We start from the raw sequence: 144,179 nt of genomic DNA on the forward strand, positions 1-144,179 counted from the left end.
TGGCCATATTCATGGCATAGTTTGTTGAAATGGTCTCATATTTTGCATAATGGTGCATGTTGGAATGACAAACAATGTGGATTAAGGAAGTTTTCATCTTCCTTGTATGAAAAATTCATTTTTCATTTTTCAAGTGCCCGAAATGAGTTTTTTTGTGAAGGACCTACCATATATTTGTTTCAAAATTGGATCAAATAATTATTCTAACATACTAGGACATATATAATGTACAATTGACAAAATGGTTGGGTGTCAAAAGCTTTTATCCATCTCTCGTGAAAAAGACAAATCTATGTTGAATCAGCAGGAAGCGGGTGAAATTTAAACTGCGGATGCCTTATAGTTTGCTCTTTATTTTTTCTAAAAATCATTTCTAGGTACACAAATATCTATTTCATCATAGAAACACCAAAAGGTTTCCAAGATTCAACCAGTAGGTAGGAACGGTCATGCCCGCCGTTTCGACCGCATTTTGAAACGGGAATGAAAAATTCAAAAAAAATCAAAAAAATAGGAAACCTTTGCATTATGTCATCATAGGTGATAAAGTTACCATTTAGAATAATAAACTTGTAATACGACAATTATTTTTAAAAAGTGTTCACACAAATGAGCTATCATGTGTGAAGATTCATGGCTTTGAAGCCACATGATCAATCTCATGGCCATATTCGTGGCATAGTTTCTTGAAATGGTCTCATATTTTGCATAATGGTGCATGTTGGAATGATAAACAATATTGATTAAGGAAGTTTTCATCTTCCTTGTATGAAAAATTCATTTTTCATTTTTCAAGTACCCGAAATGAGCTTTTTTGTGAAGGACCTACCATATATTTGTTTCAAAATTGGTCCAAATCATATTTCTAACATACTAGGCCATATTTAATGTACAATTGACAAAATGGTTGGGTGTCAAAAGCTTTTATCCATCTCTCGTGAAAAAGACAAATCTACGTCGAATCAGCTGGAAGCGGGTGAAATTTAAACTGCGGCTGCCTTATAGTTTGCTCTTTATTTTTTCCAAAAATCATTTCTAGGTACACAAGTATCTATTTAATCATATAAACACCAAAAGGTTTCCAAGATTCAACCACTAGGTAGGAACGGTCATGCCCGCCGTTTCGACCGCATTTTGAAACGGGAATGAAAAATTCAAAAAAAAATCAAAAAAATAGGAAACCTTTGCATTATGTCATCATAGGTGATAAAGTTACCATTTAGAATAATAAACTTGTAATACGACAATTATTTTTAAAAAGTGTTCACACAAATGAGCTATCATGTGTGAAGATTCATGACTTTGAAGCCACATGATCAATCTCATGGCCATATTCATGTCATAGTTTCTTGAAATGGTCTCATATTTTGCATAATGGTGCATGTTGGAATGACAAACAATGTGGATTAAGGAAGTTTTCATCTTCCTTCTATGAAAAATTCATTTTTCATTTTTCAAGTGCCCGAAAAGAGTTTTTTTGTGAAGGACCTACCATATATTTGTTTCAAAATTGGACCAAATAATTTTTCTAACATACTAGGACATATATAATGTACAATTGACAAAATGGTTGGGTGTCAAAAGCTTTTATCCATCTCTCGTGAAAAAGACAAATCTATGTCGAATCAGTTGGAAGCGGGTGAAATTAGAACTGCGGATGCCTTATAGTTTGCTCTTTATTTTTTCCAAAAATCATTTCTAGGTACACAAGTATCTATTTCATCATAGAAACACCAAAAGGTTTCCAAGATTCAACCAGTAGGTAGGAACGGTCATGCCCGCCGTTTCGACCGCATTTTGAAACGGGAATGAAAAATTCAAAAAAAATCAAAAAAATAGGAAACCTTTGCATTATGTCATCATAGGTGATAAAGTTACCATTTAGAATAATAAACTTGTAATACGACAATTATTTTTAAAAAGTGTTCACACAAATGAGCTATCATGTGTGAAGATTCATGGCTTTGAAGCCACATGATCAATCTCATGGCCATATTCGTGGCATAGTTTCTTGAAATGGTCTCATATTTTGCATAATGGTGCATGTTGGAATGATAAACAATATTGATTAAGGAAGTTTTCATCTTCCTTGTATGAAAATTCATTTTTCATTTTTCAAGTGCCCGAAATGAGCTTTTTTGTGAAGGACCTACCATATATTTGTTTCAAAATTGGTCCAAATCATATTTCTAACATACTAGGCCATATTTAATGTACAATTGACAAAATGGTTGGGTGTCAAAAGCTTTTATCCATCTCTCGTGAAAAAGACAAATCTACGTCGAATCAGCTGGAAGCGGGTGAAATTTAAACTCCGGCTGCCTTATAGTTTGCTCTTTATTTTTTCCAAAAATAATTTCTAGATACACAAGTATCTATTTCATCATAGAAACACGAAAAGGTTTCCAAGATTCAACCACTAGGTAGGAACGGTCATGCCTTCCGTTTCGACCGTATTTTGAAACGGGAATGAAAAATTCAAAAAAAAATCAAAAAAATAGGAAACCTTTGCATTATGTCATCATAGGTGATAAAGTTACCATTTAGAATAATAAACTTGTAATACGACAATTATTTTTAAAAAGTGTTCACACAAATGAACTATCATGTGTGAAGATTCATGGCTTTGAAGCCACATGATCAATCTCATGGCCATATTCATGGCATAGTTTGTTGAAATGGTCTCATATTTTGCATAATGGTGCATGTTGGAATGACAAACAATGTGGATTAAGGAAGTTTTCATCTTCCTTCTATGAAAAATTCATTTTTCATATTTCAAGTGCCCGAAATGAGTTTTTTTGTGAAGGACCTACCATATATTTGTTTCAAAATTGGACCAAATAATTTTTCTAACATACTAGGACATATATAATGTACAATTGACAAAATGGTTGGGTGTCAAAAGCTTTTATCCATCTCTCGTGAAAAAGACAAATCTATGTCGAATCAGCTAGAAGCGGGTGAAATTTAAACTCCGGCTGCCTTATAGTTTGCTCTTTATTTTTTCCAAAAATCATTTCTAGGTACACAAGTATCTATTTCATCATAGAAACACCAAAAGGTTTCCAAGATTCAACCAGTAGGTAGGAACGGTCATGCCCGCCGTTTCGACCGCATTTTGAAACGGGAATGAAAAATTTTCAAAAAAAATCAAAAAAATAGGAAACCTTTGCATTATGTCATCATAGGTGATAAAGTTACCATTTATAATCATAAACTTGTAATACGACAATTATTTTTAAAAAGGTTTCACACAAATGAGCTATCATGTGTGAAGATTCATGGCTTTGAAGCCACATGATCAATCTCATGGCCATATTCATGGCATAGTTTCTTGAAATGGTCTCATATTTTGCATAATGGTGCATGTTGGAATGATAAACAATATTGATTAAGGAAGTTTTCATCTTCCTTGTATGAAAAATTCATTTTTCAATTTTCAAGTGCCCGAAATGAGTTTTTTTGTGACGGACCTACCATATATTTGTTTCAAAATTGGACCAAATAATTTTTCTAACATACTAGGCCATATTTAATATACAATTGACAAAATGCATGGGTGTCAAAAGCTTTTATCCATCTCTCGTGAAAAAGACAAATCTATGTCGAATCAGCTGGAAGCGGGTGAAATTTAAACTCCGGCTGCCTTATAGTTTGCTCTTTATTTTTTCCAAAAATCATTTCTAGGTACACAAGTATCTATTTAATCATAGAAACACCAAAAGGTTTCCAAGATTCAACCACTAGGTAGGAACGGTCATGCTTGCCATTTCGACCGCATTTTGAAAGGCCATGAAAAATTCAAACAAAATCAAAAAATAGGAAACCTTTGCAGTATGTCATCATATGTGATAAAGTTACCATGTAAAATAATAAACTTGTAATACGACAATTATTTTTAAAAAGTGTTCACACAAATGAACTATCATGTGTGAAGATTCATGACTTTGAAGCCACATGATCAATCTCATGGCCATATTCATGGCATAGTTTGTTGAAATGGTCTCATATTTTGCATAATGGTGCATGTTGGAATGACAAACAATGTGGATTAAGGAAGTTTTCATCTTCCTTCTATGAAAAATTCATTTTTCATTTTTCAAGTGCCCGAAATGAGTTTTTTTGTGAAGGACCTACCATATATTTGTTTCAATATTGGACCAAATAATTTTTCTAACATACTAGGACATATATAATGTACAATTGACAAAATGGTTGGGTGTCAAAAGCTTTTATCCATCTCTCATAAAAAAGACAAATCTATGTCGAATCAGCTGGAAGCGGGTCAAATTTGAACTGCGGATGCCTTATAGTTTGCTTTTTATTTTTTCCAAAAATCATTTCTAGGTACACAAGTATCTATTTAATCATAGAAACTCCAAAAGGTTTCCTAGATCCAACCACTAGGTAGGAACGGTCATGCCCGCCGTTTCGACCGCATTTTGAAATGGCCATGAAAAATTCAAAAAAATCAAAAAAATGGGAAACCTTCGTGTCGCATCATCACATGTGACCTCCAACTAGAAAAGATATATAAATTTGAGTACCGATGTCTTCTCGAACTATTCGGTATGATTTTAACCATTATTTCTACAATGTTTATAAAAAAGAAAAAGAAAAAGTCTGCCACCAAACCCAAAAAACTAGTGAAAATTTTCCCTCCCACCCCACCAAATTTTCCATCTCACCAAACCAAAATTTCCCTCCACTCCATCTCCCACTACCACGCGGGACCCACCACTACCTCTCCCACTCCCCTCTACATTCCACTCCCCACTACCCATGCGGGATCCATTCCACTCCCCACTTCGCCGCCCCTCCCTTGCTCCGCGCCGCCCCGCTGCCCCTCCCGTTCTCCACGCCGCCGCTCCGCCCCTCTCCCCTCTTCCCGACGACGACTACATCGACGACGAAGGCTACATCTACATCGACGTCGACGGCTACGACTACATCGACGACGACAGCGGGTACATCTACATAATCAACAGTCGACGACGATAGGTACCTCCCCCTCGACCCATCTCCCGTTGATAGATCCCCTCATGTGTTCTTCTAGTAGATCTTCTAGGGTTTGATAGATCCCCCTCATGTGTTCTTATAGGGTTCATGGGGCTGGATCAATGGGGATGGTTCGGTACATTCATGGGGTTACGATTAGGGTTCATGGGGTAAATATGTCCGGTGACGTGGTTCTATAGATTCATGGGGTTAGGGTTGTAGTTGTCATGGGGCGCGATCATGGGGTCCTGCATTTGTGATGGGTAACAAACGGGGTACATCCCCCCACCTGGTCGATCTAGGGTTAGGATTCAGTCAATCTAGGAGTTCCTCGAGGTTCTTGTTCATGTTCATGGAATTTATTCCTAGTGGTTTGTTCTATCCCCCTCTGGTAGTCTGCTTCATGGGGTTAGGGTTCATGTTCATGTTTCTTGACTACTATGGCTTGCTTTCTTGCTAGCATACATGGTTAATTAGAGTTTCCATCAGCAATACTTGCTTGTATCAGTAGCACATGGAGAAGAAGCTACTAGGGTTGGTATCAACAGTACTTGCTTGCTTGCTCCTCTTCAATTTTCTTCCTTGATTGCTTGTTTTTATCAGTAGCACTATGCTTGTTTCTATCAGTAGCACTTCTTTTGCTTGCTTGCTTGTATTAGTAGCACTTATGCACTTTGCTTGCTTGCTCGCTTGTATTAGTAGCACTTATGCACTTTGCTTGCTTGCTTAAACACTTCTTGCTTCTTTATTCACCAAATGTTGGGCAACCAGATGCTATGAATGCATATGTTTGCCTCCATTAGGGATACAGTTGAGTAATTACTTTGCTTATAGATGATTGTAGGTACATGGATAAAATTGCAAGTTAAAACATAAAAGTAATTGTTGTAAATAGTTAATGAATTGCTTCACATATATAGTTTTCTTCAACTATCAGTTTAGTACATTACTACCTCCTGTTTCACATGTTTTAATACTGATGCATTGCTACACTTGTGTGTGCATGCTAGTCCAAGTGCTTCAATTTAGTTGTTTGCTTCAACTGTCAGTTTAGTACTGATGCGTTAACTGTATGTGCATTGCTACACGTGTATGTGCATGCTGGTCCAAGTGTTTTACATGTATTAGTACTGATGCATTAACTACATCACTATATTGTTGATCCAACAAGTTTGCTTCACATGTATTACATGTATGTGCATGCTCGTCTAAATGCTTTCCTTTATTTATATAAGTGCATCATTTTACTTTATCCCTATTGTATCTGATTGTTGTTTATTCTATTTTGCAAGCACCACCTCAAGATCATCCATATAAAGGATGACAAGGTCAAACCCGAGGCAAACCAGTGGTATGCAAGTTGCTCCTTGTGGTTATACTGTCAGATTTATGAAATGTGTCTTAATATGCTAAGTGAAATGTAATATGCTAAGTAAAATATCTTGGAGGCTGGTGATGTAAAATACTGTCAAATTTTATTATGCAAATGTATTGCTGTAATCTGAATTAGCTGGCTTAACTGTGGATGGGTGCTGTTACTCTTCCTTAGCTGAATAAGTAGGATTAAATGATAATAAAATATCATAAGATATGTTTGGCTGTCTGTCCATGCATTACAACAATTAACCTAATAATTATGTTTACTTTGCCTTGCAAAGATGAGCATCCTCTCACCGAGTACGAGAAGGTTAGGGCTAGAAATATGATGAGGAACAATTGGATATTCCAGTCCCTTGGCATTGATGCAATAGCGTTAATGATTAGGAAAACAAATGATGTACAAGAAGGTACAACAAATGGGGTTTAAGAAGGTAGTGGAGTTATCAGTGATGACCCAGAGTACAATCCTAAGGAGGATGAAGTTGTAGTGCACAAGACTATTAAGGTGCAAACTTTGTCTTGCTTGGAGGGTTCAGGTTCTTGTATGCTCTATGTTTCCTTGTGCTCACATATTTATCTTGTGATCTAATTTTTTCTGTGCTATTCATAGAAGGCACTAAAGGAATCTAGAACGAAGAGGCCTGGTGTTAAGAAGACAGCCAGCAAGAAGAGGAATAACTCAGAAGCATTTGCTGCAATGCCTCCAGGAAGGGTGATGGCCCCACCTCCAGGACAAACAAAGAGGATCCTGGAACCTGATGAACCTGATAGAGTCACAAGGCAGAAAGCAACTATGGTGGCTGCGACAGAACATCAGGAATGTCCACTAGGCATGGACTTTGAGAGCTCGGTGGAAATGCGTGATGAGTTTTTGTGAAGATGTGCACGTGTGAAGTTGTGAATTATTGAAGTCATTGGTCATTCTGGTGATGAAACAATGTCTTGCTCTATTTGAACCTGTGAACCTGATGAAGTATTTTCTGAAGTTGTGCACCTGTGAACTTGTCAATTATTTAAGTTTTGTTTGGACCATTTTGTTTGGGCACTAAAGTTAGTTTGGACAGCAAAAAGGCCGAGGCCCAAACAAGAAATAGACTAAGAAGGCTTGGGCCTAAAAAAGAGTAGGCCAAGGCCCAAATTAGAATTTGTCTAAAAAGGCTTGGGCCTAAAAAAAGAGTAGGCCAAGGCCCAAACAAGAACTAGACTAAAAAGAGTAGGCCAAGGCCCAAAAGAAAAGTGGACTAATAAAAAACCTGCTCAGTAAAAGATTCTATCCCAGAAAATAAAAGGCCAAATTATTGGGCCCGGCCCATGTAGAAGACCGGAATGGACCGGGCTGAATCTTATTTACGACCTTTTCATTTGGTCATAATTCTGCCACGTCAGCCTGCCACGATGGATCTTATGTGGTGCGGGCAGATTGCTAGTGACCAAATCATTTGGTCGTTAAACCTACGACCTTTTGTTTGGTCATAAAATCCTACGACCTATCCAGAATAATGGTCGTTATAGTTGATTAAAGACCCTCAGCTTTAGACCTTTTGTTTTTGGTCATAAAAAGGTCACAAATGGAAATCAATGACCATTCAGTGACCAATATTGAAGGTCGTTAGTTGACATATTTCTTGTAGTGCCAACTCTAACTATAGTAAAGATGAAGGTGTTGTCGGCATTTCACTTGTTTCCTCTAACTTTTACGACATATTTGATTCACCAAATGAAGGGATTGGAAACTTCTTCATGGCAAAAGGCCCCAAGGTATCACACCCCGAGTACTTTGACTTTGATAGTGATGAGGATGACTTGTTAGGAGAAGATGGCTTGCTCCTTGATAAGACTAGTGATAATATTGAAAATGAACTTGCCAATTTTCATGCTAGTCAAGAGAAATCGAATGATGATGATTAGAGAGGGATTCAACGACTAACTAAAGAATTAAACACTCTTAAGTTAGCTCATGAAACTACTCTAGAAGATCATAGAGAGCTTGCAAGAACTTATGAGAAGCTACCCTTCGAGAATCTAAATTTCTAGCAAGAGCATGAGTTCCTAAAAGTAATAAATGATGATCTTCGAAAGTAGATTTCCTGTTATCTAGACTAACGATTAATCTTGTCTACTTTTGTTCCACAAGTTAAACCTAAGAACACTAGTAACAAAGGAAAGAAAGTTTCTTCATCTGGTAACAATAATGCTGAAGCTAAATCAAATGATATTGTTGCTAGTAGCTCTCTTGATTCCACTAATGATTCTATTAGCTAAGTTACACTTGAGCAAGAAAACAATTTACTGAATGGGCTTATAGAGAGATATGTCTTCAAGAGTCTTGCCGGAAGTAAGAAATTTGAGGAAATTGTGTGCAAGGTGTTCACTACTACAACATCAACAGAGATGTTTGGGAAGAAGGTCCATATACAATTCCCAAGTTTGTTCCTCAAGAGGATAAGTATGATCCTACTCCTCCCAAGGGAACAAGCTCACAAGATGGCCTTCTACCACAAGACCACAAGGGAAAGGGAAAGCTTCAAGTGGACATTGACTCATTTGAAGAGGAGACCTAAGACAAGGTTGAGTGGGTTCCCAAGGACACTTCGAGTACTACCTCATCTAGTGCCACCACAACTCCAAGGATTCCCATCAAGGTGACGTGGGTCCCCAAGAGAAGAACTAGAAAGTTCTTCAGGGGTGACTCCGCCAATGAAATTCACTACCATTCATTTTGGCAAGAACTATATGCAATCAACGTCAACCATGTGCATAGGTTCAAGGAGTCACACATTCCCTCAGACGTGAGATAGGGACAAGGTAATTAAAGCATATTTGGACATAACCTCCCATTTACTTCACTCCATGTCCATATATATCTTTGTGTTTGTTCCTTCTTCTTTGGGACTAACCCATGTAGGTGAGAAGAGTAAGAAACAACAAGGATTGCTCCCAACTCAAGATGATCTTCATCAACATTGAGCATCCACCACTACTTCACCTACTTGAAGTCTTCCATGACAAAACCCAAGGTTAGTTTGTAACTCTTAGGGGGGTGTCATATCAAGGGGAGATTCACTCTAAATCTTGAGTATAAGCATCTCCTAAATATATGAACACATAAATGCTTTATGTAAAAGTGGTAACCACACTTGTGCTTAAATGATTAGTATGACCTATGATCAAGTATTCTTACTTGAGTCCTAAGTCGATATACTCATATTTAGATGACTTTCTCATCGCCAAAGTGCTTGATAGATGCTAGGATGTTTGTGCATGTTGATCATGATTTCATTTTACATTTTATTTTGTGAGCATGTTGGTGTGCATATCTTTTCTCATTCGAGGATATCCAATTGTTGCTATTTGGTTTTGATTTATATTTTGCCAATTGGATTGAGAAGAATACCTAGGACCCTTCTCTTGTCATCTGAACTTCTATTCATGCTTCATCACAAAACTTGAACAAGCACTTCTCGGTACCATTGTCTGAAGGAGCATTCGAAGTATCGTATCAACAAAGGCTGCATTCCAAAACCTCTTTGTGAATCTCGGTGTAACAAACCCCACAATCTCGGTTCCACTGAATTCCCAAAGCTCATCTAGGTTTTAAATCTCGCTACCACCGATACCACCATCTCGGCTTCACCGAGTTTACATGTCAACTAACAACTGTGGAACTCGGTGGCACCGAAATCTTAGTATTGGTGACACCGACACTTCACGGGTATATATCCTCGCGGACCGTATGTTTCAGAATTCAATCCTCAACGTTCTATCCCCAACCCTAAGCTACCGCACAAGGACCCCTTGGTCATCGCCTTTGCATCCCTGAGTGCCTCCGCCATTGGGAATGGCCACCATCGACGAAATCTTCACCATTGTCATCGCCTAGCAGGTTCATCATCTAATTAGGGTATGAATCCAAACCCTCCTGCACTCCTTTATATGATTCACGCACATTATGTCACCCCATCCACAATCCACAGTTTGCAAATATTCATATTCCCCTAGAAATCTCCATAGATTAGAGAATGAAGGAAATTTGGATCAGATCTCAATCAACATGCATCTCGGTGACACCGAGTTGGTAAAATCGGTTCCACCGATTTTTGTTTTTGGGTTTCTCAAAACCACTTCGGTGAAACTGAGTAGCTCTTTTCGGTTACACCGGAAAGACTGCCCGTCTCTATTATGCAAGTGGTCGGTCTCGGTGACTCCGAAAAACCCAACCCGGTGCTACCAATATTCATTCCAAAGTAGATCATATCCAAAGTTTCTGAATTCAAATTTCAAAAAAATTTGTGTATTGTGATGCTCAACCCTTCTCCTCTTCTATATCTATTTCACACGGTTGCTAGTCTGCTGATTTGCTCATGTGCTTGTGTGCTTGGTTTGCAAGATGTCAGGTTTCGATGGCACACATAACAATTTCAGTGAGCCCCATGTTGAGTCTCATTCAGGCACCAATCCTAAGAGGACCGCTTCTGATCTAGGCACCCCCAACTCCAATAGCTTACCCAAGGCTGCCACAAGGACCAGAAGGAAACTGAATTCTCATGAAGAATATTCAGACTATGTACGAGTTCAGTCTGCTCTCCAAAAGCAGAAAAGAAGCCGACTGTCAAGAGAACTATCTGGAAGGAGTATGCTAAACCTTCTGACATTAGAGCTCCAGAGTCTGCAAGGCAAGGGGTGACACATACCCTTGAGAAACGTCCTAAGAAGGTAGGTGTGAAGAGATTCAGGAAGATGAACATTCATGACATTGGTAGACAAACTTCCATGTACGAAGACCCAGCAGAAACTGCTGCTGTTGAGGAAGAGGAAGTACCAGCTAAGGCCCCTACTCCAAAGAAGAAAAAGAAACTAATGGTAGATGCTATGAAGCCATCGGCTCCAAAGAAGCATGTAGCTCCCAAGAGGACTACAAAGGACATACCTGCAACTGCTAAAGAAAAGGCATTGCTTCCAGAGCCTTTGCTGCAAAGGAAGATGTTGAGAATGCACCTATTCTCATGAATTTAAGAACTCATTTTCCACTTCACAATGAGGCTCATCCAATAGCTGAAGACATGAAGAAGACAAGAGATGCTGGGATGAAGAAGTGGAGAGCTATTGATCCTTATGCTATGAGGGGAAGGACTGTAGTTGATCCCATGTTTCATACAAGAGAACAACAAGACTTCTATGAGACAGTTCTGTATGACAAATTTCCATCAGTTACTTACATCAGATATGTCAACTCGGATTACATCAAAGCCAATGAATATTTCTTTTCTCATGTGAGAAAGAACTTCAGTCTTGTTGACATTGAAAAGTTTGTTGGCACAGAGATGACTGCATGGAATCATGAAACGATTATGCAATTCTATTCAATAGTTCATTTCTATGCAGATGGCACAATTGTGTGGATGACTTATGGCCACAGATATGAAGCCACAATTGAAGAATGGGATACTATCATTGGTGCTCCAAAGTCATGAGCACAGGACTTGGATGTGTATTTAGAATGTAAGAAGAATCACAACTCCATGGCCAATATGTACAAGCCAGTGCCAAATGACTTCCTACCATCTCACAAGCTTGGGTCTGTCTATTTCTTGCAAGCTAGAATAACCACTACCAACAATATCTTGAAGCATACCCTGATGCCCAAATCAAGTGATGACAAAATTATTAGAGGCTATTCCATCAATATGCTGCATCATTTACACACCCACACTCGCTTCAAAGTCATGGATTTGATTGTTGAGACTATCAGGAGAACTTTTGCAAATCAGAAGAGATCTTGCGGGTAGGCACCATACATTCAGATGCTCATCACTGCCAAGATTGGCAAGCATGCATATCACCTTGATCATCCCCATTTGCCACTTCATCTAGGGTTCAAAGATAATGAAGTTGTGATGGATGACACCCATCCAAGCTCAACTACAGCTAGAGAGGATGCATACGCAGCTTGTGCAGAGGGTGCTAAGAATGCTCCTGTTCCACCACCCTAGCTTAAAACTAGAGATGAACATATGTCATTCTTGGTAAGAACTATCCGAGGGATGGAGAAGAATATTTATGAGATTTTGCTAAACTAGAAGAGCCTAGAGAGGATCGTGGAAACAAAATTCCATGACCTGGATGTGAAAGCTATGGAGTTGACCAGTACATTCAAGCATCTTTAGCATGACGTTGACTCAGTGCAGATTCCACGCTCAGATGACAAAGATGTTGATGATGATGATTCACCACTTCGTACTACCACATGTTTCTCGACCCAGACCAGGCAGCAACCGTGCGAGTACCACAAGATAGACCATCTTCATCAGCTCAAGCTTCAGCTCCTGCTCCACCACCTCTAGTGTTTACACCTTCAGCTATTTCTCCAGCGACATCAATCAAAGCCTTCGTCGATGCTCTCTTGTCTACTCTGACATGTGCTATTGGAGGAGATCATGTCCAGAAAGATGCTTAGATTAGACCTTTGAACTTTTTGGTACTTGTTTCCACAAGGGGAGAAGTGGATAGATCAATAGGGCTTCGAGAGAGGCTGAGCTTTTGACTTATTTTATCTCATTTGGTTTTAGAAACTTTATTTGGTCTTTTAGATGACATTATCTGCTTAGATATATGTTTGATCATAAGCTTTGATTGTTTGATGCTACTGCATTATTACCTTTGAGCTATCTACATCATGATCATTCACTTGTTTTTGGTGTTATGTGCATTGCTATTCATTCTTATCTTTTATGCACACCACAAAGTTGTATGTGACATGTAATAGTAACCCGTATTCCTAATCGAATGTGCATTTGCATTCAAACGCAAATTTAAAAATAATGCACAAATTTAGGGGGGCTCTTGTTTTTCACATACCTCTCAAAGCGTCGATGCTAATCATTGATTATAACTTTTGTCGAAGCTTTGATCTATATGTTGTCATCAATTACAAAAAAGGGGGAGATTGAAAGCACAATTGCTCCCTGTGGTGGTTTTGGTAATTAATCACAACATATCGATCATTGGACTAATGAGTTTTTCCAAGTACATTTTGGAAAAGTTCAAAGATACTTTGGCTATTGGATTGAGTGGAGATGTCCCTTTGATGAAGGAAGGAATAGGATTGGCTAAAGCTTCAAGCAAGAAGACTCTTCATTTTACACTTTGTGAGAAATCACATTTGAGTCCATAGGAAAGCCAATGCTGTTAAAAGGGGATGAGATGTTATGATGAATTGGTTGCTCAAGTGCTTAGAGATAGCCAACAAAAATACTTAGCCACTCTTCCACAAAATAAATCTGTCCCAAGCCAAATATCAAAAATCGGTGCCACCAACATTTATCACTCGGCCATACCGAGTTTAGACTTAGACAGGTCCCAACCAAACCCTACCTTTTTGGTCTAACCGAATCTGAATCGGTGCAACCAATTTTAGGTGACCAACCTTATGTTTCCTTGGTACACAAAATCGTAACTTTAGAGTTTTTGAATTCGTGTCATCGAGTTGTGTCATCTCACCATTAGTCACCTTTTCGATTCTTCCGAGTTGGGTATATCGGTTCCACCCCGATTCAAAGTTGCTACCGTTTGAGCAAGTCGGTACCACTAAGTTTGTAGCTTCGGTGTCACCGAGTTGGTCAATTATGGTGTAACGATGGGATTTCAGAGGTTGCCTATATATACCCCTCCACCTATCTCACACTGGTAGAGGAAGCACTCAGAACAGACACTTCATTGCCAGATCCATTTTGCTGAGAGAGAACCACCTACTCATGTGTTTAGATCAAAAGATTCCATTCCAACCATTTGAACCTTGATTTCTAGCCTCCCCATGTTTCTTTCCACAAGATTAATCTCTCCTACCCCTACCAAATCTGAGAGAGAGTGACTCGGTGTTGAGTACACTATCTTTAGAAGCACAAGAGCAAAGAGTTCATCATTCTACCACATCTATTACCTTTTGGAGGATGGTGCCTCCTAGATTGGTTCGGTGTCTCTTGGGAAGCTCCTACATCGTGTTGTGGAGTTGAGCCAAGGTGTTTGTAAGGCCAAAGAGATCGCCTACTTCGTGAAGTTATACCGTGAGTGAGGCTAGTCATGTGTGGACGGAAGCCGTGGTGTAATAGACAAGGTCGCTTCTTCATGGACCCCTTGTGGGTGGAGCCCTCCGTGGACTCTCGGTGTCGTTACCCTCCGTGGGTTGAAGCCTCCACTAACATGGATGTGTGATAGGGACACCTATCGTAACCATGCTAACAATCGTTGTGTCAACCTCTTGCATCTGATTTCCCCACCCAGCCTTACTTTACACTTGATGTTTTACTTTTGCTACTATACTCTTAGATGTGCATGTGTAGGGTCTACTTGACTAGTCATAGTTGCTAAAACTGGCCACACTAAAAATTGGGAAAAGGCTAAGTTTTTATCTTGACAAGTAGTCTAATCACCCCCTCTACACATACTTTTGATCCTACAGAGAGCCAGCCACTCATGTGTTGAGATCAAGAGATTCCATTAGAACCATTTGAACCTTGATTTCTATCCTCCCCAAGTTTCTTTCCACAATATGAATCTCTCTTACCCCTCCCAAATCTGAGAGAGAGTGATTGAGTGTTGAGGAGGCCATTTTTAGAAGCCCAAGATCAAGGAGTTCATCGTTCTACCACATCTATTACCTTTTGGAGGGTGGTGCCTACTAGATTGGTTAGGTGTCGCTTGGGAGCCTCCTACTTCGTGTTGTGGATTTGAACCAAGATGTTTGTAAGGGCAAGGAGATTGCCTACTTCTTAAAGATCTACCATGAGTGAGGCTAGTCCTGTGTGGACAGAACTCGTGGTGGAATAGACAATGCCGCTTCTTGATGGACCCCTTGTGGGTGGAGCCCTCCATGGACTCTCACAGTTGTTACCCTCTGTTGGTTGAAGTCTCCACTAACATGGACGTACGATAGCGCCACCTATCGAAACCATGCCAAAAAACGTTGTGTCGACCTTTGAATTTGATCTCCCTACCTTACCCTCTACTTTACACTTGCATGTTTTACTTTTCCCTTCTATACTCTTAGATATGCATGTGTAGGGTTTACTTGACTAGTCATAGTTACTAAAACTGGCCTACACTAAAAATTGGGAAAAAGCTAAGTTTTTGTCTTGTCAAGTAGTCTAATCACCACCCCTCTAGACACACCTTCGATCCTACAAGTGGCATCATAGCTTTGGTCTACATTACATTGGTTTCACAACCTAGGAGAGTATGTCGTCTAGTGACGGAAATTATCACCGTAGAGGTCCATATTTCGATGGCACTAATTTTGCTAGTTGTAAGCATAAGATGAAAATGCATATTCTTGGTCATAATCGTGTCGTTTGGGCTGTTGTTCATGTTGGTGTGCAAGGTGATTTTTTCGGAGAAGGAATAGAACCAGCTCGTGATGCCACAATGGAAGAATTGAAGATGTTGCAATTCAATGCTGAAGGGTGTGACATCCTGTTCAACTGCTTGTGTCCCGAAGAATTCAACAAAAGCAGTCGCCTTGACAATGCAAAGGAAATTTGGGATAATTTGATTGATATTCACGACGGTACCAATTCTGCCAGAGAATCTAAGTTGGATGTGCTTCAAATTTAGCTTGACAAGTTGAATATGAAGGATGGTGAAGGAGTCGTTGAGATGTATTCTAGGAGATTGACGACTTAGGAAGGGAAGAGATGACCGACAAATTCATAATTAAGAAGATACTTAGAGATTTGGATGGAAGATACGACACTGTGTGCATATTAATCCAAATGATGCCCAATTACAAAGATCTCAATCCTACTAAGGTCATTGGCAGGATTGTTGCTCATGAAATGTCTCTCAAAGACAAAGATGAGTTGCACAATAATTCAAGCGGTGCTTGAAAAGCTTTAGTCGATGATTCCACTACTGCAAGTGACAACCTAGTTACCAATGAAGAGATCAGCCTCATGGTCACAAAGTTCAACAAGTTCTACAAGAGTAGAGGCAAAGAGAGAATCTCAAGCTCAAGATATGATGAGAAGCATTCGTCTAGTCGTGATCGAAACTGATACAAACGTGGAAATCCCCGACTCTTTTCCAATGAGTGTTCGGCTCCCCACAAACAAAGAGAAGAGTCACCTAGAAGACAAAGCTCAAGAGATGAGTTACCTCGCAGAGAGAGAACGAGTAGAGAAGATCATTATCAACAAAGACACTCCCAGAGAAGCAGAGAATTGGAGAAGAAGGACAAGTACACCAATACTAGTCCAAGAAGAAGACATCAAACTCATGTTGGTGAATAGGTTTCGGGCTCCGAGTCTGACAACCACTCCGAGAGAAGTTATCACTCCAACTCCGACTACAGTCAAGATGAAGGTGTTCCCGGCATTGCACTTGTTTCCACCAACTCCTATGACTTATTTGATTCACCAAATCAAGTGATTGGAAACTTCTTCATGACTTTGGTAGTGATGAGGATGACTTGTTAGGGGAAGATGACTTGCTCTTTGATAAAGCTAGTGATAACATTGAAAATGAACTTGATAATTATCATGCTAGTCAAGAGAAGTCGAATGATGATGATAAGAAAGAGATTGAACGCCTAACCAAAGAATTAAACAATCTTAAGTTAGCTCATGAAACTACTCTAGAAGATCATAAAGAGCTTGCAAGAACTCATGAGAAGCTACGCTTCAAGAAGCTAAATTTAGAGCAAGAGCATGAGTTCCTAAAAGCAATCAATGATAATATTCGAAAGAAGAGTTCCTCTTACCTAGCTAAATGATTACTCTTGTCTACTTTCATTCCACAAGTAAAACCTAAGAACACTAGTAACAAAGGCAAGAAAGTTTCTTGATCTAGTAACAACAATGCTAAAGCTAAATCAAATGATGTTGTTGCTAGTAGCTATCTTGATTCCACTAATGATTCTCTTAGCCAAGTTACACTTTAGCAAGAAAACGATTTATTGGAAGGTACTATAGAGATAGGTGTCTTCAAGAGTCTTCCTAGAAGTAAGGAATTTGAGGAAATTGTGCGCAAGCAAGGAGGACATCGAAAGAAGCAAGGTGTTGGCTACTTCAACATCAACGGAGATGTTTCCGAAGAAGGTCCATATGCCATTCCCAAGTTTGTTCCTCAAGAGGAGAAGTATGATCCAACTCCTCCCAAGGTAACAAGCTCACAAGATGTCCTTCTACCACAAGACTACAAGGGCAAGGGAAAGCTTCAAGAGTACATTGACTCATTTTAAGAAGAACCCCAAGCAAAGGTTGAGTGGGTTCCCAAGGACACTTCTAGCACTACCTCATCAAGTGCTACCACAACTCCAAGGATCTCGATCTAGGTGATGTGGGTCCCCAAGAGTAAGAACTAGAAAGTTATTGAGAGGTGACTCTGCCAATGAAATTCACTCATATTCATTTTGGGAAGAACTATATGTAATTAACCTCAACCATATGCATTGGTTCAAGCAGTCACACATTCTCTCAAAGGTGAGCAAGGGACAAGACAATTAATGCATCTTTGGACATCACCTCCCATGTACTTCACTCTATGTCGATAGATATCCTCGCATTTTTTCCGTTTGCTTTGGGACTAACCCATGTAGGTGAGAAGAGTAAGAAACAACAAGTGCATGAATGTGGATGTCGCCTAGAGGGGGTGAATAGGCGCTTTAAAACAATTATGGTTGAAGCTTGAACAAATGCGGAATCAAACTAACGTTTAATTTGTCAAGCACGAAACCTAAAACAACTAGGCTCACCTATGTGCACCAACAAGTTATGCGAAGCAAGATAAACAACTAAGTGATAGCAATATATATGACAAGAAACAATATGGCTATCACAAAGTAAAGTGCATAAGTAAAAGGCGCGCGTAAGAGATAACTCTCGTGGTTTTTTCATGGCAGATGTCCTCGTGAAAGGACTTAGTGAAGGAGCCATCGCACCTTGGTGGCGACTCAAAGGGGGTGAGCGGAAGCGAGACTCGGATTTACCAAGGTTTGGCCCCTCGTGTAGAGGTAAAAGCCTACGTCCTGCTATGTGTATATTGATGGTGGATTCGATTACAAGGAGGGCGTAACTTGCGTGACCTGGCTCTCGATGATTTCTAACATGCCCTATCTGCCCCGGAGACTCGCCTTTATATACAGGTCGAGGCCCTAGAGTTTACAAAAGTCTTAACCACACTACAGATCATGGCCTTCCATATCTCTAAGTCGCCGTGCTTTCCAAGACTGAAAACCTCCTTCGCGGCTTATCTTCTGCATCAATCCTGAACCGCCATCCGGTTCATGGGCCCTTGAACTAAGGCTTGCATTAACCATGTATGAGTCGCCCCTTTGGTGACGCGGCCCAGTTAGGGCCGGTTACACCGCAGGTAATATCCCCAACATTAGGCCCCAGATTGACTTGAATTTATTCATGCCAATGAACTCCCACGCTCACTTTGGGCAACCTATATTACTTCCATCTTTTGACAAATGACAAGCCGCCATCCCTCATAAATTGTTTGAGTCGCCAAGTAGTTATTGATGACATCACCTTTTTCCTCCATTTGCAGGTTGACGTAATTGCCCAACGGATCTTTTTTTATCGTCACCTTGTTATCCCAAAAATCCACGCGCCATCATTGCGGGTTTTCAATCTGTCGCCTCTATTCCCGCGCCTGCCGTTTCGTTTCCAGTGCCAGGCCTTTAAATAACCGCAGGGGGAGTGGGGGCATCATCACCTACCCCCACTTCATCTTCCTCGTCGGCTTCGTGTTCCTCACACCTGCGCTTTGGCCTTCTCACCGTTCCCGAAGCTCCGTCGCCTGCCACCGCAGTCCACGCGTTCCTAGTCCAGTAGAAGGCGCGGTCTCCGTCGCTGATCTTCCGCATCCGTCTCCTGGCATTGTCCTCCTCTCACAGGTAAACACCCTTCCTCCATTAGGGTTAGACCTCGAATCCCATGTTCTTCTAGGTCAGCCTCGGAATGCAATGAACATCTACCCTCTATCTTGGATCCGTCCAACATGCTTACGGTAGATCCTTCGTAGTAGTAAATCACTTTAGTTTCACCGCATCTCCCGGCCGTTTGATGTATACTTCATAGATCCATACGGCATCCCTATCGTATTCTTGCGTTCATAGATTTTGTAATTTTGACAGGCATTATTTCTTTAATTTTGTCCACCCGTAGATCCGTTATTTATTGCTTGTTTTTAGAAACGTGTTTATCCTCCTTCCGAGAATATCCCTAAGGAAAAAACCCTTTTAGAGTCGCTACTCACCTTATTCCACCATGGCAAGTTAGAATACCCCCATAGCTACGCCTTTGATTACTGAATGGCGAGTCATAGTGTCCTTGTAGACGTATTGTAGATCACCCAACTGGCGAGTTACCACTTACATGGTTTCTAATAAACCGCCTTGTTCCTTCCTTTTGTAGATGGGCAATATCTCAAAATGCAACTGGTTACAAACCAAAATCAATGACGCCTATCTTGATAAATATGTGACGGCAGGTTATCTTGATCCCAAAGAAATTGTTTGCTGCCGGACTGCCCCAGGCGAGGCGACTCCCCATCCTACTGAGGGGGAGGTAGTTATCTTGATCATCTCGAACGAGGCTTCAAGCCTCCAGGGTCAAAGTTCTTCAGAGATGCTCTGCACTTCCTCAATGTTCACCCTCAAGACTTAGGGCCAAACTCCATCAGCAACCTCTACCAATTCCAGGTTTTTTGCGAGGCCTATCTACAAATAGAACCCACAGTGCTACTGTTTTGGAACTTCTTCTATCTGAACCGTCAGACCGAATTCACCAGCGGGCCTTGCTTGGAACATGGGGTGCTTAACATCCAGCGACGTCGCAAATGTGGGTTGCCACCTGTCATTCTGCCCAACCATCCCAAAGGCTGGGCTGAGTCATGATTCTATTGTCGTGAGACATCTCCTCCCGACGAGAACCCACTTCCGGGTTACAGAGAAGATCACTTGCCCATGGATTTTGAGCTGACAAAAAAACTTACTGAAGAAGAAGAATCAACCTTTATCCCCGTTTTCTCCCACCTAAGGTCTTTGACCAATAATGGGCTTACTGGGGTTGACCTAGTCTGTTGTTGGGTGGAATGGAGGATTCTTCCTTTGAGTCGCCGGGATGGCCTGATGTGCGAGCATGATGGCAGCGCGAACCACCCCCAATGTTTCTTCCATACAAGACTCACCGAAAAAGACATTCTTGAAATGATCAAGAAGTTAACTAGCGAGCCCTTGAAGAACTGCGCCAAAATTGGGCTCAAGCCTTTCTGCCTCACCAACCCGGCTCCAGCGGTAACAATCTAAGTCGCCTCCTTTCATTCTTTCAATATGTTTCCCAATGTTCCTGATCTGAACTGTCATTACATCAATCAGAAAGGATAAGCATTTTGGTCTTGAAGGCCCAAGGTGATTGTCCATAAAACAACCAAGCCGCCACCTAAGAAGAAAAAGAAGAACAAAGGCAAAGCCGCCGCCAAGGAGTCATCTGTCGTGGGCGAGTCTCGAGTTGGCGAAGAATAATCAGAGGTAAAAATTTACACTGTTGCTTGTTATCACTATCTTTCGACTTATGCTTATACCCCGTTACCTTTGTTCGTAGGTGGATGACTATGAGAGCCATGATGACGTCGTCGAGGTAATTTCTATTTCTTCCGACTCAACTTCTTCTTCTCCTAAGCCGTCCAGGCGGATCTGTGGAAAAGTTCCCATGTCTCACCCAAATGCTCATTTGGACCCTGATTTCCTTTTGAAGAAGGTGAGGTATACGCCCAAACGTCATACCCGAAGCCATTATGGCGACTTATTTTCCAGGTTACTCGACAAAACAACTGGTCCGAAATGACAAAGTGAGATATACTCCTGTTAACACCTTTCTCTTCTTGTGAAAAATGTTATTCGCAATTCGTTCACTCCTTGAACTCTTGTCCATCAGATCTCTCCTCCCTCATCTGGCGACTCAGTAATGTCGGCTCTTCCCCCAATGATTCGTGTACATGGGTAAGTTCTTTTATTAACCTTTTTCCTTCCCAATAATGATACATGTCCTAACTTTGGTGTCTTTTCATCTCAGAGCACAAGCAAAGAAGAGGAAAACTGGCGACTTGTCTTCTGCTCCTAAAACAAGTGAGGTGTTTGGTATGAGCACCCCTATCCCAAAACTTGACAACGACCCAGCGGCGAATCATGATTACCTTTTGGATGACATTCCTGATGTCCGGACTAATCCTCCAAGCCCTCTGAAGGAGGCCACTGAAAATGTTAACCCGCCAAGCTCTTCCAAAGTGGCTGAAGACCCAGATACCGTAGTTGTTACTGGTACTGGCTATTCTAAGCCTACAACAGTTGTGTTAATAGAACACGCATCCAAAGAGACCCACTCTTCTGCAGAGCAAGACATCACCAAGCTGAAGCTTCCCAATTATGAGAAGCTTGAATTTGAGCAACTCTACTCTGGCTTCGTAGGTTGTCTGCAAACAAGCTACGAAATGGAGAAGAACTTGGTCAACATAATGCGAATCAAACATGAGGTACGTCCTTTGTTATTTGTATTTCCACCCATTAGCCTTCCAGAAGACTAGTTTTGTTTAATGAATTGTGTTCGTTGCATTATCTGGGAGACCCATATCTGTCTGTAGCCCCCAAGGTTCGGGTCATCTTTTTGAAAGATGAGCCGGGTCTTTAATTAGATAAAAACTTCAACCTGTAGCCCCCAAGGGCCGGTTCATCTTTTTGAAAGATGAGTCGGGTCTTGAATTAGATAAAAACTTCAACCTGTAGCCCCCAAGGGCCGGGTCATCTTTTTGAAAGATGAGTTGGGTCTTGAATTAGATAAAAACTTCAACCTGTAGCCCCCAAGGGTCGGGTCATCTTTTGAAAGATGAGTCGGGTCTTGAATTAGATAAAAACTTCAACATGTAGCATCCAAGGGCCGGGTCATCTTTTGAAAGATGAGTCGGGTCTTGAATTAGATAAAAACTTCAACCTGTAGCCCCCAAGGGCCGGGTGATCTTTTGAAAGATGAGTCGGGTCTTGAATTTTGTATGACTTTGAGAAGAATCATACATTAGCCCCCAAGTGTCAGGGATGTTGCTTGCCATAGTTCTGAAACTTGCCTCCCCAAAGTTTGTTTGCAGGAATCCTTGACCCGGGCCGAGTCATCCTTAGCTGATTTGAAGAAAAACTTAGCCGAACAGTAGGGTGCTTGGACTGAATCTAAAGAGAAATATCAGTTGGCCCTTGCTGATATGGATAAAATGAAGGCTTATCACCAAAAATTTGAGAAGAAAGCCCATGTTGATCAAGCCGCCATCATGAAGCGGGCGGAACAAGCCGAGGAGAATCTAGAAGCCGCTCCGCAAGAGCTCTCCGGTTTAAAAAAGCATATCTCCAACATGACCCAAGCCATCTTTGGTAAGGACCAATTCCCTTGGTCGGAAAAAGAGTCGCAATCCAGTTTGCAAATACTAATTGTCACAGTTTATCCTTTGTAGGTCCGCGAGCCGCCAGTCTCCAAAACGACTGCATCCTCAAGCTGAAGGCGATTTACACCTTTATAGAGCAGTTGTATATGGGAGTCATGATGACGATGAAGGCAGTGATGGGCAACAAGGAGCCAATAAAATCCATCTAGCATATGTTGGGTTGCCTGTCAACACTGCCACCTCAAGTAGAAGAACTGAAGAGACCAGTCGCCCGCAAGGGAGCACTGACTACCCTAAGTCGGTGCATGGCCTATGCTCTCGAACTTAATCCACATGAGGTAGCTTCTGGTTATCTGGAATTGAGAGATGACGAATCAGAATTCACTGAAGAGGATTACCACCAGTGTGTGAAGGCATCTCGCTCCACGACGACTCAGTTAGTGGCCAGCCTAGAGTTGAACAAATACGAGGCGGTGTATGATAACAACAATAAAAGGGTGACTCCCCCTTTGTACGAAGTTACTAGCCTGACTCCGCGACGGTGTAAGAACCCTTTTGACTTTGAGGATGATCTATATGTCTTCCTGAGAGATGAAGATGAGTTTGTCGCCTTGTCCAAGTGCAATTGGAAACTGGGCGACTTACAGATGATAGATCGAGAAGGCTCGAAGCAGGGCGACCCGGAGGCGGTTTGAGCTTACTCAGCATGTAGTCGGTTCTTCAAAAACAATTTGATCTTTATCTGACCTGGAAATGACGCCCGGTATGGCCTAGTGAGCCATGTAATAGTCTTTAGGTTTCAGGGAAACAATCTTCTAGCCATGCCTTATGTTTGACAGTTCTGAATTGTCATCCTTTTTGCGAGTCATGAATCGCCTTTCCAAATCCTTATGCCTGATAGTTTGGAAGTGTCATAGTTTGACAAGAAATTTCTTCAACCTATTTACCAGGGAAAACATCATAAACTGACTCAATGAGTCGCGGCAAGCGATGAACCAGCCCGGTGGGTCATGTCGAGTTATAAACAAGGAGCCGGCTCAGTGAGTCGCGGCGAGTCATCAAAATGTTTTACGAAACCTTGTGGCAGTGCCACGAAGGTAGTCATAAAAATTTGTTGGCTCGATGAGTTATGATAGGATAGGACGAGTTTGCAAAACTCTAGTGCTACCCCAAGAAGGCTTTTGCAACAGCCCATGTTTTTTTAGACCGGCTGATCAGGCGCGAGTCAAGCTTCAGTGAAGCAGGTTCCGTGAACCAATGGTTTATCTATTTTCCATGTGTGGCTCTGGTCGGTACCTGATACGTCTCCGTCAGATCTACTTTTCCAAACCCTTTTGCCCTTGTTCGGGACTACAATTTGCATGTTTGAATGGAACTAACCCGGACTAACGCTGTTTTCAGCAGAATTGCCATGGTGTTGTTTTTGCGCAGAAATAAAAGTTCTCGGAATGACCTGGAAATTTACGGGGATTTTTTGTGGAATATATAAAAAAATACTGGCGCAAGAATCAAACGGAGGGGTGGAGCTAAGATCCCACAAGCCCACCAGGCGTGGGTCCCCCCTGGACGCGCCTCGCAGGCTTGTGGGGCCCACGAAGCTCCACCGCCTCCAATCTCAGCTCTATTTAGTCCCTTTCGTCCGGAAAAAAAATCAAGGAGAAGAGTTCATCACGTTTTACGATACGGAGGCGCCGCCACCTCCTGTTCTTCCTCTGGAGGGAAGATATGGAATCTGTTCTGGGCTCCGCAGAGGGGAAACCGTCGCAATCGTCATCACCAAACTTCCTTCATCGCCAATTCCATGATGCTCTTCACCGTTCGTGAGTAATCTCATCGTAGGCTTGTTGGACGGTGATGGGTTGGATGAGATCTATCATGTAATCGAGTTAGTTTTGACGGGGATTGATCCCTAGTATCCACTATGTTCTAAGATTGATGTTGCTACTACTTTGACATGCTTGATGCTTGTCACGAGGGCCCGAGTGCCATGATTTCAGATCTGAACCTATTATGTTGTCGCCAATATATGTGTGGTATTGATCCCATCTTGCAAGTTGTAGTCACCTACTATGTGTTATGATCCGTCAAGCCCGGAGTGACAATAGCCAAAACCACTCCCGTAGATGACCATAGTATGAGGAGTTCATGCATTCACTAAGTGTTAATGCATTGGTCTGGTTCTTTATAAAAGGAAAACCTTAATATCCCGTAGTTTCCATTAGGACCCCGCTGCCACGGGAGGGATGGACAATAGATGTCATGCTAGTTCTTTTCCCTAAGCACGTATGACTACATACAGAATACATGCCTACATTACATTGACGAACTGGAGCTAGTTACATATCTCTCCGTGTTATAACTGTTGCATGATGAATAACATTCGGCATAATCATCCATCACCGATCCAATGCCTACGAGTTTTTCCTACTGGTCCTTGCTACGTTACTTTGCCGCTACTACTGTTGTTGCTGCTACTGTTACTCTGTCGCTACTGCTGTCACTTTGCTGCTACTGGTTATTGTTGCTACTGTTGCTATCACACTACCTTGCTACTGATACTTTGTTGTAGATACTAAATCTTTCACTAGTGGTTGAATTCACAACTCAACTGCTAATACTTGAGAATATTCTTTGGCTTCCCCTTGTGTCGATTCAATAAATTTGGGTTGAATACTCTACCCTCGAAAACTGTTGCGATCCCCTGTACTTCTGGGTTATCAAGACCTTTTTCTGGCGCCGTTGCCGGGGAAGCCAAGTCAAGAATACTCTCCCGTCAACGTGCCTTTTTCTGGCGCCGTTGCTGGGGAGACATAGCTCTATTCTCTGATTCACTAGGGATTTACGTCTGCTGATCACTATGAGGAATCTGAAAGATCCAAGAACTAAAGTCTTGCCCTCAACTACGAGGACACGTAAGGAACTGCCATCTAGCTCTGCACTTGCTTCACCTTCAGTTATGAGTAAGTTTGCAACACCACATCCTGCTAGAAATCTTGATATGTCGCCTGTGCTTGATGATACTACTTCTACTGTCCATGATTCTTGTGATGATGCTATGCTTGATACTGCTTTGCCACTAGGTGCATTCCTTGATGCACAAATTGCTAGAATTGCTGCTAGATGTGATGATACTTCTAAAATTGCTGAGATTATTGAAGTAGAACCTGCTATTTTGCCTGTTAGAACTAGCTCCCCTAGATATGAATTGCCTAATATGCCTGAGGGTAATGTTATGGAGGGAGAGATAGCTGAGGACTTTCTTGCTTGTAAGGATAGCTATGATGTTGAGAAATTACTACGCAAGTGGAAAGAAAAATCATTGAACGCTAGGATGAAATACGACCCGAAGTTTGCTACTTCGCCTATCTTTGTGACCGATAAGGATTATATATTCTCTGTCGACCCTGAGTTAATCACTCTGGTCGAATCTGATCCTTTTCACGGTTATGAGTCTGAAACGGTTGTAGCCCATCTTACCAAACTGCACGATATAGCCACCCTATTTACTAGTAAGGAAAAGATTCGCCACTACTATATCCTTAAGATGTTTCCTTTCTCGCTAAAGGATGATGCTAAGACTTGGTTCACTTCCCTTGCTCCTGGTTGTCGGCGTAGCCCCCAGGATATGATCTACTACTTCTCTGAGAAATATTTCCCTGCCCATAAGAAGCAAGCTGCCTTGCAGGAAATATACAACTTCACGCAAGTTGAAGAAGAGAGTCTCCCAAAAGCTTGGGGGAGGCTTGTCCAGCTACTGAATGCTTTGCCCGATCACCCTCTTGAGAAGAATGAAATAATTTATATCTTCTATAATGAACTAACCGATGCTTCTAAGGACCAGCTAGATAGTTGTGCTGGTTGTGTTTTTAGGGAACGAAATGTAGAACAAGCTGAGATCCAATTGAATAATATCTTGTGCAATGAGAATGCTTGGACTGTTCCCGAACCACCTTCGAAGCCAACTCTAAAGAAAAGAGGTATTCTATTCCTCAGTCCTGAACATATGCAAGAAGGTAAGAAATCTACGAAAGAGAAAGGCATTAAATCTGAAGATGTCAAAAATCTACCACCAATCGAAGAGATCCATGGTCTTGATAACCCGATACAGGTAGTAGAAGTAAATTCTCTTCGTAGATTTGATGATAGTGATAGTCCTTTTGATAAACCTGCTAGCTTATGCCTGGATGAATTTGATAGCTTTGTTGCCAAACAAGAGAGTTTCAACGATTATGTTAGCAGACAATTGGAACAGAATGTTTGTATGCTTAGTCATTTCAGTGCTTGTGTCGACATACCGCTATGGTTACTACTCAAGTAGAACAAGTACTTAAGGCTGAGAATGACTTGCTCAATGAGTTAAATGACAATTCTGTTAGAGTCGTCACTAGAGGCGGTAGAATGACCCAGGAACCTTTGTATCCTAAGGGTCATCCTAAGAGAATTGAACAAGATTCTCATTGAGTTAGCACTAATGCACCTAGTCATCCTAAAAAGAAAAAGAAAGATGATAGGAACTTGCACGCTAGCAACCATTTTGCTGTTACACCTGAGAATCCAAATGATGTCTCTGTTTCTGATGCCGAAACAAAATATGGTGATGAACATGAGCCTAATGATAATATCAGTAGTGATGCTCATGAAGATGCTCAACCTAGCAATGATAAGGATGTGGAGATTGAACCTGTTGATCTTGATAACCCACAACCTAAGAATAGGAGATACGATAAGAATGACTTTGCTGCTAGGAAGCATGGTAAAGAAAGGGAAACATGGGTTCAGATACCCATGCCCTTTCCTCCCAAACCATCCAAGAAAAAGGATGATGAGGATTTTGAGCGATTTGTTGAAATGATTAGACCTGTCTCCCTACAAATGCATTTGATAGATATACTCAAAATGTCTCCCTATGGCAAGTACATGAAGGATATTTTTACTAATAAGAGGAGGATATGTTAGAGCATATATCTCCATATGTGGTTTTGGTAATTGATGAAAATTCCTATGGACCAATGGTTGCCTTAAGTTACATTTATAGGATTTGTCCATAGGCACTTCTTGAAGACCATCTGTTGGGTTCTAGGAGTTTATATGATGACCAAGATGGTATTCAAGGTATTATCCAAAGAATGGTCATAGATAAACATGGTTGATCAAGGTCTCAGACAAAGAGTAAATCAAGATGATCAACACACAAAGCGTACAAGATGTACCGAGAGGGATCAAGTGATCCCATGGTATGGTAAGCATTGTCCATTATGTGTTTGTGTACTAACCCATGGTCTTCGTGAGAGTTCAATGTGGGGGTTAGGTGTGCTTCCATGGGCTTGCGTCAAAGGGAAGATCTCATACAACCCATGAAGTATGATGTCAAGTTGTGGTCGTCATCAAGATTGCGATGTGCAAGTTCAAGTGGATCAGCACGAAGATATCATGCTTGAAGCTTGCCGTCCATTGTGGTGGCAATGGACTTGTGAAGATATGCTGAAGAGTGGCTCACCCATAGTGAGTATGGGGGAGCAATCAACTAGTCTTCATCAAGCCAACGCAATCAAGAAAGGTGGTCCATCTTGAGGAAGCCAAGATCATCATCATCTAGCTCAAGAGGACGAGGTGCAAGGTATAGGTTTGCCCTTAATAGGTTTTCTGTTTAGGATAGATTGCTGTACTATCAAGGGGGCTCTCAAGTGAGTAGCTTGATCGCATCGTTCGTTGAGAGCTCAAAAAATTTGCATCCTTGCATCATACTTCTTGGTTCTTGTTTGGTGTTTCTCTTAGTGAGTTTTAGAGCTTATGGTCATCTTCGTGACAAGCTCGAGTTCATCGAAAACGGAGTCCATATGCATCTACTATGATGTTTTCAATGTTGGAGTTTTTGCCGGTTCTTCATTCATAGAGGACTCACATCTCTATATCATTGGTTTTTTCATATCTGCATGGTCTTAAGCTGTTTGGATAGCTCTTGTCGTCCTGAATCCAACAAGCTTGGGTTTGCTCGATTCGGAGCTCGTATGCGAAAGTTATGGCTGTTTCAGTGGCGAGCGGTAGTACCGCTGTCCCAGCGGTAGTACCGCCCCTGGCCAGCGGTAGTACCGCTCCAAGTTTTTAGTACCGTCATCTTTGCAGTTGTACTGCGTCAGACATTTTTGCGAAGACTTTCTTGGCGGTGCTTGGCCCGGTAGTATCTTTGCGCTACCATGGGCTCAGCGGTAGTACCGCCAAGAAAGTCTTTGCTATCATACTACATTGCTACTGATACTTTGCTGCAAATACTAAATCTTTCAGGTGTGGTTGAATTGACAACTCAACTGCTAATACTTGAGAAAATTCTTTGGCTTCCCCTTGTGTTGAATCAATAAATTTGGGTTGAATACTCTACCCTCGAAAACTGTTGCGATCCCCTATACTTGTGGGTTATCAGTACCTTTCATATTTTAACCAAGGCAAGTTCAGGGTCCAAAAAGCGGATTGACTCGCCAAGAGTACATGGGTCCATAGGGCGACTCGTCCAACACATAGTCCAGTATAACCATTTGTAATGCGGTAATTTTTCGCTAGCCAAGAGGGTATTCAGGATTAACTCAGTGGGTGGAAGCCCCCAAGTGACCTATGATTAGGGAAAAAACCAGACATAGGATTGCAGAAGCGTATCCGCTCTTACTACAAAACGACTTGGGAGCTAGTAGCCCCCAAGTAAGCCGGCTTAGTTCTCAAAATAATATTAGGCGCCCATGTTTGAACCGTGCAACGTGGCAACTTTGGTCCTCTTTGGCTTATCAATACCCAGTTTTCAAATAAGTGCAGCATGGCGACTTATGCTCTTTGATACAGATAGCGTCCATGCTTGGACGGCCTATGAAACAATAAAGACTCATGCTTTCAAGAAGCTGAAATGGCAAAGGACCCCAGAGTTCGTGGGTGCTGATATGTCTCCAACGTATCTATAATTTTTGATGGTTTCATGCTATTATCTTGTCAAACTTTGGATGTTTTGCATGCCTTTTATATATTTTTTGGGACTAACTTATTAACTCACTGCCAAGCGCCAGTTCCTATTTTTTTCATGTTTTTGACCCCTTTCGGAGGAGGATTTTGAACGGAGTCCAATCGGAATGAAACTGCCAAAAAGGTTTTTCCCGGAACAGAAAAAGATCGGGAAGCCGGAGAATCAGGGCAGAGGGGCACCAGGGACCCCACAAGCCCTCATAGCGCGGCCAGGGGGGCCCGCGCCCCCCTAGCTTGTGGGTTCCCTGAGGTTCCGTTGCCCTAGGTTTTGCGCCTATATATTCTCTAAAATTCCATGAAAAATCAGGAGATCATCGAAAGTACTTTTCCGCCGCCGCAACCTTCTATGTCCGCAAGATCCCATCTGGGGCATGTTCAGGTGCCCTACCGGAGGGGGATTCGGATACGGAGGGCTTCTTCATCAACACCATGACCTCTCCGATGATGTGTGAGTAGTTCACCATAGACCTACGGGTCAATAGCTAGTAACTAGATGTCTTCTTCTCTCTCTTGGATCTTCAATACAAAGTTCTCCATGATCTTCATGGACATCTATCCGATGTAATCTTCTTTTGTGGTGTGTTTGTCAAGATCCGATGAATTGTGGATTTATGATCAGATTATCTATGAATCTTATTTGAGTTTCTTCTGATCTCTCGTATACATGATTTCATATCCTTGTAATTCTCTTCGAGTTGTGGGTTTTGTTTGGCCAACTAGATCTATGATTCTTGCAATGGCAGAAGTGCTTGGTTTTGGGTTCATACCGTGCGGTGACCTCACCAAGTGACAGAAGGGGTAGCAAGGCACACATCGTGTTGTTGCCATCGAGGGTAAAAAGATGGGGTTTTCCTAATTGGTTTGAGATTATCCCTCTACATCATGATTGCAAAGGGGTTGTCAATCCCTTAAAGCGTTACTCTAATCGTCATGAACTCAATACACTAGATGCATGCTGGATAGCGGTCGATGTGTGGAGTAATAGTAGTAGATGCAGAAAGTATCGGTCTACTTGTCTCGGACGTGATGCCTATATGTATGATCATTGCCTTAGATATTGTCATGACTTTGCGCGGTTCTATCAATTACTCGACAGTAATTTGTTCACCCACCGTGATATTTGCTATTTTGAGAGAAGCCTCTAGTGAACACTATGGCCCCCGGGTCTACTCCACACCATATTTTCACCCTTACACTTTTTACTTCGTTGCACTTTCCGCCTTCATATCTCACTTTGCAATCAATCTTTAAGGGATTGACAACCCCTTTAAAGCGTTGGATGGAAGCTCTTTTGTGTTTGCGCAGGTACTCTGGACGTGACGAGATTCTCCTACTGGATTGATAGCTTGGTTCTCAAACTGAGGGAAATACTTACTACTCCTGTGTTGTATCACCCTTTCCTCTTCAAGGGAAAAACCAATGCAAGCTCAAGAGACGACAAAAGGATTTCCGGCACCATTGCTGGGAAAGGACTTTTGTTGCCGTAGCAGAAGAATTTCTGGCCCCGTTGCCGGGGAGGATCAAGTCAAGAACTCATCCAAGTAGGTGTCACAAACTCATCTCTTGCATTTACTTTGGTTGCGAGTTGCCTCTCGTTTTCCTCTCCCCATCTTCACCAATTTGCCTTTTTCGTTTGCCTTGATGTTCGCCCTTTTTCTTGCCTGCTCTTTGTTCGCTTGTGTGCTTGCCAGCTTGCTGAAGTCACCATGAAAGAAAACACCAAACTTTGTGACTTATCGAATACTAATAATAATGATTTTATTAGTACTCTGATTGCTCCCGCCACTAGTGCGGAGTCATACGAAATAAATGCCGCTTTGCTGAATCTTGTTGTGAAAGAGCATTTCTCCGGCCTTCCTAGTGAAGATGCCGCATCCCATCTCAATAACTTCATTGAGCTTTGCGATATGCAAAAGAAGAGAGATGTGGATAATGATGTGATTAAATTAAAGCTTTTTCCTTTCTCGTTGCGAGATCGCGCAAAAACTTGGTTTTCTTCTTTGCCCAAAAATAGTATCGATTCTTGGGATAAGTGCAAAGATACTTATATATCCAAGTATTTTCCACCGTCTAAGATCATCTCTCTCCGTAATGATATCATGAATATCAAGCAACTTGATCATGAACATGTTGCACAATCTTGGGAGAGAATGAAATTAATGATTAGAAATTTTCCCGCTGATGGATTGAGTCTTTGGATGATTATACAAATCTTTTACGCTGGCTTGAATTTCTCTTCTTGAAATATCTTGGACTTCGCCTCAGGTGGAACGTTCATGGAAATCACGTTAGGGGAAGCCACAAAGCTCCTAGACAACATCATGACGAACTACTCTCAGTGGCACACTGAAAGGTCACCTACTAGTAAGAAGGTACATGCTATAGAAGAAATTAACTCGTTGAGTGCTAAAATAGATGAGTTAATGAATTTGGTTGCTAGTAGAAGTGCTCCTTTAGATCCTATTAATATGCCCTTGTCTTCTTTGATTGAGAGTAGCAACGGTAGCTTGGACGTTAATTTTGTTGGTAGGAATAATTTTGGCAACAACAATGCTTTTAGAGGAAACTATGTTCCTAGGCCTTTTCCTAGTAACTCCTCTAATAACCTTGGCAACTCCTACAACAATACTCATGGAAATTACAATAGATTACCCTCTGATCTAGAGAGTAATATCAAAGAGTTCATCAACTCACAAAATATTTTCAATGCGTCCATAGAGGAAAAGCTACTCAAAATTGACGATTTGGCTAAGAGCATTGATAGAATGTCTAGTGATATTGATGCTTTGAAAGTTAGATGCGCTCCTCCCAAGATCAATATGGATGAAACTTTCAAAGCTATGCGTGTTTCCATGATTGAGAGCAAAGAAAGAACCGCCCAAATTCGTGCTAGACATGAATGGCTTAAAAAGGTGTGTTCTCGTGATAAGAATCACGAAGATCTTAAAGTTCGTGGTGTTACTCCCATTAAATCTTTGTTTTCTTGTGACAAACCTAATAATTATGGGGCTGGAAATGAATCCACTTTGGTTGAAAATTGCCCCAATGATTTGGAGTCCATCTATCTTGATGCTAAAAGCATTGAAAGTGGAGTAGAAGATATTAAAACTTTGAGTAGTAATGAAATTACTACTATGGATTTCAAGGAGTTCAATTATGATAGTTGCTCCTTGATTGAATGCATTTCCTTGGTGCAATCCATGTCACGCTTATAGACAAAACAAGGCCTTTACCGATCATAACGTCGAAGCTATGATAAAATCTCTTGAAGAGAAACTTGAATTGGAAGTCTCTATACCTAGAAACCTTCATGATGAGTGGGAACCTACCATCAAAATCAAAATCAAAAACTATGATGCAATGCTTTGTGTGATTTGGGTGCTAGTGTTTCCGCGATTCCAAAGTCTTTATGTGATGTTCTCGGTTTTAATGAGACTTAAGAGTGTTCTCTTAATTTGCAGCTTGCTGATTCTACTGTCAAGAAACCCATGGGAAGGATCAATGATGTTCTTATTATTGCAAATAAGAACTATGTACCCGCGGATTTCATTGTGCTTGACATTGATTGCAATCCTACATGCCCTATTATTCTTGGTAGACCTTTCGTAAGGACTATCGGTGCTATCATTGATATGAAGGAAGGGAATATTACATTTCACTTTACTTTAAGGAAGGGCATGGAACACTTTCCTAGAAAGAAAATAAGATTGCCTTATGAATCCATGATGAGGGCCACTTATGGTTTGAGCACCAAAGATAACGAAGTATACAGATTGCTACAGACTGGTCTGTTTTTGACAGATTCTGTTTTGTTGAGTTGGTTGCTTGTTTTGATGAAACTATGGTTAGTATCGGGTGGTACTAACCATGGAAAAGTGAGAATACAGTACCCCAACACCAATATAGATAGAATTCAATTTTTCTACAGTACCAAAAGAGGTGGTAGTTTGTTTTCTTGTGCTAATGTTATCACGAGTTTCTCTTTAAGTTTTGTGTTGTGAAGTTTTCAAGTTTTGGGTGATGTTCTCATGGACAAAGAGATAAGGAGTGGAAAGAGCTCAAGATTGGGGATGCCCAAGGCATCCCAAGCCAAATTCAAGGACAACAAAAAGCCTAATCTATGGGATGCCCCGGGAAGGCATCCCCTCTTTCGTCTTATCCATCGGTAACATACTTGGAGCTATATTTTTATTCACCACATGATATGTGTTTTGCTTGGAGCGTCTTGTATCATAGGAGTCTTTTCTTTTTGTTGTGTCACAATCATCCTTGATGGACACCTTTTTGAGAGAGAGACATGCACTCATCATGATTTTTCTAGAATGCTCATAGTGCTTCACTTATATCTTTTGAGCTAGATACTTTTGCTATATGTGCTTCACTTATATCTTTTAGAGCACGGCGGTGCATGACTTGGTAGTTGGCTTATGCTATGAAAGTAGTCCCAAAGCTGATAGGTACCCAAAGAGGATGCAAAAACCTCCATCTTCATGTGCATTGAGTAGAAAGAGAAGTCTTGATTCCTCTCAATTAGTTTTGAGACGTGGATTTGGTAATATTAGGATCTATGTTAGTAGGGTGTTGTGAATCTAGAGATACTTGTGTTGAAGTTAGTGATTCCCGTAGCATGCACGTATGGTGAACCGCTATGTTAGGAAGTCGGAGCATAATTGATCTATTGATTGTCATCCTTTGTGTTGAGGTCGGGATCGTACGATGGTTAACACCTACCAACCCTTCCCCTAGGAGTATGCGTTTAGCACTTTGTTTTGATTACTAATAAAAACTTTTGCAACAAGTATGTGAGTTCTTCATGACTAATGTGAGTCCATGGTATAGATGCACTTTCACCTTTCACCATTGCTAGCCTCTTTAGTGTCGTGCAAGTTTTGCCGGTACACAAACGCACCATATGCCTTCCTCAAAACAGCCACCATACCTACCTACTATGGCATTTTTATAGCCATTCCGAGATATATTGCCATGCAACTCCCACCTTTCCGTCTCATGACTTGTGTCGTCACTCTCAAATTTCCATTGCATGATTGTAAGATAGCTAGCGAGATGTTTTAACGTCATACGCCAAGCTAGATCATTGCACATCCCGGTATACTACCGGAGGCATTTCCTATAGAGTCATCATCGTTCTAAGCTTTGAGTTGTGAGAAAATAAAAGTGTGATGATCATCATTATTAGAGCATTGTCCCATGTGAGGAAATAAAAAAAGAGGCCAAACATCCCAAAAAAGGAAGAAAAAAAAGAGAAGAGGCCTAAGAACCAAATAAAAAAAGAGAAAAAGAGAGAAGGGACAATGCTACTATCTTTTTCCACACTTGTTCTTCATAATAGCACCATGTTCTTCATGACTGAGAGCTTATTGCTTTGTCCCCACCATATGCTAGTGGGAATCTTCATTATATAACTTTCTTGTATATTCCAATGATGGGCTTCTTCAAAATTGCCCTAGGTCTTCGTGAGCAAGCAAGTTGGATGCACACCCACTATTTTTCCTTTTGAGCTTTCACATACTTATAGCTCTAGTGCATCCCTTCTATGCAATCCCTACTCATTCACATTGATATCTATTAATGGGCATCTCCATAACCCTTTGATACACCGAGTCAATGTGACCATCTCCTCCTTTTTGTCTCACAACCACCGCCACACTCTATTCCACCTGTAGTGCTATATCCATGGCTCACGCTCATGTATTGCGTGATAGTTATAAAAAGTTTGAGAAAGTAAGACTGCAAAAACAATTACTTGGCCAATACCGGGGTTGTGCATGATTTACATTAGTTGTGTGACGATGATGGAGCATAGCCAGACTATATGATTTTGTAGGGACAACTTTCCTTGGCCTTGTTATTTTGAAAGTTCATGATTACCTTGCTAATTTGCTTGAAGTATTATTGGTTTCATGTCAATAGCAAAGTATTGTTTCGAATCTGATGGATATGAACATTCATGTCACGTGAAAGAAGTTGCGAAGGACAACTATGCTAGGTAGCATTCCACATCAAAAATTCAGTCTTTATAACTTCCCTACTCGAGGACGAGCAGGAGTTAAGCTTGGGGATGCTTGATACGTATCCAACGTATCTATAATTTTTGATGGTTTCATGCTATTATCTTGTCAAATTTGGATGTTTTGCATGCCTTTCATATATTTTTTGGGAGTAACTTGTTAACTCAGTGCCTAGCGCCAGTTCCTGTTTTTTTTCATGTTTTTGACCCCTTTCAGAGGAGGATTTGGAACGGAGTCCAAACGGAATGAAACTGCCAAAAAGATTTTTTCCGGAACAGAAAAAGATCGGGAAGCCGGAGAATCAGGGCAGGGGGCCACCAGGGACCCCACAAGCCCTCATGGCGTGGCCAGGGGGGCCTGTGCCCACGTGGCTTGTGGGCTCCCTCAAGCTCCGTTGCCCTAGGTTTTGCGCCTATATATTATCTAGAATTCCATAAAAATCACAAGAGCATCGAAAGTACTTTTCCGCCGCCGAAGGCTTCTGTCTCCGCAAGATCCCATCTGGGGAACGTTCTGGTGCCCTGTCGGAGGGGGATTCGGATACGGAGGGCTTATTCATCAACACCATGACCTCTCCGATGATGCGTGAGTGGTTCACCATAGACCTACAGGTCCATCGCTAGTAACTAGATGGCTTCTTCTCTCTCTTGGATCTTCAATACAAAGTTCTCCATGATCTTCATGGAGATCTATCCAATGTAATCTTGTTTTGCAGTGTGTTTGTCGAGATCCGATGAATTGTGGATTTATGATCAGATTATCTATGAATCTTATTTGAGTTTCTTCTGATCTCTCTTATGCATGATTTCATATCCTTGTAATTCTCTTCGAGTTGTGGGTTTTGTTTGGCCAACTAGATCTATGATTCTTGCAATGGGAGAAGTTATTGGTTTTGGGTTCATACCATGCGGTGACCTCACCCAGTGACAGAAGGGGTAGCGAGGCACGCATCATGTTGTTGCCATCAAGGGTAAAACGATGGGGTTTTCACCATTGGTTTGAGATTATCCCTCTACATCATGTCATATTTCTTAAAGCGTTACTCTGTTCATCATGAACTCAATACACTAGATGCATGCTAGATAGCGGTCGATGTGTGGAGTAATAGTAGTAGATGCAGAAAGTATCGGTCTACTTGTCTCGGACGTGATGCCTATATGTATGATCATTGCCTTAGATATCGTCATGACTTTGCGCGGTTCTATCAATTGCTCGACAGTAATTTGTTCACCCAATGTGATATTTGCTATTTTGAGAGAAGCCTCTAGTGAACACTATGGCCCCCGGGTCTACTCCACACCATATTTTCAGCCTGACACTTTTTACTTCATTGCACTTTCCGCCTTCAGATCTCACTTTGCAATCAATCTTGAAGGGATTGACAACCCTTTTAAAGCGTTGGGTGCAAGCTCTTTTGTGTTTGCACAGGTACTCTGGACTTGACGAGATTCTCCTACTAGATTGATACCTTGGTTCTCAAACTGAGGGAAATACTTCCTGCTCCTGTGTTGTATCACCCTTTCCTCTTCAAGGGAAAAACCAACGCAAGCTCAAGAGACGACAGAAGGATTTCTGGCACCATTGCCGGGAAAGGACTTTTGTTGCCGTAGCAGGTGCCGGCTTTATTGCTTTATAAATAAAATATTACGATTTTTAGATTGTAAAAAATAAAGGAGCCCAAGGCTCTAGGTGTAGTAAGACCACAAGTGGGCGATATTCAAGGGGCGAGTTCTATCAACCTCTGTCGTTGGCCTATCAGGGCGAATATCCACCAAGTAGTATTAACCGTTCCGAAGATTATTGCTGATGACAAACGGCCCTTCCCATGGCGGTGATACCTTATGCATTCCAGTGTGGTCTTGAATCAACCGGAGCACTAAGTCGCCCTCTTGAAAAGTCCGGCTCTTGACGCGGCGGCTGTGATAGCGTTGCAAGTCTTGTTGATAGATCACCGATCGTGATGCAGCCAAGTCTCGCTCGTCCTCCAAAGCATCCAACGAGTCTTGACGTGCTAACTCGTTGTCCTGTTCCACATAAGCGGTGACTCGTGGTGAATCGTGTCTGATGTCACTTGGCAATACTGCCTCTGCCCCGTAGACCAGGAAAAAAGAAGTAAAACCCATAGAGCGATTTGGGGTGGTCCTGATGCTCCATAAAATTGAGGGCAATTCTTCAACCCAACACCCCGGGGTGTGCTCTAGAGGTACCATAAGCCGGGGGTTGATTCCTCGCAATATTTCTTGATTCTCCCTTTCTACGTTTCCATTAGAATGGGGTGTGCGACTGCAGAAACGTCAAGCCGGATATGCTCCCTCCCGCAATACTCTTGCATTGCGCTTTTGATATATTAGTACCATTCAGTAATGATACTATGAGGATATCCTAAACGGAAGATCAACTTTTTCAGGAATTTGACAGCCGTGTCTGCATCACAGCTACTAACTGGTTCTGCTTCGACCCATTTGGTAAACTTGTCAACGGCCACCAACAGGTGAGTCCTTTTGTTGGACAACATTTTGAAAGGACCAACCATGTATAGCCCCCAGACCGCAAACAGCCATGTGATTGGAATCATCCGTAATTCCTGAGCCGACACGTGCATCTGACGCCCAAAATTTTGGCAACCATCACATCGGTGAACTATATCTTCACCATTTGCATGAGCCGTCAGCCAACAAAACCCATGCCTAAAAGCTTTGGAATCCAGGGAGCGTGACCCGGCATGATGACCACAGTCGCCTGCATGAATTTCATTGAGAATCATACATCCTTCCTCGGAAGAGACACACCTTTGAAATAATCATGAAGTGCTTCGCTTATGCAACTCGCCATTATGTATGACCATTGACGTGGCTTTGTCACGGCAGGTGTCCTCGTGAAAGGACTTAAGGATGGAGCCATCGCACCTTGGTGGAGACTCAAAGGGGGTGAGCGAAAGAAAGACTCAGATTTACCCAGGTTCGGCCCCTCGTGTGGAGGTAAAAGCCTACGTCCTGCTTTGTGTAGATTGATGATGGTATCGATTACAAGGAAGGCGTAACTCGCCTGACCTAGCTCTCGATGATTTCTAAGTTGACCCTATCTTCCCCAGGGACTCGCCTTTATATACAGGTCGAAGCATTAGGATTTACAAGAGTCCTGGCTATGCTACAAATCGTAGCTTTCCCTATCTCTAAGTCGCCATGCTTTCCAAGACTGGAAACCTCCTTGGCGGTTTATCTTCTGTATAGCTCCTGAACCGCCATCCGGCTCCTGGGCCAAGGCATGTATTTCCAATGAATGATTCGCCCCTTCAGTGACCCGGCCCAGCTAGGGCGGGTTACACCGCAGGTAATATCCTCAACATTAGGCCCAGATTGTCTTGAATTTATTTAGGCAATAAACTTTCGCTCCTTTTGGGGCGACTTATATCACTCCTACCTTTTGAGTGACGATAAGCCGCCATTCATCATGAATTCTTTGATCCGCCATGCAGTCTCTGATGACATCACCTTATCCCTTCAATTTTAGGATTTTAATGCCCTAACCACCCAACGGATCTTTTGCACCGCCATTTACTTATCCCGAAAATCCAGGCGCCATCATTGCAAATTTTTAGTTTGTTGCCTCTATTCCCGTGCGTGCCGCCTCGATTCCAGCTCCGGTCCTTTAAATAACCGCAGGGGGGAGTGGGGCGCACCGTCAAATACCCCCACTTCGGCTTCCTTGCGTCCTTCGTCTTCCTCGCGCCAGCGCCTCAGCCTCCTCGCCATTCCCCAAACCTCCGTCTCCAGCCACTGCATCGTGGGTGTCTCCGGGCCAATCGAAGGTGCAAACCTTTCCGCGTCCATCTCCGGCGTCGTCCTCCTCTCTCACGTAAACGCCCTTCAACATTAGGTCAGACTGAGGACCCCATAGTTCTTGTAAGTTAGCTCCGGAATACAACGAACATCGAAGATTCTCTCTAGATCTGCTTAATACGTTGCAGTAGGTCCTTTGTAACAACAAACCACGGTAGTTTTGGTTGCATCTCTCGGCCATTTTGAGGTCTTACTTCGTAGATCCAAATGATATTACTGCCTCATTCTTGCATTCATAGCCTTCACAATTTTGTTGTATTATCTTTTTAATTTGGTCCACCCGCAGATCCGTAATTCAATGCTTGCTTTTATAAAAATCCTTTGAGAGTCGCCACTCACCTTCTTCTACCACGGCGAGTTAGATTATCACCATAGCTACGCCTTTGGTCGGTCGAGGGGCGAGTCATAACACCTTCGTAGACATACCATAAATCACCTAGCTAGCGAGTTAGAATGCCTTCATATCCATACTTTTAGTCACCTAATGGCGAGTCGTAAGGTCTTTTACAGACAAATCGTAGATCTGCAACTGGCGAGTTACCATATTTCATGGTCCTCAATGAGCCCCCTTGTTTCCTCTTTTTGTAGTCATGGTTCTCGTCTCGAAATGCGATTGGTTACCAACCAAGATTGACGACGCTATTATTGAGAAATTTGTCAAGTCGGGTCATCTCGACAGTAAGGAATTTATCGGTTGGCGAACCGCCCCAGGCGAGGTGATCCCCAACCCTATCGAAGGGGAAATAGTCATTTTCATTGATTATCTTGAACGAGGCTTCAAACCGCCCGGGTCGAAGTTCTTCAGAGACACTCTGCATTTCCTCAATGTTCATTCTCAAGACCTGGGACCCAACTCCATCAGTAATCTCTGCCAGTTTCAAGTATTTTGCGAGGTATACCTGCAAAGAGAGCCCACAGTTCCGTTATTCTGGAACTTCTTCCATCTGAATCGCCAGCCAAATTCTCCTACGGAACCAATCATGAACTCAGAGGAGTCAACATCCAGAGGCGCCGTGAACGTGGGTGTCCATCTGTCCTTTTGCCCAGCCATCCCAAAGGCTGGGCCGAGTCATGGTTTTACTGTCGTGACACTTCTCCTCCTGGTGAGAACCCACTTCCGGGTTATAGAGAAGATCGCCTGCCCATGGACTTGAAGATGCACGAGAAGCTCACAGAAGAAGAAGAATCAGAATGCATCCCTATCTTCTCCGAGTTACAGTCCTTGACCAATAACGGGCTCACCGGGGTTGATCTATTCCGTTGCTGGGTGGAATGGAACATTCTTCCTCTGAGTCGCTGGAATGGTCTAATGTGCGAATATGACGGTAGCGTGAACCACCCGCAATGCTTCCACATAAAAGAACTCCCAGCGAAGGACATTGTTGGGATAATCAAGAAGTTAACCGGCGAGTCTTTGGAATACTGTGCCAAAATCGGGCTCAAGCCCTTCTGTCGCTCCAACCAGGCTCCACCAGGAAGAATCTAAGCCGCCTCCCTTTACCTTGTAAATATACGTGCCAACGCTCTGGGTTTGAAATTTTACTCTATCCATAAGAAATGTGATACCTTTTGGCGAAGGGGACCAAAGGTGACTGCCCAAAAAACAACCAAACCGCCATCAAAGAAGAAGAAGAAAGCAAGCAAAGGCAAAGCCGCCGTCAAGGATTCATCCGTCGTCGGCGAGTCACAAGCCGTTGAAGAACAGTCAGAGGTAAAACCTTCCCCTTTACTTATCTTCCTTATGTTCCGACTCATGTTTATACCATGTGCCCTTATGCGTAGGGCGATGACTACGAGAGCCAAGATGACGCGGTTGAGGTAATTTCTATTTCTTTCGACTCAACTTCCTTTTCACCTAGGCCAGCCAGGCGGATTTGTGGGGAAGTTCCCATGTCTCACCCAAATGCTTATATGGACCCTGATTTCCTTTCGAAGAAGGCTAAATATACTCCCAAGCGTAAAACCCGGAGCCGCTCTGGTGACTTAATTTCTGGGTTGCCTGAAAAGACAACTGGTCGGAAGCGCACAAGTGAGGTATACTCTTGTTAAACACAATCTCTTCCTTGTAGAAAATGCGATTGACAACTCCTTCTCTCTTTGAACTTTTATTCTCTCACACTTCTCCTCCTTCATCTGGCGACTCAGCGATGTCGGCTCTTTCACCAATGATTCGTGTACAAGGGTGAGATCTTTTATTAACCCTTTCTTTTCCCAATAATGATATTTGCCCTAACTTTGATGTCTTCATCTCAGGGCACAAGCAAAGAAGAGAAAAACTGGTGACTTGTCTTCCGCTCCTAAGACGACTGAGGTCTTAGGCACGAGCACCTCTGCCCCAGAGCTTGACGAGGACCAAGTGGCGGCTTATGATGTTCCTACGGATGACATCCCTGACGTCTGGGACGACTCGCCAGACACCTTAAAGGAAAATACTGACAATGTTAACCGCCGAGCCCTTCCAAGGCGACTGAGGATCCATAGGCCGTCTTTATCACTAATACTAGCTACTCCAAACCTGCAGCGGCGGTGTTATCCAAAAACACCTCAAAATAATCTCATCCTTCAGCAGATCAAGATGTCAGTAAGTTGAAGCTTCCTCATTATGAGAAGATCCAATTTGACCAACTCTGCTCTGGCTTCACAAGTCGCCTAGAGACAAGTCATGAAATGAATAAAAGCTTGATCCACATGATGAGAATCAAACATGAGGTACGTCTATTATGTATTCTCTTCCACACATTAGCCTTCCAACAGACTAGCCTTGCTTGATGAAATATTTTTTGTTGAAATGTCTATTAGACCTGTATCTGTCCACAACCCCCAAGGGTCGGGTCATCTTTTGAAAGATGAGTGGGGTCTTGTATATAGTTAAATTCTTGTACCTATAGTCCCCAAGGGTCGGGTCATCTTTTGAATGATGAGTCGGGTCTTGTACTTAGAGAAAAATCTTCAACCTTTAACGCCTAAGGGTTGGGTCATCTTTTGAAAGATGAGCCGGGTCTTAAATATAATAAAAATCTTCAACCTGTAGCCCCCAAGGGCCGGGTCATCATTTGAAAGATGAGTCGGGTCTGTATTTAGAGAAAAACTTCAACCTATAGCCCCAAGGGTCTGGTCATCTTTTGAAAGATGAGCCGGGTCTCAAATATAGTAAAACTCTTCAACGTGTAGCCCCCAAGGGCCGGGTCATCTTTTAAAAGATGATCCAGGTCTTGTATTTAGAGAAAATCTTCAATCTGTAGCCCCCAAGGGTCGGGTCATCTTTTGAAAGATGAGTCGGGTCTTGTATTTAGAGAAAAACTTCAACCTGTAACCCCCAAGGGCGGGTCGTCTTTTGAAAGATGAGTCGGGTCTTAAATATAGTAAAAATCTTCAACCTGTAGCCCCCAAGGGCCGGGTCATCTTTTGAAAGATGAGTCGGGTCTTGTATTTTGTATGACTTCGAATAGAATCATACATTAGCCCCCAAGTGTCAGGAATATTTCTTGCAATAGTTTGGAGACTTGTCTCCCAAAATTTTGTTTTGCAGGAATCTGTGACCCGGGCCGAGTCATTGCTAGCTGATTTAAGGAAAAATTTATTTGAACAGCAGAAAGCTCGGTCTGAGCCTGAGAAGAAGTATCACGTTGTCCTGGTTGAAATAGAAAAATGAAGGCTGGTCACCAAAAGCATGAAAAGAAAGACAAATCTGACCAAGCCGCCATCCTGAAGCTGGCTGAGCAAGCCGAGGAGATTTTAGAAGCCGCCTAGCAAGAGCTCTCCGGGTTGAAAAAACACATCTCCAACATAACTCAAGCCATGTTTGGTAAGGATCAATTCCCTTCATCGAAAAATTAGTCTAATTTGCCAGGACTAACAAACACGGATTTATCCTTTGTAGGTCCACGAGGCGCCAATCTCCAAGACGACTGCATGCTGAGACTAAAGGCGATGTATACCTTCACCGAGCAGCTCTAAGCGGGGAGCGTGCTAACGATAAAAGCAGTGATGGGCAACAAAGAGCCAGCTAAGTCCATCAAGAGCATGCTTGGCTACCTATCTACGTTGCCTCCTCAAGTGGAAGAACTGAAGAGATCGGCCGCCCGGAAGGGAGCCCTGAATACCCTAAGCCGGTGTGTGGCCTATGCTCCCGAGCTGAAACCGTAGGAGGTAACTGCTGGCTATCCTGAACTGAAATACGACGGGTCGGAGTTCACCAAACAAGACTGCCATCGAGTAATCAAAGAGTCCCGCTTTGCGGCGACTCAACTAGCAGCTGGCTTGGATTTAAACAAATACCAATCTGCGTATGATGATAATAACAAGAAGGTGACTCCTTTGTCGTATGAAACTACCAGCCTGACTCCTCGCCGGCCCAAGAATCCTTTTGAATTCAAAGCAGATCTATCTACCTTCCTTGATAATGAAGATGAGTTCGTTGTCTTGGCCAAGTGTAACTGGAAGTTGGGCGACTTACAAATTGATGGTGGAGAAAGCTCGAGGCAAGGCGACCCCGAGGCATCTTGAGTCTTCTTAGGACATAACCATTGCTTAAAAAACAATCTGATCTCTTCTTGATCGGGAGATGACGCCCGACTTGGCCATGTGAGCCATGCAATAGTTTGATAGATTGTAGGAAAACAGTCTTCCGCCCATGCCTTTTGCTTGACATTGCTGGATAGTTTATCCTTTATGCGAATCGTGAATCGCCTTTTACAATCCTTCTGCTAGATAAGCGAGGAAGTGTCATAGTTTGACATAAAAATCTTCAACCTGTGTGTTAGAAAAAACACCTCAAGCCGACTCAATGAGTTATGGCAGAAGATAAACTAGCCCCCTGGGTCATGGCAAATAATAGTTAAAACCGGCCCAATGAGTCGCGACGAGTTATGAACAAAGACTGGCTCAATGAGTCGCGACGAGTTATACAAGGGTGTTATGAAACCTTGTGGTCATGCCACCAAGATATAAAATTCGTTGGCTCAATGAGCTGCGACAGGATAAGACGAGTTTGCAAAACTCAAGTGTTACCCCAAGAAGGCTCTTGCAGCAGCCCATATTATTTATACCGGCTGATCAGGCGCGAGTCAAGCTTCAGTGAAGCAGGTTCAGTGAACCAATGGTTTCTCTTTTTTCCATGTGTGGCTCTGGCAGGTACCTTTTATGTTTTAACCAAGGCGAGTTCAGGGTCCAAATAACAGATTGACTCGCCCAGAGTACATAGGTCCATGTGGCGTCTTGTCCAACACATAGTCCAGTATAACCATTTGTAATGCGGTAATTTTTCGCTAGCCAAGAGGGTATTCAGGCTGAACTCAGTGAATGGAAGCACCCAAGTGACCTATGATTAGGGAAAAGTCGGACATAGGATTGCAGAAGCGTGCGTGCTCTTACTACAAAACGACTTGGGAACTTGTAGCCCCCAAGTAAGCTGGCTTAATTCTCAAATCATATAAGGCGCCCATGTTTGAACCGTGCAACATGGCGACTGGTCCTCTTTGGCTTATCAGTACCCAATTTTGAAATAAGTGCAGCATGGCGACTTATGCTCTTTGGTAGTGATAGCGTCCATGTTTGGACGACTCATAGAACAATAAAGACTCATGCTTTCCAGAAGCTGAAACGGCAAAGGACCCCGAAATTCATGGGTGTCGGCTTTATTGCTTTATAAATAAAAGATTACAAGTTCTGAGATTTGTAAAAAAAGAAAGGAGCCCATGGCTCTAGGTGTAGTAAGGCCGTAGGTGGGCTATATTCCACGGGCGAGTTGTCTCAACCTCTGTAGTTGGCCGATCTAGGCGAAGATCCACCAAGTAGTACGAGCCATTCCGAAGATTATTGCTCATGACAAACGGTCCTTCCCATGGAGGTGATAACTTATGCATACCAGTGTGATCCTGAATCAACCGGAGCACTAAGTCGCCCTTTTGAAAAGTCTGGCTCTTGACACGACGGCTATAGTAGCGTCGCAAGTCTTGTTGATAGATCGCCGATCGCGACGCAACCAAGTCTCGCTCATCCTCAATGCATCCAACGAATCTTGTCGTGCCAACTCGTTGTCCTGTTCCACATAGGCGGCGACTCGCGGTGAATCGTGTCGGGTGTCACTTGGCAACACCGCCTCTGCCCCGTAGACCAGAAAGAAAGGAGTAAAACCCGTGGAACGTTTGGGGGTGGTCCTGATGCTCCATAATACTGAGGGCAACTCTTCCACCCAATATCCTGGAGTACGCTCCAAAGGCACCATAAGTCGGGGCTTGATTCCTCGCAGTATTTCCTCATTCGCCCTTTCTGCCTCCCCATTAGACTGGGCATGTGCGACTGCAGAAACGTCAAGCCAGATATGCTCTCGACCGCAGAATTCTTGCATTGCGCCCTTTGATAGATTAGTACCATTGTCAGTAATGATACTATGAGGGTATCCAAACCGAAAAAATAGTTTTTTCAAGAATTTGATAGCTATATCTGCATCACAGCTACTAACGGGTTCTACCTCAACCCACTTAGTAAATTTGTCAACCGCCACCAATAGGTGAGTCTTTTTATTGGACGACATCTTGAAAGGACCAACCATGTCCAGCCCCCAGACCTCAAATGGCCAAGTGAATGGGATCATCCGCAACTCCTGAGCCGGCACGTGCATCTGACGTCCAAATTTCTGACAACCATCACATCGGTGAACTATCTCTTCCGCGTTCGTATGAGCTGTCAGCCAATAAAACCCATGTCTAAAGGCCTTAGAAACCAAGGAGTCTGACCTGGCATGATGACCATAGTGGCCTCCATGAATTTCATTCGGGATCATACATCCTTCCTCAGAAGAGACACACCTTTGAAATACCCCTAAGGTGCTTCGCTTGTGCAACTCGCCGTTGTGTATGACCATGGATTTGCACCGACGGACGATTTGGCGAGCCAATAACTCATCCACGGGTAACTCGCCTCGTGTGCGATACGCCATGTAGGGAATCGCCCAATTAGGGGTGGCACGAAGAGCTGCCAGAATTTGAGACTCGGGGTCCGACACCACCAAATCTTCCTATGAAGGTAGCCCCACCGAAGGGTTATGTAATACATCCAAAAAGTCATTGGGAGGAACCGGCTTACACTATGAACCAAGACGGCAAAGAGCATCCGCTAGTTCATTGAGTCGCCGGTGGATGTGATCCACTTGATAACCATGAAAGGACCCGCTACATCTGACACAACTCGCCTATAAGCCGCCATCAAGGGGTCTCTAGAATCCCAGGTGCCAGAAACCTGTTGTGCCACCAAATCTGAGTTGCCCAAACATCTGACTCGCGTGAGGTTCATCTCTTTGGCGAGTCAGAATCCATGGAGCAAGGGTTCATACTCTGCTGCGTTGTTGCTACATGGAAACATGAGCCGGAGGACATAGAAAAATTTGGCACCCTGAGCCGAGGTTATCACCACACCTGCCCCCGAGCCTTCCAACTGCCTGGATCCGTAGAAATAGATGGTCCAATAGGTATGATTGGGCCTATCCTCTGGAATTTGCAACTCGGTCCAGTCGTTGATGAAGTCAAATAGTGATTGAGACTTAATGTCCGTACGGGGAGTATATCGCACGTGATGAGGCCCCAACTCAATGGCCCACTTAGCAATCCGTCCTGTGGCTTGTCGATTTTGTATAATGTCACCAAGGGGGCAGAACTGACTACCGTGATGGGATGCTCTTGGAAGTAGTGCTTCAGTTTCCGACTCGCCATAAACACCCCAAAGACCAGCTTTTGCCAATGCGGGTAGGGTTGTTTGGAGAGGGTCAGGACTTCGCTGATACAATACAGTGGTCGCTGAACCGGGTATTCCTTTCCTTCTTACTTCCGCTCTTCAACCACTGCCACGCTCACTGCCTTGGAATTGGCTACGATGTAATAAAGCATAGGCTCCTTGTCCATCGGAGCCGCCAGCACTGGCGGCTTAACCAATTGTCGCTTCAATGCTTCAAAGGCTTCGTTGGCTTCATTTGTCCATACGAATTGATCAGTTTTCTTGAGCAGCTGCTAAAGAGGGATGGCCTTCTCCCCAAGGCGACTTATAAAATGACATAGAGATGCGATACGACCCGCCATGCATTGGACTTGGTTAAATATTAGTCGGCTTTCCTAGAAAAGTAATCGCATCAATTTTGTCCGGTTTAGCTTCAATGTCGCGTTCTGACACCAAAAACCCAATAACTTTCATGCAGGAACACCAAACACGCGCTTGGTGGGGTTAAGCCTCATTTTGTATACGCGCAAATTGTCAAAAGTCTCCTTGAGATCCTCGAAGAGCAACTCTTTCTTCTGAGATCTGACTACGATGTCGTCCACATAAGCATGGACATTGCGACCGGTCTAGTTATGCAAACAATTTTGGATGCAACGCTGATAAGTGGCCTGAACGGCATAGACACGTAATAGAAGGCTCCGAAGGGGGTTATGAAGGACGTTTTCTCCTGGTCTGCCACTGCCATCTTGATATGGTGGTATCCTGAATAAGCATCCAAGAAACACAAACGCTCGCAACCCGTCGTTGAGTCAATGATTTGATCAATGCGGGGAAGGGCGAAAGGATCGTTCGGACATGCTCTATTCAGGTCGGTGTAGTCGATGCACATGCAGAAGGTGACGTTCTTTTTTAGCACCAAGACCGGGTTAGCCAACTATTCAAGATGGAAAACCTCGATGATGAACCAGGCGGCCAAAAGTCGGGTGACTTCCTCTCCGATCGCCTTACGTCGCTCCTCATTAAACCTGCAAAGGTACTGCCGAACTGGCTTTACTTTGGGGTCAGTATTAAGATGGTGCTCAGCGAATTCTCTCGGTACACCTGGCATGTCAGAAGGTTTCCACGCGAAGATGTCCCGATTCTCACGGATGAATTCGATGAGCGCGCTTTCCTATTTGGGAACCAGACACGTCCCAATAGTGAACTCCTTGGTTGAGTCGCCATGCGTGAAGTATATAACCTTGGTATCATCCATTGGTTCAAACTTGAGGGGCGGCTCAGAGTCGATTGTTGGCCTCTTGAGTGGCTTCATATCTACCGGATCAACATTGGCTTGGTGAAACTTGAGGTCCCCGGCCACGCAAGCCGTCTAGGCATAAGCTGCATTTCCTTCGCACTCCTGGGCTATCTTCATGTCCCCATTAATTGTGATAGGCCCCTTGGGACCTAGCATCTTGAGCTTCAAGTAAACATAACATGGGCGAGCCATGAATCGGGCGTAAGCCAGCCTTCCAAACAATGCATGGTAAGGGCTCTTGATTTTGACCACCTCGAATATGAGTGACTTGCTCCTGTAATTAGACTCTGTTCCAAAAGCCACGTTAAGTTTAATCCGCCCAATTGGATACGCCGACTTACCCGGAACAATGCCGTGGAAAACTCTGGATGATGGCATCAAGTCTTTCTCCAAGAGATTCATCCTTCAAAATGTATCGAAATATAGGATGTTAATGTTGTTGCCTCCATCCATAAGGACTTTGGAAAGGGTGTATCCTCCGACTTGGGGAGCCACGACCAGAGCTAAGTCGCCAGGGTTATCAACTCGGGGCAGGTGATCCTCCATACTCCAAATTATGGGTTGTTCAGACCAGTGAAGGTACCTGGGGAGCGCCGCCTCAGCTACACTGAAAGTTCTATATTCACCTTCTGATCCCGTTTGCAGGTGCTGGTGGTGAACACATGATACTGCCCACTGTTCAGCTACTTAGGGTTATTCTGGAAACCGGTACGATCATCCTGACGCTGGAGATCCCCCTACGGGGGTGGTTGCTGAAACACTCCCGGCGGGTTATACTACTGTTGGTTGTGACCTTGATATTGTCCGTTGTTGGGTTGTGGCCTGCCCTGCGGACCCGGGTTAGGGAAACTGCCGAACGGGCTATGCCATGACCTGGGCGCACAGGACTGTTCCTGTCGCTAGCTCTGATCACCTGCTTGGACTTTCTTGAGCGCCTGAGCTCGAAACTCTTGCATCAAGTAGCAATCCTCCCAAGAGTGAGTCGCCGGCCCTCAGTCATAGCATGCTGTGGCAGGGGCCTTTGAGCATCTCATGATAGTTGCGCGGCTTCTTCCCACTGAAACCCCGCTTCTTCTAGCGCTGGTTTCTGTTGCCGGTATTGGTGTTAGCAACGAAATCTGTGGGACCTTCCTGTTGTATCTTTTTACCTTGCCCGCCATGGTGGTGGTTGCCCCGGCCTTGAAACTCTGAGTGACCCTTCGACGTCTCGCCCCTCCTGGCGGTGCTATCCTTGTCGTCGTCCTCTCCAGGATCCTTGGTGTCATCTAACTCAGCATACCTAGTGAGGGTATCCATCAAGTCACCCATGTCCTGCACTTTACGCTTAAGTCGCCCCAGCTTCAGCACCAGAGGCTCGTAATGGCAGTTTTTCTCTAGAATCAGCACTGCCTAAGCCGCCGAGATGCCATCTGATGAATGAATAACTTATGCGACTCACCGAGTCCAGTGGTGGGCCGACTCATCCGGTCACTGGACGTAGTGTTGTAGGTCGATGATGGTCATCGGGTGTTTGCAAGTCCCTCTGAAATTTTTGATGAAGCGCTCCTTCAACTCTGCCGAATTACTGATGGAGTTAGGCGGCAAGTTTTTGAACCACGCACGCGCCGTTACTTCGAGTATCATAGTGAAATACTTGGCGCAAACCGCCTCGTTTACGTCGAGCATGTCCATTGCAAGCTCGTAGCTCTCAATCCATGACCCTAGTTCGAGATCTGGTGCGTAGTTGGGTACATTCCTGGGTCCTTTGAAATCCTTTGGCATCCGCTCATTGCATAGAGCAGGCATGAGACACGACACCCCAATGTGCTTGCGTCCAGCATCGAGCGATGCGGGAGGTGTCTGGGTATAAGCCGGATAACCCTGACACGTCATGGCTGTCGTCTCCATCTGACGTGCGGCTCGTGCTGCGTCCACAATGTCTTGGGCTCGCATGTCGGGCATCCCGAGCGGGTTGGTCTGAGGAAAACGTCGTTTCCCGCTGGTCACTGCGGGTTGGTCCTCGTGGTGACTCCTGGTGTGACTCGCCTGGGGCATGGAGTGTAACCGGTCAAGGTTGTGCGAGTATTGCGCATGTTGGAGCACTGCTATCTTCAGCATCTCAATGGCGTTTCTTGCTTGAACCTCACCCGGGGTGTTTCCATAGATGGGGAGGGACTCCAGGTGGCGGGTTGCCGCCAGCACATTATCCACGAGATTCGAGAAGTGGCCTCGTGGTGTTTGGAAACGAGTTGCATGGGCATCCATTGGATGAGGCGGTGGCGGGTTAGGCGGTTGGACCGGACCTCCCCTGGAGCGGCTTGCAAAGGTCGATCAGGTCCCGCCCGAGGAGTGCGCGGGGTGTCAAAGAGGCGAGTTGGATGTAACTCAGCCGGGAGGCGTCCGTGATACCTCCTTTGGTGAATGGCATCGGACGCACGCAGTTGTCTCTCGAGCCGCCAGCCTTCGGTGTTCAGCCGTTCCATCTCCGCAGCGATCATGGCCTGCTGCATCTCCATCCTGGCGGCTTCCGCTTCCACATCTCGCTGGGCCTTGGCCATCGCCTCCTGCAGCTTCGCCAGCTCGGCATTGATCGATTCTTGATTCTCTAGCGTCACAGCAGTTGTCATGAGTCTGGTGACCTCCGCCGTTAAGTCCGCCATGGCTTGAGCCGGGGTCTTCGGCATCTCGCCGGTCTCAATGTTGCCGGCCATATTTTGCTGAGGTTGTGCCGCCCCTGCCATATATATGGCGATTTGTCAACGGGATCATTCAAGAATCTCGGGGTCCATTTCCAGAGACAACCCCCCCCCCCCGAGTTGTCCTTCGTGAAGAGGATGAATTGAATCTGTCTCGCCCATGGATGACTCGCCGTCAGAATTAATGGGGGTGACCTCCTTGATTGCCGGTTCGTCTAGTATGCAGGCTCCTTGCGTAAAACCGACAAGAACGTGGCGTCTCTCGTCCTGTCGTGTGATGGGGAAGACGTACCTGGCCGGCTCGACGATGTCGGTGGAGGTGTCCATCTCAGGCACGGGTGTTCCAATCGTGCCGATGAAGATGTTGATCTTGCCTAAGGGGACTCTGTAACCAGATTCGACTAAATCGGCTTCTCGCCCCCATAGCGAGTTGTCGATGAGCACCTTCCGCGGCGGCTCTTCGTCATGATGCCGACCGCATAGCTTTCTGACCCTGGTAGGGCTCTCTTTGACAATTCAAATCCACCGTGCGCTAGCCCCATGGTGGGCGCCAACTATCGTGGTTTTGTCACGGTAGATGTCCTCGTGAAAGGACTTACGGATGGAGCCATCGCACCTTGGTGGCGACTCAAAGGGGGTGAGCGAAAGCGAGACTCAGATTTACCCAGGTTCGGCCCCTCGTGTGGAGGTAAAAGCCTACGTCCTGTGATACGTCTCAAACGTATCTATAATTTTTGATGGTTTCACGCTGTTATCATGTCTTCTTTGTATGTTTTATGTACCTTTTTATATCTTTTTGGGGACTAACTTATTGAATCAGTGCCAGGTGTCAGTTCCTGTTTTCCGTGTTTTTGACTCTTTTCAGATCTGATTTTGGAACGGAGTCCAAACGGAATAAAATCCCCGAAAAGATTTTTTCCCAAACGAAAGAAGACCAGGGAGCCTTTGGGCCAGGCCAGGTTGGCCGCAGGGAGCCCACAAGCTTGCACCACGCCACCAGGGGGGAGGCGGCGGTGGGCAAGCTTGTGGCTTCCCTGGCCGCCTCTAGACCTAGGTTTTGCGCCTATATATTCCCAAATATTCCGCAAAAAATCAGGGGAGCCTCGAAAATACTATTCCGCCGCCGCAAGCTTCCGTTTCCGCGAGATCTCATCTGGAGACCCATCTCGGCGCCCTGCCGGAGGGGACTTTGGAGGTGGAGGGCTTCTTCATCATCATCATCGCCCCTCCAATGACTCGTGAGTAGTTCACTTCAGACCTACGGGTCCGTAGTTAGTAGCTAGATGGCTCCTTCTCTCTCTTGGATCTTCAATACAAAGTTCTCCATCATCTTCATGGAGATCTATCCGATGTAATCTTCTTTGGTGGTGTGTTTGTCGAGATCCGATGAATTGTGGACTTGTGATTAGATTATCTATGATATATATTTTAGTCTTTGTTGATTTCTTATATGCATGATTTGATATCCTTGTAAGTCTCTCCGAGTCTTGGGTTTTGTTTGGCCAACTAGATCTATGATTCTTGCAATGGGAGCAGTGCTTGGTTTTGGGTTCTGCCATGTGGTGATCTTTCCCAGTGACAGAAGGGGCAGCAAGGCACACATCAAGCAGTTGCCGTCAAGGGTAAAAAGATGGGGTTTTTATCATTGGTTTGAGATTATCCCTCTACATCATGTCATCTTGCTTGAGGCGTTACTCTGTTCTTATGGACTTAATACACTAGATGCATGCTGGATAGCGGTCGACGTGTGGAGTAATAGTAGTAGATACACAAGGTATCGGTCTACTTGTTTCGGACGTGATGCCTATAGAAATAATCATAGAATAGATATTGTCACGACTCTGCACAGTTCTATCAATTGCTCGGCAGTAACTTGTTCACCCACCGTCTACTTGCTTTCATGAGAGAAGCCACTAGTAAACACTACGGCCCCCGGGTCTATTCACATCCATCGCTTACATCTCCGCTTTTACTTTGCTTTGTTACTTTGTTACTTTCAGTTCTCACTTGGCAAACAATCTATAAGGGATTGACAACCCCTTCATAGCGTTGGGTGCAAGCTTTTGTGTTTGTGCAGGCTCTTAAGATACTCTTCCGCCGGATTGATACCTTGGTTCTCAAACTGAGGGAAATACTTACCGTCGCTATGCTACATCACCCTTTCCGCTTCGAGGGAATACCAACGTGCCGTAGTAGAAGTATTTCTGGCACCATTGCTAGGGATACACAACAAACATCATCCTGCTTTGTGTAGATTTATGATGGTATTGATTACAAGGATGGCGTAACTCGCCTGACCTAGCTCTCAATGATTTCTAACTTGATCCTATCTTCCCCAGGGACTCGCCTTTATATACAGGTTGAAGCCTTAGGATTTACAAGAGTCCTGGCTATGCTAAAAATCATAGCTTTCCCGATCTCTAAGTCGCCGTGCTTTCCAAGACTGGAAACCTCCTTGGCGGTTTATCCTTTGTATAGCTCCTGAACCGCCATCCGGCTCCTGGGCCAAGGCATGTATTTCCAATGAATGAGTCTCCCCTTTAGTGACCCGGCCCAGCTAGGGCGGGTTACACCGCAGGTAATATCCCCAACAACCATGGACTTGTATCGACGGATGATTTGGCGAGCCAACAACTCATCAGTGGGTAACTCGCCTCGTGTGAGATACGCCATGTAGGGAACCGCCCAATCCGGGGTAGCACGAAGAGCCGACACAAGTTGAGACTCATGATCTGGCACCGCCAAATCTTCCTCTGAAGGCAGCCTTACCTATGGGTTATGTAACACATCCAAAAACACATTGGGGGGGAACCCGCTTACGTTGTGAACCGAGGCGTGAAAGGGCATATGCCGCTTCATTCAGTCGCCGATCGATGTGATCCACCTGATGACCATAAAAATGACTTGCCACGTCCGACCTAGCTCGCCTATAAGCCGCCATCAAGGGATCTCTGGAATCCCAAGTACTAGAAACCTGTTGTGCCACTAGATCTGAGTCGCCCAAACATCTGACTCGGGTGAGATTCATCTCTTTGGCGAGTCTCAACCCATGGAGCAGAGCTTCATATTCTGCTGCATTGTTGGTACATTGAAACATGAGTCGGAGGACATAGCAGAATTTGTCACCTTGAGGCGAAGTTAGCACCACGCCATCCCCTAAGCCTTCCAACTGCCTAGACCCGTCAAAATGGATGGTCCAGTATGTGTGATCAGGCCTGTCTTCTGGAATCTGCAACTCGGTCTAGTCGTTGATGAAATCCACTAGTGCTTGAGACATAATGGCCGTACAAGGGGTATATCGCACATGGTGAGGTCCTAACTCGATGGCCCACTCAGCAATAAGTCCAGTCGCTTCTTAATTTTGTATAATATCACTAAGGGGGGCAGAACTGACCACCGTGATGGGATGCTCTTGAAAGTAGTGTTTTAGCTTCCGGCTCGCCATAAACACCCCAAAGACCATCTAATGCCAATGCGGGTAGCGTTGTTTGGAGAGGGTCGGGACTTCACTCATAAAATATATTAGTAATTGAACCGGATATTCCTTTCCTTCTTCTTTTCGCTCGACGACCACTGCCACGCTCATTGCCTTAGAATTAGCCGTGATGTACAAGAGCATAGGCTCCTTGTCCGTCAGAGGAGCCAATACTGGCGGCTTAGCTAGTTGTTGCTTCAGGGCTTCAAAGGCTTCGTTGGCTTCATCCGTCCAAACAAAATGATCAGTTTTCTTGAGTAACTGATCAAGAGGGTGGCTTTCTCCCCAAGGCGACTTATAAAGCGACTTTGAGCCGCGATACGACCCACCATGTGTTGAACTTGATTGATATTGGCCGGCTTGCCTAGCGAAATGATCGCTTTAATTGTATCTGGGTTAGCCTCAATGCCGCGCTCTGACACCAGAAAACCCAATAACTTCCCTGCGGGAACACCAAAAACACACTTGGTAGGGTTAAGCCTCATCTGGTATACGCGCAAATTGTCAAAAGTCTCCTTGAGATCCTCCAAGAGTGACTCCTTCTTCTAGGACCTGACTACGATGTCGTCAACATAGTCGCCCCCGCACTCATGAGCCCGAACGGCATAGACACGTAAAAGAAGCCTCCGAAGGGGGTTATGAAGGACGTTTTCTCCTGGTCCGCCACAATCATGTTGATCTGGTGGTATCCTGAGTAAGCATCCAAAAAACACAACCGCTCGCAACCCGCCGTAGAGTCAATAATTTGATCGATGCAGGGAAGGGCGAAGGGATCCTTTGGACAGGCCCTATTGAGGTCGGTGTAATCAATGCACATACGGAAGGTGCCATTCTTTTTTAGCACCAGGACCGGGTTAGCCAACCATTCAGGATGGAAAACATCAATGATGAACCCGTCGGCCAAAAGCCATGCGACTTCCTCTCCGATTGCCTTGCACCGTTCCTCGTTAAACCGGCGAAGATACTGCCGAACCGGCTTCATTTTGGGGTCAATATTAAGATGGTGCTCAGCGAATTCTCTCGGTACACCTAGCATGTATGAAGGTTTCCGTGCGAAGATGTCCCGATTCTCATGGATGAATTCGATGAGCGCGCTTTCCTATTTGGGATCCAGACCCGTTCCAATGGTGAACTGCTTGGTTGAGTCGCCAGGCGCGAAGTCTATCACCTTCGTTTCATCCGTTGGTTTAAACTTGAGGGGAGGCTATGAGTCAATCGTTGGTCTCTTGAGCGGCGTCATATCCGTCGGGTCAACATTGGCTTGGTGAAACTTAAGCTCCTCGGCCGTGCAAGTCATCTCAGCATAAGTTGCATCTCCTTCCTCGCATTCTTGGGCTATTTTCCTGTCCCCATGAATTGTGATAGGCCCCCTAGGACCAGGAATTTTGAGCTTGAGGTAAACGTAACATGGGCGGGCCGTGAACCGAGCATAAGCCGGTCTTCCAAACAATGCGTGGTAAGGGCTCTTGATCTTGACCACCTCAATCATGAGGGACTCACTCGTGTAATTGGACTCCGTACCAAAAGCTATGTTAAGTTTGATCCGCCCAACGGGGTATGCCGACTTACCTGGAATGATACCGTGAAAAACCGTGGAAGATGGCATCAAGTCTTTCTCTGAGAAATTCATCCTTCGAAAGGTATCGAAATATAACATGTTTATGATGCTGCCACCATCCATAAGGACTTTGAAAAGGGTGTAACCTCCGACTTGGGGAGCCACGACCAAAGCTAAGTCGCCAGGATTGTCAACTCGGGGTGGGTGATCCTCCCTACTGCAGGTGATGGGCTGCTCAGACCAATGGAGGTACCTACGGAGCGCCGGTTCAACCACGCTGAAAGTTCTATGTTTCACCTTTTGGTCCCGTTTGCAAGTGTTGGTGGTGAACACATGATACTATCCACTGTTCAACTGCTTAGGATTATTCTGAAAGCCGCCATTTTCATCATGCCGCTGGGGATCTCCTTGCGGGGGCGGTTGCTGAAACACACCATGTGGGCTATACTGCCGTTGGTTGTGAACTTGGTATTGTTTAGTATTAGCATGTGACCCACCCTGCGGGCCCGGGTTAGGGAACCCACCGAACGGGTTTCGTTGTGACCCGGGTGTGTTGAATTGTTCCTGACGCCCGCCTTGATCACCTCCTTGACCTTTCTTGAGCGCCTCAGTGCTACCTCTTGAGCTTGCGTTGGTTTTTCCCTTTAAGAGGAAAGGGTGATGCAGCATAGTAGCAGTAAGTATTTCCCTCAGTTTGAGAATCAAGGTATCAATCCAGTAGGAGAATCAAGCCAAGTGTCCAGAGTACCTGCGCAAACACAAACGAGCTTGCACCCAACGCTATAAAGGGGTTCTCAATCCCTTCAAGATTGATTGCAAAGTGAGATCTCAAGGCGGAAAGTGCAACGGAGTAAAAGTGTAAGGCTGAAAATATGATGTGAAGTAGACCCAGGGGCCATAGTGTTCACTAGAGGCTTCTCTCAAAATACCAAATATTACGGTGGGTGAACAAACTACTATCGAGCAACTGATAGAACCGCGCAAAGTCATGATGATATCTAAGGCAATGATCATACATATCGGCATCACGTCCGAGACAAGTAGACCGATACTTTCTGCATCTACTACTATTACTCGACACATCAACCGCTATCCAGCATGCATCTAGTGTATTGAGTTCATGACGAACAGAGTAACGCCTTAAGCAAGATGGCATGATGTAGAGGGATAAATTCATGCAGTAGATATAAACCCCATCTTTTTACCCTTGATGGCAACAACACGGTGCGTGCCTCGCTACCCCTTCTGTCACTGGGTGAGGTCACCGCACGGTATGAACCCAAAACCAAGCACTTCTCCCATTGCAAGAATCATAGATCAAGTTGGCCAAACAAAACCCACAACTCGAAGAGAATTACAAGGATATGAAATCATGCATATAAGAGATCAGAAGAAACTCAAATAAGATTCATAGATAATCTGATCATAAATCCACAATTCATCAGATCTCGACAAACACACCATAAAAGAAGATTACATCGGATAGATCTCCATGAAGATCATGGAGAACTTTGTACTAAAGATCCATGAGAGAGAAGAAGACATCTAGGTACTAGCTATGGACCCGAAGGTCTATGGTGAACTACTCACGCATCATACGAGAGGCAATGGTGTTGATGAGGAAGCCCTCTGTATCTGAATCCCCCCTCCGGCAGGGCACCAGAACGTGCCCTAGATGGGATATTGCAGAGACAGAAGCTTGCGGTGGCGGAAAAGTATTTTTGTGGATCTCTCGCGTAGTTTTGGATTTTTCGGGAATTTATAGGCGGAAGAGGTAGGGCAGAGGAGCCACAGGGGGCCCACAAGCCTGCTAGGCACGCCCCCTGGCCGGGCCTAGAGGGCTTGTGGACTCCCCTGGTGGCCTCTGCCTTGGTTCTCACGCCCCCTGCGTATCTTCTGTTCCGGAAAAAATCTTTTTGGAAGTTTTATTCCGTTTGGACTTTGTTTAATATTCTCCTCTGAAAAGGGTCAAAAACACGGAAAAACCATGAACTGACACTTGGCACTAAGTTAATAAGTTAGTCCCAAAAAAGATATAAAAGGCATATGCTACTGCAGCAACTGACCTTCCCTGGCAACGGCGCCAGGAATCCTTCTCCTACGGGCTACGCCTATAGGGACTTCCTTGGCAAATATGCAAAAAAATTCCCCGCGGCCTTGGAGCCTTGCCTTGGTGTTCCGTTGAAGAGGAAAGGGTGATGTAGCACAGCGGGGGTAAGTATTTCCCTTAGTTTGAGAACCAAGGTATCGATCCAGAGGGAGGATCGCGTCAAGTCACAAGTACGTGCACAAACACAAAGAGCTTGCACCCAACGCTATGAAGGGGTTGTCAATCCCTGATAGATTGTTTGCAAAGTGAGAACTGAAAGCAAAAAGTAAACAAAGCAAAGTAAAAAAAAGTCGAGACGATACTTGTGAATAGACCCGGGGGCCGTACTGTTCACTAGGGGCTTCTCTCATGAAAGCAAGTAGACGGTGGGTGAACGAATTACTGTCGAGCAATTGATAAAACCGCACAAAGTCGTGACGTTATCTATGGCAATGATTATATCTATAGGCAACTCGTCCAAAACAAGTAGACCGATACTTTCTGCATCTACTACTATTACTCCACAAGTCGACCGCTATCCAGCATGGATCTAGTGTATTAAGTTCATAAGAACAGAGTAACGCCTTAAGCAAGATGACATGATGTAGATGGACAATCTCAAATCTATGATGGAATCCCATCTTGTTACCCTTGATGGCAACAACACGATGCGTGCCTTGCTTACCCTACTATCACTGGGAAAGGTCACCGCACGGTATGAACCCAAAACCAAGCACTTCTCCCATTGCAAGAATCATAGATCTAGTTGGCCAAAGAAAACCCAAGACTCGGAGAGACTTACAAGGATATCAAATCATGCATAAAAGAAATCAGTAAAGACTCAAATATAATTCATAGATAATCTGATCACAAATCCACAATTCATCGGATCTTGAGAAACACACCGCCAAAGAGGATTACATCGGATAGATCTCCATGAAGATCATGGAGAACTTTGTATTGAAGATCCAAGAGAGAGAAGAAGACATCTAGCTACTAACTAGGGAACCGTAGGTCTGAAGTGGACTACTCACGAGTCATTGGAGAGGCGGTGATGTTGATGTAGAAGCCCTCCAACTCCAAAGTCCCCTCCGGCAGGGCACCGGGAAGGGTCTCCAGATGAGATCTCGCGGAAACAGAAGCTTGCGGCGGCGGAAAAGTGTTTTCGTGGATGCCCTGATTTTTTCTGCGATTTTAGGGAATTTATAGGCCAAAGAGCTAGGGCAGGGGAGCGCCAGGGAGGCCACAAGCTTGGTTGCCGCGGGCCCCCCTGGCCGCGGCAACAGGGCTTGTGGGCTCCCTGTGGGCCCCCTGCCTTGGCCCTCAGCCTCCCAATCTTCTTCTGTTCTGGAAAAATTTATTACGGGGATTTTATTCCGTTTGGACTCCGTTCCAAAATCAGATCTGAAAAGAGTCAAAAACACAGAAAAAACAGGAACTCGCGCTTGGCACTGAATTAATAAGTTAGTCCCAAAAAAGATATAAAAGGTATATAAAACATCCAAAGTTGACAAGATAACAGCATGAAACCATCAAAAATTATAGATACGTTTGAGATGTATGAAGCATCCCCAAGCTTAACTCGTGGTCGTCCTCGAGTAGGGAAGTGATAAAGAATGAATTTTTGATGCTTTCATGCTACCTAGCATAGATGTCCTTTGTAACTCCTCTTATGTGACGTGAATTTTCAGATCCATTAGATTCAAAACAATATTTTGCTATTGATGTGGAGACAATAATACTTAAAGCAAACTATCAAGGTAATCATGAACTTTCAAAATAACTAGGCCAAAAGAAAGTTATCCCTACAAAATCATATAGTCTGGCTATGCTCTATCATCCTTGCACAACGAATTTAAATCATGCACAACCTCGGTATTGGCCAAGTAATTGTTTTCACACCTTTACTTTCTCAAACTTTTTCAACTCTCACGCAATATATGAGCGTGAGCCATGGTTTTAGCACTATAAGGGGAGTGGAGTGTGGTGGAGGTTGCAAGACAAACAAGGAGAAGATGGTCAGATTGACTAGGCATATCAATGAGCTATGGAGATGCTCATCAATAGATATCAACGTGAATGAGTAGGGATTGCCATACTAATGATGCACTAGAGCTAAGAGTATGTGAAAGCTCTTAAAGAAAACTAGTGGGTGTGCATCCAACTTGCTTGCTCACGAAGACCTAAGGCAATTTTGAGGAAGCCCATCATTGGAATATACAAGCCAAGTTATATAATGAAAATTTCCCACTAGCTATATGGTGGTGACAAAACGAGAGACTCTCAATCATGAAGATCATGGTGCTTAATATGCACAAGTGTGGAAAGATAGTAGCATTGTCCCTTCTCTCTTTTTCTCTCATTTTTTTGGTGGGCTCCTTCGCCTCTTTTTTTGGTGGGCATCTTTGGCCTCTTTTTGTAAATGGGCTTCGCTGGCCTCTTTTATTTCCTCACATGGGACAATGCTCCATCAATGATGATCATCACACTTACAACTCAAAACTTAGAGCAATGATGACTCTATATAGAATGCCTTCGATAGTGTACCATGACAATGGTATAGCATGGCATAGACATCAATGGAAACATCATGCTAGCTATTTTATGATCATGCAATGGCAATGTAGAAGTGGTGGCACATGTCAAGGTGGTAGTTGTATGGCAATATAACTCGGAATATCTTTGAAAAAGCCATAGTAGGTAGGTATGGTGGCTGTTTTAAGGGAGGCTAATGGTGGGTTTTGTGCACCGGCGAAAGTTGCACGGCACTAAAGAAGATAGTGATGGTGGAAGGTGAAAGTGCATCTAAACCCTGGACTCAACATTAGTGATGAAGAACTCATATAATTGTTGCAAAAGTTTTAGTAGTAATCGAACCAAAGCATTCAAGGCATACTCCTAGGGGAAGGGTTGGTAGGTATAAACCATCGCGCGATCCCGACCGCCACACAAAGGATGACAATCAATAGACCAATCATGCTTAGACTTCATCACATAGCGGTTCACCATACGTGCATGCTACGGGAATCACTAACTTCAACACAAGTATTTCTAGATCCACAACACCTTACTAGTATAACTTCAATATTACCACAACCACAACTAAAAACTAATTGAGATGAATCAAACTTCTCCAACTACTCAATGCACATGAAGGTGGAAGTTTTCATATCCCTTTGGATAACTACCCCTTTTGAGACTACTTTCATAGTATGGATCAACTACCAAGCCACGCGCTTCCGTGCTCTAAAAGATATAAGTGAAGCACATAGAGCAAAATCAACTATCTCAAAAGATATAAGTGAAGCACATGTGAGCTGAATTTTCTAACCAAAGGATATAAGTGAAGCTCGACAAAATCACGGTGAGTGCATGTCTCTCTCTCTAGGTGTGCAGCAAGGAAGATTGTGACACAACAAAAATAAAATACTCCTACGATACAAGTCGCTCCAAGCAAAACACATAACATGTGGTGAATAAAAATATAGCCCCAAGTAACGTTACCGATGGATGGAAGACGAAAGAGGGGATGCCTTCCCGGGGCATCCGCAAGCTTAGGCTTTTACGACATCCTTGAATCATCTTGGGGTGCCTTGGTCATCCCCAAGCTTGAGCTCTGGCCACTCTTTATCTTTTTGTCCATAAGAACTTCACCCAAATTTTGAAAACTTCACAACACGAAACTTAAACAGAAACTCGTGATAACATTAGTATAAGAAAGAAAACCACCACTTCCTTAGGTATTGTAGCAAACTTAAGTTCTACTTATGTTGATGTTGGGTTACTATATTTTCAATCTTCCATGGCTAATACCCCCCGATACTATCCATAGTTTCATCAAAATAAGCAACCAACTCAACAAAAACATAATCTGTTAACAGCAGACCAGTCTGTAGCAATCAGTATACTTCGTATACTTCGTATACTTCTGGTACTTCACAAATTCTGAAAAATTACGACAATCTTAAGAATTTGCGTAGCAATCAGCAGCAAAAAAGAATCAACTCAAAACCTCTTACAGAAAAAAAAGAAAATTCTTTTCGTGAGCAGAAAGTTTCTATCTTTTCCAGCATGACCAAACGATCATCCCCAAGACTAATCCTAACGGTTTTACATGGCACAAACGCAAAAGAAACACAAAAAACACAATCATAAAAGAATTATGACAGTGTGGAAACACAAAACAGAAATAAAAAGGATAGATCCGTTGGGTTGCCTCCCAACAAGCGCTATTGTTTAACGCCCTTAGCTAGGCATAAGGTGATGGAATCACGTATAGTCATCTTTGGTGCTCAAACCATAAGTAGTGTGATCATTTATCATCTTAAGATCTTCATCTTTATTGGATGACTCACCACTAGCTTTAGGAACAAAAGCAGACTTGACGGTCTTTTTGAGAGTGAGATTTGGAGTATTTTGCACAGCGGCAAAAGCGGAACCCAAGTTGGTTATGACATTTTCTAGTTTGCCAAATCTAGAAGAATCATTAACTATAGGTTCCTTCTCCCTTCAATTTTTCAAAACCATTCCCACTTTGGATCCGTACTGAGTAATTTGATTGTGGATCTTTCTATCCAAACCCTACATAAGGTCAATTGTGGCAATTTTGTTTTCAATAGCGTCAAGCCTTTGCATCACGTGTTCCAAGGTCAAGGTAGTTCCATTAACCATGAGCGGGGGTGAGCCTATCAAATTCATGAACGCTCCATAGGAGTCAACAATATGGCTCCCAAAAAAATTCCCGCCTACGATGGTATCAAGAATATACCTATTCCAAGGAGAGATTCCAACATAAAAACTACGAAGAAGAACGGTAGTGGATTGCTTACGAGTAGATCTACTTTGAGCATTGCAAATCTATATCAAGCGTCCTTTAAATTTTCTTCCTCATTTTGCTTGAAATTGAGAACGTTGTTCTCAGGGGTATCGTTTGGAGTGGTGGGTCAAGCCATTGATGGACTATCCCACACACAAACGAGCAGGAAGTAAGAGAGTGAAACGGGCAAAAGAGAACGGCAAAAAGGCAAAAGAAAACGGCAAAGGAGAAAGGCAAAAGAAAACGGCAAATGAAACGGCAAGGGAGAAAGGCAAATGAAAACGGCAAATGTGAAGTGGGGGAGAGGAAAACGATAGGCAACTGTAAAAAAAGGTAAATGCAAGAGATGAGTTTGTGACACCTACTCGGATAGATCTTGACTTGATCTCTCCTCCCCGGCAACGGTGCCAGAAATCCTTCTGCTACTGCGACAACAGACCTTCCCTGGCAACGGCGCCAGGAATCCTTCTGCTACGGGCTACGCCTATAGGGACTTCCTTGGCAAATATGCAAAGGATTTCCCCGCGGCCTTGGAGCCTTGCGTTGGTGTTCCCTTGAAGAGGAAAGGGTGATGTTGCACAGCGGTGGTAAGTATTTCCCTCAGTTTGAGAACCAAGGTATCGATACAGTGGGAGGATCGCGTCAAGTCACAAGTATCTGCACAAACACAAAGAGCTTGCACCCAATGCTATGAAGGTGTTGTCAATTCCTTATAAATTGTTTGCAAAGTGAGAACTGAAAGCAAAAAGTAAACAAAGCAAAGTAAAAGTAAAAGTGGAGACGATAGTTGTGAATAGACCTGGGGGTCGTAGTGTTCACTAGTGGCTTCTCTCATGAAAGCAAGTAGACGGTGGGTGAACGAATTTCTGTCGAGCAATTGGTAGAACCGCACAAAGTCGTGACGTTATCTATGGCAATGATTATATCTATAGGCATCACGTCCAAAACAAGTAGACCGATACTTTATGCATCTACTACTATTACTCCACACATCGACCGCTATCCAGCATGCATCTAGTGTATTTAGTTCATAAGAATAGAGTAATGCCATAAGCAAGATGACATGATCTAGATGGACAATCTCAAATCTATGATGAAAGCCCATCTTGTTACCCTTGATGGCAACAACATGATGGCTGCCTTGCTGACCCTTCTGTCACTGGGAAAGGTCACCGCACGGTATGAACCCAAAACCAAGCACTTATCCCGTTGCAAGAATCATAGATCTAGTTGGCCAAACAAAACCCAAGACTCGGAGAGACTTACAAGGATATAAAATCATGCATATAAGAAATTAGCAAAGACTCAAATATAATTCATAGATAATCTGATCACAAATCCACAATTTATCGGATCTCGACAAACACACCGCCAAAGAGGATTACATCGGATAGATCTCCATGAAGATCATGGAGAACTTTGTATTGAATATCCAAGAGAGAGAAGAAGCCATCTAGCTACTAACTACAGACCCGTAGGTCTGAAGTGGACTAATTACGAGTCATTGGAGAGGCGATGATGTTGATGTAGAAGCCCTCCAACTCCAAAGTCCCCTCCGATAGGGCACCGGGAAGGGTCTCTAGATGAAATCTCGCGGAAACGGAAGCTTGCGGGGGCGGAAAAGAGTTTTCGTGAATGCCCTGATTTTTTCTGCAATTTTAGGGAATTTATTGGCCAAAGAGCTAGGGCAGGGGAGTGCGAGGGAGGCCACAAGCTTGGTTGCCGCGGGCCCCCTGGCCGCGGCAACAGGGCTTGTGGGCTCCCTGTGGGCCCCCTGCTTTGGCCCTCAAGTCCCCCGATCTTCTTCTGTTCTGGAAAAATTTATTTCGGGGATTTTATTCCGCTTGGACTCCGTTCCAAAATCAGATCTGAAAAGAGTCAAAAACACAGAAAAAACAGGACCTGGCACTTGGCACTGAATTAATAAGTTAGTCCCAAAAAATACATAAAAGGTGAATAAAACATCCAAATTTGACAATATAACAGCATGAAACCATCAAAAATTATAGATACGTTTGACACGTATTAGCATACAAAACATCCAAAGTTTGACAAGATAATAGCATGGAACCATCAAAAATTATAGATACGTTGGAGACGTATCAAGCATCCCCAAGCTTAACTCCTGCTCGTCCTCGAGTAGGGAAGTGATAAACACTGAATTTTTTATGTGGAATGCTACCTAGCATGTTTGTCCTTTGTAACTTCTTTCATGTCACATCAATATTCTGATCCGTAAGATTCAAAACAATAGTTTGCTATTGACATGAAAACGATAATACTTCAAGCAAACTAGCAAGGTAATCATGAACTTTCGAAATAACAAGGCCAAAGAAAGTTATCCCGACAAAATCATATAGTCTGGCTATGCTCCATCATCCCCACACAACTAGTTTAAATCATGCACCACCCCGGTATTGGCCAAGTAATTGTATTCGCACTCTTACTTTCTCAAACCTTTTTCAATTCTCACGCAATACATGAGCGTGAGCCATGGATATAGCACTATAGGTGGAATAGAGTGTGGGGGAGGTTGTGAGACAAAAAGGAGGAGATGGTCACATCGACTCGGCGTATCAAAGGGCTATGGAGATACCCATTAACATATATCAATGTGAAAGAGTAGGGATTACCATGCAATGGATGAACTTAGAGCTATAAGTATGTGAAAGCTAAAAAGGAGAACTAGTGGGTGTGCATCCAACTTGCTTTCTCACGAAGACCTAGGGCAATTTTGAGGAAGCCCATCATTGGAATATACAAGCCAAGTTATATAATGAAGGTTCCCACTAGCATATGGTGGTGACAAAACGAGAGACTCTCAATCATGAAGAACATGGTGCTATTATGACGCACAAGTGTGGAAAGAGATAGTAGCATTGTCCCTTCTCTCTTTTTCTCTCTTCTTTTTTTTGGCTCTTTGGCCTCTTTCTATATATTTTTTTTTGTGGGCAAGTTTGGCCTCTTTTTTTTATTTCCTCACATGGGACAATGCTCTAATAATGATGATCATCACACTTTAATTTACTCAAAGCTCAATACTTAGAACAATGATGATTCTTATAGGAAATGCCTCCGGCAATGTATCAGGATGTGCAACGATCTAGCATGGCGTATGACTCGCTAGTATCTTACGATCATGCAATGGTAATATGAAAGTAACGGCACAAGTCTTGAGACGAAACAGTGGGAGTTGCATGGCAATATATCTCGGAATGGCTAGGAAGATGCCATGGTAGGTAGGTATGGTGGCTGTTTTGAGGAAGGCATATGGTGGGTTTGTGCGGCGAAAGTTGTGCGGCACTAAAGAAGCTAGCAATGGTGGAAGGTGAAAGTGCATCTATACCATGGACTCACATAATCATGAAGAACTCACATACTTACTGCGAAAGTTTTTATTAGTAATCGAAACAATGTGCTAAACGCATACTCCTAGGGGAAGGGTTGGTAGGTGTTAACCATCACGCGATCCCGACCGCAACACAAAGGATGACAATCAATAGATCAATTATGCTCCGACTTCCTAACATAGCGGTTAACCATACATGCATGTTACGGGAACCACTAACTTCAACACAAGTATTTCTAGATTCGCAACATGACTCTTAGTATCACCAAATCTATATCTAAAAACTAATTGAGAGGAATCAAACTTCTCTTTCTAATCAATTCACAAGAAGATGGAAGTTTCATTGTATCCTCTTTGGATTCCTATCACCTTTGGGACTACTTTCATAGCACAAGCCAACTACCAAGTTACTCAGAGAGATCACTCTCAAAAAGATATAAGTGAAGATCGAGAGTTCTTATTTCTCCAAAATATGACACTGCCGTGCTCTAAAAGATCTAAGTGAAGCACATGTGAGCTGAATTGCCTAACTCAAAATATATAAGCGAAGCTCGAAGAGTATTCTAGCAAAATCACGATGAGTACATGTCTATCTCAAAATGTGTGCAGCAAGGATGATTGTGACACAACAGAAAGAAAAGACTCCTACGATACAAGACGCTCCAAGCAAAACACATATCATGTGGTGAATAAAAATATAGCTCCAAGTAATGTTAGCGATGGATTGAAGACGAAAGAGGGGATGCCTTCCCGGGGCATCCCCAAGCTTAGTCTTTTTGGTGTCCTTGAATTTGGCTTAGGGTACCTTGGGCATCCCCAAGCTTGAGCTCTTTCCACTCTTTATACCTTTGTCCATGAGAACATCACCCAAAACTTGAAAACTTCACAACACAATACTTAAACAGAAACTCATGATATCATTAGCACAGGAAAACAAACTACCACCTATTGAGGTACTGTAGCAAACTTGATTTCTATTTATATTGGTGTTAGATTACTGTATTATTACTTTTCTATGGCTAGTACCCCCCCCCCCCCCCCGCCCGATACTATCCATAGTTTCATCAAAACAAGCAACCAACACAACAAAAACAGAATCTGTCAAAAGCAGACTAGTCTGTAGCAATCTGTATACTTCGTATACTTCTGGTATCTCAAAAATTCTGAAAAATTACGACAGTTTGGGCAATTGGCATATCAACCAGAAGCAAAAAAGAATGAACTCAAAAGCTCTTTCTGTATAAAAATGAAAAATAATTGCGTGAGCTAAAAGTTTCTGTCTTTTTCCAGCACGATCAAACAACCATCACCAAACTAATCATAAAGGTTTTACTTGGATCAAACACAAAAAGAAACACAAAAGACACAATCATAACAGAATTATGATGGTGTGGACGCAACAAAATAGAAAGCAAAAAAGCAAATAAAAATTCATTGGGTTGCCTCCCAACAAGCGCTATTGTTTAACGCCCTTAGCTAGGCATAAGGAGATAGAATCACATATCGTCGTCTTTGGTGCTCAAACCATAAGTAGCCCTCATCATGGATTCATAAGGCAATCTTATTTTCTTTCTAGGAAAATGCTCCATGCCCTTCTTTAAAGGAATTAAAATCTAATATTCCCTTCCTTCATATCGATGATAGCAACAATAGTCCTTAGGAAATGTCTACCAAGAATGATATGACATGTAGGATTGCAATCAATATCAAGCACAATGAAATCCATGGGTACATAGTTCTTATTTGCAATAATAAGAACATCATTGATCCTTCCCATGGGTTTCTTGACAGTAGAATCCGCAAGATGCAAATTTAGAGAGCACTCCTCAATCTCATTAATGCCTCGAACATCACATAAAGACTTTGGAATCGCGGAAACACTAGCACCCAAATCACACAAAGGATTGCATTCATAGATTTTGATTTTTATTTTGATAGTAGGTTCCCACTCATCATGAAGCTTTCTAGGAATAGAAACTTCCAACTCAAGTTTCTCTTCAAGAGGTTTTATCATAGCATCGGCGATATGATCCGTAAAGGCCTTGTTTTGGCTATAAGCGTGTGGAGAGTTTAGCATGGATTGCATCAAGGAAATACATTCAGTCAAAGAGCAACTATCATAATTGAATTCCTTGAAATCCAAAGTAGTAGTTTCATTACTACTCAAAGTTTTGATATCATCTACTCCACTTTCAAGGCTTTTAGCATCAAGATAGATAGACTCCGAATCATTGGGGCGTTTTTCAACCAAGGTGGATTCATATCCAGCCCCATCTTCATTAGGTTTGACACTAGAAAACAAGGATTCAATGGGAGTCACACAAAGCACTTTAAGATCTTCGTGATTCTCATCACGAGAAAACGCCTTTTTAAGCCATTCATGTCTAGCACGAATCTGGGCGGTTCTTTCTTTACTCTTATTCATGGAAACACGCATAACTTTCAAAGTTTCATCCATATTGATCTTGGGAGGAGCACATATAACTTTTAAATCATCAATATCATTAGACATTCTATCAACGCTCTTAGCCAAATCATCAATTTTGAGTAGTTTTTCATCTATGGACGCATTGAAAATCTTTTGCGAGTTGATGAACTCTTTGATATTACTCTGTAGATCAGAGGGTAATTTGTTGTAATTTCCATGAGCATTGTGGTAGGAGTTGCCAAAGTTATTAGAGGGATTACTAGGAAAAGGCCTAGGAACATAGTTTCCTCTAAAAGCATTGTTGTTGCCAAAATTATTCCTACCAACAAAATTAACGTCCAAGCTATCATTGCTACTCTCAATCAAGGAGGACAAGGGCATATCATTAGGATCTAAAGGAGCACCTTTACTAGCAAACAATTTCATTAACTCATCCATCCTAGCACTCAACGAGTTAATCTCTTCTATACCGTGTACCTTTTTACTAGTAGGTGACCTTTCAGTGTGCCACTGAGAGTAGTTTGTCATGATATTTTCTAGGAGTTTTGTGGCTTCTCCTAATGTGATTTCCATGAACGTTCCACCTGAGGCGGAGTCCAAGATATTTCTAGAAGCAAAATTCAAACTAGTGTAGAAGATTTGTATAATCATCCAAGGACTCAAGCCATGAGCGGGACAATTTCTAATCATCAATTTAATTTTCTCCCAAGATTGTGCAACATGTTCATGATCAAGTTGCTTAAAAGTCATGATATCATTACGGAGAGTGATAATCTTAGCCGGCGAAAATACTTGGATATATAAGCATCTTTGCACTTGTTCCAAGAATCAATACTATTTTTGGGCAAATATGAAAATCAAATTTTTGCTCGATCTCGCTATGAGAACGGAAATAGCTTCAATTTAATCACATCATTATCCACATCATTCTTCTTTTGCATATCCCAAAGCTCAATGAAGGTATTAAGATGGGATGCGGCATCTTCACTAGGAAGGCCGGAGAATTCCTCTTTCATAACAAGATTCAGCAAAGCAGCATTGATTTCGTATGATTCCGCACTAGTGGCGGGACTAATCGGCGTACTAATAAAATCATTATTATTAGTATTCGAAAAGTCAAAAAGTTTGGTGTTTTCAGTCATGGTGACTTCAGCAAGCAGACAAGCACACAAGAGAACAGAAAGCAAGCGAAAGAAAAGGGCAAACGAAAAAGGCAAATATTTTTGTAAATTTTTATTTTCTTCAGAAGTGGGGGAGAAGACAAAGAGAGGCAAAAAAGTAAATGCAAGAGATGAGTTTGCGACACTTACTTGGATAAGCTTCACCTAGAATAATCCCCGGTGCCAAAAATTGACACGTTGACGGGAGACTATTCTTGAGTTGATCCTCCCCGGCAACGGCACCAGAAATTGTTCTTGCTACCTCTTGACCTTGTGATGGTTTTCCCTTGAAGTGGAAAGGGTGATGCAGCACAGTAGCAGTAAGTTTTTCCCTCAGTTTGAGAACCAAGGTATCAATCCAGTATAGAATCAAGCCAAGTGTCCAGAGTACCTGCGCAAACACAAACGAGCTTGCACCCAACGCTATAAAGGGGTTGTCAATCCCTTCAAGACTGATTGGAAAGTGAGATCGGAAGGCGAAAAGTGCAACGAAGTAAAAGTGTAAGGCTGAAAATATGATGTGAAGTAGACCCGGGGGCCATAGTGTTCAGTAGAGGCTTCTCTCAAAATAGCAAATATTACGGTGGGTGAACAAATTACTATCTAGCAATTGATGGAACCGCGCAAAGTCATGACGATATCTAAGGCAATGATCATACATATAGGCATCACGTCCGAGACAAGTAGACCGATACTTTCTGCATCTACTACTATTACTCCACACATCGACCGCTATCCAGCATGCATCTAGTGTATTGAGTTCATGATGAACAGAGTAACGCCTTAAGCAAGATGACATGATGTAGAGGGATAAATTCATGCAATAGATATAAACCCCATCTTTTTACCCTTGATGGCAACAACATGATGCGTGCCTTGCTACCCCTTCTATCACTGGGTGAGGTCACCGCACGGTATGAACCCAAAACCAAGCACTTCTCCCATTGCAAGAATCATAGATCAAGTTGGCCAAACAAAACCCACAACTCGAAGAGAATTACAAGGATATGAAATCATGGATATAAGAGATCAGAAGAAACTCAAATAAGATTCATAGATAATTTTATCATAAATCCACAATTCATCGGATCTCGACAAACACACCGCAAAATAAGATTACATCGGATAGATCTCCATGAAGATCATGGAGAACTTTGTATTGAAGATCCAAGAGAGAGAAGAAGCCATCTAGCTACTAGCTATGGACCCGGAGGTCTATGGTGAACTACTCACGCATCATCGGAGAGGCAATGGTGTTGATGAAGAAGCCCTCCGTATCCGAATCCCCCTCCGACAGGGGCAGCAGAACGTGCCCCAGATGGGATCTTGTGGAGACAGAAGCTTGCAGCGGCGGAAAAGTATTTTTGTGGATCTCTAGCATAGTTTTGGATTTTTCAGGAATTTATAGGCAGAAGAAGAAGGGCAGACTAGCCACAGGGGGCTCACAAGCCTGCTAGCTGTGCCCCCTGGCCGCGCCTAGGGGGCTTGTGGCTTCCCTTGGTGGCCTGTGCCTTGGTTCTCACACCACGTGCGTATCTTCTGTTCCGGAAAAAATCTTTTCAGAAGTTTTATTCCGTTTGAACTCCGTTTAATATTCTCCTCTGAAAAGGGTCAAAAACACGGAAAAAACAGGAACTGGCACTTGGTACTGAGTTAATAAGTTAGTCCCAAAAAAGATATAAAAGACATACAAAACATCCAAAGTTGACAAGATAATAGCATGGAACCATCAAAAATTATAGATACGTTGGATACGTATCACTCAGCTCGGAACTCCTGCATCACGTAGCAATCCTCCCAAGAGTGGGTAGACGGTCCTTCGACGGTGGCATGCTGCGGGCAGGGGCCTTTGAGCATCTCATGATAATCGCGTGGCTTCTTCCCGCTGAAGCCCCGCTTCTTCTGGCACTGGTTCCCGTTGCCGGTGTTTGTATTGACAACGAAGTGTGTGCCACCATCTTGTTGTCTCCTCTTACTTTGCCCGACGTGGTTCTAGTTGCCCCGCACCTGGAACTGGTAGTGACCCTTGGATGACTCGCCTCGCTTGGCGGTGCTAACCTTATCATCATCTTCCTCGGGGTCCTTAGTGTCGTTTGACTCGGCATACCTGGTCAGGGTGTCCATCAACTCGCCTATGTCCTGCACCTTATGCTTGAGTCACCCAAGCTTCAGCATCAAAGGCTCGTAATGGCAATTTTTCTCCAGAATTAGCATTGTCTGAGCCGCCGAGATGCCGTCCGACGAATGAATGACCTCTGCAACTCGCCGCGTCCAATGATGGGCCGACTCGTCCGGTCGCTGAACGCAGTGTTGTAAATCGACGATGGTCATTGGGCGTTTGCAAGTCCCTCGGAAATTCTTGATGAAATGTTCCTTCAACTCTGCCCAAGTGTTGATGGAGTTAGGCGACAGGTTTTTCAACCATGTGTGCGTTGTTCCTTCAAGCATCATGGTAAAATAGTTGGCGCAGTCCGCCTCATTCACATCGAGCATATCCATTGCAAGCTCGTAACTCTTGATCCATGACCCTAGCTCGAGAACTGGTGTGTAATTGGGCACCTTCCTCGGTCCCTTGAAATCCTTTGGCATTCGCTCATTGCGGAGAGCGGGCATGAGACAGGGCACCCCAACGTGCCTGCCGCCTGTATCGATCGATGTGGGAGGGGTCTGGGTATAAGCCGGAAAGCCTTGACCCGCCGCAGCCGTCGTCTCCATGAGGCGGCAGCTCGAGATGCATCCACAATGTCTTGGGCTCGGGTATCGCGCATCCCGGGCGGGTTGGTCTGCGGTGGACGCCGTTGCTTGCTGGTCACCACGGGCTGATCCTCATGGCGACTCCTGGTGTGACTCGCCTGGGTGTAGAGTGTAGTCGGTCACGGCTGTGCGAATATTGCGCATGTTGGACCACCGCCGTCTTCAGCATCTCGATGGCGTTTCTCGCCTCCACTTCGGCAGGGGAGTTTCCAAAAATTGGGAGGGACTCCAAGTGGCGGGTTGCCGCCAGCACGTTATCCACGGGATTCGAGAAGTGACCCCGTGGTGTCTGGAAGCGAGGTGCGTCGGCCTCCGTTGGCTGAGGTGGTTGCGGGTTAGGCGGTGGTTGAACCGGACCCTCCCCTACAGCGGCCTGCCAAGGCCGATCGGGTCCCATCCCAGGAGTGTATGGGGTGTCGAAGAGGCGAGTCGGATGTAGATCGGTCGGGAGGCGACCATGATGCCTCCTTTGATGAATAGCATCGGACGCGCGTTGTTGTCGCTCGAGCCGTCAGCCTTCGTTGTTCAGCCGTTCTGTCTCCACGGTGATCCGGGCCTGCTGTGCCGCCATCCTGGCGGCTTCCGCTTCTACGTCCCACTGAGACTTGGCCATCTCCTCTCGCAGCTGTGCCAGTTCAGCATTAATCGTTTCCTAATTCTCCGCTGTTATAACAATTGCCATGAGTTTGGTCATTTCCGCCGCCAAGTCCGCCATGACTTGAGCCGGAGCTTTCGACGACCCGCCAGTCTCATTGTAGGTGGCCGGGTTTGGCTGAGGTGGTACCGCCCCCACCATGTAGATGGTGACTTGTTGACGGGGTCCTGGAAAGTCCTCGGAGTTTTCCGCCCGTGGCAACCCTCCGAGTTGTCCCTCACAGAAAGGGTGGAGTGAATCAGTGTCGCCCATGGATGACTCATCGTCGGAGTTGACGTGGGTGGACTCCTGGATCGCCAGTTCGTCCTGTAAGCTGGCTCCTTGTATAAAGCCGACGAAAATGTGGCGTTTCTTGTCCTGACGTGTGGTGGGGTGGGCGTACCGGGTCGGCTTGACGATGTCGGTGGAGGTGTCCGGCTCAGGTACGGGCGCCCCAAACATGCCTATGAAGACGTGGATCTTGCCGAAGGGGACCCTCTAACCAGATTCGACTGAATCGGCTTCAGGCCCCCACTGCTAGTTGTCGATGTAGTATTTTCCACGGCGGCTTTTCATCATGATGCCGACCGCATAGCTTCCTAACCCTGGAAGGGCTCCCTTTGAGAACTCAACTCCACCGTGCGCTAGCCCCACGGTGGGCGCCAACTATCGTGGTTTTGTTAAGGCAGATGTCCTCGTGAAAGGACTTAGTGCAGGAGCCATCGCACCTTGGTGGCGACTCAAAGGGGGTGAGCGGAAGCGAGACTCAGATTTACCCAGGTTCGGCCCCTCGTGTATAGGTAAAAGCATGTGTCCTGCTTTGTGTATATTGATGGTGGATTCGATTACAAGGAGGGTGTAACTTCCTTGACGTGGCTCCCGATGATTTCTAACCTGCCCTATCTTCCCCAGAGACTCGCCTTTATATACAGGTTGAGGCCCTAGAGTTTACAAAAGTCCTAACCACGCTACAGATCGTGGCCTTCCATATCTCTAAGTCGCTGTGCTTTCCAAGACTGGAAACCTCCTTGGCGGCTTATCTTCTGCATCAGTCCTGAACCGCCATCCGGTTCATGGGACCCTGGGCTAAGGCTTGCATTGACCATGTATGAGTCGCCCCTTTGGTGACCCGGCCAGTTTGGGCGGGTTACACCACAGGTAATATCCCCAACAATAACCGAGGCACGCGGAGACGACGATGTATCATGAAGTTCACGCCCTTGCGGATGCTAATCTCCGTTTGGAGCAATGTGGAGGCACAATGCTCCCCAAGATGCCACTAAAGCCACCGTAATCTCCTCACAGCCTTGCACAATACAAGATGTCATGATTACACTAAGGGACCCTTCAGGGCGGTTACAAAACCTGTACAAACAAGGTTGGGGAAATCTCCACAACTTAATTCGAGACCTTGACGCTTGCGTGGATCTTTACACCACGATTATTGAGCTCCAAGGCACCACCAAGATTCTAGGATGCCAAAGCATCCACGAAGAACAATTTCTAGGGTACCAAGTACCCAAGGGTAACAAGCTTCTCAAGCTTTTCACTTCCACATATCACCGTGGAGAACTCAAACCGATGCAGCTAATGCAATTGTGAGAATACACGAAGTGGTCAAGTCCCTCACACTCAAATCCCTCCACAACAACAAAAGCGATGGAGGAATATGAGAGGAAGAACAAGGAGCTCACAAACAACTCCCAGATCAAGATCCAAGGTGTTCTCCTCACATAGAGGAGAAAGTGATTGGTGGAAATGTGGATCTAGATCTCCTCTATCTTTTCCCTCAAGAACTAACAAGAATCATTGGAGGGATTGAAAGTTAGCAAGCTCTAAGAAGGTCAACAATGGGGGGAAAACACGAGCTGAAAAGATGGGGAACCATTGGGGAAGAAGACCTCCCTTAAATAGGCCCCCATAAATCTGCTCGTTATGTGCTGAATTACACATGGGCGGTAAAACCGTTGAAGCGGTACAACTGCCCAACTGATGTCTGCTAGAACTACGTTGGTATTTCCCCAAAGAGAAAGGGATGATGCAGTATAGCGACGGTAGGTATTTCCCTCAGTGATGAGACTAAGGTTATCGAACTAGTAGGAGAACCTCCTCACACCACGTAAACAACACCTGCACACAAATAAAAAATACTCGCAACCCGACGTGTTAAAGGGGTTGTCAATCCCTTTTGGTTACGGCGCCTCAAGATAGGCAAATAACGTGAGGTAAAAGTGGTAGATAGGATAAATAGATCGCGGAACAAATAAATTGCAGCAAGGTATTTTTGGTGTAATATATATGAAAATAAAAGCAAAGGAAAATAGATCGCAAAGGCAAATATGATGAAAACAGACCGGGGTCGTAGATTTCACTAGTGGCTTCTCTCGAGAAAAATAGAAAACGGTGGGAAAACAATTACTATTGGGAAATTGATAGAACTTAAAATAATCATAACGATATCTAGGCAATGATTATTATATAGGCATCACGTCCAATATTAGTAGATCCACTCCTGCCTGCATCTTCTACTGTTACTCCACACATCAACCGCTATCCAGCATGCATCTAGTGTACTAAGTTCATGGAAAACGGAGTAATTCAATAAGAACTATGACATGATGTTGACAAGATCTATTTATGTAGAAATACATCCCATCTTGTTATCCTTAATAGCAACAATACATACGTGTCGTTTTGCTTTCTGTCACTGGTATCAAGCACCATAAGATCGAACCCATCGCAAAGCACCTCTTCCCATTGCAAGATAGAATAGATCAAGTTGGATAAACAAAACCCAAATATCGGAGAAGAAATATGAGGCTATAATCAAACACGCATATAAGAGATCAAAGAAGACTCAAATAACTTTCATGGATAAAAACATAGATCTGGTCATAAACTCAAAGTTCATCGGATCCCAAAAAACACACCGCAAAAAGACTTACATCATATGGATCTCCAAGAGACCATTGTATTGATAATCAAGAGAGAGAGGGGAAGCCATCTAGCTACCAACTATGGACTCGTAGGTCTACAAAGAACTGCTCACGCATCATTGGAGAGGCACCGATCGACATGATGAACCCCTCCGTGACGGTGTCTAGATTGGATCTAGTGTTTGTGGACTCTGCGCTGGTTGGAATTCATTTTGGTCGCATCCTCCTTAGGGTTTCTGGAATATTGGGGTGTTTACAGAGCAAAGAGGCGGTGCAGGAGGCCAGCGAGGAGGGCAGAACCCACCGGGGCGCGCCTGCTCCCATCGGAGCTCCCCTCACGTGTGTTCGTGGCCCACTAGATGTCTTCTAGCCCAAAAAAATCCACAAAAAGTTTCGCTGCGTTGGACTCTGTTTGGTATTGATTTCCTGTGATGTTAAAAACATGCAAAAAACAACAACTGGCACTCGGCACTATGTCAATAGGTTAGTACCAAAAAATGATATAAAATGACTATAAAATGATTGTAAAACATCCAATAATGATAATATAACAGCATGGAATAATCAAAAATTATAGATATGTTGGAGACGTATCAGCATCCCCAAGCTTAATTCTTGCTCGTCCTCGAGTAGGTAAATGACAAAAATGGAATCTTTTATGTGGAATGCTGCCTAACATGTTCATCACTTTTATTTTCTTTATAGCATGGACATTTGGACTTTTATATGGTTCAAAAAAATAGTCTAGTTTTGACATGAAGACTTTAATACTCAAGCATACCAACAAGCAACCATGTCTTTCAAAATATCAACACTAAAGCAAGTTATCCCTAGCCCATTATGCTCAATCATTGATCCATTCATGGAACACACTCGAATATTAGCTACACCTAGTTCTCAAATACGATCATAGTGCCCCTTAGTTGGTGCTTTATGAGAGAATATGGAGACTCAAATTCAAAATACAAATTGCATAAGTAAAATAAAGGCCTTTTGCAGAGGGAAATAGGGATTTGTAGAGGTGCCAGAGCTCAAAGAAAAAATTGAGAGATAAAAACATTTTGGGAGGCATACTTTTCCCACCAACGAAAACGACTTAGAGCTGCCAACACTTTCCATGCTAGATACATCATAGGTTGTTCCCAAACAGAAAATGAAGTTTATTCCTTTTTCCACCATTACTTTCACTTTCCATGGCTTGTCCGTATCCACGGGTGCCCTCCATACCAACACTTTCCAAGGAATTTATTATTTGACAACAAAAAGTAAATTCATTTTTCATTTTGGGACTCGGCATCCCTAATACTTTGTCGTACTCTCGTGCAATGACAAGTGAATAAACACTCATCGTGAGAATAACACATCTAGCATGGAAAATATTGGCCACCCCTCACAGCCTCGCAAGCAGTAGAGCACACAAAAGAGAAAATTTAAGATGCCACATGCAAATTTTCTTAGAACGACATGGAAATACCGCATATAGGTAGGTATAGTGGACTCACATGGCAAAACTGGTTTAATGGTTTTGGACGCACAAGTAGTGACGATACTTAGTGCAAAATGAAGGCTAGCAAAAAGATTGGGAAGCGACCAACTAAGAAACGAAAAATCTCGTACCCATGCTTTAAGCATAAGTAACACCGAATAATGCACCAGAAGTAGGATATAAATTTCGTTGCATAACTATTGACTTTTGTGCGTGCATAGGGAATCACAAACCTTAACATCAATATACTTACTAAAGCACAATTACTCATCAACATGACTCACATATCATCTCGTCATATCTCAAAACCATTACTAAGAATCAAGTTTATTTTGTCCAATGATCTTCATGAAAGTTTTTATTATATCCTCCTTGGATATCTATCACTTTGGGACTATTTTCATATGTTGCTTTTGATAAGCTCAAACAAATTTAAGTGAAGAACATGAGCACAATTTTTCTTTCTCTCAAGATAATCAAAGTGAAGTAAGAGAGAATTTCTTTAAAAAATTACTAACTCCCAAATAAATCGAAGTGAATCATGAGAGCATTTCTTCAAAAATAACAAAGCACACCGTGCTAAAAAGGATATAAGTGAAGTACTAGAGCAAATCCATGGCTCTAAAAATTTAAGTGAAGCATAGGAGCTTGCATAGCATAATTTTTGCCTCTCTCAAAAAGGTCTGTCTAGAAAGGATTCAAGACTTAAAACACAAAGAAAAACAAGGAAAGACTCATATCATACAAGATGCTCCAAGCAAAACTCATAATATGTGAAGAATAAAAATATAGTTTCAAGTAAAATACCGATGGCTGTTAGAATAAAGAGTGGATGCTACTCGGGGGTATCCCCTAGCTTAGTTGCTTGCTACTTCTTTAATATTATCTTGCGGTGACTCAGGCATCCCCAAGGTTAGCCTTTTGCTAATCCTTATTACTTGATCCATCGTAAGATCACCCAAAACTTGAAAACTTTAACAACACAAAACTCAACAAAACCTTCGTGAGATCCGTTAGTATAAGAGAGCAAACCACTACTATAAGTACTGTTGCAAACCTATTCATATTTTAATTTTACATTGAATCTACTGTATGCCAACTTTTCTATGGGAAAACCCATCAAAAAAACCATACAATCATCAAAACAAGCACACAACGCAAAGAAAACAGAATCTGTCAAAAACAGAACAGTCTGTAGCAATCTGACTACTTCAAATACTTTTGTAAATCCAAAAGTTCTGAAAAAAATAGGAAGACGTGAATAGTTTGTTTATTAATCTTTTTAACAATAATAAGCTCAAAATCCATCTTCAGTTAAAAAATAAAAATAATGTCGTGAGAGCAAAAGTTTCTGGTTTTCTGCAAGATCAAATCAACTTTCACCCAAATCATCCCAAAGGACTTGCTTGGCACAAACACTAATTTAAACCCCAAAAACACATCTATGCGGAGGTATAATTGTGTAATTTATTTAAAACAGCAAGAAAACCAAAAGGCAAAAAGATACAAGTTGGGTTGCCTCCCAATAAGTGTTGTGGTTTTACGCCCCTAGCTACTAACTACGGACCCGTAGGTTTACAAAGAACTACTCATGCATCATCGGAGAGGCACCAATGGACATGATGAACCCCTCTATGATGGTCTCTAGATTGGATCTAGTGTTTCTGGACTCTGCGGCGGCTGGAATTGAATTTCCTCCCCCTCCTTAGGGTTTCTGGAATATTGGAGTATTTATAGACCACAGAGGCGGTGCGGGAGGCCAATGAGGAGGGCACAACCCACCGAGGCGTGCATGGGACCGCGCACCCTGGTGGGTTGTGCACCCATCGAAGCTCCCCTTAGGTACGTTCCTGGCCCACTGGATGTCTTATGGCCCAAACAAATCCACAAAAACTTTTGCTTCATTTGGACTCCGTTTGGTATTGATTTCCTGCGATGTAAAAACATGCAGAAAACAACAACTGGCACTAGCACTATGTCAATAGGTTAGTACCAAAAATTGATATAAAATGACTATAAAATGATTGTAAAATATCCAAGAATGATAATATAACAGCATGGAACATTCAAAAATTATAGATACGTTGGAGACGTATCACCGACCACCGCCCAACACGAACGCTCGACACGACAAAGTCCCAAGCGGTACAACCGCCTGGAACACTGGTTGTACCGGGCTATGTAATAGAGCGGTACAACCGGTCCACTACCGCCCAACAACCGGAGCATAACAGAACCATGTCCGGTTGAAGCCGGATCTGGGCCAGTTCAACGGTCCAGGGTGAGGGCGGTACAACCGCTTGAGGCAGCGGTACAACTTTAAGAACATGTAGTTATGAAAATGCTAATGATATAGAGATGTGAAACCTCTATGAATGAAGAATAGGTAATAACTCCCACATCGAAAACATAATAGAACATTCACATGAATTCCGTTTTCGATGAACTCGAGCTTGTCATAAACATGAGCATAAGCTCTAATACTCACAAAGAGAAACACCAAACAACAACCAAGAAATATCATGCAAGGATACAAATGGTTTGAGCTCTCAACGAATGATACGATCAAGCTAAAATAGAAATCCTATACCTTGCACCTAGTCCACATGAGCTAGATGATGATGATCTTGACTTCCTCAAGATGGACCACCTTTCTTGATTGTGTTGGCTTGATGAAGACTAGTTGATTTCTCCCCCATACTGACTATGGGTGAGCCACTCTTCACCACATCTTCACAAGTCCATTGCCACCACAATGGACGGCAAGCTTCAAGCAAGATATCTTCGTGATGCTCCACTTGAACTTGCACACCGCAATCTTGATGACAATCACCACTTGATGTCATCCTTCATGGGTTCAATGAGATCTTCCTCTTGATACAAGCCCATGGAAACACACCTAACCCCACACAGAATTCTCACAATGACCATGGGTTAGTACACAAAAGCATTATGGACAATGCTTACCATACCATGGGATCACTTGATCTCTCTCAGTACATCTTCTGAACTTTGTGTGTTGATCATCTTGATTTACTCTTTGTCTTAGTCTTGATCAAACTTGTGCCTTTATGACCATTATTGGGATAATACCTTGAATACCACGTTGGTCATCATATAATCTCCTTGAAACCAACATATGGACTCCAAGAATAGCCTATGGACAAATCCTTTGAATATAACTCAATACAACCATTAATCCATAGGGATTGTCATCAATTACCAGAACCACATATGGAGAAATATTCTCTAGGAACAAGGATTGCTCCCAACTCAAGATGAACTTCATCAACAATGTGCATCCACCCCTACTTCACCTACTTGAAGTCTTCCACAACAAAACCCAAGGTTAGTTGATCCCTCTTAGGGGGGATGTCACATCTAGGGGGAGCTTTACTCTAAGACTTGATTACAAGCTGCTCCTAAATGATGTGAACACATTAATGCATTATGTAAAAGTGGCAACCCCACTTGTGCTTAATTGATGAGTATGACCAATAATCAAGTATTCTTACTTGACTCCTAAGTCAATATACTTATATATAGATAACTTCGTCAACGCCAAAGTGCTTGATAGATGCTAGGATATTTGTGCATGTTCACCATGATTTCATTTGACATGTGATTCTGTGAGCATGTTAGTCTGCATATATTTTTCCATTCGAGGACATCCAATTGTTGCTATTTGACTTTTGATTTATCTTTTGCCAATTGGATGGACAAGAATGCCTAGGACCCTTCTCTAGCTATCTATGCTTTCTCTTCTCAAGTTCTATTCATGCTACATCACAAAACTTGAACAAGCACTTCTCGATCCCTCTATGTGAGGAGCACTCAGAGTTTCATGTCGACAAGGGCTGCTTTCCAAAATCTGTTCATGAATCTCGGTGTAACCAACCCCAAATTATCGGTTCCACCGATTCTCAAAGTTGGTCTAGGTTTTAATCTCGGTACCACCGATACCAAAATCTTGGCTTCACTGCGTTTCCCTATAAATAGACAGAAGTGGAACTCAGTGGCACCGGAATTTTAGTATCGGTGACACCGACAGTGAAAGGTACTTATACCGCAGACCCAAGTTTTGAAATCCAATCTTCAAATGACGTGCTCCCCCAACCCCAAACTACCGCACCTGGACCCCCTTGGTTATTGCCTTGCTTCCCCGTCCATCTTCGCCGTTGGAATCCTCGCTATCGATGGAAATCGTCACCGTCGTCATCGCCATAGTTGGACCGCCACCAAGTTAGGGTACGGTTCCAATCTTCTTTCGCGCTCTCTTATCTGATTCTTGCACATTAGGATTTTTTGTCTATAAGCCACCATGTGCAAAGCCTCATATTCCATGAGAAGGTTCCATAGATCAGCGAGCAAAAAATACTTAGGGTTAGTCGTCCGCAGAATGCATATCGGTGCCACCGAGTTGCAAAAATCGGTTCAACCGATTTCGCTAATAGGTTTCCTGAGAATGGTCTCGGTGAGACAGAGTGATCACTTTCGGTTTCACCGAAGTGACTGCTAGGTTTCTCTGAAGAAGATCATTTGTCTCGGTGAATCCGAAAATTCAGACTGAGTGCTACCGAAATTTATTCTTCACAAAGCTAAAACTACGGATTTCTTTGTTCAAAGCTTATCTTTTCAAGCTCTTCCATATCTTTTCACACGGTGAGCCAGTCTATGTGTGAGCTTGTCTTCGTGGATTGCAAGATGTCAGGTTCCGATGATAGTTAGAACAACTTGAGTGAGCCCCATGTCGAGTCTGATTCAGGCACTAGTCCTGAGAGGACCCCTTCTAACCTAGGTACCCCCAGCTCCCATGGCATGTCCAAGGCAGCTACCAGGTCGAGGAATAAGCTCAATTCTAATGAAGAATATTCTGATTTTGTTCCTTAAGTTCTTGCTCCCAGAGGCAGAAAGAGAAGGTTGTCGTTAGGAAGGTAGTGAGGAAAGAGTACACCAAACCTTCTGAGGCTAGGCTCATTAAGAAGCCAGGTGTGAAGAGAGCCAGGAAGAGGGTGATTCATGTTGTTGGAAGACAAACCTCCATGTATGAAGATCCAATAGAAACTTTTGCTGCTGTTGAGGAAGAGGGAGAAAAAATACCAGCTGGGGCCCCTCCTCCAAAGAAGAATAAGCTCATGGTTGATGCCATGCCTAAGAAAACTCCTACAAAGCCTTCAACTCCTAAGAAGCATGTAGCTTCCAATAGGACTACAAAGGACATACCTTCAGCTCCTAAAAAGAAAGGCACTGCTTCCAGAGCCTTTGCCACAGAGGAAGAAGTTGAGGATGCACCTATTCTCATGAAGCTAAGACCTCGTTTGGCACTTCACAATGAGGCTCATCCAATTGTTAAAGACATGAAGAAGAGAAGAGATGCATGGTTGAGGAAGCGAAGAGCTATTGATCCATATACTGTGAGGAGAACAACTGATATTGGTCCCTGGTTTCACACAAGGGAACAACAAGACTTCTATGAGACAATTTTGTTTGACAAGAGTCCAGCAGTCAGCGACGTGAGACATGTCGACTAGGAATACATCAAAGCCAATGTAGATTTGTTTCCCCGTGTGAGAGAATGCTTCAATCTTGTTTACATTGAAGAGTTTGTTGGCACAGAGATGACTACATGGAATGATGAGATGATTATGCAATTCTACTCAACAGTTCACTTCTATGCAGATGGCACTATTATCTCGATGACTGATGGTCATAGGTATGAAGCCATAATTGAAGAATGGGCTGCTATCATTGGTGCTCCAAGGTCACGAGGAGAGGACTTGGATGTGTATTTAGGACCTAAGAAGAATCACAACTACATGGCCAATATGTACAAGCCAGTGCCCAATGATTATCTGCCGTCTCACAAGCTTGGGTCTGTCTATTTCTTGCAAGCAAGGATAACCACTACCAACACGATCTTGAGGCATACCCTGATGCCCAAATAAGGTGATGACGAAGTGATTAGAGGCTATTCCATCAATATGTTGCATCATTTATACATCCACACTCGCTTCAAAGTCATGGATTTGATTGTTGAGACTGTGAAGAGAACTTCTGCAGACCAGAAGAGATCATGCATATATGCACCATACATTCACATGCTCATCAATGCCAAGATTGGAAAGCATGGATATCAGCTTGATCGTCCTCATTTGCCACTTCAGCCAGAATTTGAGGATAATGAAGTTGTGATAGCTGACACCCATCCCAGCTCTGTCGCACCTAGAGAGGTTGTAGAGGCAACAACTGCACAGGTTGCTAGGAATGCTCCAGCTCCACCACCCCAGCTCAAAACCAGAGATGAACATATGTCTTTCTTGGTCAGCACCATCCGAGGGATGGAGAAGAATATTTCAAAGATTTTTCCTAACCAAAAGAGCCTAGAGAGGACCATGGAGACAAAATTCTATGACCTGGATGTGAAGGTAACGCAATTGACCACCACTGTTTAGCAGCTTTAGTATGAAGTTGACTGAGTGAATTTTCCACGCTCAGATGATGATGATGATTCACCTCTTGGTACTACCACACGGTTCACGACCTAGACCAGGTCAGAAAATGTGCTAGTACGAGAAGATCAGTCGTCTTCATCAACTCAAGCTTCAGCTCCTGCTCCGGCACCTCCAGTATCTACACCTCCAGCTCCTGCTCCAACAAACAAGTGTATAGATCAATAGGGCTTCGAGAGAGGGAGCGCTTTTGACTTTATTTGCTCTAGTTTGGTTTTCAAAACAACTTTTGGTCTTTTGTATGAAATTATTCGTTTAGGTGTGTGTTTGATCATATGCTTTGGTTGTTTGATGCTACCACGTTATTACTTTTGAGCTATCTACAACATGATCATTCACTTGTTTGTTGGTGTTATGTGCATTGCTATTCATTCTTATTAGTTATGCGCAACACGAACTTGTATATGACATGCTGGAAGACTAACCCACGATTCTAATAGATTGTGCATTTGCAATCAAACACAAATTTTAAATAATGCACAAATTTACGGGGAGCTCTTTCTTTTCGCATACTTCTCAAAGCATTGATGCTAATCATTTATTATATCTTTTGTCGAAGCTTTGATCTATATGTTGTCATCAATTACCAAAAATGGGAAGATTGAAAGCACAATTGATCCCTAAGGTGGTTTTGGTAATTAATCACAACATATGCATCATTGCACTAATAAATTTATCCAAGTACATTTTAGAAAAGTTCAAAGATGCTTTGGCTATAGGATTGTGTGGAGATTCCCCTTTGATGCAAGGAAGGAATTGGATTGGCTAAAGCTTCAAGAAAGAAGACTCTTCATTTTACACTTTGTGAGAAGTCACTTTGAGTCCATAGGAAAGTCAATACTATTAAAAGGGGATGAGGTATTATGATGAATTGGTTGCTCAAGTGCTTATAGATAGCCACAAAAAATATTCAGCCACTTTCCCATAGAATATATCTGTCCCAAGCCAAATATGCGAAATCGGTGCCACCCACGATTCCCACTCGGCTATACTGATTTTACACTTAGATAGATCCTATGCCAATCCCACCATCTCGGTACAACCAACATTCCTATCGGTGCCACCGAGATTGGGTAACCAACATTCTATTGAGATAACTTAAAGTTTCGGAGTTTTTGAGTTTGAAGTCGGTCTCACCTTGTTTGGGAACCAGTCTAGGTCATCGTATCGGGACCACCGAGATTCCTATATTGGTCTCACCGAGAATTCAAAGTTGCCACATTTAGTGCAACTCGGTACCATCGAGATTAACATTTCAGTGTCACTGAGTTGGGCAATAATGTTGTAACGGTTGGATTTTGGGATATGTCTATATATACCCCTCCACCTACCACTCATTCGCAAGGGAAGCATTCAAAAAACACTTACACTTGCAAGATCCATTTTTCTGAGAGAGGGAGCCACCTACTCATGTGTTGAGATCAAGATATTCCATTCCAACCATTTGAACCTTGATTTCTAGCCTCCCCAAGTTGCGTTCCACAAGATCAATCTCTCCTACCCGAGCCAAATTGGAGAGAGAGTGATTGAGTGTTGAGGAGACTATCTTTAGAAGCACAAGAGCAAGGAGTTCATCGTTCTACCACATCTATTACCTTTTGGAGGGTGGTGCCTCCTAGATTGGTTAGGTGTCGCTTAGGAGCCTCCTGCTTTGTGTTGTGGAGTTGAACTAAGATGTTCGTAAGGGCAAGGAGATCGCCTACTTCGTGAAGATCTACCATGAGTCAGGCCAGTCATGTGTAGACGGATGCCGTTGTGGGATAGACGAGGCCGCTTCTTCATGGACCCCTTATGGGTGGGGCCCTCCGTGGACTCACGCACCCGTTACACTCAGTGGGTTGAAGTCTACACTAACATGGACATACGATAGTGCCACCTATCGAAACCATGCCAAAAATCATCGTCTCAACCTTTGCGTTTGATCTCCCTATCTTATCCTCTACTTTACACTTGCATGTTTTACTTTTTGCTCCTATACTCTTAGATATGCATGTGTAGGTTGTGACTATCATAGTTGCTAAAACTGGCCCAAATTAACAATTGGGAAAAGGCTAAGGTTTTATCTTGTCAAGTAGTCTAATCACCCCCCCCCTCTAGACATAATTTCGATCCTACAAAATTATGCAAGATACTAATACTTTCCATGAAAATCTAAGAACTTAATAAACATCGTTTTAGTGTACACAGGTTAACACTATACTTAACAATCCTAGCTTAAGAATCTTAACAACCATATGGTCGATATCTACATACTTAAGATAATTACAACCAACGTATTTTATGAAGCACATGGCAAGCAACCACACCTATACACTTGAAGGAGCTTAATCCAGACATTTCGGCATCACATGAATAAAACGGAAGACCCCTTCACTACCAAGTTAAACTAAAGTCCAATAAACAAACTATAGTAATTATATTGGATTATAATTGACTTTTGTTTAAGCTTATTTATTAATATACTTTAGTAATTATATTGGATTTGTATTTTCCTTTAGGAGAAAAGAGATGATATGAGTTAAGTTAAACCAACTTAGGCAATTATGAAATGATTAGTAATTCAAATTAGCCTAGTGAAACCAATTCAATTATGAACTCAATTAAATTTGAATCCAAATAAGATGAACCCTAATTCAAATTCAAATTGAATTGAAAGGAAGACCAATTTATTATTTTCACACCTTAGTTTAGTGAAGTTCAGGAAAGGTCAACAAGTTTGAATTATAATTCAAACTTGAACATGAACTTGGATATCCAAGATTCATAGACCTTGAATCCATACTCCTTACATGATGAACCTTTATTGAAACTTGCATGTGAACCTTATGTCACATGTATTCCAAGTGACAACCACTATGTTGTGTTCCCAAGTCTTATGAGTTAAGCCTCACACGTGATCTCACATGACAATGACACTAACACCAAGCATGACACTTGTCGTTTGATTGTATGTGTGGTTGTTTATGATTGTTTTTTACTTACTATGGATTGTTACTGAGAGCAAAGAGTAAGTTGGTCAAAATTGTGAGATTGAAGAAGCGTCAATACTAGGAAAGTGGAACCTTTGATCATAACATGCGGTTTATTCAATTGTAGTGCTTTTCAACTGGGAATCCCGTGTAGGATTTTACTTTGTGCTTGACAGAACCTAGTAGAATGATCATAGGTCCATTATACCCTGACCTTATAGCCCAAAAGTAGTTTCTTAGCTGATATAACGTGGATTCAAAAAGACCAATTAATATTCCACCATACAATCTCATGGTTGACTACTTACCTACAAGTTAATAATGAATCATCTGGGCGGTGCTTTCGTATTGCTTTGGCGGCCGTGTGTTTTGTGGGATTCATGGTTGAGTAGCTTCCATGTGTGATCATGAGGCAATATAGGCTCTATTTGGACCAAGTAAATTGTGGGAACTCTTGTGCGGCAGACCAACATATGTAGCATTTGCATGTAGATTGGAATGGGTCTGTCATTTTTGATACGGCGACTACTTCCCAAAAGTCTTGTCTTGACCTACGTAGCTACTTTGCTATTGAAGTCTAGCAGCAAAAGGGTGCGATCTGGAATCACGGGTAAAGTAAACAAACCTCTACATAGTGTATAAAATTGATCATGATTATCAGTGTCCCCGATTACGGACAACTTTTGAGCAACTCATTGGAGAATTCTTATCTTGATCTCATCGCCTATTCTTCTTAAAAAATATGGGTTGAACTAACACGGAGTTGTGGCACTATTCTTGATAGGACCGGAGGACCTAGGGTCTCTAGAGGGAAGCTTGGGATGACCGGAGTGTGTCGGAAGACCATAAGCTCGAATGTGATATTTAAGACTGTCGCGATATATATATAGGGATTAACTATTCTTCACCCACTCTATTTTCACATCAATGCATCATAATTTTATGTTTCATAAAAGTTTCTTATTTCATACGTAAATAGTGACCGTAAGAAAATATATAGTCACCATAAAAACATTTTATGTCACGTAAAATTACAAACATAAAAACATAGTGTAAAATATATATGAAATGCTATTTTCTGGTCTTATGACCTATAGTTTTATTTTTTTACATCAAATTTTACGTAATGAGTCATTATAAATATAACTATTCGTATTTCGAATGTAATTTATTTATGAAATGGTCGTAAGATTCATGGGTGAAGAATAACTTATTCTACATCGTGGGTGATGAATAGACTTTTTATATATGTATATATATATATATACATATATGTATATATATATATATACATATATCTATATATACATACATACATACATATATGTATATATATCCAAGATTACAATGTATTGACCCTTGTGGCTGCAATGCATCATGTCGTAGGTTACCATATCGAAGGGAAGGTATAAAGTAGAGTTACAACGCTATACTCAACTCTTGCTTGTGAGTAGATATACGCCAAAATACTAGAATATTATGTGTGTTGCATGATTGTATTGTAATCTAGCCCATGAGCTAAGCAGGTGTGTATTGTAAAGCACTGATCTTTGATGTAAATGTTATGACATGTGTTGTATTCTTGGTATTTCATCATCGATTGTGTGTGTCAGATATTGGTCCATGGACTGGCACCGTAAGCGCAGAGGTTCATAGCCCTCTGAGGGATCGAGTCATGGAAATATCTGGGGGGATATGGGCAGGACCAGCTGTGACTGTGTGTACACTACATTGGATATGCACCATGTTGGACCACCCACACCCCACATATATTTTTCCATATCTCCTTCATGGACGAAACCCTAGCCACTCCACTCAACCCAACTCCGCCCCAAGCTCTGTTCCAGCGATCTTCAGCCTTCTCCGGCACAATGGGTGTCATATCTGAGTATGAGATCTCCTAATCCGTCGATTGGGACCTTGTCCCACACGTAAATGAGGAGTAGAGGGCTATCCGCCTGGCTCCTTGCCACTACCGGAAGGAGCGCTCCCGACCATGGTCAGACTTGATCTGGCGTGTATCCACTATGTCATTGCAAATGGTGCTTGGATATGTCGAGGTTGGTGACTTGAGGCCCTACCCATGGCCTCACCGGATATGGTGACCACTATTTAGTTCCCAACTACGGGGTGGCGGCACAACCCTTTCGGTGGAGCCTTGTCCCTATAATGTCGGTCCGCTAGTCGGAGGTCAACGTTGGCATGCATCATAGGTCGTCCGATGCTATGGTGCAGCATGCCTACCGCGAAAGGCAAAGGGCATGGAAGGCTTTGGTAGCCCTTGATACATCCATTTTGCATCATGCTTTCATGTTGATATTTATTGCTTTTTGGGCTGTTATATTACTTGTGGTGCCATATTTATGCCTTTTCTCTCTTATTTTGCAAGGATTATTTGAAGAGGGAGAATTCATGCAGCTGGAATTCTGGACTTGAAAAGGAGCAAATCCTAGTCCACTATTCTGCACATCTCCAAATGACCTGAAAATTTACGTGGATTTTTTCTGGAATATATTAAAAATACTGGGCGAAAGAACTACCGGAGGGGGGCCACCAGGGCCCCAAAAGCTTGCCCACCACCACCACCCTCTGGTGGCGCAGGGCAGGCTTGTTGGCAGCCCACTAGCCCCCCTCTTTTGCTATATGAAGCGTCCTGACCTGGAAAAAATCATATGGGAGCTTTTTTGTGGTTTCGCCGCCACCACGGGGCGGAACTTGAGCACATCGAATCTAGAGCTCCGGCAGGACGATCCTGCCGGGGAAATTTCCCTCCCGGAGGGCGAAATCGTCGCCATCGTCATCACCAACACTCCTCTCGTCGGAGGGGAGGCATCTTCGTCAACATCTTCGTTAGCACCATCTCCTCTCCAATCCCTAGTTCATCTCTTGTAATCAATCTTCGTCTCGCGACTCCGATTGGTACTTGTAAGGTTGCTAGTAGTGTTGATTACTCTTTGTAGTTGATGCTTGTTGGATTACTAGGTGGAAGAGTTTATGTTCAGATCCTTGATGCTATTCATTACACCTCTGGTCATGATTATGATTATGTCTTGTGAGTAATTACTTTTGTTCCTGAGGACATGGGATAAGTCATGTTAATAATAGTCATGTGAATTTGATATTCGTTCGGTATTTTGATATGTTGTATGTTGTTTTTCCTCTAGTGGTGTTATGTGAACGTCGACTACATAACACTTCACCATATTTGGGCCTAGAGGAAGGCATTGGGAAGTAGTAAGTAGATGATGGGTTGCTGGAGTGACAGAAGCTTAAACCCCAGTTTATGCGCTGCTTCGTGAGGGGCTGATTTGGATCCACTAGTTTAATGCTATGATTAGACTTTGTCTTAATTCTTCTTTTGTAGTTGCGGATGCTTGCAAGAGATGTTAATCATAAGTGGGATGCTTGTCCAAGTAAGGGCAGTACCCAAGCACCAGTCCATCCACATATCAAACTATCAAAGTAACGAACGCGAATCATATGAACATGATGAAACTAGCATGACAGAAATTCCCGTGTGTCCTCGGGAGCGTTTTTCCTCCTATAAGACATTGTTCAGGCTTGTCCCTTTCTACAAAAGGGATTGGGCCACTTGCTGCACCGTTGCTACTACTTTTTACTTGTTACTCTTTGCTTGCTACCTTTCACCTCGCTACACAATCACTTGTTACCGCTACTTTCAGTGCTTGCAGTTATTACCTTGTTGAAATCCGTTTATCAGAGCCTTCTGCTCCTCGTTGGGTTCGACACTCTTACTTATCGAAAGGACTATGATTGATCCCCTATACTTGTGGGTCATCAAGACTCTTTTCTGGCCCCGTTGCCGTGGAGTGAAGCGCCTTTGATAAGTGGAAATTGGTAAGGAAACATTTTTAGACAGTGCTGAAATTTATTGTCACTTGTCACTATGGAAACTCTTCCTTTGAGGAGTTTGTTCGGGGTATCTTCACCACGTACGGAAGCACGAGGAGTTGCTCCTCAACCTGAGGTACCTACTGAAAATATCATTTATGAAATTCCTTTGGGTATGCTTGAGAAACTGCTGGCTAATCCTTTTACACGAGATGGATCTTCACATCTGGACTTTCATCTAATCTATGTAGATGAAGTTTGTGGTTTATTTAAGCTTGCAGGTTTGCCCTAGGATGAGGTAAGGAAGAAATTCTTTGCTTTATCTTTGAAGGATAAGGCGTTGACATGGTATAGGCTATGTGATGATGCTGGATCATGGGGCTACAATCGGTTGAAATTGGAATTTCATCAAAAGTTCTACCCTATGCATTTAGTACATCGTGATCGGAACTTTATTTATAACTTTTGGCCTCTTGACACTGAAAGCATAGATCAAGCTTGGGGGAGGCTTAAATCAACGCTATATGCATGCCCTAATCATGAGCTCTCGAGAGAAATCATCACTCAAATCTTTTATGCTCGGCTTTCTCATGAAGATCGTACCATGCTTGACACTTCTTGTCCTCGTTCTTTTATGAAAAAGGATATTGATCACAAATGGAATTTATTGGAGAGAATCAAACGCAACTCTGAAGATTGGGAGCTGGAGGAAGGTAAGGACTCAGGTATGAATTTCCAGTTTGATTGCGTTAAATCTTTTGTTGAGACAAACACTTCTAGAGATTTTAGCGCTAAGTATGGACTTGACTGTGAGATAGTAGCTTCTCTATGTGAATCTTTTGCTGCTCATGTTGAACTTCTCAAAGAGAAGTGGTTTAAATATCATCCTCCTGTAGAAAGCAACATAGCCAAAACCAATCTAGTTGAGGAGAAAATCATAGCTTTTAGTGATCCTGTTATTCCTTGTGCTTACACTGAGAAACCACCATACCCTGCTAGAATGAAGGATTATTCTAAAGCTCCAACTGTGATACGTAGGGGTTACATTAGACCACTTGCACCCCCTGAGGAGATTAGAGTTGAACCTAGTGTTTCTATTATCAAAGATCTCTTAGCCGAAGACATAGACGGGCATGTTATTAAATTTTGTGAGGACTCTGCTAGAATTGCTAAACCTCACGTGAAAGACAAGCACGGACATGTAGTTGGCATGCACGTTGTTTCTGTTAAGATAGGAGACCACTGTTACCATGGTTTATGTGATATGGGAGCTAGTGTTAGTGCAATACCCTGTTCTCTCTATGATGAAATCAAAGATGAGATTGCGCCTGCTGAGATAGAACCCATTGATGTCACTATTACGCTAGCTAATAGAGACACTATTTTCCCTCTGGGAATTGTGAGAGACGTAGAAGTCATGTGTGGTAAGACGAAGTATCCTACTGATTTCCTCGTCCTTGGTACTGCACAAGATAGCTTTTGTCCCATCATATTTGGTAGACCCTTCCTCAACACTGTCAACGCTCACATTAATTGCATTAAGCAGACTGTCACAGTAAGTTTCGAGGGTGTGTATCATGAATTTAACTTCTCCAAGTTTGGAAGACAACCCCATGAAAGAGAGTCGTCTGGTAGGATGAAATCATTGCTCTTGCCTCTATTGTCGTACCTCCTACAGATCCTTTAGACCAATATCTGCTTGAGCATGAAAATGATATGCATATGGAGGAGAGAGATGAGATAGATAGAATTGTCTTAGAACAACATCCTATTCTCAAGAATAATCTGCCTGTTGAACTGCTTGGGGATCCTCCCCCACCAAAGGGTGATCCTGTGTTCGAGCTTAAACAGTTGCCTGATACTCTTAAGGATGCCTATCATGATGAGAAGGAGATATATCCTGTCATTATTAGTGCTCTCCTCTCAGCGCGCGAAGAGAAGAAGTTACTAAAAACTCTGAGGAAGCACCGCGCTGCTATTGGATATACTCTTGATGATCTTAAGGGTATTAGTCCTACTCTATGTCAGCACAAGATTAAAATTGATCCTGACTTTAAACCAGTTGCTGATCATCAAAGGAGATTAAATCCTAAGATGAAAGAGGTCGTTAGAAAAGAAATATTAAAGCTTCTGGAAGCAGGAATCATTTATCATGTTGCTCATAGTGATTGGGTAAGTCCAGTACATTGTGTTCCTAAGAAGGGAGGTATCACCATCGTTCCTAATGATAAGGATGAACTAATCCCACAAAGGATTATTACTGGCTATAGGATGGTGATAGACTTCCAGAAACTGAACAAGGCAACCAGCAAAGATCATTATCCTTTGTCGTTCATAGACCAAATGCTAGAAAGGCTATCAAAGCACACATACTTCTGCTTTCTAGACGGTTATTCAGGTTTCTCGCAAATACCTATTGCACAAGCTGATCAAGAGAAAACCACATTCACCTGCCCTTTCGGTACCTTTGCCTATGGACGTATGACTTTTGGCTTATGTAATGCACCTTCCACCTTCCAAAGATGTATGATGGCTATATTCTCTGACTTTTTTGAAAAGATTGTCGAGGTTTTCATGGATGACTTCTCCGTTTACGGGTCTTCCTTTGATGATTGCCTCAGCAACCTTGATCGAGTCTTACAGAGATGCGAAGAAACCAACCTCGTCTTGAATTGGGAGAAGTGCCACTTTATGGTTAATGAAGGTATCTTCTTAGGACACAAAATCTCTGAAAGAGGCATTGAAGTTGATAAGGCTAAGGTTGATGCAATTGAGAAAATGCCTTGCCCCACAGATATCAGAGGTATATGAAGTTTCCTAGGTCATGCTGGTTTCTATAGAAGGTTCATTAAAGACTTCTCTAAGATTTCTAGGCCTCTTACCAACCTCTTGCAAAAGGATGTTCCTTTTGTTTTTGATGAGGATTCTGAGGAAGCCTTTGAAATACTTAAGAAGGCTTTGATAACCGCACCTATTGTTCAACAACCTGAATGGAACTTGCCCTTTGAAATCATGTGCGACGCTAGTGATTATGCTATTGGTGTTGTTCCAGGACAAAGAGTTGACAAGAAGTTGAATGTCATTCACTACGCTAGTAAAACTCTAGACAGTGCCTAAAGAAACTATGCCACTACGGAGAAGGAATATTTAGCAGTCGTGTTTGCATGTGAAAAGTTCAGATCTTACATAGTTGACTCCAAAGTCACTATTCACTCTGATCATGCTGCTATTAAGTACCTCATAGAGAAGAAGGACGCTAAGCCTAGGCTGATCAGATGGGTTCTCCTGCTACAGGAATTGGATTTGCACATCGTTGACCGAAAGGGTGATGATAACCCTGTAGCAGATAACTTTTCTAGTCTAGAGAATGTCCTTGATGACCCACTACCTATTGATGACAGCTTTCCTGATGAGCAATTAAATGTCATCCGCACTTCACTTAGTGCACCGTGGTATGCTGATTATGCAAACTATATCGTAGCCAAATACATACCACCCAGTTTCACCTATCAACAAAAGAAGAAATTCTTCTTTGATTTGAGACACTACTTTTGGGATGATCCTCACCTTTATAAGGAAGGAGTAGATGGTGTTATTAGATGTTGTGTGCCTAAACATGAACAGGGACAGATCCTGCAGAAGTGTCATTCCGAAGCCTACGGAGGACACCATGCTAGAGATAGAACTGCTCATAAGGTATTGCAATCAGGTTTCTATTGGCCCACTCTCTTCAAGGATGCCCGTAAGTTTGTCTTGTCTTGTGACGAATGCCAAAGGATAAGGAACATCAGTAAGCTTCAAGAGATGCCTATGAACTATTCACTTGTCATTGAACCATTTGATGTATGGGGCTTTGATTATATGGGACCCTTCCCGAGTTCCAATGGGTACACTCACATCTTAGTTGTTGTGGATTACGTTACTAAGTGGGTAGAAGCTATCCTCACTAAAAATGCTGATCACCACACCTCTATTAATATGCTTAAAAAAGTCATATTCCCAAGATTTGGAGTCCCTAGATACTTGATGACTGATGGCGGTTCACACTTCATTACTGGTGTTTTCCGCGAGATGCTAGATAAGTATGATGTCAACCATAGAGTTGCATCTCCTTATCATCCTCAGTCTAGTGGTCAAGTTGATTTGAGTAATAGGAAGATCAAGTTGATCCTACAAAAGATCGTCAATAGATCTCGAAAGAATTGGTCTAGCAAACTTGACGATGCACTATGGGCTTATAGGACTACTTATAAGAATCCCATGGGCATGTCACCGTATAAAATGGTTTACGGTAAGGCATGTCATTTACCTCTTGAGCTGGAACACAGAGCTTATTGGGCAATCAAAGAGCTCAACTTTGATTTCAAACTTGCCGGTGAGAAGCGGTTGTTTGATATCAGCTCGTTAGATGAATGGAGAGCTCAGGCATATGAGAATGCCATGTTGTTCAAGGAAAAGGTTAAGAGATGGCACGACAAACGAATAAAGAAACGAGAGTTCAATGTAGGTGACTATGTCTTGCTATACAATTCTCGTTTGAGATTCTTTGCAGGCAAGCTTCTCTCTAAATGGGAAGGTCCCTATGTTGTCGAGGAAGTATATCGTTCCGGTTCCATCAAAATCAATAACACGGAAGGAAATTTCCCTAGAGTGGTAAATGGGCAAAGAATCAAGCATTACATCTCTGGTACTCCCATAAATGTTGAGACCAATATCATCAATGTCATAACTCCAGAGGAGTACATAAGGGATGTTTATCAGCCTGTTTCAGACCTTGAAAACAAAGATGTATCTGTTTCGGCAAGAAATTGGACTCCGATACTTTTCCAATAGGAAATTTCCTCAGTTTTGGAATTTTGGAAAATTAGAAAAATAAAAAGCAGTCCGGAGAGCAAACGAGGAAGCCACAAGGGCCCACTCCGCCACCACCCCCTGGTGGCGGTGGGCAAGCTTGTGGGCACCTCGTGTGCCTCCCGGACTACGTTTTCTTGCGGAGGACTCCTTCTGGCCCAGAAAAAAAATCAATATATAGTCGCCCGAAGGTTTTGATCTCCGTATCGTGCAGTTTTCCTTTGTTTTCGTTTCGAGCTTGTTCTGCCGCAGATCTAGGTCAAGATGTCTTCTCAAGATTCAGAGGGAGCAGAACTTTTTGCTGAAGTGGAAATTAGACATGCTCAAGACTACTCCAACAACCCCACCATCACCACCAAAGGAAGACAACTAAGCATTGGTATGGGCAATCCCCTTGGCTTATGCCAAGCTTGGGGGAGTTGCCCTGGTATCGTATCAGCTTTATATCTTTTGCTTTTACCTTTGTTTTAGTTCTTTCCTTTTCAGTTTTCATTTCTTCTTTTAGAGGAACAAGTGTTTAGTTTTTAGTTTGAGTCTTTTGCTTTTGTCTCTCCCTCGATGTATTCGAGCTTACGAGCTATATAATAAAAAGTGTCTTAGTCAAGGGCTTTGCTTTGTACCATGATCAAAAGTATGGAAAGAACGATAGGATGAAAGATCACGAGACGATCTTATGGAAAGTGACAACTTCACATATGACAAGTATGATGATTGAAACTTGTTGAGAATAAATTAACATAGACCTCACTCATTGTTGCAATTAATAAGAAGTAATAAGGAAAGAGAGGTTCACATATAAATATATCATCTTAGACACTTTTTACAATTGTGAGCACTCACCAAACTATTACATGCCTAGGAGTAGATGTTGGACAAGGAAGACAACATAATGAATTGTGTTTGCATGGTTCCAAACAATGTTAAATGATTAGAGATCCCTTAGCATGTGACGATTGCTTCCACCTCATATTAGCCAAAACTCCCGACAAAGTAGAGATACTACTTGTGCATCCATAAACCTCCAACCAGTTTTGCCATGAGAGTCCACCTTACCTACCTATGGATTGAATAAGATCCTTCAAGTAAGTTGTCATCGGTGCAAGCAAAAAAAATTGCTCTCTAATATGTATGATCTATTAGTGTGTGGAAAATAAGCTTTGTACGAACGTGTGATGAGGAAGACATAAAAGCGACAGACTGCATAATAAAGTTCTTTCTCACAGGAGGCAATATAAAGTGACGTTCCTCCGCACTAAGAGGACACGCATTCAAACCTCAAAAGCGCATGACAACATCTGCTTCCCTCTGCGAAGGGCCTATCTTGTACCTTTACTTTTTACCCCTGTAAGAATCATGGTGATCATCACCAATTCCCTTTTTGCCTTTGTCTTGGCTACCGTCACATGCTTGGGAAAGATCTATATTCATATATCAACTTGGAGTGGAGTACTCATGCTTTATTATTGTTGACTTTACCCTTGAGGTAAACTGTTGGGAGGCAAAACTATAAGCCCCTATCTTCCTCTGTGTTTAGCTGAAACTTTGACACCATGATTACCACGTGAGTAGTAACAATTGTGGAAAACGAAAGAGATGACTGAGTATGTGGGTTTGCCTTACAAGCTCTTATTTGACTCTTTCTGATGTTGTGATAAATTGCAATTGCTTCAATGACTATGGACTATTGTTGGTTACTTCTCGGTAAGGTTTTTGCTCCATGCTTTGCTTTGTGAAGGAATTGTTACTTTCCCTTAAGAATCTTTATGATATATTGCTGTCCTATGTGCGATCATGATGCCCGCATGTCTGTATTATGTTTTATCGACACCTTCGTCCCCAAACATGTGGACATGTTTATGGAACTTGGTTTTCGCTTGAGGACAAGCGAGGTCTAAGCTTGGGGGAGTTGATACGTCCATTTTGCATCATGCTTTCATGTTGATATTGATTGCTCTTTGGACTGTTATATTACTTGTGGTACCATATTTATGCCTTTTCTCTCTTATTTTGCAAGGATTATTTGAAGAGGGAGAATTTAGGCAGCTGGAATTCTGGACTGGAAAAGGAGCAAATCCTAGTCCACTATTCTGCACATCTCCATATGCGCTGAAAATTTACGTGGATTTTTTCTGTAATATATTAAAAATACTAGGCGAAAGAACTACCGGAGGGGGGCCACCAGGGCCCCACAAGCTTGCCCACCGCCGCCACACCCCTGGTGGCGCAGGGCAGGCTTGTTGGCAGCCCACTGGCCCACTAGCCCCCTCTTTTGCTATATGAAGCGTCCCCTGACCTGGAAAAAGTCATACGGGAGCTTTTTTGTGGTTTCGCCGCCTCCACGGGGCGGAACTTGAGCAGATCCAATCTAGAGCTCCGGCAGGACGATCCTACCTCCGCGACAAAGACAACAAGGGAGACGACAAGGGCAAAAGAAACAATGGATAATCTTTCTCCATAGATTTAGTTTGTAGAACATGACAACTTTTTCGTAGTCCAAATGGCATCTATGATGTAGTATATGATGCTAAATTTTGGTAGTGTAATGACCTGCACGATTATGTAGTCGGATGCTATGTGTGGGATTGAGATGTATTTAGGTAGAGTAATTTTTACATTACACATGATTGTATGGATTTGAGGAATTGCTAATGAGGTATCCGGTTATGAAAGCAACCATTGAAGGGTGACCAATTACTGTCTGATTAACTAGGTCGGTTGTAGATGCTCCTATGTGGAACTAGATGTGCATCCTTATTTGTGGAAGAATACCATAGATATAGGATACAACAATGTCGCTCAAAATTTTCACCATATACCTTTTGCTTTGGAAGTTTGCATATACAAAGCGATTTACCCGTGCGTAGAAGTGGAAATTTCAAGATAAATTCTAGATGAATTATGTATTAACAAAATGATCTGAATGAAGAGCTACTATATTTTAGTGTAGACATGTTCCATGCTTGCATTGTGTGAACAGTGAGTATGCATTTGGTTTGCATGGAGCTGAATAATAATGTTAGTGGATGCTTACGTGGCATAGTTAGTAGGGTGGATGGATGCTTGTTGAGAGAATTAGAGTTAGATAAATTCTAAATGAATTATGTATTTATGTATGTAGAAAATGGTCTTAATTGAGAGCTACTATTTTTTAACATAGACATGTCCATGTTGGCATTGTGTGAACAATGAGTAATTGAGTATGGATGCGGTTTGCATGAGGCAGAATAATAATTTTAGTCGATGCTTAAGTGACACATTTCGTGAGGTGAAAGAATCCACGTTGAGAGAGTTGGAGTTACTCGGGATCAACATTTATTTTAGGACATAGGATTCGTGACTATTCCCCGTATAGGAAATCTCCTCTAGTCAATACAACAAATTAAGTTATTATTCAAGTGCCAAAAAATCAATAGTTTATTATTAGTGCATTATTATGAGGTATTGATTTTGTAATATTTAGTAGTACGACATCATCAGACTTTGATTATTTGTTTTTGTTGAATGTTTGTCAATTAACTTTGATGAACATATTTTTTCTCCATGAAAAATATATACATTACATGTGCATGCTAACCAGTAACAAACATATGGAGGAGTATAGTGTTGCTAAGTGAACCCTGGTCTAAGGATCATTTTTGTGTTTAATATGCGGTTGGTAGAAAAGGGGGTTGTGGTATTTTGGTTAACGGGATAATTGCTGTTTTTCCGTAGTGAAGGTCAATTGTGCTTGCACATACAATCTTGGACATCACTACGCGGCACCCCACCTGCTCCTTGCCGTGCGGCGGCCCACCTAATCATTTTCTTAATAATAAAACAATGTTACTTTACTAATCAGGTTACTTCAAAAAAGCATTACCATGCTGCGGTCAAACCTCTCTCTCACTTCGTCATGCATGCATACAATGATATCATGATTCGTTCTAAATGACCGGAATTCAAAAACTTGTATCTCTTGAATCGTTAATTCGACCGATGTTCCATTTTTGTCGTTGACTTTGTTTCGATGAAATCTTCAAAACTAGATCCCATGTCGACATGTTTCAACAACTTTTTTTCCTCATACTTATCACATTTGTTGCACTTACTTGTCATATTAGTAAGTACTTGTCTGATAAAAAATAACGTAATCGCCATATTTTTGGAAATTACGTATAAATATGACATCTTGACATAATCAAACTGGCAAGCAGAAACAACTTTTTTAGGTGATTACGCGAAAGAATAAGACAACTCAACATATTTAAAATCGATGACCACAAGAAATCTTGTTTGGTCATCATTTGTAATATATGACAACTCAGCATAGTTAAACTAACAAGCAATCAAAATAGTTTTGTGACCAAGTTGTATGTAAATATGAAAAGTTGGCATATTTAATTGGCAAGCACAACCTATGACATGCTTTTATATCATGCATAATGAAAACTACTACAAGGCTTTGTATGAAACAACATTAAAAAGTGCCAATTAAGTTATTTTCTCAGGCAAGTAAGTGGTTAATAATATGGCAAGTGGGTCAAAAAATGTGGCAAACATGAACGGAAAAAAATAGTTGACGAAATATGTCGACATGAGGTCTAGTTTCGAAGAACTCGTCGCGAGAAAGTCAATAGTGAAAGCGGTTCATCGTTTGAATTAATGGTTTTGTAGATAAAAACTTTTTGAATTTCAAACATCAAAGGGAATTTTGATGACATCATTGCATGCATGTATGCTATACTAAAAACAGTTCTGATTTTGGAAATATGCATTGTACCAGTCGACTGCTAGCTACACGCCTATGTGTGAAAAGCAACTCATTACTTACCGTAGGAAAACTGCAAGTGTTACCCGTAAGAAATCGTGTGGCATCCACGCCTACGTGGATTTCCCTGAAAGGAATCGTGTGGCGTCCGAGCTGCCGCACGGGAGGTCAGCGGTGTGTCGTACATAATTTAGATTTTCCCTACAATCTTTGTTAAATTTAAGTATGTGCCAATTTTACTTACCGTTGCAACACGCCAGGATATAGGCTAGTAGAAGTAATATGCTTCATCCGAAGGGTGAGCCTTTCGGCATCTAGTACTAGCAAGACTTGTCGTGAAACTTCTTTCTGCCAAACTGAGAATTCAAGACATAGTCCATTGTTCAGTTGTGAAGGAGTGTAGCTACTTTATCTAGATGAAGCTCAACCTTAACAGGTCTTCACTGAAATGATATCAAACAGTGATTGGAACGAAAGAACATAATGTGCCCTTTAGATCTGGTGGGGGATTGTTGAAATATGAGATGGGCTTAGGGCCCATGAGACAAATTCGTAAGATCTCTAAGAGCCATGTAGGTGGTGGCATGACAAGGGGTGGTGGGAATTTTAGTCCCACCCCGCTAGTGGAGAAGGATTTGGACCCCTTTATAAGGGTCTCTCTTCTACATGCTATTGGAGCATGAGAAGAGAAGAGGCCCTCGCGCACACGTCCTCCGCCGCCCGCCCCGCCGCGGGTTGCAGGAATGAGCCAAGCTCATACCTACGCGCTTATTTTTGTCGGTCAGGAACGGAGAATACATAACGGATGTGCCACGATCTGAAACATCAGATGTGGGCTGTTACCGACTCGGACGTGGCACAAGCCCGCGTCTCTCCACCCGACCACACCTATAATAAGCGAGGCTCCTCCCAACCCTAGCCGTCAGGAGATCAGATCACATCTTCCTCCGCGTGTTCATTCCTTTTCTGCTACTACCGACGACTATGTCCCATCCACCGCGTACACGGTCGACGGGAGAACAGGCCTATGAAAACCCGCCTCTCCAGATCTTGCACGAGAGAGGGGCGATTAGGTTTTTTCGGGAGCGACTACGCTACTGCTCGCCTCCGTTCGTGTGCTCCATCTACGTCCGCGTTGCCTTAGTCATCGCCATGTCTTTACCAGTTGATTCGACCGTCTCGCTCAAGAGAAGGCCGAAGCCGAGAGAAAGGCGACCGAGGATAATGTCGTTCCCACTTCTGCTGCTACAACCAACTAGCCGATCGGAGGGTATAACTCATTTATCCCGCTCCTGTTTATTGTAGTCTTAGCAATACTAGCTATATGCATAGATGTTTCTACTGTTTGTGTAGTACATGCTGATGACGAGTTGATGGATATACTTCTCGCCCCTCGTTGGTTACCCCAAGTGGAAGGTGGAGATGTAGTCAGCAGCAGATTTCCCTTACACGAGGACTTTAAGGTTTATCGAACCAGGAGGACTCCGAGGATCAACAAGTAGGTGTCCGCTTCTCTAGCGCTAGCAGAAGACGTGGACCTGCACACACAACAAATAACTTTGCTCCCAACGAGTTCAGAGAGGTTTTCAATCTCTCCGGCCTTGTAGTTTGCAAAGGATCAAAACACAAGCGGGAATAGTTATAGTGATTGCAACGGAAAAGTAATTAAAAACAGTAAACGGTGGAGGTGTAAACAATGGTGGTAATATGGACCAGAGTCCCATGATATTCACTAGTTATGTCTCTCTCCCAAAAGACGATAAACAACTATACTAGGTAACCAATTTACAGTTGGGCAATTGACAGAATTATAAATGCACCGCGATGCTAAGCATGCTACTAGAAAGTTAGAGGCTCAAAAGTAATGGGCAGTATGCCAAGACAAGTAGACAGTTTATTCATCAGCATCTACTCTCTAATCATCCACCTTGAGATATCTATCCAAAACATCTCGCTGGTATTAAGTTACGAGCCCCACCCAAAGTGTAAACTCAAAGCAACGGACAACTGCATTAACAAACATTGCATTAGGTAAACAATCCTAGCAACCGTGGTTACAAGCACCGTCGTTTTCTCCCTGGTGGCAACATCACATCCCCTAGTCTCATTGTCATGGGTATAAGTCTGACAGTAGATGTGTAGGGTACGAAAGGATGGGCAGAGCCTTAGCTACGGCGAGGATGTATGAGTTCAGGCCCCTCTACGGTGGAGGTAAAAGCCCTACGTCTCAGTACTCGTGGGAGCTTAGTGTCGAGTGGAATATAGGATTACAGTAAATGCCAACCCCTGCACCAGTGGGGAAGGGCGGCTTATATAGAGTGCGCTGCCCTTCATAATGGCCCGGTGGACAGGGTTGGAATAGCGATGAATAAATGCTTACGTTACAGGTAACGTAAGCCTTAAATGTTAATAATGGTGTATGAAAACGTATGACCGTTGCCCTCCTGGGAGGTTATGATGTACAGAGTGGAATCCAGTCGGTACTTTAAATACACTCCGAGTGCTCGTCACCGACTGGATGATGGGGGAGTCCTTAGTTCAGTCGGAACTGTCTAAGGGCCTTGTCCTCTATGAAGGGTAGTCCTTGGGTAGGACCTATAGGGGAGGCCTATGACCCTACCCTGGGACTATAACCCCATCATTAGTCCCCAAATGGATCGGGGTTGGAACGATGAAGTGATGTCTGGAGTATGGATCCGACTTTGGCGTTGTTTGCCTCGATCCATTTTATTCTTTCAACCAGTGATCCGAGTGAATATACCAGTGAAACGAACCGTCAGGGACCGAGTGCTTCCGCGGAATCTTTCAATGTGACCGGTCAAACTGACAGCGGCGGATTTTCCGGGATCCTCAAATTTCGGTTGCCGCGCGCTCAGCGGGGATGACGACATCGTCATCGAGTAGGTTCTGCCGCCTCGATTACTGCGCCTTTATCTTCTCCACTAACATCGCAGCAGCCGGTCGGGGAGATAAGATTTCGGGTCCACCTGTTAGTGACTCAGTCGGAAGCTTATTTAAGCCCCTCCGGCGGGGATTTCTTGTTGCGCTGCTCATCTTCCTCGCATTAACCTCGCTCCTCCCGCAGCTCCCTGCGCGCCCCAAGCCTCCGCCTTCCTCTCCTCCTCAGTGGATCTGTTTCCTTCGCCATGACGAAGGGGCAGACCAGCAAACTCGAGTCGCGAAAGAAAAAGAAGAAGAACGGGACGGCCCCTGCTCAGCGGCGACAACTGGCACTGCCGGCGGGTTGGATCGAGGGGGATTTCCTTCCCTCCACGGTGACGAAGGATGACTTGCTAGAGCTGGTGGAGCACGGCATGATCGTCGACAAGTCGTGGAGGCTGCCGGAGGGCGAGACGGAGCCGGCGCCGAGGGAGGGGGGTGTGTTCTGCTGCTCAGCCATGTGTTCAGGGGCTTCTCCTTGCCTCCCCACCCCTTCTTCCGAGGTATCATGACTTACTTCGGGGCAAAGCTCCATCATTTTCCTCCGAACGCAATAGCCCACCTCACTGCATTCATCACCCTTTGCGAGTGCTTTATTGGATGTCCCCCTCACTAGGGACTCTTTAAGTACGTCTTCTCCGCTAGATCCCAAACCGTCAAAAGCTTAGCCAGTCGGACGATAAGACCCATCTCCTCCAGCTCTGCGGGGGTTTAGGTTTCCAGAAAAAACAAAGAGTAGCTACCCCTCTCTCCAGTTGTCCGAGTCAGTTAGGAACTGGCAGTCGACCTGGTTCTGTTGCCAGGACATTGCTTGTCCGAATGCTTCGAGTGGGTTGCCACCTTTTAGCCTAGACCGTCCGGGCCCTCCCAGGCAGCTTGCGCTCTCTAAGGGGGAAAGGATCCAGATCCAGCCTTTGGTCGACACGTTGATAGCCGTCGTCCGCAAGGGAGTCCCCGGCACGGACCTGCTGGAGACTTTTCTTGGTCGGCGCATCCAGCCGCTGCAAGCCCGACACCACGCCATGTGGCACTACGGGGGGCCTTCGGATTCCACTCGAACTCATCCAGAGTGCGTGACCGGGGAGACTGTGAGAGCGTGGGTCCGCGGCATCACCGGCGTGTATGATAACCCTGAAGGAGCCCGGCGGGTGAAGCCCTTCCGCGCCGATAATCCTCCTCCGAATGAGGTGAGCGCATCTTGTCGAGTGCTTTTGCTCTCTCTAGATTTGTCGCTTTTCTTGTCTCGCCGCCTGACGTTGCCGACTGTGTTTTGTGCAGGAGTGGACCAACTGGTACTCTATTGTCTCGAACGGGAATCCGGCTGAGGAAGAGGAGGGCAGCCACGAGGGCAGCGCGGATAGCACAGAGTATGTCTCTGACAATGGGGAGACGGAGGAGGAGACGGAATAAGAGGAGGAGGAGGATGGGGAGCAGAGCTCGCCACCTCCACCACCAGAGCACCGAACGAAGCGCCGTCACGATCCCGCTACTCCACCGGCTCCCCCAGCGGCCCCGAGTGCTCCGCCAGCCCCTCCCACGGCTCCGAGTGTGAAGAGTGTCAAGAGTACCAGGGACGCTCCTGCCGAGCCCACGGACCAGCCGACCAAGGTGGCCAAACCTAGTGGGCCTAAGCCTCGGAAAGCTTTGCCTCGGATGAGGATCGTTGTTCGAGTCGCCTCAGCGTAAGTGTCTTGTTCTTCTATCTTCCTTCAGTATCTGATCGAACTCATGCTTACCTGTCGAGCGGATTTCACTCAACAGAGCTGCTACCTCTGCCACCTCTCTGCCGCGCTAGGACGATGACCCCATGGACACAGATAACGCTGCTACGTCCTAGCAAGGTACGTTGTCACAACTCCGAGAGTTTGTATTATTGATTCGCGAGTGCTGTCTTTGATCTTGACCTTTTTCTGTAATTTCATTTTGTTCAGTTGAGCTTCCTTCGAAGGTGATCCATCTGGAGGACGACGACCAAAGGGGGTCGGAGCCAGCTTTGGCGCCTGTCCTTGAGGTTGTCCCATCTACTGCTGCTCCCACCATGAACGTGCCGCCGACCGAGACGGTGCCGCCGACTGAGACGGTGCCCCTACGACGGGACCGACTGGAGCTGAGCTCGGGATGCCCTGGGAGTCTTCTGCCGCGCCGGGCCCGTCAACCGTTCAATATGACGCCCGACATCTCCCGGAAGACCAGGTGGGGGCCGCCAAGGACGCCATGGTGCAGGTGGAGCTGATGGTGGGTGATGCCAAGGGAGCGTACGACTCCATCCCGTATTTGTACAAGAAAAGCTTGGAGCTCCGGGACGATATCCGAGTAAGTGCGCTAGTAAGTGTTTACTTTCCTCTTGTCACCCACTGGGGGTTTCAGTGATAGACTCGGATACAGTAGGATGATTTTGCAGTGGGCTCACTCCGAGTGAACCAAGTGGGTGTAGTCCCCGAGACTTCTGTCGAGTGCTTGCACCGGCAGTTGTCTTTATATGTATTTTCCGTGACCTGAATAGATCAGAGCTGATCTGCCCAAATGGTACCAGTGGGGGCACTCCGAGTGCACCCACTGGGTGTAGTCCCCGAGAGTAGTGTTACTCAGGTAGGGTAATAGTAGTCTCATAGATTTGTCTGTTTGTCATGTAGGTCAATAGGGCTGACGTGTTCGAGCTTCATGTCAGTGGGGTCACTCTGAGTAAACCCACTGGGTGTAGTCCCCGAGACCGCTCTCGATTGCTTGCATCGGCAGGGGCCTGAAGAACTTTGAGCTTTGATTGTTTTCCTTGTTGAATGTGTCTGATCTTCCCTTTGTGCTTATTTGGCAGAAGACTTGCAAAATGGGATCCGCGTACAATGCTCTGAAGGCTGAAAAGATTCAGCTTCCTGCGGACTTGGAGGCGACTGTGAATGACCTGGCTGGTGTGATGGGGGCTCTTGCTGACCGAGAGAAGTCTTGGAGGAGTCCCGGGAGACCAACAAGGCATTGGTAGCCGAAATTGAAAAATTGAAGAGTCAAAGAACCGAACGGATGGGCCAGCTAAAGTTGATGAACACTCGGTGCATGGTGCAGGAGAAGTACGTCAGCGACTGGGCAAGGAAGATGGTTGCACTGCTTGGTGGTATGTTTTTTGTCAAGTGCTTCTTGACTTTGGAGTTCATTCTGCGCTTACTTTCTGCTTGTCTTTTCTTTGCAGATTTTTGTCTGGACGTTGAGGCTGAAGCAGCCGACATTGAACGGTCGGTTGTTCCGAATGTTCCACTCGGCGACGAAGCCAACCGGGACTTGCTCCGAGCGCATATTCGCCTTGGCAGAGTGGGACCTTTCATTGGCCGCCTGAGAGAAGTCATTGGCCGGATCGACAAGGAGCTGTGGCCCGAAGACGATTCCCGGCAAGAAATAGATGGGTTGATGACTCGGCTGGAGGACGTCTCGAACAGAGTGCAGGCATGGAAGAAGTCTGCCGCTCGTTGTGGTGCGGACGTGGCGCTATCTCTGGTCCGAGTGCACTGCAAGGAAGCTCGCGAAGAAAAGCTGAAGACGTTGCAGGTCGCCAACACCAAGAAGCTTCGATTCGAAGATTTCATGGAGACCTTCCTCGACACAGCCACTCGCATCACAGACGGGATCGACCTTGACACCTTTGTGGAGCCTGCCAGTCCTAGTGACGCTTGAAAAACTTTATGGAGAACGCACATTTACCTCGGTATGCCGAGTGGTATCTGTATCAAACTTTGGCCACTGCTGTTGGCCGTCACATTTGTGGTTCGGTGTGGATAAGCTTGATTCACACTGAGCCGACTGATCGTAGATCCAACTTTGAATTCGAGTCGAATATTTTGCTCTTCTTTCGCCAAGTTTTTTTTTGACACGATTTTGGCTCGTGGTTTTTGTTTGGCCTTTCTTGGTGAAGCTAATGGCAAACATGAGGAAGCTTTTTACTTAAGCGACTCTGAGTCGCAGCTAAGTCCCCGAGTGTGAATTTTCGTGCACACTCAAAGTGGGTTGTTACTCATGTAGTTGTCAGTTGTCTTCACATCCACATGAGCCTCAATGAGGGTCTGCTAAGCCTGTGAGTGTATCTCGAGTACACACTCGGAGGAAGCTTTTTACTTAGGCGACTCTGAGTCGTAGCTAAGTCCCCGGGTGTGACTGTTCGTGCGCACTCGGAGTGAGTTGATACTCATGTAGTTGTTAGTTGTCTTCACATCCACATGAGCCTCAATGAGGGTCTGCTAAGCCTTCGGGTGTATCTCGAGCACACACTCGGAGGAAGCTATTTACTTAAGCGACTCTGAGTCGCAGCTAAGTCCCCGAGTGTGACTTTTCGTGCGCACTCGGAGTGAGTTGATACTCATGTAGTAGTCAGTTGTCTTCACATCCACATGAGCCTCAATTTTTTTATTTAGGCGAATCTCGATCGCAGCTAAGTCCCCGTGTGCGAATTTTAGTGCACACTCGGAGCGAGTTTGTACTTAGGCGATTTTGGGTCGCAGCTAAGTCTCCGAGTGCGACTTTTAGTGCACATTCGGAGCGAGTTTATACTTAGGCGATTCTGGGTCGCAGCTAAGTCCCCTAGTGCGGCTTTTAGTGCGCACTCGGAGCGAGTTTGTACTTAGGCGGTTCAAGCTCGCAGCTAAGTCCCCGAGTGTGGCTTTTAGTGCGCACTCGAAGCGAGTTTTTACTTAGGCGATTCTGGGTCGCACCTAAGCCTCCGAGTGGGCCTTTTAGTGCGCACTCGGAGCGAGTTTTTACATAGGCGATTCTGGGTCGCATCTAAGCCCCCGAGTGCGACTTTTAGTGCGCACTCGGAGCGATTTTGTACTTAGGCGATTCTGGGTCGCAGCTAAGTCCCCGAGTGCGGCTTTTAGTGCGCACTCGGAGCAAGTTTTTACTTAGGCGATTCTGGGTCGCAGCTAAGCCCCCGAGTGCGACTTTTAGTGCACACTCGGAGTGAGTTTGTACTTAGGCGATTCTGGGTCGCAGCTAAGTCCCTGAGTGCGGCTTTTAGTGCGCACTCGGAGCGAGTTTTTACTTAGGCGATTCTGGGTCGCAGCTAAGCCCCCGAGTGCGACTTTTAGTGCACACTCGGAGCGAGTTTGTACTTAGGCGATTCTGGGTCGCAGCTAAGTCCCTGAGTGCGGCTTTTAGTGCGCACTCGGAGCGAGTTTCTTAGACCGGAGTCTGCAAACGTGGAAGAATTTTGAACCTGCAAGAAATCAATCTGTTGTGTATTACTTCAATGATACTTGTTCTCTACATTGTCTTCGTCGATGGTCACGTGTAGAAGCGTTTCAGGAGATCTCCATTCCATGCTCGCGGCTCGTCCGTTTCCCTGTCGAGGTTGTAGAGTCGATACGCTCCGTTCTTCAGCATCTTAGAGATGATGAAGGGTCCTTCCCAGGTGGGAGCCAACTTGTGAGGTCTCTGCTGATCCACTCGGAGCACCAGGTCGCCTGCTTGGAATGTGCGACTCCTGACGTGCCGCGCGTGAAATCGCTGCAGATCTGGTTGATAAATTGTTGAGCGAGTCAGGACCATCTTGCGCTCTTCTTCTAGAAGATCTACTCCATCTTGCCTGGCTTGCTCTGCTTCGGCTTCGGAGAAGAGTTCCACTCGTGGAGAGTTGTGAAGCAAGTCACTCGGAAGGACTGCCTCCGCTCCATAAACAAGGAAGAACGGGAATCGCCATGTAGATCTATTCGGAGTTGTGCGGAGGCCCCACAACACCGAAGGCAGCTCGGTGACTCATGCGCCGGCGGCATGTCCAACTTCTCGCAAGAGTCGAGGCTTCAACCCTTGAAGAATAAGTCCATTCGCCGCTCTGCTTGCCCGTTTGTTTGGGGGTGCGCCACAGATGCAAAATCCACTCGGATACCTTGGCCTGTGCAAAAACCTTTGAATCTGTCCGAGTCAAAGTTTGTGCCATTGTCGGTGATTATGCTGTACGGAACCCTGAATCTGGCGATGATGTCTGTGACAAATTTGATGGCCAGAAGGGCGTCGAGCTTCTTGATGGGCTTGGCTTCAATCCACTTGGTAAACTTGTCGACTGCTACCAACAGATGAGTGAATCCTCCTTGGCCTGTTCTGAATGGTCCGACTGTATCTAATCCCCACACTGCGAACGGCCAAACAAGAGGGAGTGTCTTTAGTGCAGATGTTGGCTTGTGGGATTTGTTCGAATAGAACTGACAGCCTTCGCATCGGTCGACCATATCTTTTGCCATTTCATTCGCCTGCAACCAGAAGAAATGAGCTCTGAATGCTTTGGCGATGATTGCTCTTGAGGAGGCATGATGGCCGCAGGTTCCCGAGTGAATTTCTTCCAAGATTAACTGTCCCTCCTCACGGGAGATGCACCGCTGAAGGACGCCTGAAACACTTTCCTTGTACAACTGGCCATCAATGACGGTCAAGGACTTCGACCTGCGGACGATCTGCCTAGCTTGGACTTCGTCTTCTGGTAACTCTTGCCTCAGGATGTACGCAATGAACGGTACAGTCCATTCGGGGACAACGGCGAGAATCTCCATAATCAAATCAACCACAGCGGGGACCTCGGCTTCAGTCGGATCTGTTGAACTCTTCGGTTGTACTGGTTCCTCTGTAAAAGGATCTTCTTTCACTGAGGGGAGATGTAGGTGCTCGAGGCAGACACCACTCGGGACTGGTCTCCGAGTGGATCCAAGTTTTGCCAATTCATCAGCTGCTTGGTTTTTTAGCTGGGGAACATGGTGAAGTTCCAGACCTTCAAACTTCTTCTCGAGCTTCCTTACTGTGTTGCAGTATGCAGTCATGGTGGGGTTCCTTACATTCCACTCCTTCATTACTTGATTAACCACCAGATCCGAGTCGCCATAGATCATCAGCCGACGGACGCCAAGTGTGATGGCCATGCGCAACCTGTAAAGGAGAGCTTCGTACTCTGCTTCGTTGTTGGAGGAATCGAAATGTATCTGCAACACATACTTGAGTTTATCACCTTTTGGCGATATGATCACTACGCCGGCGTCGGAGCCATTCAACATCTTGGACCCATCGAAGAACATGGTCCAATGAGCCGAGTAGATGTGAGTCGGTTGCTGTTGTTCTACCCATTCTGCTATGAAGTCAGCCAAAGCTTGAGACTTTATAGCCTTCTTGGCTTCGAACTTGATGTCGCAGTATAACATCTCCATTGCCCACTTCGCCACTCGGCCTGATGCGTCCCGATTGTGGAGGATTTCCGACAACGGAGCATCAGAAACGACAGACACCGAGTGGTCCTGGAAATAATGAGCCACCTTCTTTGCAGTCATGTAGATCCCATAAATAAGCTTTTGATAATGGGGATACCTCTGCTTGGAAGGAGTGAGGACTTCAGATACATAATATACTGGCCATTGAACCTTGTACGCTTTGCCTTCTTCTTCGCGTTCGACTATGAGAACAGTGCTGATGACTTGATTTGTAGCCGCGATGTACCGAAGAAGGGGTTCTTCACTGAGCGGGGCAGTAAGAACCGGCTGGGTGGAAAGCAGGGCTTTGAGGTCGTCGAATGCAATTTGGGCTTCGTCTGTCCACTCGAAAGTATCTGATTTCTTCATGAGTCGGTACAAAGGTAACGCCTTCTCGCCGAGTCGAGCGATAAACCTCCTCAAAGCCGCTAGGCAACCTGTGAGCCTTGGAACATCATGTATTCTGACCGGTCGTTCCATTCCGACGATGGTCCCGATCTTATCGGGGTTGACATCGATCCCTCATTCGGAAACGAAGAAACCGAGTAACTTCCCGCTGGGAACGCCGAATGAACACTTGGCTGGGTTGAGCTTGATATCGTACCTACGTAGGTTGGCGAATGTTTCTGCCAAGTAAGTCAGCAGGTCGGAACCTTTGCTTGACTTGACTATGATATCGTCCATATATGCCTCCACATTTCGACCGATCTGATCAAGGAGGCATTTTTGGATCATGCGCATAAAAGTTGCTCCTGCATTCTTCAAACCGAATGGCATAGTGATGTAGCAGAAACACCCGAATGGGGTGATGAAGGCTGTTTTTAATTCATCAGGACCATACATACGAATCTGATGATAGCCCGAATAGGCATCAAGGAATGTTAAACGCTCGCAGCCCGTAGTCGAATCAACACTTTGATCAATGCGGGGGAGCGGGAAATGAACTTTCGGGCAGACCTTATTGAGATGCTTGAAATCGATGCACATACGGAGAGACTTGTCCTTCTTCACCATGACAACATTGGCGAGCCACTCGGAGTGGTGTACCTCGCGAATGAAGTTGGCCGCCAAAAGTTTAGCCACCTCCTCCCCGATTGCCTTCCTTTTGTGCGCGTCGGACCGACACAGGCATTCTTGGACGGGCCGAGAAGCAGGATCCACATGCAGTCGGTGCTCAGCCAACTCCCTAGGTACACCTGGCATGTCAGCGGGCTTCCATGCGAAAATGTCCCACTTCTCACGGAGGAATTGGATGAGCTCGGCTTCCTATTTTGGATCACGGGTGGTGGAGATGTTCGTCGGGGCAGCGGCATCGTCCGTCGGGTGGATGCTGACTTTCTTCGTGTCTCCCGCTGAGTGGAATGCGGACTCCGAAGCTGGCTTCTTCGAACGCATCAAGTTAGCGGGGTCGGCTGTCTTCTTGTACTCATCCAGCTCGAGGATAGCCATCTGCTGATCGGCAATCCTCGACCCCTGCTGCAGACACTCCTCGGCCCGCTACCGATTGCCTGTGACCGTGATCACACCTTTGGGACCCGGCATCTTCATCTTCAAATACACGTAACATGGATGGGCCATGAAACGCGCGTATGCCAGATGGCCTAGAATCGCATGGTATGCACTCTGGAAGTCCACCACCTCGAATGTCAGCTTTTCCTTGCGGAAGTTCTTGTCAGAGCCGAAAACGACGTCCAACATGATCTGGCCGAGTGACTTGGCCTTTCATTCTGGGACGACTCCGTGGAACTGCATGCTGCTCTCACTTAGTTTGGACATCGGAATGCCCATCCCCTTGAGAGTGTCGGCATACATGATGTTCAAGCCAATGCCGCCGTCCATGAGAACTTTGCGCAGTCGGATTCCTTCCACCACCGGGTCGACAACCAGAGCTTGCCTCCCTGGGGTGGGCACGTGTGCTGGATGGTCCGACTGATCAAAGGTGATCGCAGTATGAAACCATTTGAGGAACGTGGGGTTGGTTGGGGTTGCCATGTTCACCTCCCTGTTCACCAGTTTCAGTCGACTCTTGCTTTCCACGTCAGCAAAAATCATCAATGTTGCATGGACTTGGGGGAACGGATCCTCCTTGTCCTCATCATCCTGCTCGTTGTCCTTTTCACTCGGCTGCCCTTTGCCGAACCCTTGGATCAGGAGGCGACATTGCCGAGTGGTGTGATTCGGGAATATGGCCTTGCCTTCTTCGTCCATCTTCGTGTGGATTGGACATGGCTGATCCAGGATGGAATTCCAGAACTATTTCTTCTTGGGGTGTACTGAGCTTTCCCCTTGCCCTTGAACTTGGCATTTGTAACGGCTTCTGCCTCTGCGTGCGGAGTGGACGGAGCTTTCTGCTTTTGCTTCCGATTGATGTTCCCATCTCCATCGCCGACTGCCTTATGCTTGCCGCTACGTATGCGGTCCTCCTCCTCGCCATTTGCATAGCGTGTGGCTATCTCCATCATCTTGCTCATGGAGATCTCGCCTGTCCGACCGAACTTCAGGTACAGATCTCTGTACCGCATGCCTGCCTTGAAGGCGCAGACCGCTTGGTGCTCTGTGACGTTCTCCACCGTGTGGTAGAGGGTCGTCCAGCGCTGGATGAAATCGCGCAGGGGCTCATTCTGCTTCTCGACACAGTGCTGGAGCTCCACGAGACCAGCAGGGCGTTTGCACGTGCCCTCGAAGGTCCTGATGAAGACTCGGGATAGATCTGCCCAGCTGTAGATGCTTGACGGAGCCAACTGGTTCAGCCACGCTCGTGCCGAGACGTCGAGCATCAGGGCGAGATGCTTCATGGCGACCTGGTCATCTCCGCCACCGATCTGGACCGCTACTCTGTAGTCGTCCAGCCACGGTTCTGGCTTGGACTCTCCTGTGAACTTGCTGATTCCCGTCGCCAATTGGAAGTTGGGAGGGATGTCAGCTGAACGGATGGCCCGACTGAAGCACTCAGGACCAGAGACGATGGTCCTGCTTCCACTCGGACGGTCTCTATCGTGACCATCGCGGTGGGCTCGACTCATGTCGACCTTCCTCTGGGCGATGTACCGTCTTGCGTCGGGCCTTGGATCATACGCGTCAGCGACTGAACACCGATCATCATGATGCCGGGGCCCGTAAGGCCCACCCCGCGGAGGGGTGCGTGAACGGCGACGATCTTCGGGATTCCTAGAACGGCTACCTCCCCCGCGTCTCTGATGAGAGTCGGGGCTGAAAACCGACCAATGCGTGTTCGCGTGAACAGAACTGTTGTGGATCCTGTTGTGCGACCGGGAGACGGCCGAATTCTGTTGCTGTGCCGTATGCAACAGGGCACGGATCTGCTCGATCCCTCTACCAGCCTCTGAATCAGTCGGTTGGAGGGAATCGGCTATCTTGGCAGCGGCAGCCAGGTTGAGGACGGGTGTGCGGAACACCTCGACGTTGCTCTGGCGAGTGCGTCGACTGGCAGAACGGTGGTGTTGACGACGAGTGCCGGATGATTCGCCGACCTCCTGCTCGTTCCGACCAGTTTGGAGGGGACTTTCATGGGAATCGTCCATGAGAACTTCGGCTGCAGGCCCGCGACCCAAGTACTTGGAAGGTAACTCAGTCGGAACTGAGTCCAAGCACTGGGACGGCGGCGCGACCACAACCGACTCGAGGACCGCCACTTGAGAGGATGCGTTCTGTCGCGCCTGGGCATGTCATATCCAATGTTGGAGCCACGAACGGCGGGACCGCTTGTTGCGGTGCATGACGGGGGCGAAGATCGACACCGGGGCCGATTGCTGGAGAAGAAGGATGCCGCGGGAACTAGCACGGAAGTGCGTAGCCCCGCGACTGGGGAGCGCCTCGACATCGAGGGGCGCATCCCGAAGCCATGTCGAATCGTCGACGATGAAGGAGAGTGCGCCGAAGAGGATCTCACGACCCATGCACAAATCACCGCCAAACGACATGATGAAAAGATGAAGTCGCAAACTCGCCGGAAGTCGCTTAGACGCCTGCCCCACGGTGGGCGCCAACTGTCGTGGGTATAAGTCTGACAGTAGATGTGTAGTGTACGAAAGGATGGGCAGAGCCTTAGCTACGGCGAGGATGTATGAGTTCAGGCCCCTCTACGGTGGAGGTAAAAGCCCTACGTCTCAGTGCTCTTGGGAGCTTAGTGTCGAGTGGAATATAGGATTACAGTAAATTCCAACCCCTGCACCAGTGGGGAAGGGCGGCTTATATAGAGTGCGCTGCCCTTCATAATGGCCCGGTGGACAGGGGTGGGATAGCGATGAATAAATGCTTACGTTACAGGTAACGTAAGCCTTAAATGTTAATAATGGTGTATGGAAATGTATGACCGTTTCCCTCCTAGGAGGTTACGATGTACAGAGTGGAATCCAGTCGGTACGTTAAATATGCTCCGAGTGCTCGTCACCGACTGGATGATGGGGGAGTCCTTAGTTCAGTTGGAACTGTCTATGGGCCTTGTCCTCTATGAAGGGTAGTCCTTGGGTAGGACCTATAGGGCAGGCCTATGATCCTACCCTGGGACTATAACCCCATCACTCATGTTTCTGTCACTCAAGCTAGACATCAGGGGGCATGAACCCACAATCATGCATAACGCTCCCTTTTGGAGTTACAGTCTATTACTCGTCCAAAGCAATAAAAAGCAATGGAGAACATGAATGAATTACTCAAGAACATAATATAAAAGGAGAACCAAATATATAACTCATCACAATCTGAACATAATCTCATAATCCATCGGATCCCAGCAAACCAAGCAAAGCAACAACATGTAAATTACATAGATGCCTTGATCATGTAGGGCAGCTCACAAGGGCTAAGCATTGAAGTACACGATTGGAGAGAAGACATCACATAGCTACTAGTCATGGACTCATGGTCCAAGGAGGACTACTCACGGCACGTCCGGGAAGCGTCCATGGTGGTGGAAAAGCTCGTGGAGGTCAATCCTCCCTCCGGCAGGGTGCCAGGAAGAGGTCTTCTGGCGCTCCCGATCTCAGAAGCGCTGCAGCGGCGGAATGATGGAGAAATTCGCGAGTCTAGATATGATTATAGGGTTTTCGGTCGTAGAGGTAAATATAGGTCGAAGGAGGGCACCAGAGGGGGTGTCGCCCACCCAGGCGGCATGGTGGTGCGGACAGGAGGTGGCCCGCGCTGGGTGGCCACCTGGGCGAGCCCTGGCTCCCCTCTGGCCCCACTTGATGCTTCATGAAGCTTCTATCACCTTGATTTTTCTATATTTTTCTCGGTATTTTTGGGGCTTTGTAAACTGGGGTAAAGGTCCCTGCAAAAAAGACATCAGCAAACAGAAATGGCACTGGGTGCACTGAGTTAGTAGGTTAGTCCAAATATGTTTAAAAAGGTATAAAAGTGTAGAAAAACATATAACAATGACACCCAAAAGAGCATGGAACAAACAGAAATTATAGATACGTTTAGGACGTATCAACATCCCCAAGCTTAATTTATGCTCGCCTCGAGTAGGTAAATGATAACACAAATAATTTCTGTGGTGACATGCTAACACACATATAAGAACTTAAAGTTAAAGAAAGTAAGATATGCAATTCAAGTCAAGACAATAACAAGCAAGAGTCTATATTTAGTATTGAAAATAGCAAAGTAAGAACATAAAGGTGCAAGAGTTCTCGCAGTCCATTACTCGAATGTCTCCAAATGGTGTTTGCGTGCAAGAAATGGGAGATGGGTTTAGAGCATACAAAATATTATATAGTTTAATTGAGAACTCAATCTACTAAAACTTCACACTTGGTCTCCTTCAGAATCTTATTTTGACTCATCCCAAGACCACTAGTCAGGCACAAGTCAAAATGATCCTCTCCTTTTCGACTTTGAGCACTCATGCAATGGATGTGCGCAAGAAAGATATGTTGGCACTTAGGATGGCAAAGAGAATAATGATGGGGAAGGAAGACAAAAAAAGGTGTGAAAGGCTCACATCAATGAGGACAATCATAGGCGAGAGAAAGCCAAATGATAGATATGATGTGAGGAGTAGGGATTGCCATGCAATGGATGCACATATGAGCTAAGGTAAGCTCTTCAATGGAACTAGTGGGGGTGCATCCAACTTGCTTGCTCATGAAGACCTAGATCTCATTTGAGGAGACTTATTACTGGAATATACATGCCAAGTTCTATAGTGTAAAGGTCCCCACATAGTTATGCATGAATGATAATCTCTATGGAGTACAAATATAACAATGGAGTACGAGTGTGGATATTTCAAAAGGAATAGTAGTGTTGCCCCTTCTCTCTTTTTTTATTTTTTTATTTTTTTGCGGCCTCTTTGGCTCTTTCTATTTATCTCTCATTTGTCCTCTTTGGGATCTTTTCATTTGTCCTCTTTGGGATCTTTTAATTTGTATTCTTTGGGATCTTTTCCTCACTTAAGGGCAACACTCTATATTTTACAAGAATAAAAGAAGATCTTCACACTTTATAAGAAGTACTCAACATAAAGACAAATGAAAACTACCATGATGTATCACTACAACACGACCCTTCCTGTAGCAACGCTTTTTGTCGTATCTAAAATTCGATATATGCGTTGCTAGGCTCTTTACCAACGGTTTGGGATGTGTTGCCTTATCCAGTGTTGCAAACGCGTAATGCAACGCTTATACTATCGTTGGTAAAAGATACCGTTGCAAGAGTACAACACATAAAACCGACTTCTACAACAGTATTATATGTTGGTGCTTAATATAGGAATCCAAATCTCGTTGATTTGGCAATAGAGAATCTGCAAGGCTTGGTGTGTGTACATATATAATGTGATTAGTATTATTATTATTATTATTATTATTATTATTATTATTATATATTGCCATCAATTAAATTAATTCTCCATATAATGTTGATATTTATGTATTGGATATGCTCCACACATTGAGAAAAAAACAAGACAATATACTCACGAGAGGAAGAAACCATATACTGGATAAAACTATTGGATTACAATAGTGTATATTACTGGAGAAAAATCATCGCAATGTGATGCATAATCTAAATGTTTTCTTCACATACATACAACTTAACAAAAATTTAATCGATTAACATCAATCATCCAACAGGAACATAATCCCTACAACTTAACTAAAACTGAAAGCATCCACCCATCATCATCATCATGAACCAGAACATCATCATCATCATTGTAGTATACTTGCCACAACACCCATATAATCATACATATATCTGTTGAATCTACAAAGAAAATAACATAACGAAATGTCAATACACAATGAATTGACATGATGCAAGTAATGATAGAGGCGGGTTATTAGTCACGTACAAATGCAGAAGGCCATGTAATCTTTGTTATACGTAATAGATTACTAGCATACATAGTAGATAGAAATACATTCATAACTTACCTCAAGGTGATTATGGACCCGTTAGATTTAGTTTTGTCACCGTTTCTTTGAGGGGTTCAGGTTACATACTTTAAATATATGAGCCTAATATGGGCGTCTTAGTGTATGGCAGAAATCATTGGATAAGTATACATGTTTTCCAATGTTGTACACATCAAATGGAACAAAGACAAGCATTTTTATGGCATGTAGTGAAATCGGTTGGAGCAACACAAACTTGCACGGATTGGTTACATCCCTTCTCCCACTTCTACATGAGATCCTGATCGAAGCATATGAGTAAAATATAATATATTACAAATATACATTCAGTTTGTGCTTGTAAACATAATGTAAATATTAGTTACACGGAAGTTGTGGTATAAGGGCTAATTAAGTCATTCAACACATCATCTTGGTTCACATGGTAATTCGTGTTTGGGAAAACATAAATTAGACCGGACAAAATCACTACTTATGCACTATATCTAGAAAACCAGAAGGACCTAAATATGAAAATGTTAAAAAACGATGGAGAGACACACTTACAGTTTCTATGAAGCTACACACTTTTCACACAACACGGTATATATGCACTGACCATGAATAATCACAACAGTCTTTAATTTGGAGAGTGTGCAATTTGCATAAGACATACATCTAACGTAATTTAAAAAGCCTTGTGCATGCATCTTTTATTGTTCAGAACATGAAAAGAGTGGGAAAACGGTATTTTGGAACAAACATAAGGACTGCTTCGGAACCACACACCATTACTAAGGATTTATAGAAGACAGTATATTCTGGAAAGTAGCTTAATTACCTTATTATGTTTTCCATAAGTGGTTGCTCTGTAATCCAGATAATGAAACTACAAAGGAATGATATACATGATGTTTGAAACAGATATTTAGAATATTGCTCCCATAATAATGATTGTAGGAACATTCCATAATAATGTTCTGTTTTATATTGAAACCTCATTATCAATCTATGATGTAAATGTTGGAAATATGCCCTAGAGGTAATAATAAATTAGGTATTATTATATTTCTTTGTTCATGATAATTGTTTATTATCCATGCTATAATTGTATTGATTGGAAACACAGTGCATGTGTGGATACATAGACAAAACACTGTCCCTAGTAAGCCTCTAGTTGACTAGCTCGTTGATCAAAGATGGTCAAGGTCTCCTGACCATAGGCAAGTGTTGTCACTTGATAACGGGATCACATCATTAGGAGAATCATGTGATGGACTAGACCCAAACTAATAGACGTAGCATGTTGATCGTATCATTTTGTTGCTACTGTTTTCTGCGTGTCAAGTATTTGTTCCTATGACCATGAGATCATATAACTCACTGACACCGGAGGAATGTTTTGTGTGTATCAAACGTCGCAACGTAACTGGGTGACTATAAAGATGCTCTACAGGTATCTCCGAAGGTGTTCGTTGAGTTAGTATGGATCGAGACTGGGATTTGTCACTCCGTGTGACGGAGAGGTATCTCGGGGCCCACTCGGTAATACAACATCACACACAAGCCTTGCAAGCAATGTGACTTAGTGTAAGTTGCGGGATCTTGTATTACGGAACGAGTAAAGAGACTTGCTGGTAAACGAGATTGAAATAGGTATGCGGATACTGACGATCCAATCTCGCGCAAGTAACATACCGAAGGACAAAGGGAATGACATACGGGATTATATGAATCCTTGGCACTGAGGTTCAAACGATAAGATCTTCGTAGAATATTTAGGATCCAATATGGGTATCCAGGTCCCGCTATTGGATATTGACCGAGGAGTCTCTCGGGTCATGTCTACATAGTTCTCGAACCCGCAGGGTCTGCACACTTAAGGTTCGACGTTATTTTATGCGTATTTGAGTTATATGGTTGGTTACCGAATGTTGTTCGGAGTCCCGTATGAGATCACGTACGTTACGAGGGTTTCCGGAATGGTCCGGAAACGAAGATTGATATATAGGATGACCCCATTTGGTTACCGGAAGGTTTTCGTGCATTACCGGAAAAGTTTCGGACTCATCGGTAGTGTACTGGGAGTGCCGGGAGGGGTGCCGGGGACCATCAGGAGGGGTGTCACGCCCCAAGGGGTCTCATGGGCTATGGGAAGAGATAAACCAGCCCCTAGTGGGCTGGAATAAGTTCCCACTAAGGCCCGTAAGGTTTGAGAAGGAAAAAACACAAGGTGGAAAGAGTTTCCAAGTGGGAAGGTGGAATCCTACTCCAAGTAGGATTGGAGTAGGACTCCTCCACCTCCAATTTCGGCCAAACCTTTAGGTTTTGAGGCTGCCTCCTCCCCTCCCTCCCTCCTATATATAGTGGGGTTTTAGGGCTGATTTGAGACAACTTTTGCCATGGCAGCCCGACCACATACCTCCACGGTTTTCCTCTAGATCGCGTTTCTGCGGAGCTCGGGCGGAGCCCTGCTGAGATTAGATCACCACCAACCTCTGGAGCACCGTCACGCTGTCGGAGAACTCATCTACCTCTTTGTCTCTATTGCTGGATTAAGAAGGCCGAGATCATCGTCGAGCTGTACGTGTGCTGAACGCGGAGGTGCCGTCCGTTCGGCACTAGATTGGAGCGGATCATGGGACGGATCGCGGGACGGTTCGTGGGACGGTTCGCGGGGCGGATCAAGGGACGTGAGGACGTTCCACTACATCAACCGCGTTCACTAACGCTTCTGCTGTGCGATCTACAAGGGTACATAGATCGGAAATCCCCTATAGTAGATGGACATCACCATGATAGGTCTTCGTGCGCGTAGGAAAATTTTTGTTTCCCATGCGACGTTCCCCAACAGTGGCATCATGAGCTAGGTTCATGCGTTGATGTCTTCTCGAGTAGAACACAAAAGTTTTTATGGGCGGTGACGTGCGTTTTGCTGCCCTCCTTAGTCTTTTCTTGATTCCGCGGTATTGTTGGATCGAAGCGGCTCGGACCGACATTATTCGTACGCTTATGAGAGACTGGTTTCGTCGCTACGAGTAACTCGGTTGCTCAAAGATGACCGGCGAGTGTCGGTTTCTCCAACTTTAGTCGAATCGGGTTTGACCGAGGAGGCCCTTGGATGAGGTTAAATAGCAATTCATATATCTCCGTTGTGGTGTTTGCATAACTAAGATGCGATCCTACTAGATACCCATGGTCACCACGTAAAACATGCAACAACAATTAGAGGACGTCTAACTTGTTTTTGCAGGGTATGCTTGTGATGTGATATGGCCAACGATGTGATGTGATATATTGGATGTATGAGATGATCATGTTGTAATAGTTAATATCGACTTGCACGTCGATGGTACGGCAACTGGCAGGAGCCATAGGGTTGTCTTTAAACTAACGTTTGTGCTTGCAGATGCGTTTACTATATTGCTAGGACGTAGCTTTAGTAGTAATAGCATGAGTAGCACGACAACCCCGATAGCGACACGTTGATGGAGATCATGGTCTGACGCCGGTGACAGGAAGATCGTGCCGGTGCTTTGGTGATGGAGATCAAGAAGCACATGATGATGGCCATATCATGTCACTTATGAATTGCATGTGATGTTAATCCTTTATGCACCTTATCTTGCTTAGAACGACGGTAGCATTATGAGGTGATCTCACACTAAAATTTCAAGACGAAATTGTGTTCTCCCCGACTATGCACCGTTGCGACAGTTCTTCATTTCGAGACACCACGTGATGATCGGGTGTGATAGACTCAATGTTCACATACAACGGGTGCAAAACAGTTGCACACGCGAAACACTCGGGTTAAGCTTGACGAGCCTAGCATGTGCAGACATGGCCTCGGAACACATGAGACCGAAAGGTCGAGCATGAATCGTATAGTTGATATGATTAGCATAGAGATGCTTACCACTGAAACTATTTTTGACTCACGTGATGATCGGACTTGAGATAGTGGATTTGGATCATGTACCACTCAAATAACTAGAGAGATGTACTTTTTGAGTGGGAGTTCTTAAGTAGTATGATTAATTGAACTAATTGTCACGAACATAGTCTAATGGTCTTTGCGAATTACGATGTAGCTTGCGCTATAGCTCTACTGTTTTTATATGTTCCTAGAGAAAATGTAGTTGAAAGTTGATAGTGGCAAACTTTGCAGACTGAGTATGTAAAACTGAGGATTGTCCTTGTTGCTGCGCAGAAGGCTTATGTCCTTAATGCACCACTCGGTGTGCTGCACCTCGAGCGTCGTCTGTAGATATTTTGAACATCCAAGATACATGTTTCTGATGACTACACGATAGTTCAGTACAAAATACTTAATGTCTTAGAAGCAAGGCGCCGAAGACGTTTTGAAACGTCACGGAACATAAGAGATGATCTAAAGAGATGAAATTGTGATTTCATGCTTGTGCCCTTATTAAGAGGTGTGAGACCTCCGACAAGATTCTTTGTCCACGAAGTAAAGGAGAAAATCTCAATCGTTGAGCGTGTGCTTAGATTATCTGAGTAGGACAATCGCTTGAATCAAGTGGGAGTTGATCTTCCAGATAAAATAGTGATGGTTCTCCAAAGTCACTACCACCAAGCTGTGAGAGCTTCGTGATGAACTATAACATATCAAGCATAGATACAATGATCCTTGAGCGATTCGCGATGTTTGACACTGCGAGAGTAGAAATCAAGAAGGAGCATCAATAGTTGATGGTTAGTAAAACCACTATGTTTCGAGAAAGGCAAGGGCTAGAAGGGATACTTCGTGAAACGGCAAAGCAGTTGCTGCACTAATGAAGGGACCCCAGATTGAACCCAAGCCCGGGACTAAGTGCTTATGTTATGAGGGGAACGGTCACTGAGGCGGAGCAACTCTAGATACTTGGTAGATAAGAAGGCTGGCAAAAGTCGAAAGAAGTATATTTGATATACATGATGTTGATGTGTACTTTACTAGTACTCCTAGTAGCACGAGGGTATTGGATACCGGTTCGGTTGCTATGTGATTAGTAACACGAAATGAAAGCTACGGCATAAACGGAGACTAGCTAAAGGTGAGGTGAGATACGTGTTGGAAGTGTTTCCAAGGTTGATATGATCAAACGTCGCACGCTCCCTCTACCATCGGGATTGGTGTTAAACCTAAATAGTTGTTATTTGGTGCTTGCGTTAAGCATGAACATGATTGGATCGTGTTTATTGCAATACGATTATTCATTTAAAGAGATTAATGGTTACTCTATTTGCTTGAATAATCACCTTCAATGGTTTATTGAATCTCGATCGTAGTGTTACACATGTTGATGATATTGGTGCCAAAAGATACGAGGTAATGATGATAGTACCACTTACTTGTGGCACTACCGCTTGAGTCATGATGGTATAAATTGCATGAAGAGGCTCCATGTTGATGGATCTTTATACTCACTTGATTTTGAATCACTAGTGACATGCAAATCATACCACATGAGCAAGGCCTTGTTTTCATTGAGATGAAACAAGATAGTAACTTGTTGGAAGTGATACATTTTGATGTATGCAGTCCAATGGGTGCTGAGGCACGCAGTGGATATCATTATGTTCTTACTTCAATGACGATTTGAGTAGATACAAGAGTATTTACTTAATGAATCACAAGTCCGAAATATTGAAAAGTTAAATTCTGTTTCGGAGTGAAGTTCGTCGTAACAAGAGGATAAACTGTCTACGATATGATCATAGAAATGAATATCTGAGTTACGAGTTTTGGTACGCAGTTATAACAATGTGGAAATTGTTTCACAGTTCATGCCAACTGGAACATCATGGTGTGATGATATGTCTGAACGTCATAGCTACGCACTATTTGGTATGGTGGATGCTATGATGTCTCTTATCGAATTACCACTATCGTTTATGGGTTATGCATTAGAGACAACCGCATTCACTTTAAATAGGGCACCGCGTATTTCCGTTGAGATGACACAGTATAGACCGGGGTTTAGAGAAATCTAAGTTGTCATTTCTTGAAAGTTTGGGGCTTCGACACTTTTGTGAAAAAGTTTCAGTCTGATAAGCTTGAACCAAAAGCGGATAAATGCATCTTCATAGGATATCCAAAACAGTTGGGTACATCTCCTATCTCAGATCCGAAAGCATAGTGTTTGTTTCTAGAAACGGATCCTTTCTCGAGGAAAGGTTTCTCTCGAAACAATTGAGTGGGAGGGTGGTAGAACTTGATGAGATTATTGAACCATCACTTCAACCAGTGTGTAGCAGGGCGCAGGAAGTTGTCCCTGTGGCGCCTACACCAATTGAAGTGAAAGCTGATGATGGTGATCATCGAGCATCGGATCAAGTTACTACAAGCCTCGTAGGTTGACAAGGTCGCGTACTACTGCAGAGTGGTATGGTAAGCCTGTTTTGGAGGTCATGTTGTTGAGCAACAGTGAACCTACGAGTTATGGAGAAAGCAATGGTGGGCCCGGATTCCGACAAATGGCTGGAAGCCATGAAATCCGAGAGAGGATCCATGTATGAAAACAAAGTGTAGACTTTGGAAGAACTACTTGATGGCCATAGGACTATTGAGTAAAGATGGATCTTTAAAAGGAAGACAGACGATGATGGTGATAAGTCGCTATTAAGAAAAGCTCGACTTGTTGCAAAGATGTTTCCGACAAGATCAAACACTTGACTATGATGAGACTTTCTCACTCGTAGCGATGCTAAAAGTCTATTAGAATTATGTTAGTAGTTGCTGCATTATTTATGAAATATTGCACATAGGATGTCAAAACATTGTTTCCTCGACGGTTTCCTTGAGCAAACATTGTATGTGATACAACCAGGAGGTTTTGTCGATCCTAAAGATACTAGCAAGTATGCAAGCTCCAGCGATCCTTCAATGGACTGGTGCAAGCATCTCGGAGTTGGAATATACACTTTGATGAGATGATCAAAGATTTTGGGTTTATACAAGGTTTATGAGAAACTTGTATTTCCAAAGAAGTGAGTGGGAGCACTATAGAATTTCTGATAAGTATATGTGGTTGACATATTGTTGTTCAGAAGTAATGTAGAATTTCTGTGAAGCATAAAAGTTTGTTTGAAAGGAGTTTTTCAAAGGAATACCTGGATTGAGCTACTTGAACGTTGAGCATCAAGATCTTTGGAGATAGATCAAAACGCTTAATAGAAGTTTCAACAAGATGCATGCCTTGACAAGTTTTTGAAGGAATTCGAAATAGATCAGCAAAGAAGGAGTTCTTGACTGTGTTGTAAGGTGTGAATTTGAGTAAGACTCAAAACCCGACCACGGCAGAATAAAGAGAATAGACGAAGGTCGTCTTCTATGCCTTAGCCGTAGACTCTAAAGTATGCCATGCTGAGTACCTCACCTGATGTGTGCCTTGCAGCAAGTCTGTTAAGAGGTACACACAGTGATCCAGGATTGAATCACTCATCAGCGGTCAAAGTTATCCTTAGTAACTAAATAGACTAAGGAATTTTTCTCGATTATGGAGGTGGTTAAAGAGTTCGTCGTAAAGAGTTACGTCAATGCAAGCTTTGACACTAATCCGAATAACTATGAGTAGTGAAACGGATTCGTATAGTAGAGTAGATATTTGGAGCATTTCTGAATAGCATGTAGTAGCAGCATCTATAAGATGACAGAAAGATTTGAAAAGAACGCACGGATCTGAAAGTTTTAGAACCGTTGACTAAAACCTCTCTCACGACCAAGACGTGATCAGACCCCAGAACTATATGGGTGTTGAATTCGTTGAAATCACATGGTGATGTGAACTAGATTATTGACTCTAGTGCAAGTGGGAGATTGTTAGAAATATGCCCTAGAGGCAATAATAAATTAGTTATTATTATATTTCTTTGTTCATGATAATCGTTTATTATCCATGCTATAATTGTATTGATTGGAAACACAGTGCATGTGTGGATACATAGACAAAACACTGTCCCTAGTAAGCCTCTAGTTGACTAGCTCGTTGATCAAAGATGGTCAAGGTTTCCTGACCATAGGCAAGTGTTCTCACTTGATAACGGGATCACATCATTAGGAGAATCATGTGATGGACTAGACCCAAACTAATAGACGTAGCATGTTGATCGTGTCATTTTGTTGCTACTGTTTTCTGCGTGTCAAGTATTTGTTCCTATGACCATGAGATCATATAACTCACTGACACCGGAGGAATGCTTTGAGAGTATCAAACGTCGCAACGTAATTGGGTGACTATAAAGATGCTCACAGGTATCTACGAAGGTGTTCGTTGAGTTAGTATGGATCGAGACTGGGATTTGTCACTCCGTGTGACGGAGAGGTATCTCGGGGCCCACTCGGTAATACAACATCACACACAAGCCTTGCAAGCAATGTGACTTAGTGTAAGTTGCGGGATCTTGTATTACGGAACGAGTAAAGAGACTTGCCGGTAAACGAGATTGAAATAGGTATGTGGATACTGACGATCGAATCTGGCGCAAGTAACATATCGAAGGACAAAGGGAATGACATACGGGATTATATGAATCCTTGGCACTGAGGTTCAAACGATAAGATCTTCGTAGAATATGTAGGATCCAATATGGGCATCCAGGTCCCGCTATTGGATATTGACCGAGGAGTCTCTCGGGTCATGTCTACATAGTTCTCGAACCCGCAGGGTCTGCACAATTAAGGTTCGACGTTGTTTTATGCGTATTTGAGTTATATGGTTGGTTACCGAATGTTGTTCGGAGTCCCGGTGAGATCACGGACGTCATGAGGGTTTCCGGAATGGTCCGGAAACGAAGATTGATATATAGGATGACCTCATTTGGTTACCGGAAGGTTTTCGTGCATTACCGAAAAAGTTTCGGACTCATCGGTAGTGTACTGGGAGTGCCGGGAGGGGTGCCGGGGACCATCAGGAGGGGTGTCACGCCCCTAGGGGTCTCATGGGCTATGGGAAAAGATAAACCAGCCCCTAGTGGGCTGGAATAAGTTCCCACTAAGGCCCATAAGGTTTGAGAAGGAAAAAACACAAGGTGGAAAGAGTTTCCAAGTGGGAAGGTGGAATCCTACTCCAAGTAGGATTGGAGTAGGACTCCTCCACCTCCAATTTCGGCCAAACCATTAGGTTTTGAGGGTGCCTCCTCCCCTCCCTCCCTCCTATATATAGTGGGGTTTTAGGGCTGATTTGAGACAAATTTTGCCACGGCAGCCCGACCACATACCTCCACGGTTTTTCCTCTAGATCGCGTTTCTGCAGAGCTCGGGCAGAGCCCTGCTGAGATTAGATCACCACCAACCTCCGGAGCGCCGTCACGCTGCCGGAAAACTCATCTACCTCTCCGTCTCTCTTGCTGGATCAAGAAGGCCGAGATCATCGTCGAGCTGTACGTGTGCTGAACGCGGAGGTGCCGTCCGTTCGGCACTAGATTGGAGCGGATCGTGGGACGGATCGCGGGACGGTTCGCGGGGCGGATCGAGGGACGTGAGGACGTTCCACTACATCAACCGCGTTCACTAACGCTTCTGCTGTGCGATCTACAAGGGTACGTAGATCGGAAATCCCCTCTCGTAGATGGACATCACCATGATAGGTCTTCGTGCGCGTAGGAAAATTTTTGTTTCCCATGCGACGTTCCCCAACAATAAACATGAACCTATACAAACCATGTACTCCTTGCTATTAGCATAACTTGTGCATCGGTAGTGGGATTGTAGTCTGACTACCTAGTAAAAGCTAGGCACATCGTTACACATTATTTCAAGAAAGCTGGGAAGTTGGTATGCTAAGCATCACATTATAGAAAACTATGTAATCTCTCAGCATCATAGCTGCTTATCTTAATGTTGAAACTCAGAAGGTAAATAAAATATACCAGGAAGTTAACTGCAGTTCTGGTAGATATACATAGAAATGACATAAATTTCTCAAAGCCTGTATATCCAATAATCAACTAATTAATTACTTTGGCTAGCATGGACTGACACGGAAATTCAGATGCAAATTGAGCTATTAATATCTTAGTCAATTGGGTGGCTTGTGTTTCAGTTATTGACGTAGTTAATACAGCCTGAAAGCAGAATTCTGTATTGCCACTAGAGGCCACGAAGACCACCCCTCAGACTCTTCTCCACTTCATACGGGGCATAACGGGGTGAACAACGCTGCTCACAGAAACATATATAACTAACGGATTACTTTATCAGCTAATTTATATCAAGAAAATTAATTCGGCTTTCACGAACAACTCAACACTCTAGCTAGCTACAGAAACAAAATATGAAATCTGATGATAAAGGCTGACTCTCCATAGTCGGGGTAGGAGTAACGACCGATTATTCGGAACAGACTTTAGTATGTTTAACCATCTCCCTGCCAGGCCGTTGTACAGCTGTGTGGTAGCCTCGTTGCTCGCCATCTGATTTAAATTGTTGTCACTGGTCTTCCTATTCCGCTGCAGCAATCATCATGGCATTAATGCTTTAATCAGCCTAGGGAGAGGTGTGGTGGATTGGAAGAGATTAAATTGTAAAGTTGGAGTCTTGGAATATTTACTTCTAATAGGAAAATCAAACTGACTTCAAGCAATAGGCAATTAAGCCCAAGTAAAAAAATCCTCATACCAATATAACAACAATGGCTCCTGATATGCCACAAACCAGAGCAGAGAGGAGGAGTAGACCAAATTACCTGAAGCAAGAGGAGGAGGCTCCGTTGTTGCTTTGTCCCGAGCAGCAACAAGGCTGTCCACCAGCGATTCCGCCCTGCATATCTACGGGAGAAGGGAAGAGCATATGTTAGAGAAAGGGAGAGAGAGTAGGAAGCAAAGGAGGGGTTGCACTCACAGGACGAGGGGAAGATGACATGGCCACCGACGCCGGAGCCGACGACCGAAACCCTACTTAGGGGGGAGGGTCGCGGGGTTGGTTTTTGTGGCTGCGAGCGCCGGATCTAGCTGGATGGGAAAGCACCGCGGTGCGAAGGGACGTAACGCGAGGAGGAGCCGCGAGAAGTGCGAGAGGGATGGGTGGGTGCGGGGTGCGGCCGATCAGACAGCCTCCAGAACTACGAGGTAGGATGAGACGAGGGGAGGGTCGAAGGCGATGGGGAGGTTCGGCAGTGATGGGGTCATAGGAGGGAGACGAGGTAGTCTATGGCAGCGGTTTGGTGAGATGAGGGAATTGGGGGGTTCTGTTTCTCTCTCCTTTGCTCTATTTTTTTCATATGTATCATGCTGGGTCATGAGGTGCAAATATGGACGGCGTATGCTACAACGCTTATATCCGTATCTATTGCGAAACTAACAACGTATAGTCAAAACGTTGTAGAATTTGTGTTGCTTTATAGGGGGTATCCTTGTAGTGTATGCAAATGTATGCCTCTGCTAGTGTAGCAGGATATGCAATGAAACTAGCACGTCATGTAGCAATAATAAGGGCAAGGCCCAACTAGCATGCGACTCCTCGATCAAGCAAAAGCATGTATGACATGAAGATCAAGTCATGAGATGGTGGATGTTGCATGGCAATGTATCTCGGAAAATCTATGGAAATGCCTTAATAGGTAGGTATGGTGGCTTTTTTGAGGAAAGATGTCGGGACCCCGATCCTAAGCCATAGGAATCCAGCCTGTAACACATCGCATCCCTTTGCGGTCTCACGCACGATTAACCCCACGGCTGCAGCCTTACCTTAGCCGGGACCTTTTGCGCCTTTTGACTCACGTATGCAATTGTGTCACTAGTATTCCAATGACAAAGAACCCGGATCGACATGTCTAGTCATAAACCAAAGTGAAAGTACCGCACAAGGACACGCATACATGACCCAACAAAGCAGGTGTCGGTCACCAGCGAATGTAGACGAGTCGTAGCAAGCTACAAGGACTCCATTACATCGCGTGACATTTCCCCAAAGGGGACAGACACAGCAGCTAAGAAGGACACATGCCGGTCAACCAATGTGTCCGGAGCAGTAGCGAGCTACCATGGCTCGTTGGACCACAAAGGGGCATTTCCCTGTAAGGAGTGCTACTAAAGCTTACGGCTAGGTAATCGAACCCCATACATATCAAGTACGACACACGTATGAAAAGCATACCGATATGTATAGATACATCGATGGCATCACAACATAACCATAAACATACAAGCTTTATTTAAGAGGCTCGGAAGAGCCACACACATGATATTACACAGTAAGGGTCTCACGACCCATAATAGCAGTCATTCAGTTACAAGCCAGCGGAAGTGTTTAAAACTGTCTGAGTACAGACAGGTGCAACTAGAAGGCACATGGCCTGACTATAGTACAAACCCAACCTAGGGCCAGATCGTAGTTGGGATACCAGCTACTCGTCGTCGTCGATGTCTATGAAGAACCCTCCATTAGGGTCATTAGCCACCTCTGCGACATTTATTAAGCAAACATGAGTACGAAGGTACTCAGCAAGACTTTAGGATAACTTTCTACTCATGCAATGTATCAATAAGGTATTGTGGGGTTTCATGCGGAAAGCCAGCATTTAACTCGTGGCTAGACAACTTGCATTTTTAAATAATTTTGACAACTTGATTCCTCGCACACGAGTCCACTAACACCACAACAATACTCCATCGTGGAATCATTCCGTCTCCATACGGAAATGCCGTCCACGACACTCACGCTTATCTTGACAATTTTATGAGTAGCCATTGAAGTTATCTATGAACAACATATGTCTCCAAGTAGTCCATATCCACGGACGCGGCTATTCAAATAGATCATAACCCTGCAGGGGTGTACTTCGTCACACACGCTCTCGCCACTTATCGCCATGTGCACGTCATGCACCTCGACAACCTTCAAGCGGTAGCCCAGCGAGGGAGTCGGCCACGACGTTAACCACGCTAATACCTAGTCCTGGTTTATCGCCTATCTGAGAGTAACCCGTACGGAAGTCCGGCCGAGGTTTCCGCCACGGCCTCAAACGATGTGTGCAGGGTTCCCAAGCCCACCATCTTGGTGCCACTTGGTACACCGTGCCACTGCCTACCGCATCACAGCCCACCTCTCAGGTCAGCACCATGCACGGCCTCCAGCATGACTATAAACACCAGAAACTACTTGCAACTCCTGGACCGAGTACTAAGCGATTAATAAGTCGAGAGGGTCAATTAAGTATCCCAACGTGTGGTAGTATCTAGTCTTGGATTACATACACGGAACTCAGTTCCTAAGGACGGTTCCAATGAAACAACCCGCCATGTACTCCTACACAGCCTTTCACCGGTACCTTTACCAAATCAGGTTCAGCACACAACCTTTGCTTACCGAACACATTCTCACAATCCTATTCATCTCCCAGATGACAGACCATACACAACTCTAAGCATAGCATGCATAGCAGGATAAGGCACATCATGGCTTAAGCAACTACCAGGTATGCTAGGTTGCAAGGTTCAGCTATTTACTGTGACAAGGATAGGTCATGCAAAGGAAGTGGGTTCAACTAACGTGGCAAAAGCATTTGAAGCATTTGATCCTAATGCAATAAGTAAGTGCAGGAGCAAGAACATGGGATTTATCGGGATGATCAAAATGGTTGCTTTCCTTGTTGCTCAGAGGAGTGACAATATCCGTCAGACGGATATTCGGTGGAATCCGGGGGAGCGGAGCGTACCGAAAGGAATGACAACAATCATTATCAAACATATGCAATCAAGATGATGCATGAGCATGGCATGAGGATGCAAGGTGCCATACTATTATAGCTAACATGTATTAGGTTTGAAGTTGATTTGAATCAAATTTCAAATATCACTTCAAACGAGGTATTCTCGGATACCATTTTAATTGATTCGACCTGATGCTCAGATCAACTTGCTTTTAACATGCATGGTATGACATGTTAGGTTGTTGGTTTGTAATTTGGACAGTGTTTGATCATATCATTTGAAGTGAAATTTAAATATTTTCCAAATTCCATCTCCAAAGTATTTATGAAAGTTAACTTATTCATTAATCTTTATGTTTGGGTTTAGTAACATTTTCAAACATGTTTGAAAATGACATATTCAGATTCCTTGGATTTTTCTGATACTTTTTCATATATAAATTATTTTCATTGGAGTTACACATTAATTTATATGATATTTAGAAGTTTTGGCTTTTTTCTGGAATTCTTTTAAATCACAAAACTCTTTATTGCATCAGCATGACATCAGCAGGTCCAATTGGCCGTTGAAAGTCAAACCTGACAAGTGGGACCCACTGGTCAGTGACTCTGGTCAGTTTTAGATTAGAATTAATCTTAATTAGCTAATTAACCTCACTGGACCCACATGTCATTGACTTATTAGATTATTTGATTTTATTTTTATTATTCCATATTATACAGAGGCTGGCCCCACACGTCAGTGGCTCAGGCCAGCTGAGATCCACCGGCGGCGAGGTCGTCCTCGCCGGCGGGGAGCCTTCGGCGACCACCAGTACGGTGGAGGACATCGGAAACTCGCCTCCGACGACCAAACTCACGGCAGAGACCACGGGGAGAATGGCCACTCGACGGCGCGCACGATGGGACAAACCCCAGGGGCTGGGGTGGCCGGAATCGACGCCGGCGACGAGCTTGGCGGCGACCAAGTTCGGCCATCGTCGAAGCCATCGATCACAGGGTCAAAACGCGCGGGGCTGGGCTCCTAAAGCATCTACGTGATGTCTTGAGGCTGCTGGTGGCCTCAGATGGACCAACCCTTCACCGGAGGGCTACCGGCGACGAGCTGCAGTGGCAGTCCTTGTCGGGCTCCGGTGGAACTAGGCCTAGAGGAGGGGATCGACGGGGAAATCTTAGGGGAAAGTTGCGCAAGCTCACGAGGAGTGCAGAGGAGGGCTTAGATGGCTCGGGGAAGCACTGAGGGCGACGAATCGAGCAGAGCTCGCCGGCGGCCGAAGGCTGAAGACGACGGTGCCGTGGGCGTTGCAGGGCTCGGGGAGGCTTCAGCTTCTACAGGGAGGACCAGCTCGTCGAGGCGGAGCTAATGACATGTTCGGGAGGAAGATCTTTTGGCTAGGGGCACGGGCACCTCGAGCTCGAGCTTCTGTCAATGGCGGCAGTGGGGATCGAAAGAACCGAGAGGAGAGGGGGAAGAAGGAGCACGGGAATGGATAGCTACGTGCTCGGGGAGGTTATCCCCGTGCTTGCCAGCGCGAAGCGGCGGCCAGGCAGGCACAGAGCTGCGTGGAGGCGCGCGGCGACGCGGCGGCCACCTCCTGCTCCTACTGGCGAGGAGGAAGTCGACAGCGCTACTGGGCCTGGGCTGAGGTGAGCGACAGGTAGTTCTTTCCTCTTTTTTTCTGTTTTGCTAACTATTTGATTTGCTATTTATTTCAGCTCCAAAATAGTTTGTAAAAAACTATTTTGAACACACTAGAATATTTGTTGGAATATATCCAATCATTCCTGGAGTTTTCAACATTTTTGAAAACTTAGAGTTTTTGAAATCAAACTTTAAACATGAAACCAGTAGCTTTTTGCATTTATTTAAAATGCCTAAAGTACCAAGAAAATGGTTTTCTTCATTGCTTATTTACTTCCATTATTTATCAAAAAAGTTGAACTTTTCTTGAGGCCATTTTGAGTTCATTGATTTGAACAAGTTTATAATTCCTTTGAATTAGAGAAGTGGCTAGGGTTTTTGAGTGTTCCTACCACCACTTGGCTAGGGTTAGGGTTCCAGGGATGTGACAACTCACCCCCACTCAAAAGAATCTCGTCCCGAGATTTAGAAGTCGTCGGGAATAACGCGGGATACTCAAGTCGGAGACGATCCTCTCTTTCCCAAGTTGCCTCCTTCTCAGAATGATTTGACCATTGAACTTTAAGAAACTTGAGGTTTCGACGTCGAGTGGTACGCTCAGCTTGATCAAGAATACACATGGGGTATTCTCGGTATGAAAGGTTATCTTGGAGATCAAGCATTTCGTGGTACACTTCACGGATAGGATCCGAAAAGCAACGCATGAGTTGCGAGACGTGGAAGACATCATGAACCTTAGAAAGATGCAGAGGAAGTTCCAACTGGTAGGCAACTTCTCCTCGTTTGGCAAGAATGCGAAAAGGACCAATGTAACGAGGAGCCAACTTGCCCTTGATACCGAATCGATGGGTACCCTTCAAAGGTGTAACCCGAAGGTAAGCCTTCTCGTCAACTTCAAAGGTCACAGCCTTATGATGACGATCATATTGGCTCTTTTGACGAGACTGGGTTGTTTTCAACTTTTCACGAATAATGCGAACCTGCTCTTCTGCATCGTGGATCATATCCGGGCCAAAGAGTTGCCTCTCTCCGGTTTCTGACCAATTAAGAGGTGTTCGACATCTTCGTCCATAGAGAACTTCAAAAGGAGCTTTGCCCAAGCCTGATTGATAACTATTGTTATAAGCGAATTCGGCGAATCGAAGGCACTTCTCCCAATTCATACCGAACGATATAACACAAGCTCGGAGCATATCTTCTAGGATTTGATTCACTCTTTCTACTTGACCACTTGATTGGGGATGGAAAGCAGTGCTAAAAGATAAGTGAGTCCCCATGGCATTCTGAAAACTCTCCCAGAAGCGAGAAGTAAAGATACTCCCACGGTCCGAGTTAATCTCCAAGGGAACACCATGAAGAGACACTATTCAAGAGATATATAATTCCGCTAGCTGGCTAGCTGTTATACTCTCATGAACGGGAAGAAAATGAGCCACTTTGGAGAGTCGGTCAATCACCACAAAGATAGCATTATTCCCTTTCTTGGTCTTGGGAAATCCGGTGATGAAATCCATACTAACTTTATCCCATTTCCATTCAGGAATAGCTCAAGGTTGAAGGGTGCCAGCAGGCCTTTGATGTTCTGCCTTAACTCGACAACAAATGTCGTAGTTAGCAACGAACTCAGCAATTTCTCTCTTCATCCTAGTCCACCAGAACCTCTGGCGTAGGTCCTGATACAACTTAGTACTACCGGGATGAATGGTGAGAGGAGAATCATGGGCCTCCTTAAGGATCAATTTCCGCAGATGTTTGCTCTTAGGAACCACTAAACGGTTCTGAAAGAACACAACACCTATCTCATTGATGGAGAAATCCCTAGCGTTACCGCTAGCAATATTCTCCTTGATTCGGGATATACCCTTATCATAAGCCTGCACGGCTACGATTTGATCCCTAAGAGTAGGCTTCGCCACCAGGGTAGAAAGGAATCCTTGAGGAACAATATGAAGATTTAACTTCCGAAATTCCTCATAGAGATGTGGTTGACCTTGTTGTAGCATCAAATTGTTACAATAAGATTTACGACTTAGTGCATCAGCCATAACATTGGCCTTGCCCGAGGTGTAAGTTATCCCTAAGTCGTAATCCGAGATCAACTCAACCCACCGTCTTTGCCTGAGATTCAAATCCGGCTGGGTGAAGATATATTTCAGACTTTGGTGATCGGTGAATATTTCGCAACGATTACCCAGAAGGTAATGTCGCCAGGTTTTTAGTGCATGGACCACAGCTGCAAGCTCAAGGTCATGTGTGCGATAATTATCCTCATGTGGACGCAACTGTCGAGATGCGTACGCGATCACATGAAGATCTTGCATGAGAATGCAACCTAATCCTTGTCGCGAGGCATCGCAATAGATAACAAAGTCCTTAGAAAAATCTGGTGGTAGCAAGACAGGTGCGGAAGTCACGCGTCTTTTCAGTTCCTGAAAACTATGCTCACACTGTGGTGTCCACTCGAACTTTTTATCCTTCTTGAGGAGTTCAGTTAGAGGCTTTGCAACCTTGGAGAAATTCTCGACAAAGCGGCGACAATAGCTCGCTAGACCAAGAAAACTCCTAACTTGCTTAATCTATTCAGGTTGAGTCCAATCAAGGACAGCTTGAACTCTCTCGGGATTGACAGCAATACCCTTACCAGAGATTACGTGACCTAGATAGGTCACTTCTGGTAACCAAAATTCACATTTTGAAAACTTGGCATAAAGGCGATGCTCTCGAAGTTTCATCAATACCGGCCTTAGATGCTCGGCATGTTCTTGTTCGTTCTTCGAGTAGATGAGAATATCATCGAGGTATACCACGACGAATTTATCCAAATACTCCATGAAGATTGAATTCATCAGACGAGAGAAGGTGGCTGGGGCATTGGTTAAACCGAAGGACATGACCGTGTACTCGTATTGGCCCTAACGAGTAACAAAAGCCGTTTTTGGAATGTCCCCGTTCTTGATCTTGATTTGATGGTATCCCAACCTCAAATCCATTTTGGAGAAGACTGAGGATCCAGCGAGCTGATCGTACATATCGTTGATCCTGGGGAGCGGATACTTGTTCTTTATGGTGACCAGATTAACTGGTCGGTAATCTACAACCATCCGATCCGTTCCGTCTTTCTTCTTGACGAATAGGACGGGGCAAGCCCAAGGAGAAGAGCTAGGATGAATGAAACCTTTATTCAAGGCCTCATCTAGTTGCTTCTTAAGTTCGGCTAGCTCCAGGGGTGCCATCTTATATGGTCTTCTGGCTATTGGGACAGTTCCGGGAACAAGATCTATCACAAACTCTACATCTCTGTCAGATGGAATTCCTGGCAGTTCCTCTGGAAAAACATCCGTAAAGTCACGGACTACCGGAATGTCTTCATGTTCCGGAAGAGGGTTGGCATTTAGGGAATAGAGTTGGCATTTGGCAACTCGAGTAGAGACATTGACTATCTCACCCGAGGGATGGGTAAGCTGAACATTTCTAGAATGGGTATCAATCTTGGCATAGTGAGCTGACATCCAGTCCATACCCAAGATGATATTAATATCCGAAGATTTCAAGGCTATCAATGAGGCTAGAAAAACTAGCCTGTCTACTAGAATTTCATTGTCATAGGTTATCCTAGAGGTTTGCCATTTACTACCAGGAGTTTGGACAACCAATGGAATTGGCAGATCACAAAAAGACATGTTATGCAACTGTGCATAACTTTCTGAAATGAAGGAATGAGAAGACCGAGTGTCAAAGAGAACAAACGCTGTGTGATGATTAACAAGAAGCATACCCAGTATGACATCGGGATCCTCTGCAGCTTCTTCTGCTTAGACATAGTTCACTCGGCCACGTGCAGGAGTTGGCTTCACATAGTAAGCTTTGCCTGACTTGCCTTGCCCGGCGGACTTTCCAGATTGCTTGGCATCCACATTTTGAGGACACTCACGGGAATAGTGCCCTGGTTCTCCACACTTGTAGCATATCACTTGGTTGGCACGTGGTGCGGCATTGCTAGCTGGACCACCATAAGTTTTTGCTGGAGGGTTGGTCTGATTCGTCTGAGGAGCCACATAGGATGGCCTCAGAGTGTATCTTGGCGGCAGAGAACTGTTCGGAACCCACAGCCTGCGTTTTGGAAACGCGGAACCATATGACGAGCCAAAGTCACGAGAGTGCTTCCTTGTGACTTCAAAGTCAGTATGACCAGTCTCGGCACTGATCGCCTTGTTGACCAGGGCTTGAAAGCTTGCACACTCGTGGAGGCGCACATCACGACGAAGCTCAGGCTCAGACCCTTACGGAATCTTGCTTGCTTCTTGGCGTCAGTAGACACCTCCTCTGTTGCATAGCGGGCCAGGTTACCGAACTTGCGGCTATAGGCATCCACGGTCAACTTGCCCTGAGTGAAAGCACAGAACTCCTCTCTCTTTCTGTCCATCAGGCCCTCTGGAATATGGTGCAGACGGAAGGCTGCACTGAAGTCTGCCCATGTGGCTGCTGGTTCAGCAGGACGCATAGCTTTAAAGTTCTCCCACCATAGATTGGCGGGTCCTTCCAGGAAATACGCCGCAAAGGTCACCTTGTCGGCCTCAGAAACATTCGCAGAGCGAATCTTGCGTGAGATGCTGCACAGCCAGTCATCAGCGTCGAGGGGATAGACGGAGTGATGAAACTTTGGAGGATTTAGCTTCACAAAGTCGTTGAGGGACACTTCAGCATTCCTAGGCTGACGAGCCGTATTCTGCTCAATACGCTCTAACAGTCGATTGGTCTCCCTTTTGTTTCTCTCTGCCTCAAGCATAACTTCCGCCAGAGAGGGGGTGAGGCAGGTCTTCCTGCGACGCTTGACTACCCTCGCCTTGCTCATGAGCAGGGGCACGGTTCAACCTGGTGAACACCATCCTGACAAACAAACTCACAGCTTAGACCAACATCATATCAATACTGGCTATGGATTAAGAATGTACTGAACACACGGAATGCGGAACTGAATATCCGAACAACATGGTAACAAGCATCTGCTATATATACACCATGGTTCATACACACCCTTACATAGTTCAGTACAACCTTACTCGAAGAGCAAACTACTGAAATTATGAAACTACTCATCAGAGGCTTACAAGCTTCCTATACATTATTTATCTAGGCCTCCGGAATTCATTTCACATCACAGGCATACTTCACAAGTCACATACGACTATGAACGTACGGCTACTACCATACTATCCTTCCGCTCATAGCTCAGGCATCCGCATAGAACATCTCATAGAGATTACCTCCATGACCTGGAAGCTCAACCTACGGATCAGGAAACACTCTAGCCTGAGATCCCTGGGACCCATAAGGACACGGATGTGGCCTTGGTCCCCTGACTGGTGGTAAGAGGGGTCCCCGAAGAGGGGTGACTCCTCCTATAGCTGGCCAGTCAACGTGGGCCTGAAGATGGGTCCTAACAGGGTTCAGCATCTCCATATCTCCGTACCCTGTCTGGACTACCGGTGCCAGCTGCGTCAAAGCCGTCCACAGACGGGCACGGGTAGCATAAAGCTCCATGCGGAGAGCACGAGCATCCCTGTCTCTGTTCTCTAGCATCTCAACAGTGGACTGCAGTAGTGGATCCTCCATAGAAGAATCAAAATAGACTCCGCTGAGGTATCCCTCTTCACCAGGCTGAGAGGCCGGAACATAGCAGAACTCTGAGTTCTGCAGCAGTGCATGTCTCGCCCTCATAATGGTCAGCATTGAATAGGCAGCATCTTGTACTGCCATGTCAACAGTGACTCCCAACCCATAGGACCAATGGATTGGCTCCTCAGCTCCAGGGTAGTCTGGAAATACCCTAACAGTGCAGATATACTAGCTCTGGTTGAAGTCTCGATACTGTTCCTCCACTGTGTACTCGGGGTACCAGCGGTAACTGCACACCGACATCACCCTGACCAGCATGGCCGTATGACCCGGTACATCAATGCACCTGGTCAGACGTACCACCTGACGAGAGGGACGGGCAGTCATCTGTAATTAGAGAGTAATGCAAAAGCATTAGAGCTCTGAATGGAAAATTGGGCAGCATAACGGCTGTAAATGCTCAAAAACAAATTTTGAGACAACCCAAAATGGAATAACGTAACCACTCAACTATCAAGTTCAATTCTATGATCATCAAACTTACTTCCTTTTTCCTCGGAAAGAAGAAACCCAAATATCTCTTGACCCGTAGTCCTATAACCTACCGATCAGAAACACGAGCCTAGAAGAAGATGAGTAACCTAGTCCTTAATTCCCACAGAAAAGACGAGGATGACCAGAATAGAATAACTTGAGAAGAGAACAAGAGTTTTACGTTCCTTTCCACAAACAATTCCCTTATATATAACTAAAGCAATTCTAGACTCAACTTCGACCAGTTTGGCTTAGTAATCCTACAGTCAGTCAGGCTCTGATACCAACGCTGTCGGGACCCTGATCCTAAGCCATACGAATCCAGCCTGTAACACATCGCATCCCTTTGCGGTCTCACGCACGATTAACCCCACGGCTGCAGCCTTACCTTAGCCGGGACCGTTTGCGCCTTTTGACTCACGTATGCAATTGTGTCGCTAGTATTCCAATGACAAAGAACCCGGATCGACATGTCTAGTCATAAACCAAAGTGGCAGTACCGCACAAGGACAGGCATACATGACCCAACAAAGCAGGTGTCGGTCACCAGCAAATGTAGACGAGTCGTAGCAAGCTATAAGGACTCCATTACATCGCGTGACATTTCCCCAAAGGGGACAGACACATCAGCTAAGAAGGACACACGCCGGTCAACCAATGTGTCCGGAGCAGTAGCGAGCTACCATGGCTCGTTGGAGCACAAAGGGGCATTTCCCTGTAAGGAGTGCTACTAAAGCTTACGGCTAGGTAATCGAACCCCATACATATCAAGTACGACACACGTACGCATAGCATACCGATATGTATAGATACATCGATGGCATCACAACATAACCATAAACATACAAGCTTTATTTAAGAGGCTCGGAAGAGCCACACACATAATATTACACAGTAAGGGTCTCACGACCCATAATAGCAGTCTTTCAGTTACAAGCCAGCGGAAGTGTTTAAAACTGTCTGAGTACAGACAGGTGCAACTAGAAGGCACATGGCCTGACTATACTACAGACCCAACCTAGGGCCAGATCGTAGTTGGGACACCAGCTACTCGTCGTCGTCGATGTCTATGAAGAACCCTCCATTAGGGTCATTAGCAACCTCTGCAAAATTTATTAAGCAAACATGAGTACGGAGGTACTCGGCAAGACTTTAGGATAACTGTCTACTCATGCAATGTATTAATAAGGTATTGTGGGGTTTCATGCGGAAAGCCAGCATTTAACTCGTGGCTAGACAACTTGCATTTTTAAATAATTTTGACAACTTGATTCCTCGCACACGAGTCCACTAACACCACAACAATACTCCATCGTGGAATCATTCCGTCTCCATACGGAAATACCGTCCACGACACTCACGCTTATCTTGACAATTTTATGAGTAGCCATTGAAGTTATCTATGAACAACATATGTCTCCAAGTAGTCCATATCCGCGAACGCGGCTATTCGAATAGATCATAACCCTGCAGGGGTGTACTTCATCACACACGCTCTCGCCACTTATCGCCATGTGCACGTCATGCACCTCGGCAACCTTCAAGCGGAAGCCCAGCGAGGGAGTCGGCCACGACTCTTAACCACGCTAATACCTAGTCCAGATTTATCGCCTATCTGAGAGTAACCCGTACGGAAGTCCGGCCGAGGTTTCCGCCACGGCCTCAAACGATGTGTGCAGGGTTCCCAAGCCCACCATCCGGGTGCCACTTGGTACACCGTGCCACTGCCTACCGCATCACAGCCCACCTCTTAGGTCAGTACCATGCACGGCCTCCAGCATGACTATAAACACCAAACTACTTGCAACTCCTGGACCGAGTACTAAGCGATTAATAAGTCGAGAGGGTCAATTAAGAATCCCAACGTGTGGTAGTATCTAGTCTTGGATTACATACACGGAACTCAGTTCCTAAGGACGGTTCCAATGAAACAACCCGCCATGTACTCCTACACAGCCTTTCACCGGTACCTTTACCAAATCAGGTTCAGCACACAACCTTTGCTTACCGAACACATTCTCACAATCCTGTTCATCTCCCAGATGACAGACCATACACAACTCTAAGCATAGCATGCATAGCAGGATAAGGCACATCATGGCTTAAGCAACTACCAGGTATGCTAGGTTGCAAGGTTCATCTATTTACTGTGACAAGGATAGGTCATGCAAAGGAAGTGGGTTCAACTAACATGGCAAAAGCATTTGAAGCATTTGATCCTAATGCAATAAGTAAGTGCAGGAGCAAGAACATGGCATTTATCGGGATGATCAAAATGGTTGCTTTCCTTGTTGCTCAGAGGAGTGACAATATTTGTGAGATGGATATTCGGTGGAATCCGGGGGAGCGGACCCTACCGAAAGGAATGACAACAATCAATATCAAACATATGCAATCAAGATGATGCATGAGCATGGCATGAGGATGCAAGGTAATATACTATTATAGCTAACATGTATTAGGTTTGAAGTTGATTTGAATCAAATTTCAAATATCACTTCAAACGAGGTATTCTCGAATACCATTTTAATTGATTCGACCTGATGCTCAGATCAACTTGCTTTTAACATGCATGGTATGACATGTTAGGTTGCTGGTTTGTAATTTGGACAGTGTTTGATCATATCATTTGAAGTGAAATTTAAATATTTTCCAAATCCCATCTCCAAAGTATTTATGAAAGTTAACTTATTCATTAATCTATATGTTTGGGTTCAGTAATATTTTCAAACATATTTGAAAATGACATATTCAGATTCCTTGGATTTTTCTGATACTTTTTCATATATAAATTATTTTCATTGGAGTTACAGATTAATTTCTATGATATTTAGAAGTTTTGGCATTTTTCTGGAATTCTTTTAAATCACAAAATTGTTTATTGCATTAGCATGACATCAGCAGGTCCAACTGGTCGTTGAAAGTCAAACCTGACAAGTGGGACCCACTGGTCAGTGACTCTGGTCAGTTTTAGATTAGAATTAATCTTAATTAGCTAATTAACCTCACTGGACCCACATGTCATTGACTTATTAGATTATTTGATTTTATTTTTATTATTCCATATTATACAGAGGCTGGCCACACACGTCAGTGGCTCAGGCCAGCTGAGATCCACTGGCGGCGAGGTTGTCCTCGCCGGCGGGGAGCCTCCAGCGACCACCAGTACGGTGGAGGACATCGGAAACTCGCCTCCGACGACCAAACTCACGGCAGAGACCACGGGGAGAACGGCCACTCGACGGCGCGCACGATGGGACAAACCCCAGGGGATGGGGTGGCCGGAATCGACGCCGGCGACGAGCTTGGCGGCGACCAAGTTCGGCCATTGTCGAAGCCATCGATCACAAGGTCAAAACGCGCGGGGCTGGGCTCCTAAAGCATCTACGTGATGTCCTGAGGATGCTGGTGGCCTCAGATGGACCAACCCTTCACCGGAGGGCTACCGGCGACGAGCTGCAGCGGCAGTCCTTGTCGGGCTCCGGTGGAACTAGGCCTAGAGGAGGGGATCGACGAGGAAATCTTAGGGGAAAGTTGCGCAAGCTCACGAGGAGTGCAGAGGAGGGCTTAGACGGCTCGGGGAAGCACTGAGGGCGACGAATCGAGCAGAGCTCGCCGGCGGCCGAAGGTTGAAGACGACGGTGCCGTGGGCGTTGCAGGGCTCGGGGAGGCTTCGACTTCTGGAGGGAGGACCAGCTCGTCGAAGCGGAGCTAATGACACGCTCGGGAGGAAGATCTTGTGGTTAGGGGCACGGGCAGCTCGAGCTCGAGCTTCTGTCAATGGCGGCAGTGGGGATCGGAAGAACCGAGAGGAGAGGGGGAAGAAGGAGCACGGGAATGGATAGCTACGTGCTCGGGGAGGTTATCCCCGTGCTTGCCAGCGCGAAGCGGCGGCCAGTCAGGCAGAGAGCTGCGTGGAGGCGCACGGCGACGCGGCGGCCACCTCCTGCTTCTACTGGCGAGGAGGAAGACGACAGCGCTACTGGGCCTGGGCTGAGGTGAGCGGCAGGTAGTTCTTTCCTCTTTTTTCTGTTTTGTTTCTGTTTTGCTAACTATTTGATTTGCTATTTATTTCAGCTCCAAAATAGTTTGTAAAAAACTATTTTGAACACACCAGAATATTTGTTGGAATATATTCAATCATTCCTGGAGTTTTCAACATTTTTGAAAACTTAGAGTTTTTGAAATCAAACTTTAAACATGAAACCAGTAGCTTTTTGCATTTATTTAAAATGCCTAAAGTATCAAGAAA

This window comes from Hordeum vulgare, chromosome 3H (genome assembly GCF_904849725.1).
Source record: "Hordeum vulgare subsp. vulgare chromosome 3H, MorexV3_pseudomolecules_assembly, whole genome shotgun sequence".
Lineage (NCBI taxonomy): Eukaryota > Viridiplantae > Streptophyta > Magnoliopsida > Poales > Poaceae > Hordeum > Hordeum vulgare.